Source organism: Dendropsophus ebraccatus, chromosome 15 (genome assembly GCF_027789765.1).
Source record: "Dendropsophus ebraccatus isolate aDenEbr1 chromosome 15, aDenEbr1.pat, whole genome shotgun sequence".
In the NCBI taxonomy this organism is placed as follows: Eukaryota; Metazoa; Chordata; class Amphibia; order Anura; family Hylidae; genus Dendropsophus; species Dendropsophus ebraccatus.
This window is the reverse complement of record NC_091468.1, coordinates 3,739,583-3,861,298: the sequence shown is the minus strand read 5'-3', so window position 1 is coordinate 3,861,298 and position 121,716 is coordinate 3,739,583. Positions and strand designations below refer to the sequence as shown.

Genomic DNA, 121,716 nt, shown 5'->3' with positions numbered 1-121,716 from the left:
AGCGGCTATATATCAGAGGCGCTCTGTATATCTTCTCCACCACGCTGTATCCGAATGTCAGCAAATCAGCCGCAATATAACAGTAATGGAGTCAGTATACTGGACAGAAGGCAATAAGGGAGGCTCCCGACAGCGACCTGGGATTTGCACTGTGTACGTACCCAATCCAATACCGAATAGGAGAAGAGGAGGAAATGTATGGCGATGGTCCTCAATGGATTGATCCAAACAGGGAGAGAGGTATCAGTGGGGGTGGGAGAGCTGCCAGGAGCTGCCCCACTCACTCAGGGTTCGGGCAGCATGAATGTGATGGTAGGTTCCCTTAACAAGACTTTCGCATAGGCCAGCTGTATATATAAGGGTGTATTTTTCTGATTTGGGGAAATAGGAGGCTGTTCATATTAATGGCCGTTCTATGGGATAAATCCACGGCCACTTGATGTAATAGGACACAGTGAGAGTTGTAACCACAAAGTCACTCATTATTTCTGCTGGATATATAATCGACTGCTGTCTCCTGTAACTACGGGCTGTATTACATGGGATAAATGGCAGCATATGGGCTCAGCTGCAATACCACACGCAGCCTGGCAGCAGGGGTGGAGCTGCAGAACCCTGGGAAGCGGAGGCAGCATGAGGTGAATAACAATAGTGATCATCGTGATCCCAGATGACTGGGTGCTGTATACAATGTACGGATACCAGGGGGGCGTGCACGTATATAATCGCTGTGTGTAGATACATGACGCATAAGGGACACGTCTCACTCCATCACACACCATGGATCCTCCATTCTTTCACTATCTTGTTGCTTATAGACCTCGACTCCCTACATATTGTCACAGCAAATCCAAATGGAAAGAATTTCTGTACAAGAATAAAACATTACAGGTGTATTTTTCCCGTTGTATAGGAAGGGCATTCATGTAGTTAAAGGGGCACTCCGGGAAAGCAAAAAAAAAACCCTTTTAAAATAAATTGGTGTCAGAAAGTTATACAGATCTGTAAAGTACTTCTATATAAAAATCTCCAGTCTTTCAGTACTTTTAAGCTGCTGTATGTCCTGCAGGAAGTGGTGTATTCTCTCCAGTCTGGCACAGTTCTCTCTGCTGCCCCCTCTGTCCATGTCAGGAATCCCCATACATCCCCATAGAAAACCTCTCCTGCTTTGGACAGTTCCTGACATGGACAGAGGTGGCAGCAGAGAGCACTGTGTCAGACTGGAGAGAATACACCACTTCCTGCAGGACATACAGCAGATGATAAGTACTGGAAGACTGGAGATTTTGTTAATAGAAGTAAATTACAAATCTCTGGCACTAGTTGATCTAAAAGATTTTTCTGTGAACTACCCCTTTAAAGTGAGGAATAAAACCTTGCAAATCTGCAACACCAAAGAGTCTCCAGGAACGCCGCGCGCGGCCGTAACCTGGTGGCGTCCTGTTTGCTATTGGGCAGGTTCTTCCTCTTTTGTTTCCCAGCAACATTTCCGTCCTCTTCTGGTTTTAATGTTTTTACAACGAGACTAAATCCAAAAACCTGTGTGCACGTCCGTTCATCTAGTGCTCGGCCTGGAAAGTGTTAAAGGGAACCAATCACGCCGAAATTGCCCCCATTGATAAGGAAGCGTGCTGGTACATCAGCCAGCACGCTTCCCAAACATCCCCCTGTCCCCTCCGTCCCCTCTTTTGTTAGCCCGTAATCTTACTTTTGTGATGTCCCGCGCCGTATGCTAATCAGCCCTAAGTAGTCCGGGTGGGCTGAACTAGTCAAGGTGGGCTGTACTAGTCACGGGCCTGGGCGCTGTAATCACGCCCAGAGGGGCGTGATTCAAAGACCTTCGCTCCACCGACGTCATCTCTGGCCCGCGTTCACGTCGGCGGCGCGCCGCGTCTTTCGCATGCCGCGCATGCGCAGTACGGCGGGAGAAGACGCTGACGTACTGCGCGTGCGCGGCGTGCGGAAGACGTCGGCGTTGGAACGCAAGCGCCGCTAACGTCTTCCGCACGCCGCGCACGCGCAGTACGTCAGCGTCTTCTCCCGCCGTACTGCGCATGCGCGGCATGCGAAAGACGCGGCGCGCCGCCGACGTGAACGCGGGCCAGAGATGACGTCGGTGGAGCGAAGGTCTTTGAATCACGCCCCTCTGGGCGTGATTACAGCGCCCAGGCCCGTGACTAGTACAGCCCACCTTGACTAGTTCAGCCCACCCGGACTACTTAGGGCTGATTAGCATACGGCGCGGGACATCACAAAAGTAAGATTACGGGCTAACAAAAGAGGGGACGGAGGGGACAGGGGGATGTTTGGGAAGCGTGCTGGCTGATGTACCAGCACGCTTCCTTATCAATGGGGGCAATTTCGGCGTGATTGGTTCCCTTTAACAGGTGGGCCTCGTGATTGACTGGTTGTCATGGGGAACCTGGAGATTATTATAACCTATATATTATTTAGAGATAATCCCCAGCTGTAAGATCCATTATCCCGCTATCTTGTTGGCGCTGTGATCACATGACCGGATGCCTAATTTTAGACGACCAGTTTGGAGACGGAATAAAAATAACATTTGTTCATCATCGGGGTTAAATTCACATGTGAAGCGATGACTTGTGTTTGTTGCTTAGCAACGTCCGCGCGGAGGAAGCGGCTGCCGCTCACTTGGTTTCTGTCCAGGGGATGGAGACTTCCGCCACACGTGGAGGCCTCATTGGCCGGAGGTGAGGTCAGATTCCATTACTATCAGCCGAATAAGAAGTAGACTTGTCTATAAATGATAATGAAGGGGTTAAGTCTACAAATCTACTTACAGCTAATGGGAAGCTGAATGATAATGCGTCCCTATGAGAGGGTTAAAGGGGGACACCGACATTAGGCTGCAGGAGTGTAAAGCATTGCTCCCATCTACCCCAGCTCTATCCCATCTGTAGTTGGTTGCGCAGCAGCTCAGTACTACAACTCCCAGAATGCATTGCTTTCCCTCTTCATCACAGCCCTCATGCCAGTTCCAGAACGTTTAGTTTCCCTGCAGACTATCGCACAGTATTCCTGGGGATAGGTCCTCAGTCACTGATGGATGTGGACACACAGCACCCCCACCCATCAGCTATTCCGCGGCCACAATAGTGAGCAGGGCTGAGAGACATTGGCTCCACTCACCGTGTAGTGGCCGTAATCAGTTATTGCAGCTCGGCCGATATTCACGTAAACAGGAGATGAGCGCAATTCCAGCATGCAGAAGTCTGACCGATCGATATGTGATTAGCGGCGGCTGATGTACGGTGCGAGCGGTAAGAGGAGGAGGAAATCACTATCATTTATCCACTTAGATGCCTCATGACATCACTGGAGCCGGAACGTAGGTTTTCCATGAATACTCAAGGCAAATACCTGTGAGTAGGGAGAGAAAAAGAAGAAAGCGGGCACCGGCGCCTCGTGTGATACCTCAATACACCAAGGATAAGGATTATGTGAGAAGGTGCTCACCTGGATGCCACTTGGGCTTTGTGCATATCACCCCTCAACAGGGTACAAATCCGAATCCAGGGTCTTGTTAGGTGACAGTCCACTGTATAGGGGCCTACTACCTCTAGGGACTGCTGAGCTGACTGTACCAAAAACACAGGATACTCCCAAAATAATGGGGCCCGTGGAGAGAATAAGTGAATAAAATAAAAAGGAATTGAGGTACTCACGGTCAGCGCTGTCCACATAGAGAAGTGGCCGAAAGCTTTCGGCCACTTCTCTATGTGGACAGCGCTGACCGTGAGTACCTCAATTCCTTTTTATTTTATTCACTTACCTGTGAGTAGGGATGTCACGATACCAGAATTTTGAGTTCGATACCGATACCATCTTTTTTTTCCGATACTCAGTACCATTTCGATACTTTTGAAAAAAAGCACTTAAAATGCAAATATAATGACACCCCCCCCCCCTCACCCAGACTGTGGGTGTTTTTGATCACTTTTTTTGTTACTTTTAATGGTTCAGACAATTCCGCATGCAATGATGCCAAATGTTTATTTTTTGACATGAATAAAAGGGAAAGGCGGGGATTATTAGAACTTTTATTCTGAAATTTTTTTAATTGTCATCTGCCTCGTAGGGGTTTTCGCCTTCCCCTGGATCAGCACAGTAGGATTTCCCTAGGTTTTTTTTTACACTTTTTAATTCCCTTGTACCTCCCAGCATACCTTCTTGTGCACTACAACTCCCAGCATACCTCCTTGTCCACAAAGAGGTATGGTGGGGTTGTAGTACACAAGAAGGTATGCTGGGAGGTATAGTGGTGGTGCAGCAGCCTCCCAACACAACAACTCCCAGCATACATCTTTGTGCACAAGAAGGTATGCTGGGAGTTGTAGTGCACAGAGGTATCCTGGGGGTTGTTGTGGTGTCAGGAGGCTGCTGCTGCACAACTGCAACTCCCAGCATACCTTCTTGTGCACTACAACTCCCAGCATATCTTCTTGTGCACAAAGAGGTATGCTGGGGGTTGTAATGCACAAAGAGGTATGCTGGGAGTTGTTGTGATGGGAGGCTGCTGCTGCACAACTACAACTCCCAACATATTTCCTTGTTTGTTATAACTCCCAGCATACCTTCTTGTGCACTACAACCCCCAGCATACCTCCTTGTGCACAAGAAGGTATGCTGGGAGTTGTAGTGGACAAGGAGATATGCTGGGAGTTGTGTCGGAAGGCTGCTGCTGCACAACTGCAACTCCCAACATCTTCTTGTGCACTAGAACCCCCAGCATACCTCTTAAATGCACCGCTGTCAGTTGTGACAGCGACATCTACCCTGTAAAATAGCCGGCACTAGTGATCGCTATGTGCCGGTTATTTGAAGTTGGCGCCACCGGGAGCGGAGAGCGCGCGGGCGGAGGAGGGGACACCAGGGGGCGGCACACAGAGAACACGGCCGGCGCTCAGCTAGCTGCCGGCCGTGGTCTCTGCGCTGTACTTTATATTTAGCTGCGCTATTATGCAGCTTAACATAAAGTATCGATACCAGGAAATCCTGGTACCGAACCGTTTTTCTGCCCGAAATATGGATAGTAGTATAGACATTTCGGTGCATCGTGCAACACTACTTGTGAGTAGTGAACGTTAAAGGAGAAGTCCAGCGAAAATTTTTTACTAAAGTATTGTATTGCCCCCCCAAAAGTTATACAAATCCCCAATATAGACTTATTACGGGAAATGCTTATAAAGTGCTTTTTTCCCTGCACTTACTACAGCATCAAGGCTTCACTTCCTGGAGGACACGGTGATGTCACTTCCTGGAGGACACGGTGATGTCACTTCCTGGAGGACACGGTGATGTCACTTCCTGGAGGACACGGTGATGTCACTTCCTGGAGGACACGGTGATGTCACTTCCTGGATAACACGGTGATGTCACTTCCTGGAGGACATGGTTACATAGTAACATAGTTAATACGGTTGAAGAAAGACACATGTCCATCAAGTTCAACCAAGGAGGGGGAAGGATACAGGGAAGGGGGAGGGGTGATAGGTTCTATACATATGCATTTATATTATTTTGTTCTTAGAACTTGTCTAAGCCCGTTTTGAAGCCCTCTACTGTTTTTGCTGTGACCAGATCCTGCGGTAGACTGTTCCACAGTGATGGTGATGTCACTTCCTGGATAACATGGAGACGTCACTTCCTGGATAACATGGAGACGTCACTTCCTGGATAACATGGAGACGTCACTTCCTGGATAACATGGTGACGTCACCATGTTATCCAGGAAGTGACGTCACCATGTTATCCAGGAAGTGACATCACCATGTTATCCAGGAAGTGACATCACCATGTTATCCAGGAAGTGACATCACCATGTTATCCAGGAAGTGACATCACCATGTTATCCAGGAAGTGAAGCCTTGATGCAGTAGTAAGTGCAGGGGAAAAGCCATTTATAAGCATTTCCCGTAATAAGTGTATATTGGGGATTTGTATAACATTTGGGGGGCAATACAATACTTTAATAAAAAATTTTGCCGGACTTCTCCTTTAAATACAAACAACATCTGTGCGCCCCCCCCTCCCCGTTACTGGACCCAGTGCACCCCCTTCCCTCCCGTCACTGGACACACTGTGCGCCCCCCTCCCCGGTTACTGGACACACTGTGCGCCCCCCTTCCCCCTGTTACTGGACACTGTGTGCCCCCTTCCCCCCGTTACTGGACACTGTGCGCCCCCTTCCCCCCGTTACTGGACATACTGTACACCCCCTTCCCCCCCGTTACTAAACACTCTGTGTGAACACCACCACATCTCCCCCCCCCCCCCTCCCGAACACACTGTGCAGCCACCCTCCAACCCAGTTACCAGACAGTCTGCAAACTAGGGCTTATTTTCTGGGTAGGTTCTATGTTCAGAAAAGCCCGGTGGGGCTAAATGGAGACTGAGTAAAAAAAAAAAAAAGTAAAAAATAAACTACAACTCGTGAATGTTATAAAACAAAAGTTTATTTTGCAATACTTTTATCAGAATGAATTGCATATCTTTGGTAAAAATAAACTTTATAAACATTTCCATTAACAGAGGTTAGCATACAAAAACTAAACATCTGTAAACTAATGCGGGGGGGGGGGAGATGAGACGGAAAAAAAAAATTGGAGGGGCGGGAGGGGTCCATTGGTTTTCTACTGGCAGTTTCATCTATACAAACCTATACACTTTTTTCCAACTAACCAAAAATAAGTGTAAGATTAATTTAAACAAATATTTCACACTGATCGACGTCTGATACATTTCTTAAATAAATAATAGATACAATGACTTGGCAATCACAAAGGTAATCTTCTTGTATATATCACTAAGGATGGCAACGTAATACTCGTAATGTAAGCACTTGATTCAATCAAAATAAGGTCAGAAAAAAAGAAAATAAAATAATGGCACTGGCAGTTATTACTAAAGAAATTCTCTTTTCGGCATTGTCACAAAGCGAGTGGCCTTTACGTATCAAGAGGAAGAACGAGGGATTCTGCCGACACCAACCAACCAGAACCCTGTTATTTCTCCAGTGCAGATCAGTACATGACAGCTGAGCTCTGATTGGCTGATGAGGACACGCCCAGTCTCCACCTCCAGGACCACGTTAATCTGTGGGGTCTGCTCTGTGCGGCAGCCAAAATACATTTCTTTACAAAGTGGTTGCGTTCTGTTGCGATTATCGCAGAACTCGAGCAATTTAGCAACTTGTATAAGTCCCTGCAGATTCAATTCCTTCAAGAATTTATCACAAAGTGAAGAAGTTCAACTAAAAAGAGCTGAAGAATAAATCCTAAGTAGAGCGGAATGATCCCCTCACACGTGATCCATCACCATAGTTACACTATATACAGGAGGGTGGAAAAGAACCAGAACTATCGGAGGGGGCGGCGGATGGATACCAGGTCACATGATGAGCTGCCTAATAACTATACAGGAAGAGTCCACATAGGATCAGCAGCTCCACTATCGTAGATGGGGCCAAGCCAGACAAGAGTCTCTGCTGGACCCGTCCTGTCCTACACTGTGCAGCCAGCCCATTGCTTTGTATGACAGAAGTGTAATGCTTTATTTCTCCTGTGGTGGCACTGCAGGGAAATAGAACACTCACTGCCACAATTTTACATCGGCTGAATGATTGTTCCCAGTAACGCTTCCTGATGATCGACCCATGTGAGAGCCGGCTATCATCCGACCAACGCAAAAACACCCGATTGGATCTTTTGTGGGGAAAATAAAATAAGGAAGCTTAAAGGGATTACTTTTAAACTGCCCAAACCCTATAAGGGGGGTGCATGATGGGTAAATCCTTGTAAGAGCTCAAAAATAGAATGCTGATCACTATGATCGAGGGCTTATCGGCCTGTGTATAACATTTTATCCACTACTGGAGACTGTTCCTTACAATCTATCGCTCTGAGCAATGGCGGCTTACTCTGTAAAACATTCCTACAATGATAAAGGGGATCTGTGAGCTCTAGATCATGAATGCACACCAATAATGCAGGGAGGGGTGAGGAAGGGAGGAGGCATGCATGCTACTGCTCAGCAACACCTCACTGACACTAATACAGAAGTGACAGATTCCCTTTAACAATGTAACCAAAGGCAAGCTCAAGAATAGATGAAATACAAATGGGCCGTTCTCTGGTCTGTATAGTGAGACACGTGTTAGGGTGTAGGAACATCACTCATATGCCAGTGTATTCACCCTTCTCTACAATATCTCAGGCAGTTGCTTCTTGTCCTTCTTTTAAGTGCAGCAAAAGGAAGAGTAATAGCTGGGCAATGTATGAGTAGTCCATACACTGCTAACCCCTCAATCTGAGGGGAGCTACGCACAGCCAGAGGGGGGCAGCACACAGTGGGGGTCTCCATGTGTCACCATGTCTGGTCTCATCAATTCACTGCAGACAGTTTAGACATTGGATTCAATGACATATCAGTATACAGTGAGCGCCATCTAGTGGTGGGTGTGAGCAGCCAGTATTTTCTCATACAGCTTAATGGTTGTACGGTAAAGAACATGTGATTAAGAGCACTTTAAAGAAACGTCATGAAAAGAATCAGCACATAATACCGGACCTAAAAACAACATGGTGTAATCAAGGAGGACATTTTTTTTAAAGGGGTTATCCTGGATTAAAAACACAGCTGTTTTCTTCCAATAAAACAGTGCCGTTCCTGACCCAAGGTTGTGTGTAATATTCCAACCTTTGATCCATTTAATTCAATGGAAATGAGCTGCAATACCCCCCTCTAACCAAGGACAACAGTGGCGCTGTTTCTGGAAGAAAGCTGGCAAACAGCCAGAAGTCTACAGGGCTAAAATGAGTCCTTGCAACCAACAAAAGAGTCGCCTTGGACCCCCGTCACTTTGCAGACTCTGTACTTCATTTCTGCAATCACTTTACTTGAATTTGATTCAATTTGCAGTAAACCGCGGAAATTGGACAAGTATAGATGGAGAGCAGGCGAAGGACAGGCTCAGAGGATCCCACCAATAGGACCCTAGAATGGAGGTCTCAGGACAACCATACCATAGGCAGGAGCTAAAACAGACGAGACCCATTACATTAAAACAGATAGAAAATCCTGTGCTGATTCTATTCATATCATCCATTATAGTGATAGGCCCCAAGTTCCTCATACAGAGCTGCAAGCTGCCAGCATAGACAGGAGAATGGAAAAATGTTCTCTGCCTCCAACGGCCACTAGGTGGGGCTCAATAGCTCACTGCATACTGTCACTGCGCTCAGTGCACCCCCTCAACACAGGATTCATCTACCTCACATCAGATTCGGGTGCAGTCATTTATGATATATATCCGGCTGGCCATTTTGTTGTCTCATTTGTTTATCTGTTTTTTGTAAACCTGCTGTTTAAAGGGCAAATAAGCAACTATTTACATGTTATGGGCAGTGAAACAAAAATGTAGAAGAACAGACTAAATGCAAAGAACATATTCTCACTTCATATTTACATGTATACAGGAGTTTACGGAAGCACCAAACAGTATTTATAAATGGCAGCCGTTATGATGAAGATGATGGGGGAGTATTCCAAATGCTGTAACTCAGGCCTACCATAAAGCGGCACTCTACTCACAAACATGGCGTTCTGCATGCAGATGAGAACAAATGTTGAACGTTTTAGGGGGTAAAATGTGAAGAAAAGCTGAAGGGTCTGGAAGCATCTGGCGCTTTATAGACATCAATCACACAATGAGCGCATGTGATGGTACTGAACGCCATTCTTCGCTCTCTCAAGCTGGACCAGATTATGTAGGACACCATGAAATATATAAAGCTAATCCCTTACCTGGTTCCATCAACTAAGGCCCCCCCACCAAAAAAAAAGGTGCGGCGCCCCCTCTAAACATGGCTATTCCAGTTTCTTAGGAGTCATGGCTGCAGGAAACATTCAGGTCAGCCCTCTGGTTTCTTATTAACATAAGGGGGGGGGAGGGGGCAAATTACATCAGCAATTCCCTACTTGGCACTTTGGAAGACTGTCTAGTGGTTACAATTCTGGGCGTCTGTCAGGGGCCACATCCAGCCATAGCTTTCTATTAAAACCAGCTGCCGGATACATATACATACAATCTGACGGGATCACAGAGTCCAGTGCCCATAGCGCCTACGGACATCCCATGTACGGTTCATGAGCGTCAATGAAACCATTCATTCGACTTCGGAAATGAAAGCTTACATGGTGGCTTTTACATAGAACTAGCAACAAAATACTAGGATTGTGAGAACGGGGTTTTACCCATATATATATATATATATATATATATATATATATATATATATATATATATATATATATATATATATATATATATAGATATATATATATATAGATATATATACAGAACTTACAAAAATAGAGTCACTACAAAACCATGTACATAATATTACATTATGGTTCATGCAAAGCGAGGGCTCACCAGTGTCTACACAGCACGCACTATCCTGTCCACTACTACACCATGTGTATCCTAAGGGTCATGCAAGCTGGTGGATCTCCGCTACATACACAATGGCCGAGACCACAAGGTTAAAGCCAAGCTCCGCTCAGAAGCCTCCTGCACCTCTCACCCTGCCATATCCTCCTTGCGTTCATGCATTAAGCTGCAATGCTGTCCGTGCAAACATCTTGTGACCGTGAAATGAACCAGTGGTTACCTAGAGAAGCAGCCAAACATTTGGAAGGAAAAGGTCCTGCGGTTAGTGACACTGATATAACCTGTGTGTATACGGGGTCTGCAGCGGAGTTAGGCTTTAACCAGGTATAGGAGACAATGCATGGGATGAACGCACACACGGAGCAGCCTGGTATACAGGTAGATTGTTATGGTAACAGGACTTTACGGTTTCGAGGGACCATTTTGTTTTAGCAGAGAACATTCTAGATCGGGTCACAAACATAACCCACGTGTAAAAGCACAAGGAAGGGGAAGCTTTAGCTTTACAAAAATTATATTAGGCGTGCATTGCACACTTTTCCTTTAACTGACTCTACATATAAATAGTTGGCAAAAAAGTATCACTAATACTGAAATATTTTATCACTTCGGTTGCACAGTGGCCAGAAATTAAAGCACATACAGCAGTCAGTGTTGCGCCAGCAGCCTTTTCGGTGAAGTTTCTGTTGCAATTTGAGGAATCCTCTACAGGTCGCTTAATTTTAATAAAAAAAAAAATAAATAGCTTATTTTTTTTTGCAGGGACTTTGCATGTCATGCATTTCTGGTAAAGTATATAAAAAAAATAAATCTAAGGCAGTAATTGTGGGACAAAGGAGGAACGGGAAAAAAATAAGACTCAAGCTTACAAAAATCAAAAGCAAACAAAAAAAACGAAGGAAAAAAAAAAAAAAATATATATATATATATATATATATATAAGCCTCACGTCTTTTATGGCTTTGATCTCCTAAAGAAGAAATGAAAGCTGAAGAATATTGCCACGCTTTGTGTGGATGAAGGCAGGAAAAAAAAAAAGGGAACCCATAAAAGATAGAAGAGGGTGAAGCAAAAAGATGGCGGCGGCTGCGGGAGGACTATTTTCTATGCTTCTGGGATTGGGCTTTTGCAGTTTTTAAAAGGGAATCCAGACAAGTGCGAATCCCAGCCAGATGGAGCAGAGAGCCGGCTGCCTCCTTCAGCTCCTCATCGATATCCTGACACGCTTCTTTTCGTAGCTTCTTGCCGTGTAACTCTTTGCTGGAGGGATTCCCGCAGGGTTGGGAAGCATAGCCGCTATCGCCCAGGGCATCCTCTTCATAGTCAATGTCAGTCTCGTCCTCGCTGTGAAAGCCTTCGCTGCCGTCACTTCCTGCCCGGCTGTTTTTTGGGATGAACTCGTAGACCTCGTCCACCGATGACAAGGAAGACACGCTGGATCGGGATTCACATCGCTGAGAGTCTGTGCCGCTCGCGCTGTAGTTGTGGTCCTCCTTGGGATCGATGTTGATGGCGGTCGAGTCGTTCTCTTGAAGGGTCAGGGAAGTACAGTGCTTGAATGCGCTGGTATAATTGCGTTTCTTGGGTAAAACTACCTTAAGGGGCTGCGGTTTCTGGCCTGAATAAAACAAGATCAAAAGAGGTCAATACAGGCAAAAAAATATCACAGAAACTGCATTCCCACCTTATCCTTGCCTAGAATACGCCATCACCATTGCCATGGGGGGTCCGACCTATATCAAGGGGCAGTAACAATGCCTGGGGGAAACTGTAGCAGAGGTCCATTCAAGTGAGTTGGGGTTGCTGCAGTTGCCTAAGCAGCAAGCAGGATAACTGCCGTACAGGAAAAAACAAGGGAGCACAAAGCTGCAGCCCCTAAAGTCTTAGGATCAGATGTCAGACCACCCAAAACATAAAGGGAAGCACCTAACCTGCTAATATAATGTACAGGCCGCTAAGAATGAAGCATGTGACCTGCTGATATAGCGCACAGGCCGCAGAGGATGGCGCATGTAACCTGCTAATATGTCCCTATAATGCACAGGCCGCAGAGGAGGACGCATGTAACCTGCTATGTCCCTATAATGCACAGGGAGCTGAGGATGAAGGTCATTTTCTTACACTGAACCTCTGTGCTGCTTTTGGGATCTTTGTAGTTTATTATATATGTTAATGAGGTGGTTTGTTGCACTGGGGGCGGGGCCACCATCCTCTGAGGGTAGTATGCCCCGCCCCCAGTGCAACAAACCACCTTATTTACATATCTAATAAACTACAAAGTTCTCAAAAACTGCACCAAGGATCAAGGTAAGAAAATGACCTTCATACCGTGTTCTCTATGCAGAGGGGTAGCGGACCCCCGACCCCTATCTCCACTGTTATCTGTGGAGTCTCTGGACACCCTCATACACGTGTCACTGTTGGCCAACATCAAAATAAAGTGTGCAAGGAAATTAAAACAACCCCATTTAGTACAAGGGAAGTGATTCTCTTGCAGAAAACATTTTTTGACAAATCTGCTGCTCTTAAACATGGCTTGTCCCAATGGGCATACAGATGGCTCCCACCACCCGCACCTCTTGCAGTTTCCCCAGCAATAACAGCTGAGCCCCTGAGAGGAGTAGCGTGCACAGATGTCCTCAACCCACCACAGGTACAGACAGAATGGGACCACTCATATGGAATCTTCTCTTACCACATAAAAAAAATGACAAATACTACCGATTTTAGTTCAGTCATAGGATTCTACATTTCAGTTCTTCAATCCCCCCCCTCCCCTATCTACCGGGTCCAAGTGTCTACAACCTTCGAGTGCCCCGAGATTTCCAGAATGGATCGGTGACTCTCTAGTAGGTTGGACCAACGCCATGCATTGCATAGGAGAGCGCTGGACCTAAGTGCAGCAACACAGACAATGTATCGGGAGTACCCTCTGACATATACATCTAATGTAAACCTATGGCACCACGTCCTTGCTAAGACAAAAAAAAAAAAAAAAAAAAAAAAAGTATACTGCATGGTATATAGGATCCACCAGGATAGAACAGCGTGGTTCCCTGCGCTATTCCACCCACCAAATCCAATATATACATTGTACATCCCAAACAGACCACACTTTTGCCCTCCGCTGGGTAAAAGTCTGGACACTATTAAAATTTGACAGCTGGCAGGGGCAAATTAAAGAACACGAACTTACCTCTCCCCGTGCCCACAGTGAGTGGCGAAACCGGCCTCGGGACCCCAGCCAAGCTCTGTGATCTTCGGTGCTGCACATGTCACGACTTGGCTGATGAAATAGCCGCTCAGCAAGTTTGTGAATGGTGCAGTCACTAAGCAGCCAGGACAGGCAACCCCCCCAGGTGGTGGCATCATCACAACTCGGGGGAAAATGCCCTCTGGCGTGGGTCCAGGGGCCGGTCCTGCCACTCACTGTGGTCAAGAGTTTGTGCTTCTTATGAAGTTCCCCCCTGCCAGATTTTAAAAATAGCCAGACTTCTCCTTTAATGCATATTATGAGACTATCCTGGTGCTTGTGTTGAATAGAGGCTGTGGGATCAGTGCAGTACGTAGTGCGGATCAGCTATTAATAGGAAGGTTCCTTAATAAGAAGGTTTAAATATTAAAGATTAAAAAACAAAAGAAAATAAAACAGATAAAAAAGCCTCTTACAATCCAAAGCTTCATTCTTGATCGAGGTGTTTAACAGCATCATAGCGGTGGCCGCATCGATATCAGGATCTGCAAGACACAAAGAAAAGCTCTGTGAGTCACAAAGACCTTCTCTAGGATCCCATAGTCATGTGACATGTACCAGGAGTCATGTACAGTGCATAGTCCTCACCACCAGATCACAGGCAGGGCAAAAACACTCCATTTTACTGATCTTAAAGGGGTTATCCAGCGCTAAAAAAAAAAAAAAAAAACTTGTCTCCAAGGTCAGGTGCGGTGTGCAATTAAACTCCATTCACTTTAAAGGGGTAGTGCGGGGGCATTTTTTTCCTGACACCAGGGAGTAGGTGGCTGAGGGAAACTACGTCCACTCACCTCCCCGGTTCCATCGGCGGGTCCCGCATCGCGGTGCTCCGGTCCCCGTCCGCTTCCTGGTGTCTGACGCGGGCCAGAGACGATACGGGGCGGGATCTGAACGGACTTGAAACGGATCCCGTCTTCGTCACTGACTGGCTGAGCGGACTTGAGACGTCACGTCAGACACCAAGAAGCGGCCGGGAACCAGGGCACCGCGAAGCAGGACCCGACGCTGGAACCGGGGAGGTGAGTGGACGGCGTTTTTCTTAGCCGCCACCTCCCCAGTGTCAGGGGAAAAAAAATGCCCCCCCCCTGCTGGAGTACCCCTTTAAATGGAACCAAGTTACATAACCTGCACCCAACCTGGAGACAAAAATACGGTAGATAATATACCCTCATCAGGAGCTTGCCTGGGCCTTGTAGGGAGGTCATACACCTCATCAGGAGCATGTCCGGGCCTTGTAGGGAGGTCATACACCTCATCAGGAGCATGTCCGGGCCTTGTATGAAGGTCATACAGCCACCTCATCAGGAGCATGCCCGGGCCTTGTAGGAAGGTCATACACCTCATCAGGAGCATGTCCGGGCCTTGTATGAAGGTCATACACCTCATCAGGAGCATGCCCGGGCCTTGTAGGGAGGTCATACACCTCATCAGGAGGATGCCCGGGCCTTGTAGGGTGGTCATACAGACACCTCATCAGCAGCATGCCCGGGCCTTGTAGGGTGGTCATACAGACACCTCATCAGGAGCATGCCCGGGCCTTGTAGGCAGGTTATATAGCCACCTCACCAGGAGCATGCCTGGGCCTTGTAGGGGGGTCATACAGACACCTCATCAGGAGCATGCCCGGGCCTTGTAGGGAGGTCATACACCTCATCAGGAGCATGCCTGGGCCTTGTAGGGGGGTCATACAGACACCTCATCAGAAACATGCCCAGGCCTTGTAGGGAGGTCATACACCTCATCAGGAGCATGCCCGGGCCTTGTAGGGAGGTCATACGGCCACCTCATCAGGAGCATGCCCGGGCCTTGTAGGGAGGTCATACATCTCATTAGGAGCATGCCCGGGCCTTGTAGGGAGGTCATACGGCCACCTCATCAGGAGCATGCCCGGGCCTTGTAGGGAGGTCATACATCTCATTAGGAGCATGCCCGGGCCTTGTAGGGAGGTCATACACCTTATCAGGAGCATGCCCGGGCCTTGTAGGGAGGTCATACAGACACCTCATCAGGAGCATGTCAGTCATCATTTTTACGTTTCATTGTTCTCGGCACATTCGACTATGTAATCAATAGATTTGCAACTGGAATATTTCAATCATTGAGATTCATGGAGTAACTCTTGTGATGTGCCACTATAAGGGGTCTCATGTGCTGTCAGACCACCTTCCATGAACCTACAGGACACGGGTAAGGAAATTGTCACAATGCGCCGCAGCCACTTCAACACCTTACTCGATAAATTTTAACAGCTCCTATTTTCAGGCCTATAACAGGATTTTTTTTAATGTTTATGTATCCAAGTACAATGTACACCTGCCACATGACCATATGGAACAGCTCCATCTCCCATTTTTGCAGAACTCATACAAAGTTGCTATGGTTACTAGATCAGGGCCAGGCGTCACGCAGCATGGCAAGTTTCTTTGCTCTCTACAGACAACAGTGAATTTTACTGCAAAGACAGGAGGCACCAAAGTGGCCACCTTGCTGCTTTATCTGCTGCCTACAACGGGGATGGAGAACCTCTGGCCCTACAGCTTCTGCAAAACTACAAATCCCAGCATGCCCGGACACCTTTAGCTTTAACCAACACTTCCCCGGTCCCTGGTGTCCTCCCCCACAGCCCGTCACCTGCCCGGCTGCCCGTCACCGCCCGGTGAGTGGTGTACATACACCATACTACATTCACTATTCAATTGATGGTGCATTATTGATTCGCTAATAAGCAATATAACAGTTGAAAGTCTATACTAATCGCTACAGCACAGTACGATTTGAGCAACAATCTAATATATCGCATATTCTGATGAACTAGCTCACAGTATTTCTATCTTGTTTAATACATAACAACAAGCAAAACGGACACATCAAGTCTATGAACTTTACTATGCTCTCCTAACTCGTGATTTTTTAACCATTTTTAACTACACTACTGCGCATATAATCTTTTTATAATTTTTTCATTTTTTAGCTTTATTTTTCTATTATTCTGCAACACCTTTGGTGCTCCATTTTATTTTATTTTTTATAATTTTCAGATGCATCTTTTTGTGTTATGTATGACTAATATTTTATGTCTGTTATAAACCTTAGTGACCTTATTTTACCAAATTAAATCGATTACTGTTATACCTTATTAACTTGCATTTCTAGCTAGAGGACCTACACCTTTCTTTCCACATTTTCCTGTTTTTCCTTAGGGTATAGGAACACTCTAGGTTAACCTCGTTAGTCTTGCACCCAAGCAGTCGAACTCACACTCCTTCATTCACCTTGGGAGTTATAGATGGGGGGGCTGAAGGTTTTCCCATCCCTGGTCTACATCTTTATATGTGGTTTCTAATAATTTTGCTCCTGGTATCAGGACAACCTGTGCGGGTTATAACTAGTTAACTAGCTGGGCTCCATAGACACTTACATTACAGCGGACGTTGCTGCAACAGTTCTTCTAATAACAGCAACTGTGCTAAGACATCCCTTTAAAAGCGGTAGTGAACCCAAATTTATTTTCCTTTTAAGTCAACTGGTGCCAGAGATTTGTAATTTACATCTATTAAAAATTCTCCAGTCTTCCAGTACTGATCAGCTGCTCTATGTCCTACAGGAAGTGGTGTATTCTTTCCAGTCTGACACAGTGTTCTCTGCTGCCACCTCTGTCCATGTCAGGAACTGTCCTGAGCAGGAGAGGTTTTCTATGGGGATTTGCTGCTCTGGACAGTTCCTGACATGGACAGAGGTGGCAGCAGAGAGCACTGTGTCAGACTGGAGAGATTACACCACTTCCTGCAGGACATACACTCACCGGCCACTTTATTAGGTACACCTGTCCAACTGCACGTTACCACTTAATTTCTAATCAGCCAATCACATGGCGGCAACTCCGTGCATTTAGGCATGTAGACATGGTCAAGACAATCTCCTGTAGTTCAAACCGAGCATCAGTATGGGGAAGAAAGGTGATTTGAGTGCCTTTGAACGTGGCATGGTTGTTGGTGCCAGAAGGGCTGGTCTGAGTATTTCAGAAACTGCTGATCTACTGGGATTTTCACGCACAACCATCTCTAGGGTTTACAGAGAATGGTCCGAAAAAGAAAAACCATCCAGTGAGCGGCAGTTCTGTGGGCGGAAATGCCTTGTTGATGCCAGAGGTCAGAGGAGAATGGGCAGACTGGTTCGAGCTGATAGAAAGGCAACAGTGACTCAAATAGCCAACCGTTACAGCCAAGGTAGGCAGAAGAGCATCTCTGAACGCACAGTACGGCCAACTCTGAGGCAGATGGGCTACAGCAGCAGAAGACCACACCGGGTGCCACTCCGCTTAGCTAAGAACAGGAAACTGAGGCTACAATTTGCACAAGCTCATCGAAATTGGACACTAGAAGATTGGAAAAACTTTGCCTGGTCTGATGAGTCTCGATTTCTGCTGCGACATTCGGATGGTAAGGTCAGAATTTGGCGTCAACAACATGAAAGCATGGATCCATCCTGCCTTGTATCAACGGTTCAGGCTGGTGGTGGTGGTGTCATGGTGTGGGGAATATTTTCTTGGCACTCTTTGGGCCCCTTGGTACCAATTGAGCATGGTTGCAACGCCACAGCCTACCTGAGTATTGTTGCTGACCATGTCCATCCCTTTAGGACCACAATGGACCCAACATCTGATGGCTACTTTCAGCAGGATAATGCGCCATGTCATAAAGCTAGAATCATCTCAGACTGGTTTCTTGAACATGACAATGAGGTCACTGTACTCCAATGGCCTCCACAGTCACCAGATCTCAATCCAATAGAGCATCTTTGGGATGTGGTGGAACGGGAGATTCACATCATGGATGTGCAGCCGACAAATCTGCGGCAACTGTGTGATGTCATCATGTCAATATGGACCAAAATCTCTGAGGAAGCTTCCAGCACCTTGTTGTATCTATACCACGAAGAATTGAGGCAGTTCTGAAGGCAAAAGGGGGTCCAACCCGTTACTAACATGGTGTACCTAATAAAGTGGCCAGTGAGTGTACAGCAGCTGATAAGTACTGGAAGACTGGGAGATTATTTTAATAAAAGTGAATTACAAATCTCTGGCTCTTGCTGGGACCAGTTGACTTGAGAAAGAATTTTTGTGAATTACCCCTTTAAGACAAGCCAGTAAACTCGCCAGAAGGAGAGGTGACCCAGTCATGTTCTAAGGTTTTTAATCAAAGTCAAAACAATTGAAAGGAAGGTTGACACCAAAAGGTTGGGGGTCACAGAGCTGCTTGGCCTCCCCTTTTCCCCAGAGGAGCGCGAATAACCTATAAGTCGTGACGTGTCCTTATATGGCTTCCCCCAATGGCTTCTCTGCAGCCTGCACCCTGCTCTGTACCAGCAATAACAGCCGTCTACAGATGGAGAACATTTCCTTCTGGAGAGTTCTCCGCTTTGGCTGAGCAGCCGCGTCATTGGCTGCTCAGCCGCGATTGGCTGAGCACAGTTATGCTCAGCCAATCGCAGCTGAGCAGCCGATGACGCTGAAGAGGGCGGCCAGCACTCAGGACGCTCGGAGGGATTCGGCCCGGCCGTCCGAAGACGACATCGCAGACTGAAGATCGGAAACGAGTCGGCACGTGACAAGTATGTATAGCGCACCACACTTCCGGGTACACGGGTGGGGGTGGTGGGACACTGGGAAGGGGGCCATTCACAGACATAACATACATTACAAAGTTGTATAACTTTGTAATGTGTGTTATTCTGTCAATAATTCTTTACCGCCGCACTACCCCTTTAACACCATTCCTAGGTATATGTGATACCCCTTTAAGATCAGTAACTTCTATGCTCACCAACTTTTACATATAAATCAGTAAACAATGGGGTTGTTTGAAGAAATAAATCATGGAACAATAGGCGTACCTTTCACAGCGTGCCCTGGAGTCTGTTTCAGTGATAGACAAAGAGGTGATGCACTGAAAAAAAAAAAAAAAAAGTATTAGATTTGCAGTATAAAACTGAGCAGACACAAATAGTTTATCCCTCACAGCGTTCCTGTCATCTGTACAAACTGTACGCACCAGGTCTCTCAGTGTAGATGCCTAATGCGGTTCGGAGTTACATCCGTGTGAAATGCAGAAACGCACTCCTCTCCCCGACCATTGATTAAAGGGGAACTATCAGCAGGTTAGACGAATCTTATAGCACAGGAGACCCCAAGGAGGAAGGCACGTCTCTTACCTTCATCCTCGGCGTCGTTCTGGTGCAGTTAACCATGTGCTCCATGGTTCGGTGAGACCATTAAGAGCACTGGGGCACAGTTAGGCAAACTGCCCCACTCCCACAGGGCTGATCGGTCTCAAGCCGGCCTGGGCAGCGCTCCTAACGGTGCCCCAGTACCCCAAACTGTCTCACCGGTACACAGAACACACAACTAACTGCACCAAGGATGAAGGTAAGATACGATAAGACACGTACCTTCTTCCTTGGTGTCTCCTGTGCAATCCAGGAGTTCACTTACCTGGTGGGTGAGGCAGGAGGGGTGTACAATGCAAGGGCTGCAGAAAATGGCTGCTTCTTCAGCGCTTGTACAAGGTTCGGTTTATACTCTGGATCTACGCACCATAAGGAGCCTTTTCCATTGACCTGAAAAACACAATGTTCATTTTGAGTATAAATGTAAAAAAAAGACAATGCAAAACTTTGAGACATGGTGAATAACTACTGGTGTACAATGTAGCACGCGATGAAACCAAGCATCTGAAAACACCTAAAGATGGTCGAAAGGAAACTTGGACATCACAAAGTGGGCGGCCTTCATTAGCCAATAAGGCACTTTTACTGAACAGCTCTGGACGGCAGGGGGTCCCAGCACTCTACTGAACAGCTCTGGACGGCAGGGGGTCCCAGCACTCTACTGAACAGCTATGGATGGTCTGATGTGGACAGGCAGTCAATCCATTTTTCTTGGGAAACATATTTAAAAGTTATGCTCTATACAAAGGATAGAGGGTATCTAGCTAAGTGATGAGGAAGGGGTCTGACTACTGGGACCGCCACAATTAGAACAGAGGTCAAATGTTAACAGACATCATGAGTTACATTGCAGCCATGTTTTAATATCAAGACACAATGACTATTTCTTCTGCTACAGACAGGATCGGATCTAAAAGGAAAAAGTAATGCAAGTTCTTCCCTCGCATCATCCTGTTTGGGATCCACTTCCCTTTTTCAGCTAAAGGCTAGCTTCACACAAACTTGCAGCTTGAAATCCGCTGCGGATCCGGTACTTGTGAAGCTACCCTAAAGTGTGGAAAAAAAAACCCACAACCAGTCCAGGTATAATGACGGCCGATCTCCACAGACGCACTGAGATGTCGTCTGCCTCTGGGGGTCACACAACTCAACTTCTTGGAAGGCAAATGTGTGAAAAGAGCAACAAATGTGGAAACTACACAGTGATGTAATGGAGCAGCCATAGCGCTAATAAAGAGTCCACTGGACACCCACCACCCAGGGGATAACGCACTGGACACCCACCACCCAGGGGATAACGCACTGGACACCCACCACCCAGGGGATAACGCACTGGACACCCACCACCCAGGGGATAACGCACTGGACACCCACCACCCAGGGGATAACGCACTGGACACCCACCACCCAGGGGATAAAGCACTGGACACCCACCACCCAGGGGATAACGCACTGGACACCCACCACCCAGGGGATAACGCACTGGACACCCACCACTCAGGGTATAACGAAGTCCACTGGACAAGTGCTTCTCAATTCCAGTCCTCACCAACAGGTCATGTTTTGAGGTTATCCTATACAAAGATCACCTGTGACAACACCTGATGCAGTGAGTATAATTATGTCACCTGAGAAATACTAAGGAAATCCTCAAACAAGACCTGTTGGTGAGGCGCCTGGCACTAGAAACCCACTACTGTGATACTACCTGATGGGTATAATGATATTTCACCTGTGATACTACCTGATGGGTATAATGATATTTCACCTGTGATACTACCTGATGGGTATAATGATATTTCACCTGTGATACTACCTGATGGGTATAATGATATTTCACCTGTGATACTACCTGATGGGTATAATGATATTTCACCTGTGATACTACCTGATGGGTATAATGATATTTCACCTGTGATACTACCTGATGAGTATAATGATATTTCACCTGTGATACTACCTGATGAGTATAATGATATATCACTTGTGATACTACCTGATGAGTATAATGATATATCACTTGTGATACTACCTGATGAGTATAATGATATATCACTTGTGATACTACCTGATGAGTATAATGATATATCACTTGTGATACTACCTGATTAGTATAATAATGTCACCTGTGATAATACCGGATGAGTATAATGATATCACCTGGCTTATACTACATTGGACCGAACACACAAAGGTGCATGAGAGCCACTTCCTGCAGGACATACAACAGCTGATAAGTACTGGAAGACTGGAGATTCTTAAATAGAAGTCAATTACAAATCAAATCTACCAATCACCATTGTAGTCTGGGGTCTTCAAGAATGATGGAGGCCCTTTGCGGTCCTGTATATGACACTGTAGGGGTTATGGGGTGGGGTTGAGAGTATATATTATATATGCACTATATCACATACACGTTTTCGGCATGTGGGCGATCAGAGATTGTTGGCTTCTTTTTAATCTTTGATAGAAGAGCGCACGGCTTTAGTTCAGCGAGAAGAGAGTATGGTCTCACATTACTAAGAGCTGAAGAATAGCGGCAGGAGAAGGAAGTGCTGCCATGACAACCCGAACCAGACTGTCATCCGAGACCACAGCGAGACAGCGTGCAAAGTGTACAGCCGCCGCCACTGGATGTGCAGCTGGTGGGAAACGCTTCCAAATATAGACTCACCTATACTGACTGCTCCAATTGCTTCCCCATGAAACGTCTACCGGGGTAAGAGGTGGTACCCCCCCAAAAAGCAGCACATCATTGCTATACATGTGAATGGAAATAAGCAGCAATATCAGACACTGACAAGTGGCAGGAGTTGTGCTGTTGGGGTAAAAAGCAGCAGTCACTCCCCACCCCCTCTTCCATACTGCAGCATGAAATCCATTCTATAGGGGGGACACCAGTGAAAAGTTACAAATTCTAATCAACTTCTGTCAGAAAGTTATACAGAATTGTAAGTGACTTCTACTTAATAATCTCCAGCCTTCCAGTACTTTCAGACGCTGTATGTCCTGCAGGAAGTGGTATATTCTTTCCAGTGTGACACAATGCTCTCTGCTGCCACCTCTGTCCATGTCAAGAACTGTCCAGAGCAGGAGAGGTTTCTATGGGGATTTGCTGCTGCTCTGGACAGTTCCCGACATGGACAGAGGTGGCAGCAGAGAGCACTGTGTCAGACTGGAGAGAATACACCACTTCCTGTAGGACATACAGCAGCTGATAAGTACTGGAAGACTGGAGATTTTCACTTACAAATCTGTTTTATTTTTAATATAACACCAGTTAATTAAAAAAAAAAAATCTTCAATGGAGTACCCCTTAAAAGTTATCTTGACTTGTATTTGTGTATTCTGCAAGCTGGATGCTCAGTGAAGTTGCTGGGACTCTGCTCAGCACATTACAGGTTATGGGGCACCTGTATTATGTGGACTGTTTACATCCGAGGCATGCTCACCTACTCCATCTCCTGATGTGACGCCATTGGGTCCTCCGCTTATCACAGCAGAAACCGCCCACTTAGCCAATCAATGATCACAGAGGTGACCGGCTGCACTCAGAGATTGAGTCGTCTCAGAAGAAAAATGTAGAATGACAAGTGGGGGACCAGAGGAGGCTGTGGGGTTTTGTGTGTCCAACCAAAATATAAATACAAATTATATGCCTAGAAAGCCCCTTTAAGGAGGTCACTTTAACATTTCTGAAGCTCTATGCTTACACAAGATAAGAATAGGAGGGAAATTTTATTTGGTGTGGACGTGTCTGGGGGTCCCCTATGGGGGAAACGTTTCTGGGGTTTCCCTGTGGTAATAACACAAAGTACCTCTAATAGACACTTGGAATCGCGCATAAGCAACGGAATTTTTTTTTTTTAAATCTATTTAGCATTAGAGTGGTATATTGTACTTTTTTGCTACTTACTTTCCCGTGACTTCGCTCGACTTTCCGAAAGCATTTATTCAGCGACAGGTTGTGTCTGACCGAGTTCTTCCAGCCAGTTGGGGCAGTAGCAAAGTATGGGAACCTGTCTAGGATCCAGCTGTAGATTTCCTTCACTGGCAGGCATTTGTTGGGGGAGTGCTCGATAGCCATATAAATCAGGAGGCTGAAGGAGTATGGAGGCTTTGAGGAGGCAGAGGATTTTTCTGGGCTGCGACAGCCGGTCGGAGAGCCGTCCCCTTCAATGTCATAGAGGTGGTTATTTGTCGGCAGCCCCTCGCTCCCCAGGCTGAAGTTGTTCAGTAAGTTTGTACTCTCGTGAAGCCAGTTCAGGTTTGTAAGCTCTTCATCTGTGGAGCCACAGTCCACCGCAGAGGCCTTTGGTCTGTCTGCACCAACCTCTTCTGGGAGACTTCCCATAGTGTCTAGCTGACTTAACCCTGCAACTTTTTCTGCTCCAGGAGTTTCTACGTTTTTGTCTGGAGTCATTCCCGTCACCGGACCCATGCAACCGTATCGCTCTGCAAGAGACAAAACAAAGAGCATGAATATGTATCTTCTGTTACACATCTATTGGCATTCTTCATGACTATGTCCCAAGTGTGAGTCCAGGGCTTCACAGCGATTCTGGCCATGGAACCACTTACAGATTGCCATGTACTGCACACCCAAACACAGTCATGTCCGAGATCTCACCCCATTACAGCTAACAGAAGTGAAAAGGGTCGTGTGGAAACTCACAAGGGGCCGAAACCAGAAATCCAGGAGGTTGCGGACACTTAAAGGAAGGAACACAATCCCGATCACTTCCATTAGCCGTGACCAGACCCCGGAGGAGACACGACCACCACTCAGCCCTGACCTCAGATGTTTAGGGTCACTGGTTTTCCTAATACTTGTCATTACCCAGCGCGCACACAGGTGACTCCTATGACATGGAAAGTCATTTCTACTGTATCTTGGTACTGACCTATACATTTATTTACGACGCTACTGACAACTTCTTAAGGTTATTATATCAGCCGAATCACATAGCCAGCCAGAGAGTACAGTGCATCGCCAGGATTTATAGCTCAATGTCCCAGCAGATCCCAAGACTGCGATCACATGCAATCTTTGCTGAACAACTTGTCAAAGGTTTACATAAATGACAGCACCACTTCAAAAGGAGAAGGCAGGGCACTTAAGGCCCTATTCCACAGAATGATTATCATCCATATTCAGCACTTCTAATAATTCATTCATCTTAAAGGGGTTGTTTAGCACCTGGACACTTCTCAATGTCTAAGATGAATAAAATGAATGGACTAAACTTTATGGCCATCGCTCCAGCACGATATTATAAAGAGGTTTTCCCACAGATGACTGTACAGGAGCCACCGTGTCATTCTCTTTATATCCGAGGCTGCTGCTGCAAATGGGGAAAGATGCGGGATCCATGGAAACAGTGACAGGAGTAAGTGCCCCCCCTCACTTTCATTTATAAAAAAAAAAAAAAAAAAAAAAAAGACTGAAGACTTTTGCCGTCAGACGCCTCCAGGAGAATGTGCTCCCCCCCCCCCCCCCAACGGTGTCCAGCGGCCATATGGTGAGTGCGCTGACCTCCCTGACAGACGGTGTGGACATACGGAAGGGACAATTCCCCAGACTCCCACAAAACCAACCTCCACTATGTCTAGATGATGATGACGACACGGGAACAAATGGAGAGGAACGGTCCCCTTTGTGTTACCATGAAACAATCCCCCATGGTTACAGAAGTATTAATGTTATGGCTCGGCACCACACCATGAAATATCTGACACTGTAAGTCAAATAAGGAGACAATACAGAGCAGATGGGTCATTGCCGACACAAGCAAACGCCACCGACTGTTACTGCCCTGGCGCCCCCCTGCAATTTGTCACACGTAAGTGAGGAGATGGCTCTGTGACTGGATAGTAAAATAAAGAGTAAATAAAGAGTCATTGCGTTGTCATTGCCATCTCACAGCATCAGACATTATAACAGGTTTGAGGTTCGGGAGCAGAAACACTCAACATTTACTACAATTCAAGAGTGAAAGTGGTGTAAGGGTCGTAGTTCATCAGTCCTCCCAAGAAAGCCAGGCCGGATCATGCATCATCTCTGAGGATGGATTCACACTACAGAATCCGGGCGGATAATCTGCCGCTCACACATCTCCACCCGTGCCATAGACTCCATTCTATGGTCTGGCAGATTCCACCATCCACCCAAGGAACTGACATGTCAATTCTGGACGGCGGAATCTGCCCGACCATAGAATTGAGTCTATGGCACAGGCGGAGCGGCAGGTGGTCCGTCCAGATTCCATAGTGTGAAGCCACCCTAATACTACTGTCAGCGCCTCCTCTTCCCCATCCTGACATCTGAAGAGATAGTGCTGTAAGCAGCGGCAGATACCATATATACGACACCAGTGAGGAACTGGAGGCAGGAGTGTAACACTTTTTATATACTGCCACTATGGGCCCATGTAAATGTATACGGACCCTATTACAGAGGACGATTATCTGCAGCATGCTCCAGGATCGCTCATCTCTAATATGGATGGATTACGGCCACAAGCTGACGGCTCTCAGTGAAGATCAGAATATCGGAGGTTAGGCTGGGACTTGTAGTCATATTTTTGGTGTATTATTATGGTAGTGGTTGCATAAAGATGCTGCATGGAGCCCCTACAAGCAGAGCTCCAGCCCATAGCCCCTTCCCCTCCATCCCATTCTGCATCCCTCAGATAGTAGCCCCCTGTTCGCTGAAGCGTTGCCCCCTTTGTGTCTGCTTCCCCTGCAGCAGCTATTGTCCGTCTCCAGAGCAGCTGCCCAGATTGGAGGTCAGATCTGAATCCCAAAAAGCAGAGATCTGATTACAATGCGGCGTGATGTCGGTCTCCAGGACGACGGAGGCGTTCGTGTCTCTACCCGCCGGGGCCGCTCCGGCCACACGCACCATCACGCAGCTGCCGGTCTATATCAAAGCCTGACAGACGGGAAAACAGATCTGCTTGTATGGACGTCTCATTTATACAGAAGACGACACTATTAGCCTTCACCTCTATGGAGAAACTAAACCCTCTAATCCAGGGGAACCCTCCATACAACTCCATGAGAAACGGAAGAAGTTCCCAGCCCCCCCCCCCCCCCCGTTCCCTTTGTTTATATCCTATATACCAGTGATTTTCAACCAGTGTGCCGCGGGGAAAGTTCCCCAAACTATGGTGCCCCTGTGTTTTCTTTCCCGGCAATGCGCAGCGATCAGTGGCGGATTATAAGTATGGTGGAGAGAAGCACAGGAGAGAAGCATGGGGGAGAGAAGCACAGGAGAGAAGCAGGGGGGAGAGAACCACAGGAGAGAAGCATGGGGGAGAGAAGCATAGGATAGAAGCAGGGGGGAGAGAAGCACAGGAGAGAAGCAGGGGGGAGAGAACCACAGGAGAGAAGCATGGGGGAGAGAAGCAGGGGGGAGAAGTATGTTGGAGAAAGGCACAGGAGAGAAGCATGGGGGAGAGAAGCACAGGAGAGAAGCAGGGGGGAGAAGTATGGGGGAGAGAAGCAAAGGAGAGAAGCACAGGGGGGGAGAAGAAAACAGGCCCAGGTTTCACTCTGAGCGAGTATAAATACATTTAGAATCTATATAATTAAAGCGTAACCGTGATTTCAGGGTCATTTTTCTGAAAACATTAAATATCAACAGTTCAAGCTATTTTAAGAAACTCTGTAATAGGTTTTATAAACCAAAAGAGTTTCCTTCTGTACTGAAAAAGCAATCTCCCAGCCTCCCCCCTCACATTAAATAAAGCAGGATTTCTGTCTCCATTATGTGGCTATGGAGAGGGGGGGAGGGGCTGTAAGGAGTGACTGAGCACGGAGCAGTCCTGCACAGCACAACACCCTGCAATCTTCTCTCAGTAAGTTCATAGATAAGCATTGACCTTTCTGACCCCAGAATCCTGCAGTTTAGGTGCCCAGAGAGTCTACAAACAGCTGACCTTAATGTCACCTCTTCCTGCTCCCTCATCTCCCTCGGCCCCTCCCCCCTTCATAGGCTTACAATGGAGAGAGCAGAACCCGTCTTCACTGGCTTCTCTGTAATGAAGACGTGTTTGCCTGATAATGCACAGATAAGAAGTCAGGGGGGGGGGGGGGGAGGCTGGGAGATTGCTTCTTGAGTACAGAAGGAGGCTTTTTTGGCTTATAAAACCTATTACAGAGTTTCTTAAAATCGCTTAGACTACTGATTTCTGTAATAAAAAAAAACATGACAGTTACGCTTTAACTATATGTATAATATGTACTGTTTTAGTGTCATTTTGTGCCATTTTGGTTGGTGGTGTGCCCCAGGATTTTTTAAGTATAAAAAGTGTGCCGCGGCTCAAAAAAGGTTGAAAATCACTGCTATATACGATCAGTGCTACATCTGCCATTACAACTGCAAGACACTTGTATGAGAATGGGGAGTAATACCGAGCATGACCACTACAAAATGAATGGCGCTGATCCTGGATGACGGCTGCATACAAGCAAACTTGGGTCCCAGCAGCTGTCTGAGAAGTTTAGCAAAGAATAAACGTTCCAGCATTTTCCGAGTGTCTGGGGACATCGGTCTATGTTTAGATGGGATCATTCAGTCATAGTTATTTGCAAGTCCTCAAAAGTGGCGTCAAAGGATGAAGGAATAAAACTGCAAGAAGAATACTATAGACCCTGCACAGTCTGATGGATCATCACGACCAACTAGCAGAATAGCAAACAATAGAAGTGTTGCTGGGATTTGCTGCTGCTCTGGACAGTTCCTGACATGGACAGAGGTGGCAGCAGAGAGCACTGTGTCAGACTGGAGAGAATACACCACTTTCTGCAGGACATACACCATCTGGTAAGTACTGGAAGACTGCAAAATTTTAAATAGAAGTAAATTACACATTGGTATAACTTTCTAAAACCAGTTTTTCCCTCCAGAGTACCCCTTTAAGGCGCTTTCCTTTCTAAGACTGTTGTAGCGTGTCTAGAAAGGCTCCAGAAACTAGAGAAGGGCCCTTTTTACTTTATCAGAGGGATAACAAGCGGTGTACATCACAATCATATTCACATTGCCGCCTTTAAGTTCATGCAAAAGGTAAAATGTCCTGTGCCCGATTTATGAAAGACTCGCCATCGACGTCCCTAAAGATTGTCACACCGCACAAAATGCAGCATGGCCGACCCATCTCTGCCGTAAGCAATGACTTTGTTTATTGAAAAGGCTGCTGCAAATGTACAACGTGACAGATCAGCTTCTCTATAGATTTCTGTCGCCATTATTCGGTCTGTAAAACGCAGGGCAATCTTACCCCATTATCCGCAGTGGTAATCGGCTGCCATAGAAGTGGATGAGGCCAAACGGGACATTGTTCCCAGGGAGAACAAATCCATACGAACGTCATTCATACTCTTACTATATATTAGTCCTATAATCCTAAGAAGTGCTGGAGAAAGGGAAAGTAGGGCACCTGACGTCGATCCCCACAGAGGTAAAACCACAAACAAAAACTAACACAAAAATCTTCCATTTTATAGAAAAAGCAATCCCATAGCCGTGTGGGGATAGAAGAAGGTATCATGCCGCAACTGACTGACAAGTCTTCAGAATGATGATTCTCAGAGCCACGACATCACCGACAGCGTCATCTAAACCACAGGGGTCAAAGCCGCAGCCCTCCAGCTGTAGGACAACTACAACTCCCATCATGCCTGGACAGCCAAAGCATGATGGGAACTGTAGCTGTAGGGCTGCGGGTTCCACCTCCCCTGATTTACACCATCCCGCCTCTGTGGGCCTTAATGTAACGTCCTGAGGTCACCGACAGCGTCATCTAAACCACAGGGGTCAAAGCCGCAGCCCTCCAGCTGTAGGACAACTACAACTCCCATCATGCCTGGACAGCCAAAGCATGATGGGAACTGTAGCTGTAGGGCTGCGGGTTCCACCTCCCCTGATTTACACCATCCCGCCTCTGTGGGCCTTAATGTAACGTCCTGAGGTCACATGATATATACATGGACGGTATCTGGAGAGACGTGCCGATCCCGTACACGGAGCTCACTCTTATACATACGTGTTACACGTCTCAATGTAACGTCCTGAGGTCACATGATATATACATGGACGGTATCTGGAGAGACGTGCAGATCCCGTACGTGGAGCTCACTCTTATACATACGTGTTACACGTCTCAATGTAACGTCCCGAGGTCACATGATATATACATGGACGGTATCTGGAGAGACGTGCAGATCCCGTACGTGGAGCTCACTCTTATACATACGTCTAAATTTAGTTGCGTCTTGTTGGACGTCTGAGAATTCCAGGAATCATGACATATTAATGGCTTGCCATGTCGGCACATACACATCCAGCCTTTTATCATCCATTACATGAACTGCATGTACGGCATTTAGTATTTCATTTTTCTTTCATGAGATTTTCAGGAAAAAGTAAAAAACACAAAACAAAACGCTAAACGAAGCACAAAGGCCAGACGGTAAAACGTTCATGGCCGAGTACGGAGACTATTAGCTGTACACTCACCTACATAAGCTGCAGTTATTCTGACTTCTCTTTTAAAGGGAACGTCCTCCGTGGTTGTCACTTAGACAAAGCTGTGACCGGTGGGGATCTCAGCACTAAGACCCCAACCTATCACTTGTTATAGCTAGAAGAGGCCGTGTTCCTCAATCCCTCGTGATACAAGTCATTATGTGAGATGGGCTCTATTGTAAGTCTAGGGAGTGAAGAGCAATTATGGATGCTTCTCCCAGCTATATCTAACTATCCTTCCAAGTTTTTACACCTACAAAATGTGGTAGTGACACTTTACATTTTTTTTTTATCTTTATTTTATACTGGGTTCAGATTTAGAGAAAAAACGCTCCTGTTTTTAGATATTAGTCACATCCTTGCCATGATGTCCCTATGCCTCAGAACATCCTCTATATGTGCTCTATACTTTGGCCATACACAGAAATGACTCCACCACTAATGCACAAGGGGATCTGATCACCAGGACTGAGCATGTGCGACCACCAGCACTGGATTAAGTGGACAATCTGAGAGGGAATCAAGACACCAGGTGGCCCTATAACAAGTACGTAACAATAAGGTATAATATAATGTAACAATATGTTATAATATAACGTAACAATAAGTACGTAACAATAAACGCATGACATTTTTTAAATTATTCCAAATAAAAACTAACATTCGTGGGTAACCCCTTTAAATAAAGTAGTGGAGGGACATGATTCCCTGTGACGCTGTAGCAGAGAAGGAAAATGGCGGAATGGATCCCTATATCTCCCACCATCTCCTTATAATCTAGGACTTCCCCAATGTCCACATTTACAGGCAACCAGAGACACAAGGAGAAGAGGGACGTACAAACCTGCTGAACGGTTGGATTCATCTGAGACTGATTGTTCAGCGTTTGACTCCCGGTGACTGGAGAAGTTGAATGCATCCCTAGAGAGTTACAGAAATCATGGACAGAGTCTATGGCAATGTTTACACAACGTATGTTTTGCATAAATCACGGCCATTGTTTAACGGCCGTGATTTATACAAAACATATGTTGTATTTGAATGAATAGAATCCCGGCTGGAGCGTATACACATAGTATACACTCTGGCCAGGATTCCATATGGCCGCACGAAAAAACCGACAAGTCCGTTTTCTGCAGCCCCTATGCAATGAATAGCGCCACAGAGACATGTCAGTTTTCTGCAGCCCCTATGCATTGAATAGCGCCACAGAGACATGTCAGTTCACACAAAGGAGCGTGCAGCTCCGGCCGCATGCTCCATTGTGTGCAGCGATAAATTCACAGAATGGAGCCTGCATCCAATTCACAGAACGGCCGGTCTCATACGCCATGTGAACACAGCCTATAGCTGTATCCACCAGGACCCCCCCCTCAGGGCTGCATCCAACTCCTGCCGTCACTGGGAGTCCAATGCCGCCCACGCTCTGGTCCAGATGAACCCAAATGTTCAGCTCATCTCTACAGAAGACATCAATCCTAAACCACACGTAAATAGACGTTGCTACAATTGGAAAGAGTTACTCATGGGGAAATCATCCGCACAGTGGGGAATGGAGATGCAACAATTATCCTTGATCACTGGAGCAAGAAGAGGCGGCTGACATCACCACACGCTAAATCTTACAGGGAGACCGCTGGTTACACAGCTCAATTTTAAGGGTTACAAAAACATGGCGGCTTTCTTCTAGCAACAGCGCCTCTCCCATCAGGTTGGGTGTGGGGGGTTTGCAGTTCAGTTCTATTAAAGTGAATGGATGTGAACTGTAATAAAAGTAGTTGTACTTTCTCTAATGCTGCATAACCCCTTTGCAGGCAAAATGTATTGATGACCTCCGTATCGGCCATTGCCACCAGATCAGTGAGGTGCTGGATTCCAACACCCTGATGATTGATGATAGCTTGGAGAAAACTGCAGGCACATAGGACAGTCCTCATCTGTTACCACCAAAACCAATTGTATGGGACCAGTCTGATCATCAATGTTATTTCTAGTATGAGAATGTGATAAGTGGTATCAGACCCCCCTAGTGGCCGCTTACAGGCACTGCATAATATGACTGAAGGGGTAAAATCCACTGCATGTGACCCCAGTCTCCAATGGGAGGTGGGGGCATTCAGACATCACAAGTCACTGTCAAAGCTTAAAATAACCCAAAAAAGATTTTTATAGTAAAATGGTAATAATGGAAAAAACAAACAAAATACAGGTATAAAATTCCACCCGTCAGTCGCCCCATTCAGACAGGGTTCTTTGTTGTGCGGAGAGAGGACTACTCTGCCTCGGCCGCGGTAAGAGGTGCCCGTGTGGAAATGAGATGAAGGGATAACAAAGACGGCCCTTTCATCCCAATCCAGTATGAGAGTGTTATGCAAATCCACCACCATCTGAATGTGAATGGCCCCAAGAAAAGTCTCCACAACAGGGTATTATTAGGCGTCCTGAAGATCCTTCCCCGGGCTATGTAAGGTGTGAAAGGGAAAAGTGGGACATTAACCATGCGGCCGGGTCACTCCACACAAGAAAATCACTTCAGGGGAATCAAAGCCCCAACTCACTACATTGCACCCATTGTTTTATACAAAAAGGACGCACACGACCAATTCTGCACGCCGCCAGCCCCTGGAAGCACACCGCCGCTACTACTGGAAGAGGAATCCTCCGCGTACAACGGCAGGAGAAAGGCGAGATTTCCTATATAGGAAGGAACATCAATGCTGTGTACTGAAGACCCCGATTCTTTATTTAGAGCTGAAATAACTTATCCCTATCCAGCATCACACTGCATGGGGGTCTGACCATTGGGACTGTATGTGATCTCCAGAACAGAGGCGAGTGGGTCCCACCACTGTATTCATGGCCTACGGAGCTGCTGGACAGACACTTGGCTCATTGCTCTGTTCATAACAGTAGTCTGACACCTATAGGGGTCCGACCGCTGGGGTCCTGACTCACTGTTATGAACGGAGCAATAGCTTATATATAACTGAGTACACCTCTGAATATTCCCCACTAAAGACAAAAGGAGATGGAAACCACATTGACACGAGCAGAAGTACGGGAAGCTACAGAAGCAGATACAGATATGTCAAGACGTTTGGCGGACACAATGTGATATTTATAAAAAAAAAAAAAAAAAAGGGGAGGGGAAAAGTGTTGAAATAACAGAAGTATTGTCTGTTACCTTGACAACATCTAAATATTTGAATTGTTGCCTAGCAACTAGTTCAGTGGGAAGCATGGAGACAACACTGGTGCACTTTACTCTTACTGGATGGACGTCATCACCCGTGATAGTGCAGAAGTGCTGGTGAGTGTGAACAGATGACACACCGGCAGAATTTCCACCAGTCACCTCAAGCTTGTAAAAGAAAAAAATATATATTATATAATACAAAAGGCACAGCTCTGTACAGGTTACCAAGGCTTAGAATAGCATGGCCCCTGACTTCCAGGAACAGCACCTCCCCTCTCCTCAGCTTGGGGTTTTGTTTTTTTCAGCTCAGTTCTTTTAAAGTGAATGGAGCTAAATGTAATACCACACACACCCTGACGATAAGGGTGGCACTCTTTCTGTAGAAAAGTAGCTGCCTTGACTAATTGATGCAGAGTGCCAGATACTGTGCACTGTACATCAACCACACAGGACAGGGAGAGGGGAGGCATGCATTCTGCGTCTCAGCACTGTACATCACACAGGACAGGGAGGGAGGAGGCATGCATTCTGCGGCTCAGCACTGTACACCACACAGGACAGGGAGAGGGGAGGCATGCATTCTGTGGCTCAGCACTGTACACCACACAGGACAGGGAGAGGGGAGGCATGCATTCTGCAGCTCAGCAGTGTACATCACACAGGACAGGGAGAGGGGAGGCATGCATTCTGCGGCTCAGCACTGTACATCACACAGGACAGGGAGGGGGGAGGCATGCATTCTGCGGCTCAGCACTGTACATCACACAGGACAGGGAGGGAGGAGGCATGCATTCTGCAGCTCAGCACTGTACATCACACAGGACAGGGAGGGAGGAGGCATGCATTCTGCGGCTCAGCACTGTACACCACACAGGACAGGGAGAGGGGAGGCATGCATTCTGTGGCTCAGCACTGTACACCACACAGGACAGGGAGAGGGGAGGCATGCATTCTGCAGCTCAGCAGTGTACATCACACAGGACAGGGAGAGGGGAGGCATGCATTCTGCGGCTCAGCACTGTACATCACACAGGACAGGGAGAGGGGAGGCATGCATTCTGTGGCTCAGCACTGTACATCACACAGGACAGGGAGAGGGGAGGCATGCATTCTGCAGCTCAGCACTGTACATCACACAGGACAGGGAGAGGGGAGGCATGCATTCTGCGGCTCAGCACTGTACATCACACAGGACAGGGAGAGGGGAGGCATGCATTCTGCGGCTCAGCACTGTACATCACACAGGACAGGGAGGGGGGAGGCATGCATTCTGCGGCTCAGCACTGTACATCAACCACACAGGACAGGGAGGGAGGAGGCATGCATTCTGTGGCTCAGCACTGTACATCACACAGGACAGGGAGGGAGGAGGCATGCATTCTGCGGCTCAGCACTGTACATCACACAGGACAGGGAGGGGGGAGGCATGCATTCTGCGGCTCAGCACTGTACATCACACAGGACAGGGAGAGGAGAGGCATGCATTCTGCGGCTCAGCACTGTACATCACACAGGACAGGGAGGGGGGAGGCATGCATTCTGCGGCTCAGCACTGTACATCACACAGGACAGGGAGGGGGGAGGCATGCATTCTGCGGCTCAGCACTGTACATCACACAGGACAGGGAGAGGAGAGGCATGCATTCTGCGGCTCAGCACTGTACATCACACAGGACAGGGAGAGGAGAGGCATGCATTCTGCGGCTCAGCACTGTACATCACACAGGACAGGGAGAGGAGAGGCATGCATTCTGCGGCTCAGCAGTGACTCCTTGGTTCCTGATATAGAGCTGTAAGGTTCCCTTTAAAGGCCCCATACACACAAGTTTGGCAGGTATGGCTGATGTTTAACTAACATGCACAATAGCCTCTCGGTACGCTGCGTTCATACAGCTGATCACCAAGGGGACCAAAAGTTGGGCCACCTCAGATCTATAACCATTAGACCAAGCCATCAATTTTTAAGACCCTGATAATCTCTTTAAGCTCAGTACAAAAACCAAATGATCAGCTCTCTCTCTGTAGTCTCTGGTTACATTAATGGATCACTTTAGGCACTAATGGACAAGGTGTGAATGATGCTGACAGACCGCGCACTACACAACTCTGCTTCATCAGCATCTCTTCTCTGCACGAGACTATGGTGAAGGAAGGAACTAGGGATGGAGGAATATTACCCAGCAACTGTAGATGTGCAGGACCCCCGCGGCTCCCCCCTCACCCCAAAGCAGGTATACAGTATACAACAGGCAAGTAGTAATATACTGCATGTAGCGACAGATCAGCCCCATCTTATCCACAGAAATCGCATGTCTTACCATGCTAGACTGGGGGCGGGTGTATACACACACACACACACACACACACACAGTTCCCTTTACAGCAGGACAACTCCTGAATGTAGACTCCCACCCGACGTAGACTAAGGGTCCTATTACACGGAGTGATTTCTAACGATTGCAAACGAGATTGTTTATCGTTAACCTGAAATCGTTCACTATATTACACAGAACGATGCTTGTTAGATACGATCGTTACTACGATCGTTAATTCCATCTGATCCCAGCAAAACAATGAACAATGGGAACTTGAGTGAACGAATGTGGAATTACAGCGAACAATTCACGATAATTTTAGGTTCAGATCTAAATCAACAATATACGATTTTTTCCTGCAATTACACAGAACGATTTAAATTAGAATCAATTTAAAAAAAAAAAAAAAAAAAAAAAAAAAAAAAAAGTAAATAATAATAGTAATCATTGTTTTACCATTTTATCTCCAAATGAATTATACTGAAGCAATGGTAAGAGTGAGGAGAAGGTGTTCTTGGCCTGGCTCCCATCCTCCCAGCGGGCCGCGTTATTATGGCAATGACATATAACCATTAGGATCTGCCGCTACTTACAAGCTGCTTCCAGAAATAGTTGTTGATTTCTTTTATTGTGCAGAACTTCTTGAGTGTCACAATGTTTTCCTCTTCCGTTTCTAACGCACCATAAATAAGAGGTTGAAAGCGACGGGAAGGAAGATGGCTCCGGGATTGATGTGTAAAGCATAGTGTTGACTCCTCTTCAGCGGAGACATAAAGCTCTCATGTCAGTAAATGGCTCTTACTGAAGAAGTCAGCCGTTGTATGTACACAGCCTGATGGATGGGGGCTCCTGCGCTACGCAGCGGGGCACATTTACTATTTGTAGCTTTGTTTCCGCTTTCTTATTTTGTGACAACCTATTTTTAACTGCGTTCGGCTTATTTAGGAGCAAAGGGGGTAATGTTTCTCCTTGACCTATGGAGACTTATAGGACATTTGTGCTCCACTGAGATTTGTGGGATGAAACACATGCAATGCTGCTTTCTGACATCACATTTTGGAGGAAGCTCCCTGTTCAAGTTAACGTTCAAGAAGCCTTAGGGCCCTATTCCACGGCCTGATCAATATTGTAAACGACCGCCGATCTGCTAGATCAGCGCTCGTTTACTGGGCCTATTCCACGGCACAATGATTGTTTAGCGAGGGCTGCAGGGACATCGTTACCAATGTCATTGCAGCATACATTACCTAGCAGGGCTTCTCCTCCACTCCGTCTTCATCCCGGTCCCGTTCGCAGCCTGACTAAGCTGTCAGACCGCTCAGCCAATCACTGGCCGCGGCCTGTGATTGGCTGAGCAGTGTGACAGCTCAGTCAGGCGGCACCGAAGCTGCTGCTGCGCGTGGGACCGGGATGAAGATGGAGCGGAGGAGAAATGCTAGGAAATGTATGCTGCTTGAATCGGTCGCCCGCCTGTGTGGAATACCGATGATTTTAGGTTTGGGCTTAAATAAACGATCAGCCGACGACACGATCGGCTGATCGATTTCTCTATTCCACCGAACGATAATCGTGGCCCTATTATGCAGAGCCATAGTTGTCTGAGTCAGGCCCTTGCTAAACGATTGTCGAGCAGTGTAAACGAGCACCGATCTAGCAGAATGGCGCTCGCTAATGCTGCATTTAAAGGCTATCGTTAGAATTTTCGCAATAATGACACCATTTGAATGATAATGGTTTCGTGTAAACACAGCAAACGATAAAGCGGCGAGCAAGAAATCATTTTGATCTTTCAACGTGTTCTCAAATAAAAAAAAAAATTTGCAGATCGCTTCGTGTAAACAGTCTTTTATAGATTCACCCTATATGAAAGATTGGCTTAAGCGATCTTAAAAATGATTGCACTAACAATTTTTCTTTTCATCTAAACACTAATCGTTATAAAAATAAAATCGTTGCTTCAAAATCGTTAAACAATCGGTTGGACGAATTATCGCTCCGTGTAAATGCAGCATTACAGGAGGAATCTGGCCACGTAATAGGACCCTTACACACCAGAATCCCACAACAAGTTTACAAAATAAAATAGTTCATAGGTGCAAATAACAAAACAGGCACTGAAAAAAAAAATACACCACTACATGATCAATGACAGCGGGTGAAGGATGAACGATCTGTCTAGGAACATTATAAAAAAATATTCTTTACCAAAAGATCTTTATAGTATGTTGGATTATAGCTGATCAATAGAATGATTGTACGATTCCTGAAAGTCGACTTCTTTCTAGACAATGACAGTCTGCCACCAGTCGGCTAGAACAAATGTCTGTTGTTGAAGGGATTGTCCAGGCAAAAGCAAAATTCATCCGCAGGCAGGAGGTTGTATAAAATGCTATAAAACACACTATAAAATAAAAAATAAAAGCAGGAGCGCTCGCATGTAAAAATACTATACTCACCACCTCCGGATCCTCCTACCTGATGCACCGATCCTCCGTGTCCCCTCAGCAACTGATCAGCTAAGCTGGTGGGTCTGGAAGTGTAAACCAGCAGATAATTGGGAGCATAGGTACAGGGGATGCAGGATGGAGAAGGAGAGTATGATTATTTTTATAGTAGAAAGTATAAACTTCAGCCCAGCTGACTATGGGCAAAATGTTTTTGTTACTCACAAAGGAAGGAACTTCGGGGTCAGAGCGGACACAACGACTATCATCACATAATGTCTTAAATAGGGGAGAACTTCTACACATTGAGCTATGGTGTTTAATAAATACAATGAAAATAGAACAGTTTAGCTACAAAGCCTCCTGACATTGTCTATAACTCAGCGTCCAACATGAAGGAATCCTAGACTGGGATGATAGAGCCTGTATGTTCTCTGGTGATGGCACATGTAAAACCACCTGGATGTGTCGGTGGCAGTGCCTTCTATCAGCCAATCTGCTTTCCATTTGTTGTATCTTCACCTGATGGTCTCATAATTGTATTACACATATCCAGAGTTTACACAAGCTCAGCGAGTAAATATGTATTATCGAGGACGCTGTACAATATGGGCGCTGAGGATTAGGTTATCAGTAATGGATTACTGCATCTCTACAAGTATTGAGCGAGAGCGGAGTGCTTCCGTAGGTACTACACTCTTATACAGCAATAGGATCCTCGTAATACCTAGTAAAAAGTCATTAAAACTTCTAAGTACTTGTATTCTTCCCAATATAATTCCAGGGCATCTTCTCCAGAATTCTGCATTGTGTCTCTCCGGGTTATATGAATAATGTGTCACTACGTCTTACAAGTCTCATACACTCACCGGCCACTTTATTAGGTACACCTGTCAAACTGCACGTTACCACTTAATTTCTAATCAGCCAATGACATGGCGGCAACTCATTTGCATTTAGGCATGTAGACATGGTCAAGACAATCTCTTGCAGTTCAAACCGAGCATCAGTATGGGGAAGAAAGGTGATTTGAGGGCCTTTGAACGTGGCATGGTTATTGGTGCCAGAAGGGCTGGTCTGAGTATTTCAGAAACTGCTGATCTACTGGGATTTTCACGCACAACCATCTCTAGGGTTTACAGAGAATGGTCCGAAAAAGAAAAACCATCCAGTGAGCGGCAGTTCTGTGGGCGGAAACGCCTTGTTGATGCCAGAGGTCAGAGGAGAATGGGCAGACTGGTTCCAGCTGATAGAAAGGCAACAGTGACTCAAATAGCCAACCGTTACAACCAAGGTAGGCAGAAGAGCATCTCTGATCGCACAGTACGGCCAACTTTGAGGCAGATGGGCTACAGCAGCAGAAGACCACACCGGGTGCCACTCAGCTCAGCTAAGAACAGGAAATTGAGGCTACAATTTGCACAAGCTCATCGAAATTGGACAGTAGAAGATTGGAAAAACGTTGCCTGGTCTGAGGAGTCTCGATTTCTGCTGTGACATTCGGATGGTAGGGTCAGAATTTGGCATCAACAACATTAAGGCATAGATCCATCCTGCCTTGTATCAACCGTTCAGGCTGGTGGTGGTGGTGTCATGGTGTGGGGAATATTTTCTTGGCACTCTTTGGGCCCCTTGGTACCAATTGAGCATCGTTGCAACGCCACAGCCTACCTGAGTATTGTTGCTGACCATGTCCATCCCTTTATGACCACAATGGACCCAACATCTGATGGCTACTTTCAGCAAGATAATGCGCCATGTCATAAAGCTAGAATCATCTCAGACTGGTTTCTTGAACATGACAATGAGTTCACTGTACTCCAATGGCCTCCATAGTCACCAGATCTCAATCCAATAGAGCATCTTTGTGATGTGGTGGAACGGGAGATTGGCATCATGGATGTGCAGCTGACAAATCTGCGGCAACTGTGTGATGTCATCATGTCACTATGGACCAAAATCTCTGAGGAAGCTTCCAGCACCTTGTTGAATCTATGCCACCAGGATTGAGGCAGTTCTGAAGGCAAAAGGGGGTCCAACCCGTTACTAGCATGGTGTACCTAATAAAGTGGCCGGTGAGTGTATGTCCCCTTTAACTTTTCCACTTATCTCAAACTATAATACCTCTTGTTATTGGGAAATAATGGGGGAGATGTAAGAACGGTATAGTAAGATCCATAGCTGGCACGATCATCGATAGACACATATATATCACCAGGCTGGCGCACCCTCACACCTACACATTATACTGGAGGATGTCTCATGTCTTTCATTATGTGGAGAGGAGCACAAAGTATCTAGAACATGGAATCCATATTTAGTAGAGATGAGCCAATCTTTGTTCATATCGGGATTCTGCTGATCAGGCTGCGTGCCGCTCCTCCCCGGGTGCTGGGAAAAGATGGATCCAGTCTTGGGAAACTTCCCCTAGTTTCCCAGGACTGGATCCATCTTTTCCCAGCACCTTAGGAGCAGCACGGAGCGGAGCCGGCTGCAGCCTGATGAGCAGAATCCGGATAGGAACAAAGCGCTTCTCTCCTCCTGTAGATTCGCTCATCTCTAATCTTAAAGGGAACCTGTCACCCCCCGTGCCGGGGTGACAGGCTCCCGACCCCCCGTTAGAGACCCCTATACTTACCTCATCCCGCCGGGTCCCGCTTCTGGATTCGGTCGGGTCCCGGAGATCTCAGCCGCTGCAGCCCGGCACGCGCGCTGACAGATGAGTCCAACGCTCATAGAGAATGACGGAGCGCTGGACTCTCCTGTCATTCTCTATGGGTGTTGGACTCATCTCTCAGCGCGCGCGCCGGGCTGCAGCGGCTGAGATCTCCGGGACCCGACCGAATCCAGAAGCGGGACCCGGCGGGATGAGGTAAGTATAGGGGTCTCTAACGGGGGGTCGGGAGCCTGTCACCCCGGTACGGGGGGTGACAGGTTCCCTTTAAGTACACCATGCACTCCATATTCATCATGGTCTAAGTGTGAGTCTGACCTGCTGAACCCCTAACAATCCTAAGGAAGGAAGGAAGGAACTGTGGCGCTATTTCAGCACATCTGACCTCAGGGACCCCTGACTGATGCAGAGACAGGAGGGTCCGCAGCACGGTTTCAGCATTGCTACCTCCCTATACAACCTGCTGCAGACCTGAGGGACTCTCTGTGCAATGCACTGCAGCAACCCTCCTGTATATAAAGGTTAGGGCTACAAGGTGACTCGATAGAGGGGCCAAAAATGACCTTGTTTCACTTCCTGAATGGTGCTGCATTGCAGCTAATGTAAGAGAATGGGGTCATGTTGTGAACCACAAGTGGATCTGACCACAACCAGAAATCTGTGCAGGATGGATGTTTTGGCTACTGACAAACACTTGCAGGTTGCAACGCAGCCTCAGACTCAGGGAGTGACAGTGGGTTTTGGCCACACAACCAGAATGCTGGGCAAAGGCAGCATGTAGCCTGAGCTGTGGCTCTGATATCACCCGGTATAATAGACCCGCTATCAGTCAGCCATAGTTCTGCCATGCAAAAAAAAATCATCGGCATTTACTGACAACATATCTCCCTGTGCAATAGGATGAACGATGGCAGCAAATGGCTGCACAATGCGGCAATCGCTGCCAGCATGGTGGTCAGCCTTATAACAGGCTCATTAAACAAGCCCGTATCTATAAGAGCGCCGTTCATTTACAGCGTGCCGGACCATGTGATAGGGATCTTACACTTACTGGAGGTTTCATGTGCAGCGAGTAGCTGCAGGGACTAGGGACTTTACAGGTATATAACAGTGCTGAGCCAAGGCTGCACCCCCCCCCCCCAACATTATCAATTACATCCATAAAACAGTAATCAAAAAGGAGAAATCCGGTCACCCTTTTTTTTTCTCCTCTTCAAAAGGGCCGGGGGGGAGGTGACAGAACATGCATGTACCTACCTCCCCGGCTTCAGCACAGGGGTCCGCTGTCCTCTGCTCAGGTTCCCGGTTGCCTCCTGGTCTGAGTGGGTGCCTGGTTTGTGATGTGTCAGGCCTGCTCTGCCAGTTATTGGCCGAGGCAGGACTCCACTATGACCACTAATTGGCTGAGCGGGCACCCGGAACCAGAGCCGGGGAGATGACCACATGTTATATTCAGCCCCTACCTCCCCAGCTCTTTTGGGGGGGGGGGGGGACAGCCAGCACTGGACTTCTCGTTTAATACCGCGCAATTAACTTTTTACAGAAAATCTTTATTTCCCTCAAGATCCAGAAACACATAAAACCAATTAAAAAAAAAAAAAAAAAAAAAAAAAAAGTCAAGTGAATAATAGAATAAGAGAAGGTATCAAGCAGCTGGGTAACTGGTACAGGAAGCCTGAACAAGTAGGTACGGAGAACACATAGGAATGTGGCCGGGGATGAGACGTGGTGGGTGGAGGAGGCCCGGCCTATGGCCAGCGAGCATAAGCTACTGCTGCCTCAGCTTTCTTCTCACCACGTGTCTGTCACAACCCACAGCAAAATGGGAGTCCTCACAAGCAGCAACCTCTCTGCTATAGACAAACAGCTGGAAGGAGCCTTAATAGAGGAATGCCCCCCCCCCCTTCCGGCACAATGACAACCCTAGTACACTTTATGGATAGAAGGACTATAAAACCTCTAGAGCCGCGGCCACAGAGGACAAAGAGCACACAGCAAGCAAAACTAAACACCCCATGCCATTTACACACAGGCGGCACTTCATTAAGTCGCTTGGCACTGCTGCTGTGACTGGAGACAATAGACGGTAATCATCCTTCATACTGGCCCACATCTGTAAACGGGAGCGACGCTGCCTAATCTGCTTATACACCGCAACCACACAATCAATCCTGACCCACACAAATTACACATCACAATGGAAAATTTCTACTATTACATATTGTTAATATATTTTTACATAATTATTTTGATTTGAATCCGGTAATATAAAGAAATGTATGTAAAAAAATAATAAATAAACAAAAGATCCCAAGGTGCACATGCACACCAGCCTGCTGGTTATAGATAATAACACAAACTGACTGGCCCCAGGGGCAACTAACCCCCGGCTGTAATAACAGGTAACATTACCCCCCACAACACACACACCCCCTATACAGGAGGCCACAGGCAGCTACACCAGCACATCAATAGTAATAGTCCCTGTTTACATGAACTTCAGCATTTTCTGTGCCAAAATCTGACGATAATCTGAATCCAATGTATGAGAATAAGGTTTCCCAGCCCCAATCGCAAACAATGGAAAGTTTCTGCAGGTATAATAAGCACCAAAGCAGGAGGAAAATATCTGCCACAGAAATAAGGAGAAAGAATGATTTTGTAAGAAAACAGCGAGAATTAAGGCCTCCAAAAAAAGGTCAGTCACCCCAAGTGGGGCCGGACACCTCCCTAACGTATATGGAAGGCCTCCGGACTGCTGCAAAACTCATGTCATAAACCGACAAACTCTCACGCTGCTGCAAAAGCATAAATACAAAAGTAGGACTCCAATCATCCCCCGACGGCGGGCAAAAGTAGGACTCCAATCATCCCCCGACGGCGGGCAAAAGTAGGACTCCAATCATCCCCCGACGGCGGGCAAAAGTAGGACTCCAATCATCCCCCGACGGCGGGCAAAAGTAGGACTCCAATCATCCCCCGACGGCGGGCAAAAGTAGGACTCCAATCATCCCCCGACGGCGGGCAAAAGTAGGACTCCAATCATCCCCCGACGGCGGGCAAAAGTAGGACTCCAATCATCCCCCGACGGCGGGCAAAAGTAGGACTCCAATCATCCCCAGACGGCGAGCAAAAGTAGGACTCCAATCATCCCCCGACGGCGAGCAAAAGTAGGACTCCAATCATCCCCCGACGGCGAGCAAAAGTAGGACTCCAATCATCCCCCGACGGCGAGCAAAAGTAGGACTCCAATCATCCCCCGACGGCGGGCAAAAGTAGGACTCCAATCATCCCCCAACAGGGGGCAAAAGTAGGACTCCAATCATCCCCCAACAGGGGCAAAAGTAGGACTCCAATCATCCCCCAACAGGGGGCATATCTCCAGTACTACACCCTCCAACATGCATCCTCCGAGATGCTGGGAGATGTAGTGTTAGCACAGCAGGAGCAGGGTGCTTGTCAGGAAGCCATGGGAGTTGTAGTTTTGGGGTGACCGTGGACTCTGGCGTCTGACACAACGTAACCAAAACCTAAAGCCATTTACGTCAACTCCTAAACAAAAGTTGTAGATACTGAAGGGCGGCACAGGGCATCACATGGCGGCAGCCGCCACATACAGGAGATCACCGCCTCATAAGAAAACAGGAAGCGGGTGTAATATACAAGATAGGAGGAAGGAAGGAGCCGGGAGCCAGACGTGGCAGCAGCTGAGGGGTTAATGGAGACAAAGCCTGAGCTGCCATGTCAGCCAGCACCCCCTTCCTCCTGCCCTAGCACGCTGTGCACAGGCCGCCTATTGTGGGGCAGAAGCAGAGGACACACACCGGCCGCCGCCCCCCTCACACACCGGCCGCCCCCCTCACACACACCGGCCGCCGCCCCCCTCACACACACCGGCCGCCGCCCCCCTCACACACACCGGCCGCCCCCCCCCCTCACACACCGGCCGCCCCCCCCCTCACACACACCGGACGCCCCCCCCCCTCACACACACCGGACGCCCCCCCCCTCACACACACCGGACACGCACCGGCCGCCCCCCCTCACACACACCGGACACGCACCGGCCGCCCCCCCTCACACACACCGGCCGCCCCCCCTCACACACACCGGACGCCGACCGGACGCCCCCCCTCACACGCACCGGCCGCCCCCCTCACACACACCGGACACGCACCGGACGCCCCCCTCACACACACCGGACGCCCCCCCTCACACACACCGGACACGCACCGGACGCCCCCCTCACACACACCGGACGCCCCCCCCCTCACACACCGGACACGCACCGGCCGCCCCCCCTCACACACACCGGACACGCACCGGCCGCCCCCCCTCACACACACCGGACACGCACCGGCCGCCCCCCCTCACACACACCGGACACGCACCGGCCGCCCCCCCTCACACACACCGGACACGGACCGGCCGCCCCCCCTCACGCACACCGGACACGGACCGGCCGCCCCCCTCACGCACACCGGACACGCACCGGCCGCCCCCCTCACACACCGGACACACACCGGCCGCCCCCCCTCACACACACCGGCCGCCCCCCCTCACACACACCGGCCGCCCCCCTCACACACACCGGCAGCCCCCTCACACACACCGGCCGCCCCCCCTCACACACACCGGCCGCCCCCCCTCACACACACCGGCCGCCCCCCCTCACACGCAGGCAGGGGAGAGTAATGGAGCGCAGAGCCGCTCACATATGTTTCCCAGTCACCTTCCGGGCCTACGCACCGGGGAAGAGTGTGAAGGGCAGAGAGCGGGAGAGGCTACTCACCGGCATTCACCGTGTCCCGGTAGAGTCTGGCAGTGCGGTGGCGGTTGTGTCGCTGAGGGGGGAGGATGTGTCAGAGATCAGCAGCTGCTCCCTCCATCCGCGTACAAGCAACGCCACCAAATCCCCCACCGAGTCGCCATGGCAACGCGGCGCCCAATGGAACCTCCTCCCACCTCCGGAGCCCCGCCCACAGAGCGTGAGGCAATCGCGTCTTGGCCGCGCCCTTCAGATAACCACGCCCAATTTCCTTTTTCTGCCTCGCTCGCGTTTACTGACCACGCCCCCTCGCCAAATTAGCGCTTTCGTTTTCCCTCACAGCGTTATAGCTGAAGCGCCGCCGCGATGGGTGTGCGGTTTACGATGCGGCTTATTGAATGTCAGCGCATACATTCAATTATAGTCACGTCTCCCGACTTTTTTTTATTTCGCGGGTGATTTTTTTTTTTGTTTTCCTTCCTTTGTGGGAAATGTGGGCGGGGTTACTGAGCTGACGCAAATGGTAACCTCGTCCGCCTGCTCGCCATGTGACACGCTTTGGGCCTGATGACGTGTATTAACTCTTCTTTCTGTAGGCGGGGCTAAAAAAAAAAAATTACTCGTGACGCGGGAAATCTGCTGCAGTCAGGCGATGCGTTTCCATGGAGACACATCCCGCTCGGCCGGGACACGCGCCTGACGCCGAGGAGGAATGTGGCGCGCGCGGGGCCGGTCACGTGTCCGCGGGGTCACATGTCTGCCGCCCCTCCCTCCCTCATGGCTGCTTTAGCTGCTGTGTTGTTCTGGGACTTGTAGTTCGGCACACAATGTCCGAGCTATAGAGCCCTCCGTATGGCGGAACATAGAGGGGAGAGTGCTGTGTGCCAGGAGGGACACAGGGGCAGGATGGGAGTTGTAGTTCAGCAAAAGCTGTTGAGGCTGATCGGTGAACAGATTGTTGGTGCACAATGGGAGTTGTAGTTATAGAAGACAGGACATGCTTATCTGCATGATGGGAGTTGTAGTTATAGAGGACATGCTTATCTGCATGATGGGGGTTGTAGTTATAGAGGACATGCTTATCTGCATGATGGGGGTTGTAGTTATAGAGGACATGCTTATCTGCATTATGGGGGTTGTAGTTATAGAGGACATGCTTATCTGCATGATGGGGGTTGTAGTTATAGAAGACATGCTTATCTGCATGATGGGGGTTGTAGTTATAGAAGACATGCTTATCTGCATGATGGGGGTTGTAGTTATAGAGGACATGCTTATCTGCATTATGGGGGTTGTAGTTATAGAGGACATGCTTATCTGCATGATGGGGGTTGTAGTTATAGAAGACATGCTTATCTGCATGATGGGGGTTGTAGTTATAGAAGACAGGACATGCTTATCTGCATGATGGGGGTTGTAGTTCTAGAAGACAGGACATGCTTATCTGCATGATGGGGGTTGTAGTTATAGAAGACAGAGGACATGCTTATCTGCATGATGGGGTTGTAGTTATAGAGGACATGCTTATCTGCATGATGGGGGTTGTAGTTATAGAGGACATGCTTATCTGCATGATGGGGGTTGTAGTTATAGAAGACAGGACATGCTTATCTGCATGATGGGGGTTGTAGTTATAGAAGACAGAGGACATGCTTATCTGCATGATGGGGTTGTAGTTATAGAGGACATGCTTATCTGCATGATGGGGGTTGTAGTTATAGAGGACATGCTTATCTGCATGATGGGGGTTGTAGTTATAGAGGACATGCTTATCTGCATGATGGGGGTTGTAGTTATAGAGGACATGCTTATCTGCATGATGGGGGTTGTAGTTATAGAAGACAGGACATGCTTATCTGCATGATGGGGGTTGTAGTTATAGAAGACAGAGGACATGCTTATCTGCATGATGGGGTTGTAGTTATAGAGGACATGCTTATCTGCATGATGGGGGTTGTAGTTATAGAGGACAGGCTTATCTGCATGATGGGGGTTGTAGTTTTGCTGCAGACAGATTCAGGTGTCGGTGTGCTTCCTGCCTATGTACGTGTAGCATATCCACAGGAGATCCATAAATGTGGGGCCCCCCTCCTATCCTGAGATCAGGGGTCCCCGGCTTGGTTGTAGCTGCGGATCTGACACTGTTTGTTTTTGGACTTAATTTAAAGAAAAAAATAAATAAAAGTGATGTATAAAGTGTAGAGGGTTTAGTGTGTGCTATATAGGGGTGGTGGGGGTGTTCCCCTGCACTATTAGGGTAGCTTCACACGTACCGTATCGCTGCGTTTTCTACATGCGTTTTTTACACCGCTGCGTGTATGTAATTCTGCCGGCCGCTTAACCCCTTCTGATGCCGGCCGCCTCCCGCTCCGCTCTGTATACATACCTCCTCGCTCCACGGGGTCCAGGTGTCCTGCTCTCGCGCCCGGCCAATAAGTGTGTTGCCCTGCCGCAGCCACTGATTGGCCGGCCGGATGAGCAGGACGCCGGGACCCCGTGGAGCGAGGAGGTATGTATACAGAGCGGAGCGGGAGGCAGCCGGTATCAGAAGGGGTTAAGCGGCCGGCAGAATTACATACACGCAGCGGTCATGTATGTACTGACAGTGATCTGCCAGGACCTGACAGACTCGCAGCGTAATTTATGCTGCAAGTCGCTAGGTGTGAAGGCATCCTAAAGGGGAACTGGCCCAGTCGCCCCTAGCAACCAATCAGATGCCACCTTTCATTTTCTAGAGAGTCTGTAAAGAATAACATGTGGAATCTGATTGGTTGCCGGGGGCAGCATGTAAATTAGGCTGTATTTGGAAGCCCTGTTAGTATATACTCCTTTATTGGGTGGGTGTATTAATGAGAGTTACGCAGACTGTTAATAATAGGGCGACTCCGCTCTCTTGACTTTCCAGCCATCACCATTGATGAGTACCGGTCCGGGAGGCCCTCAATCCTGACCTGGGTGCAGGTCCCCGAGGTCAGAGCCGCATCTATCACACAGCTACAGCATATCTTGTGGAGGAGATTACCCCTTTAAGGCTTGGAGGCCTTATCTGCAAACCTTATGGGAAGGAGACTGCTGAAAAGTGATCTGTACAAAACAGGAAGAGTTTCAGGATTGTTGAATAGAATGAAAAAAAGCAAGATTCCAGGATTATTTTATAATATAGTAAAATAAGGGGGGGGGGGGGGGGGGTCACAAAAGCTTGATTTAAATGAGAACATTTTCACATTCCCTTTAAAGGGGCACTCCTGCAAAAAAATAACTGCTGCCAGAAAGTGCCAGAGATTTGTAATTAACTTCTCCAGTCTTTCAGTATACATGTATATCAGCTGCTGTAGCGGGGTCCCACCTCGGTTGCTGACTGGCTGAGTGGGCACATCATGTCCTGGATCCCCACTCAGACCCAAAAACAGCTGGGACTGGAGCTGTGGGATACTGACACCAACCTTGGAGCAGGGGAGGTTAGAGTATGCTACTTCTTTTATCCTTTCCTTCCCCAGCACTCTGCCAAAAATCTCCCCAGCCCGGAGTTCTCCTTTAACCCCTTCAGGAGCGGGCTAGTTTTCGTTTTAGCGTTTTCATTTTTTCATCCTCATGTTTAATAGGCCATAGCGCTTGCATTTTTTCACCTACAGACCCACATGAGCCCTTATTTTTTGGCCACTAAATGTACTTTATAAATGGCAGACTAAATATTTCCAAAGAGTATGCTATAAAACCAGGGAAAAAAAATAGTGCTTACGCCGTTTACCGTGCAAGATCAGGAATTTAATACTTTGGGCGATTACCAAATATGTTTGTTTATGTATTTATTTTTATTTATAAAAAAAAGAAAAGGGGTGATTCAGACTTTTATTAGGGGACGGGATTTTTTTACACGTTAACTGTTAGTCCCCCTGACTTTTATTATTCCTGCAGTGATCTCTCATAGAGATCACTGCAGTATACTTTAAGGACAACTCCGGCGGGACCCCCGGGACCACCCCCCCGGGACCACCCCCCCCCCCCCCAAAAAAAAAAACACAGACACCATACTCACCATCCCTCCGGTGACGATCACCACTCCATTCGCCCGCCGTCCGCCTCACTGTCACCTGCGTCCGCCGTCCAGCGATGTCTCTTGCTTCCGGGTCCATGAGAGAGAAAAGGCTGCCAGTGCGCACTTGCGCACCGGCAGCCTTTTCATTGGCTGGAGCGCATCACATGGCTTCCAGCAAGCTCAGCCAATCAGGGCTGAGCAAGCTGGAAGCCATGTGATGCGCTCCAGCCAATGAAAAGGCTGCTGGTGCGCATGTGCACCAGCAGCCTTTTCTCTCCCATTCACTCTCAATGAAGACGCCGAAGAGGAAGAAGACCCGGACCGCCCCCCCCCCCCCAGCTCTGACGTCACCCGACACCAGAGAAGAGGACCGTGACGACCGTAATAGGTAATGTATATATTCTTTAACTTCCGGGGTGGGGGTCGGGGGTCGGAAAGTGGGGGAAGGGGGCCAGACCGGGTATTTAACCACATTACAAAGTTATATAACTTTGTAATGTGTGTTAAATAAGCCAAAAAAAATTTTCGCCGGAGTTGTCCTTTAATACAGCTGTCAGGATCATGCAGTAACCTGGTGTGAACTGGGCCTGGTTTTTGCATTTATGTGACACACCCGACTGATTCTCTGCATCCGGCGATGCAGGAGTTAACCAGAGCCCTACAAAGATCTGATTACTGCAGCTGAGCGGGCTTCTTGACTTGTTCCTCTGCCTGTCTGGAGATTGGGAGATCAGAGCGTCGGTCCAATGAGGATCCGGACCAGGCTCTTGGTCAGCATAAACCTAAGCTGAAGGAGTTTCTAATGCTGCGTTTACACGAAACGATAATTGGCCCGATCGTACGATTAACTATGTCGGAGTAACGATTTTTTTTCATAACGGTCAGCGTTTAGACGGTACGATATATCATACGGAAATTCGTTTTGCGATCGCTTAAAGTGACACTGTCCCCCCCTTCGTGCATTCTGACATCTCTACACAGGTGTAATGGGTAAATTTAGCGTTTTTCATACCTTATTTCATATCCTACGTCATGGTGCTTGTTCAAGTAAAAAGTGTCCTTTTATCAACTGCAGATTGTATTAAGTGGGCGTGGCCTCACGGCATTAGCGCCACTTAGCCCCACCCACAACGGACCCGTTGGCTGTTGGTTTATGTCGGCCATTGGTTGGCCGACATAAAGGGGGTGGAGTCCAGACCTTTCAGCCAGCCTGTTCCAATGGCCGGCGAGGGGGTGGGGCCAACTGGGGCGTTGTGGGTGGGGCTAAGTGGCGCTAATGCCGCGAGGCCCCGCCCACTTAACACAATCTGCAGTTGATAAAAGATGACTTTTTACTTGAACAAGCACCATGACGTATGATATAAAATAAGGTATGAAAAACGCAAAATTTACCCTTTACACCTGTGTAGAGATGTCAGAATGCACAAAGGGGGGGACAGTGTCACTTTAAGCCTATCTCACACATTAGTTAAATTGGTGAACGACCGTTTACAAGGAACGATCTGCAAATTTTTTACGTACGGCGATTTTAGAACATGTTGTAAGATCAAAATGAACGATTTCTCGTTCGTCGTTTGATCGTTCGCAGCGTTTACATGTACGATTATCGTTCGAATTCGATCGTTATCATGCGAATTCGAACGATAATCGTTCCGTGCAAACGCAGCATTAGAGATGGCTATTAGGTTAATACCCTGGTCCCAGCTCCCTGTGTCTATTCCTGCGATTCCCTTCCTAAGGGCCCTATTACATGGGCCGATTATTGTGCGAAAAATGGTTATATCGTTCGAATTTAAACGATAATCGTTCTGTGTAATTGCAGGCAACGATCGAAAAATCGTTCGTATGTCGTTGATTTAGATCTGAACCTAAAATTATTGGTAATCGTTCGCTGTAATTCCACATTCGTTCGCTCACGTTTCGCATTTTTTCATACATCATTCAGTGTAATTTCACATTGCCCATTGTTTTGCTGGGATTAGAAGGAGTAATGGTGCGTTTACACAGGCAGATTTATCTGACAGATTTTGAAAGCCAAAACCAGGAATGGATTTGAAAAGAGAAGAAATCTCAATCCTTCCTTTATGACCCGTTCCCTGTTTATGGCCTGTTCCTGGCTTTGGCTTCAAAAAGCTGTCAGATAAATCTGCCTGTGTAAACGCACCATTATGGTGCGTTTACACAGAAAGATTATCTGACAGATTATCTGCCAAAGATTTGAAGCCAAAGCCAGGAGTGGATTTGAAAAGAGGAGAAATCTCAGTCTTTCCTTTATGACCTGTTCTCTGTTTACAGTCTGTTCCTGGTTTTGGCTTCAAATCTTTGGCAGATAATCTCTCTGATAATCTTTCTGTGTAAACGCACCATTAATTATCGTAGTAACGATCGTATCTAACAATTATCGTTCTGTGTAATATGGTGAACAATTTCAGATTAATAATGAACAATCTCGTTTGCGATCCTTTATCGTTAGTTGTTAATCGTTAAAAATTGCTCCATGTAAAAGGACCGTAACTCCCTCTGCTTGACTTTTTATCCGACCTGCCGCCTGATCTTTGACTATCCGATTGTTTGCTGACTTTGTACTGCGTTGCTCATTTGGTTCTGACTTGGCTTGTTTACTATCCAATATTGTGTTTGTCTGTCTCATTTTGTGTTCCACATACTCAGTATAGGGAACGTCTTTGTGGTTGTCCGCGGCCGCCTGGGGCCAATTGAGGCAAGTAGATAGGGACAGTGGGTAGGTTTAGACCTAGAGCCCACTGTCTTGTCCTGCCCGTATCTCACTGTCCTGACAACAGCAATGATCGATTAGATCAGTGCTGTATTACACTGACAGCTGCATTTAATTGTATAATTAGCAGGCGCAGTGATTGAACCGCACTGGCTAATAGCGGCGGTCCTGGGCTACAGATCGTGGCGGTTCAGAGCAGGGTCACTGAGCGACCCCTTACTCAACCCCGCCACCCACATCAGGACATACAGTGACGTTCTGATGCGGGAAGGGGTTAATATCAGCAAATACAGAGCAGAGTTATGGTACATTTACACAAAGTGATAATTCGCCCAGTCGATCGTTTAACGATTTTGAAGCAACAACTTGGTTTTTATAACGTTCAGTGTTTAGACGAATAAATCGTCAGAAAATGTGAAAAATTATTTATCGCTTAAGCTTATCTCACACATAGGTTTTAAAGACTTTAAACAAAGAGATCTGCGAATTTTTAGCGCACGACCAACCACTATTTGAGAAGATGTTGAAAGATCACAATGAACGATTTTTCGCTCGTCACTTGATTGTTTGCTGTGTTTACACGAGCCTATTATCGCTCAAATGAGATTGTTATTGCGAAAATTTGACCGATAATGTAATCAATAGATTGCATAAACTGATCATTGCTATGCCATAGCATAGTATTGCTCTGTGTTATCAGCGTTCAGCATATAGAGTCTTCCTGTGGCCATAGCATAGCACAGCACTGATCAGTGTTATCAGCGTTCAGCATATAAAGTCTTCCTGTGGCCATAGCATAGCACTGATCAGTGATATCAGCGTTCAGCATATAGAGTCTGCCTGTGGCCATAGCATAGCACTTATCAGTGTTATCAGCATTCAGCATATAGAGTCTGCCTGTGGCCATAGCATAGCACTGATCAGTGTTATCAGCGTTCAGCATATAGAGTCTGCCTGTGGCCATAGCATCGCACTGATCAGTGATATGAGCGTTCAGCATATAGAGTCTGTCTGTGGCCATAGCATAGCACTGATCAGTGATATCAGCGTTCAGCATATAGAGTCTGCCTGTGGCCATAGCATCGCACTGATCAGTGATATGAGCGTTCAGCATATAGAGTCTGCCTGTGGCCATAGCATAGCACTGATCAGTGATATCAGCGTTCAGCATATAGAGTCTGCCTGTGGCCATAGCATCGCACTGATCAGTGATATGAGCGTTCAGCATATAGAGTCTGCCTGTGGCCATAGCATAGCACTGATCAGTGATATCAGCGTTCAGCATATAGAGTCTGCCTGTGGCAAACTCTATGAGCAGAATGCTGTCTGGACTGCACGGAGATAAGCAGATCTCCTCCGGTGGTCTGGGAAATCGATTGTGACCCTCCCGCATGGTTAGTGACAGGAGTTGCTCACTTCAAAGCTCAGGACGTAACGATACGCCCTGGGTACCCTAGGGGTTAAAGTGGAACTATCACTTAACCTCTTTACAACGCATGACAGGTATACCTGTCATGCGGCCGTTGAGGGTGATCAGAGAGGGCTCCCGGCATGAGCAGCCAGCTAATTACCTATTCAAATGCAGCTGTCAAAGCTGACAGCTGCATTTGAAAAGTTTATGTGGCCCCTGTACAAGTCAAAAAGACAGAAATGGCTGCACATCGCACCCATGGCTGACACGAAAGCTTGTTCAGCTACATTTAAAACCAACATCAGAAGTTAGTATATAATTTGGCCAAACCATATTGCCTCATGTACCACGTGCAGGTCTTCTGATACACATGAGTCCCTAACCAAACAACATCACTGTGCCGGTCAGCGACCACAATCCCCGCAAAACGTGCGCAAGCAGAGAAGGGGGGCCACGGAATGGCCCTGCAACCCCATTGTCACAGGACCAGACCCAAAAGGGCCCCCCCGAACCCCGCAGGCGCCACCGGCGGAAAAAGTGGACGCCAAGCAACACAAGTGTGAACAAGCTCTTACCTCTCTCCATTCCTCTGCAGGTAGAATGGGAGAATACTAGGAGATCCTCCCCTTATGTACACAGGTGCTTCCTGCTAATTTGGATCACATGGGTCTTACAAAGCACGAGTGCAAGCCACAATGAAAAAAGGGACAGAATACATAAAATATGCACAAGCCAAAAAGACAGAAATGGCTGCACATCGCACCCATGGCTGACACGAAAGCTTGTTCAGCTACATTTAAAACCAACATCAGAAGTTAGTATATAATTTGGCCAAACCATATTGCCTCATGTACCACGTGCAGGTGGCCCCTGTCCCTGGTGTCTAGTAGGGGATCTCCCCCCCGCGATGTGATTGCGGAGGGGAGATCCGTTCTAATGAGCCGTCCGGGGCTCAGCGTTGCAATGATGCTGATTCCAGCTTGGCAATCCAGGTATGTGGTCTGCTGCAGACCATTATAATAAAGCACTGATCTAATGGATCATTGCTCTATTATATACAGGAGATCAGTGCTGTGTATATAGAAGTCCCCCAGGGGGATTAGTGCTGTGTATATAGGAGTCCCCCAGGGGGCTTCATATTACTGTATGTAAAAAAAGAATAAAGTGTTTTTATTAATAAATAACCCCCTCCCCTAATAAAAGTCAGAATCACCCCCCTTTTCCCATTTTATAAATAAAAATAAATAAATAAATAAAACATCTTTGGTATCGCCGCGTGCGTAATCGGCCGAAATGTTAATTTATTTTATTTCTGTTCTCGTACGGTAAATGGCGAAGGCGCCAAAAAAATTCCAAAGTGCAAAATTGCACATTTTTGGTTGCATCAAATCCAGAAAAATTGTAATAAAAAGCGATCAAAAAGTCGCATATGCGCAATCAAGATTTCGAGTTATGCGCAATCAAGATTTCGAGTTATATAAAAGTTATACATGTTACATATCGTTTTAATCGTACCGACCCCCCCCCCCCCCCGCCCAAAAGAAAAAGAGTTCTTTTTTTCAATTTCACTGCTCGTATAATTTTTTCTGGTTTTGCTGCATATTTTTTGCAAAAGTTCAGCCTGTCATTGCAAAGAACAATTAGTGACGCTCATAAGGGCTCATGTGGGTCCGTAGGTGTAAAATTGCAACTGCTATGGCCTTATATACACAAGGAGGAAAAAAGAAAACCGCTAAAACGAAAATTAGCCCGGTCCTTAAGGGGTTAAAATATTTTTGCAATATTTTTTTCTGTAATCAAATGCCCCCCCCCCCCCCCCTACTCACACACGCACACTTCTTATCAGTGCATTATCAGGCAGAGCCGTCTTCATTACAAAGGAACAAATTGGAGTCCATTCTAACTTACGGAGGGGGGAGGGGATGAGTGAGCAGGGAGAGGAGACAAGCAGCTCTGCAGTTTGGAGACTGGAGAGATAAAACGCTGGATTCACAGGTCAGAAAGATCAGTGCTTATCTGGTATCTTGGTGAGAGAAGATTGCAGGATGTTGTGCTGTTCAGGGCGGCCTTTTCTCCTCTCCATCCTCACTCACCCCCCTCGGCCGCTCCAAATGGCATAATGGACACAGAAATCCTGCTTCTTCTGAACTGTGTGTGGGGGTGGGGGGGGGCGCAAAACAGCTTTTTGAGTACAGAAAGAAACTCTTTTGCTAAATAAAACCTATTACAGAGTTTCTTAAAATCCCTTGTACTCATAATAGTTACTGATTTCTGAAAAATGACCTTCACATGACAGGTACACTTTACCGCTTAGTCAGTGCACCTGCCATAGGGTCCTATCATCCACTCTAAATCCTGTAACTATACAGCCCCATGCGGTAAGAGAAGTCACTGCCTGGACTTCTCTGTACCTCTCACACTACTGCCCTCTGGGGACAAAGACCTGACAGTTCCCACACACTATATACGACCGCAGCGAGTATGTAATTCTACCGCCCTTAACCCCTTCTGCTCCTGCCCAGCTCCCCCGCTGTAAGCATACATTACCTCTCCTCGCTGCACAGGTCCGGCGTCCTGCTCTCCCGTCCGGCCAATCAGTGGCTGCGGCTGGGCAACACACTGATTGGCCGGACGGGAGAGCAGGACGCCGGACCCGTGCAGCGAGTAGAGGTAATGTATGTTTACAGCGGGGGAGCCGGGCAGGAGCAGAAGGGGTTAAGGGCGGTAGAATTACATACTCGCTGCGGTCGTATATAGCGTGTAGGAACTGCCAGGACCTGCCGGACTCTCAACGAGAATCTCGCTGCGAGTCCGTTCGTGTGAATATACCCTAAGGGTGCGTTCACTCCTACAGGATCCGCAGCGGATCTCACTTCTGCAGATTCGAAGCGAGAACCGCTGCGGATCCGGTATCAATTCACCCCTATGATAGCACATATTTACAGCGGGATTAACATCCCACTGTGAATATGTGCTTTAACTCCCTGGTGCCCGCAGCCCCGCCGTCGCATCCCCCATCCCCGGTGGCGGCACATCCCGGCCACATCCCCCCATCAGCCCATCTCCGGCCCACTGCCGCGAGTTTACATTACCTGCGCGGCTGCAGTGAGGCTCCCAGCTCCGGTCCTGCTCAGCTGATCTGAGCGGGACCGGAGCCGGCAGCCTCACTGCAGCCGCGCCGCTGAGCAGGTACTGTAAACTCGCGGTGGTGGACCGGAGATGGGGGGATGTGGCCGGGATGTGCTGCCGCCGGGGATGGGGAATGCGACGGCGGGGCTGCGGGCACCAGGGAGTTAAAGCACATATTCACAGCAGGATGTTAATCCCGCTGCGAATATGTGCTATCATAGGGGTGAATTAATACCGGATCCGCAGCGGTTCTCGTTTCGAATCCGCAGAAGTGAGATCCGCTGTGGATCTGGTAGGTGTGAAGGGACCCTAAGGGTACAAACCCACTTGGCGGACATGCAGCGAGTTTCCTACTGCAAATTTGCAGTGAGAAACTCGCTGCGGATCCGGCAAGTGGCTTTGTACCCTTAAAAGTTCCTGATAACTGAGTAAAGAAGAGGAGAAATTCAGTGTCTAATTCTGATGTCTCTTCCAGATGATGAGTGACTGGCATTCGCTGGGGAACGCGCTGCAATCCAAGGTACAACGTCCTAGATTGTTTCCTAACATCTCAGCCTACAGCAAAGCTAAGAAGTAAGCATATAAAGGATTCTGCCTCCAGATACTTGCAGTGTCCCAGAACACGCTGTCTGTTTCTCACTGTCAGTTTACTTTTGCTATTACAGCCATGCCTGTTCTGGAAACTATTTGCACTGCAGCTGTGACTATATAGTCCCTATTACTCTCAGGTTCATGTATATTGTATATGTGTTTTACTCTGTGCAGTGGTATTTAAAGGCTGAGGATCATGTGACCCTGCCCTGTAACCATGGTTCCTCCAATGGCCGTCGAGCTTTGGCCAGGGATACCATGTGACTTCCCCTTGCTGTGGAGTTCCGTCCTCTACCTCAGAGAGGAAGGAAGTGGTCTTCTCCCTGTCCTCAAGGGAGGAGGTTGTGTATTCCTGTCTCCTACCTTCAAGGAGATAAGGTGTCCTACCGCCCTCTACACCTTCAGAAGAGTGGACCTGGTGTGTGGCTGTAACAGATCCTGGCTGTCCGTCTGCTCAAGTGCCTGGAGTATCCTCTCATCTGGGTGTCGTTCCGGTCATTCATCTTCTCATCAAGTCGAGATTAATACCGCAAGTACTCTAATCCACCCAGCATCTCTATTCCTCTCTCACTACTACTCCCATCATCCGGCACGTTTCACCGCAGCCTATGCAGCACCACCTTAGCTCTGTCTATATAAGTCTGCTATATACCCGGTTGCATCCCGAAGAGACTGTTGCTACCAGTTACCTCAGTTACAATAAAAGTGTAACCACCGCTGTTACTGAGCCCTGGCATTGGTGTCCGTTATCTGGTGCCCCGACTAGGTACAGCGAAGAATCGCATGCCCAGTAGCAATTATACCGCAGTACCTGCAGACCGGTCCCTTAGCTGTGCCACCCTCAGGCCCTGTACTGTGACAATCCTATACCCTGCAGCTGCCCCGGTTCCTGCCCGCTCACAACACCTGCACTGCGAAGTGACCCCCACGGGTCAGGGCATCGCACACTGATCACAGACTGAGAGACACATCAATTGCTTATTTCCCGAGATTCACAAAGTACTGCGATTGCTAAATTCCTGCAGGGGGAGGGGGGAAATGGATTAGAACTAGGTACTTACCTCTCCTCGTGCCCGAGTTGTCATGATGTCACAACTCAGGGGGAAATGCCTGTTCCGACTGATGGACTGACCACTCAGCCAATCAGTAGCTGGAGCAGCGTCCCGCCCCAATCACTGACATGCTGAGCGGCCTGTCCATCAGCCGTGTGAGGCCTCCATGGGGTTTGGATGAGAGCAGAAGCCTCTTCGTTGTGTATTGCTGTGCTGTTAGTAGTGTGGCTGCAAGGAGTTACCGCACTGTACTGTTTAAAGGGGTCATCCGGACCTTTCAGTTATATACCCGGGGAGGGGGTGATTGAAAATAACCTACACTTCCCTTTAAGTGAAGCGGATAAGGTTGCTGTACCTTGCACAGCTAATAGTACAGTGACTGCAAAGGACAATCGGATCAACATGGAGGAGGCTGCTGCTGATCGGTGGAGTTGGACCCTTGCTGATCAAATATCCATGGCCCATACTGAATATAGGACATGAGTTTTGTGAGGCTGAATAACCCCTCTAAATCATTAGTATCAACAACAACAAACTTTTCATGTTATAGAGACATCAAAAGTCTGGATGGGTCATAGGCTGGGGATTCGGCCCCTATTGATGGCTACAACAAGCCAGGGGAAGCACTCGGATAAGCGCTTCTCTCCCTGTCTCCCCTATGAATACTATAGAAAATCTAAGGAGCCCGTTCATGATAGTGAAGAGAGGTGGTCTTAGCATTCAGACCCCAACCATTCAAACATGTCGTCAAAGTTTAAGGCTAGCACCACCCAGCAACTTTGTGTGACACCAACATTCACAGTGGTGCTGTCAGGAGCCAGCCATCACACCCGGCTCCCGGTCCCTTTCTTTGTTGTTGCCGGGTCTTCACTGCTTTCGGAGATCGGCCCAGGTGTGTGGCATCAGTGTTGTACTGACTGGCAGTCGCCACCGCTAGTCAGCTTTGTTCTATGGTTGGAGTTGGAGTCTCGGCCCCGATCACGCCCTGGGGCTGGGGCTCCAGTCTCCTTAAGTATCCTCTCCTGTGTGCCCTTCCTTGCCTGCGATAGAGCCTCAGTTCCTGAGTGTCCCTTGACGTAGCATTTATCCTGATTGTTGTTCCTGGTCTTCGGCTTCCTGACTCCCCGTTTTGTCTTACGATTCTGTACTGCACCGACCGGCTGTTACCGACCTTGCTTTCTGACCATGAGTTATTGTATTTTGTCTTGTTGGCGTTTTGTGTTTCACCTGTTCAGGCCAGGGACTGTCGCCCAGTTATCTGCTGCCACTTAGGGCAGTTGAGGTAAGCGGGCAGGGTCAGCGGGCAGGTGCCAGTGCTAGGACATCACCTGTCTCCAGTCCTATTCCTGACAGGTATATTCTGATGTTGCATATAATGTCAGTGAATGGTGTGCGACATATTCACCATATATGCACGTTGCTACCAACTTGTGACATTTAAGTGATTTGGCTATGATTTCTATGACAAAATTGTCCATTAAAAAAAAAAAAAAAGAAATTTCAGCAGATTTCTCGAGATGAAACTCAACGTATACCATACACACAGCCCAGGTGGTTTCCATTGGGCCCGGCCCAGGTTATGCAACTCATGGTGAGGACCTTCTCATAAGGTAGGAAATAAAGGGGGTGACAGTAACCCGAGGATCATGGAGAATGGATGGGGGGTCAGAAATTCATCGTATTACATGTGGTAACCAGAGCTAGGGGTGGGGCCCCAGGTTAATGTTTGCCACGGGGCCCCCTCATCTCTGCCATCGCCCCCGGCTGACGCTTATCATATAAGGAACATTTGGGGTATTAGTTACTAAGCCGACTGTAAGCCGCAACAGAGGCAAAGCGCTCGGAGCGAAGAGGATTTCTCTGGGGACGCCACAGATCAGTGACGCCTTCCCTTCATCCCAATGACACTTTGCCTAATTGTTGGTTTGGAAATCTTCATTATTCCAGATTGTCACTTTCCATAATGCGGTAAAATCCCATTATCTCCCAAAATAAACACCGAGACGTTTTACTCTGAATCTAATCATTAGTTTAATGTTTCTCTGCAGCTCCTCGGGATCCTCACCGTATACTGTAAGGTCTGTGCACGAGCGGAGCCTTGCATCCCGCACCTTGTGCTGATAGTCACCGACTGAAATCTCCCAGCGCTTTATAAATATTACACATCCTTTATGAAGCAGTTTACGCCGGCTGCACCATTTTTGAATTTTTATAATTGTGCAGCAGTACTCCAGTCACACCAAGTTTGTTAAGCCCACCCCCCACCACCCCACCCCGACCACCACCACCACCACCACCCCAATAAAATGGGCTCCTAATGACTGGAGATTTTTGCATAGCACTTGAAAAATATGCAATTGCACAAATTATTGTGCAAATAATACATACCCTCCTTTTCCCTTTCCAATCTACTCTCATTCCCATCATGCATCAGCACATCATCACATGGTTAACTAAAGCCAGTGCCATCTCTGCCTGCTGGGAGGACATTGTAATAATCCACGGTCATTTAAAGAGAAGACCCACCAAAATTAAAATCAGCAGGCAGGGGGTGGTGAGGAAATAATAAACAAACTCACCTGTCCCCGTGCCTCCGCTGCGCTCCTCCGGGGTCCTGTTCGTCGTTGGCAGATGTTATAACCAGTTCGAAACTGGATACGTCACGTATCCAGCTCTGGTAAGCCCTGCTGAGCGATTGCCCAGTGTCCCGCCCCAGTCACTGATTGGCTGAGGGACTGCCTGATGTTCCGCCCCAGTCACTGATTGGCCACTCCCCTGCCTGTCTGTATTTTGTCTCTTGTCTCCTTTAAATCCATGATAACAGTGTGACAGGAGTCGGATATATTTTTGCCCCCCTCCCTGCCACCAGGTAAGTTTTGGCCTCCGCTGCCCCCTTTTCTATCTGCTTCCAGATTAGAGAGTTGAAGCCGGACCCATCCACCCTGGCGGTCACGGCCCGTCTCGGCCATTCGTAGCCCGGCTCATGATGGGTGATCTGGAATTCTTCAATGATTGATTAAGCAGGTGGCATCCCAGATAGATTGATGAACGGCAACTAATGTGCAGGAAGCAATAGTCCTGCAGCTCCAGGAAACATTAATGGAGGAGACCAATACTAAAGGGGGGCTCTACATGTTATAAAAAAAAAAAATTCTCCAGTCTTCCAGTACTTATCAGCTGCTGTATGTCATGCAGGAAGTGGTGTATACCTTTCAGTCTGACACAGTGCTCTCTGCTGCCACCTCTGTCCATATCAGGAACTGTCCAGAGCAGGAGAGGTTTTCTATGGGGATTTGCTGCTGCTCTGGACAGTTCCTGACATGGACAGAGGCGGCAGCAGAGAGCACTGTGTCACACTGGAGAGAACACACCTCTTCCTGCAGGACATACAGCAGCTGATAAGTACTGGAAGACTGGAGATTCTTAAATAGAAGTAAATTACAAATCTCTGGCATTTTCTGAAACCGGTTGATTTGAACGAATTTCTTTTTTTTTTTTGCTGAAGTTTCAACTTAAATAGGAAAGTCATGCGATAGCAGATCTGCCCCCTGTGTTCTAGATAAAAGTTGTGAACCCTACTACTGTGGGATATCAGTTTGTATTTCTCTATAGTCGTAACAATCAGACAGGTTGTATTAGTAATCGATGCAGAAATCCAGGAAATTCGGCAGGGTTCACTTACTTTTCCTTCCGGTTGTATCATGCGTGGTGTGACTGTTGTGTCACTGTTGTATCATGCATGGTGTGACTGTTGTATCATGCGTGGTGTGAGGGTTGTGTCACTATTGTATCATGCGTGGTGTGAGGGTTGTGTCACTGTTGTATCATGCGTGGTGTGACTGTTGTATCATGCGTGGTGCGAGTGTTGTGTCACTGTTGTATCATGCGTGGTGTGACTGTTGTGTCACTGTTGTATCATGTGTGGTGTGACTGTTGTATGATGCGTGGTGTGAGTGTTGTATCCTGTGGAGCAGGGTTGGGGTCAGGCCGCTGTGTTGTATGATGTGTGGTGTGAGTGTTGTATGATGTGTGGTGTATCCTGTGGAGTGTGGAGCAGGGTTGGGGTCAGGCCGCTGTGTTGTCAGCCTCGCGGGGCTGTAGATGACATTGCCACCGGTCTTCTTGTTCAGGCTCAGGTGTCTATTGGGGGTGGATAGTCGGGGAGCTGCCATATTGTCGCACAGAAATCTTGTCGGGTTAATTACCAATAAATCAGCGTGACCTCTCCTCTTCTCTTCTCTTCTCTCCTCTCCTCTCCTCTTCTCTTCTCTACTCTCCTCTCCTCTTCTCTCCTCTTCTCTTCTCTGTGACATTATTTTTGTACAATGATCTTTTCAAGCAGAGAATGAAGAGTCTGATTTTACAGCGTGCGCAGCGGCTGCGGTGAGATAAGAGGCAGGAGCCACCGCCAAGAACCCACCGCCAGGCACTCCATTACACCGCACCGCTTATTGTCTCCCAGTCTGTAGCTCCCAGAGTGATGACTTTCTGTGGCAATAAAAGAAGAATATGAACTGCGGTCAGGTGCCCAGGCGTGCGCGGTGTACGGGGACAATAGAGATGTGGCAGATCCTTCTAGATTTACGGGTAGAATCAAGTATAAAGGGGCGCACAGAGGTCCATCAATAATAATGATACATGGGTGCGGGTCCCGGGAGTCAGTATATTACTCTATGGTCAGTGATGGGACCACCGCTATACTGTATATGTGCACTATATGTCAGTATATTACTCTATGGTCAGTGACGCTGTGTAGGTGCACTATATGTCTGTATATTACTCTATGGTCAGTGACACTGTGTAGGTGCACTATATGTCAGTATATTACTCTATGGTCAGTGATGGGACCACCGCTATACTGTATATGTGCACTATATGTCAGTATATTACTCTATGGTCAGTGATGCTGTGTAGGTGCACTATATGTCTGTATACTACTCTATGGTCAGTGACGCTGTGTAGGTGCACTATATGTCTGTATATTACTCTATGGTCAGTGACGCTGTGTAGGTGCACTATATGTCAGTATATTACTCTATGGTCAGTGATGCTGTGTAGGTGCACTATATGTCTGTATATTACTCTATGGTCAGTGATGCTGTGTAGGTGCACTATATGTCAGTATATTACTCTATGGTCAGTGATGGGACCACCGCTATACTGTATATGTGCACTATATGTCAGTATATTACTCTATGGTCAGTGATGCTGTGTAGGTGCACTATATGTCTGTATACTACTCTATGGTCAGTGACGCTGTGTAGGTGCACTATATGTCTGTATATTACTCTATGGTCAGTGACGCTGTGTAGGTGCACTATATGTTAGTATATTACTCTATGGTCAGTGATGCTGTGTAGGTGCACTATATGTCTGTATACTACTCTATGGTCAGTGACGCTGTGTAGGTGCACTATATGTCTGTATATTACTCTATGGTCAGTGACGCTGTGTAGGTGCACTATATGTCAGTATATTACTCTATGGTCAGTGACGCTGTGTAGGTGCACTATATGTCTGTATATTACTCTATGGTCAGTGACGCTGTGATGCAGGGATGTAGTCTCGGCTCCATCACTGCCCCTATTACACAGTGTGACTATGTGGAGCCATCAGCGCTCGTTTGCTCCTCGTTCCCCACTCGCTGCTGCCGCGTGTGATAGCCAGGCGGAAGGCCAGGGAGAGGTGGGGGGGGCTGCCCGGGTGATCGCTGGATGATCTAGGCAGCTCATAGCATATAGCAGCGGTCTGCTGCCTCCTATTCCACAGAGCGACTACAACAATTAGCCCACACCGTTCATGTCGGCAGATCGTTGCCTTCTATTACACAGGACAATATATCGGCCAATTATCAATCCGTGTAGTAGGGCCTTTACGTGATGGTTAGGGGCCACAGGGGTCAGACCTTTATAATCACACATGAATGGCCCATCTGAAATGGTCGCTGTCGTTTCAACAAACTTCCCATAAATCAGCAGTACAAGTGACGAGAAGAAACTTTGTACTAAATTTCATCCTTTTTCCTGCTTCCCCCTTATTTACTAAAAGAAAAGGATTTATGTAGGATCAGTGGAAATACCAGGTTACAGCTGCCCCAAGAAGTGTACAGAGAGGAAAAAGGAAGGGGAAAAAAATCTATTCTAGGGCACATACCCAGAAGGGTCGGTGTCAGTGAAGATCATCCCAGCCGCTACTGCTTCTGTGCTGAATTGTGCGCCCACATCCCAATTCATTATAGCCGACAATGGAGAGAGCAGCCGGAGCCGCACGCTCCATTGTGTGACCTGTCAGGCTTCTGCGCCTGCTGTTCAATGAATAGCAGCCACACAAAACTGACTGTGCGGCCGCTAGGGATCCCGACCAGAGCATATACTATGTGTATACACTCCGGCCGTGATTCCCTTCAGACTGCAGTCCACTGAAGTTTTGCATATATCACGGCCGTTGTTGCAACTTGGCAACAGCGGCCATGATTAATACAAAACGTTGTGTGAACATGGCTTAGTTGTGGAATATCCGAGAAGTTTGTCGCCTTTTTTCCTACGTCATTGGTTATAATCCCATATTGCAGATGCTCTTCCCACTACAGAGCGGCTCTACAATGATTTCTTGGATCTGTTTAATACAAAAGTCATTTTTGGAGATTTCACCTACTGCATTTTCTTTCTCCAGTAAATCACTGTCAGCACTGTGTGAACGCGGCCTTAGGGCAGCATTAGATGTCTCTGTGTTTCTGAGCTGACATTAGTGCTCGCTGGCGGGGGCCGTGGGGATCAGAATAGTGAGATTGTCGGGAAATGGAGCAGCCGAGCTTTTATAGATCACACAATGACATACAGCAAGTTAGAATGGTACCACCGACACTTTATATTAAAGCTTGTTAGGGGCCATTTACACAGAAAGATTATCTGCCAAAGATTTGAAGCCAAAGCCAGGAATGGATGTGAAAAGAGGAGAAATCTCTGTTTATAGTTTGTTCCTGGCTTTGGCAGATAATTACTCTCCGCGGCCGATAATTGTTTGGTGTCATAGCTCATGTTCATGGATCAGCTGGCCGATGTTTTATGTAATAGGAGGCAGCAGACTACCGCTATCTTCCATGGGCCAACTGGACAATCTAAGGATCGAGTGTGCCCCTCCCGCTGCTTTCTGTGACCCCCGCTCCATGTCTGTGTGTGTAATAGCACAGACAGAGAGCGGGGAATGAGTGCCTCATAGGTCGGGGCTCGCTTGCTCCTCAGTATCGGATTTACGCCTCTTAGGCCGGGTTCACACTGCGTTTTTGAAGTCCGTTTAACAAATACGTTTTTAAATGGTTACTTATAATGTACACAGAAATATGGTCAACCAGGTCTATGCTAAAAAAAACAACAACAAAAAAGGCACACATCCTTTTTTAATAATAGAAGTCAATGGAAAAACAGATCCAGGCGGATTGCGCACAATTGCATCTGTTTTTTCATCCGTTTTTCCCCCCTTAAAATGTTTACGTTATTGGAACTGCACAAGCGCAGCCTTAGAAGGAACAACTCAAACTGGCTAAATGTAAGGAAAGAGGTGGCGCAGCTGCCATAGATGCCTGGTACTGGTCCTGCCCAGTGTGACCCAAGCCCGGCCGTTATACTGACATTCTCTGGCACTGTGTTATCACTTGGATTGTTTGTATCTTTGTGTTTCTGTCAGGCTGAATTGGCAGCCATGGTGGAAAGAACTGGAGAGAGTCTAATAGATGGCGCCCGGCGCTGTACCTGCCCTATAACACAAGCTGCCCGCTCTCATAGGTTCTCGAGTTTCAATTTTGCTGCTAAATATTATTCTTGTGAACTAAAATATATCCAAGAGAATAAAGTTCTTTATCTTTAGTAAACTCGCTCTTCACTGAATAGTCACAGACTTTTTTAGGGGGTGTTAAAGATTTGTAATTTACTTTGAATTAAAAAAAAAAACTCTAGTCTTCCATTACTTATCAGCTGCTGTATGTCCTGCAGGAAGTGGTGTATTCTCTCCAGTCTGACACAGTGCTCTCTGCTGCCACCTCTGTCCATGTCAGGAACTGTCCAGAGCAGGTAAGGTTTTCTGCTGGAAGACTGGAGATTTTTTTTATTAAAAGTAAATAACAAATCTCTGGCAAATCTCTTTTTGTGGGTGATTGACCCCTGTAATGACTGGTCCCCAGCAGTTTTGGGGTCCTCGCTGGTGGCCTCTCTCTTACACGTCGCTGTCTTTTCCTATAATCACATCGCTATGATCCCAGACGTTAGCACAATTTCTTTGCATTACTCGGAGATCAAAGCTTAATCGGCTTCTCCTTGTTTTACTTACACAATATGGCGGCAGATCGGCAACATTATCCTCTATGACTAATGAAATTATTTTCCCCTGACTCCGTATTCATTTACCATGAGACTCATCAGAGAATTCAAAATATAGCAGCAAAACAGCTTCATGCCGCTCCGAGCACAATCTCACAGACGCATCGTAGCAACCGGTTAAACACCTTTAATTACATTAAGCCGGAGTCAGTAATTATGTGTCAGCGCACACCTGGGTGTTACACTCCGGATGATTCCAGCCGCGCATCATGTAAGACTGAGGCAAGAGAGTGCGGCACTATGGATGGTGTCCGCATGGTATATATGGCCTGGACGGTCGGCATCTATCATACTTACCCTCCTGTGTATCCAGAGCAGTGTGGCTGCAAACAGATCCCACATCTAATTTACACCTTCATTTCACGTCCGATAAAGGCCGATATTCCACAGACAGCGGCACTCACCAAATCAGCTTATTTATTCAGATGAGTATGCATCAGGGTACATCAAGTACGCGTTTCGGCCAGACACGGTCTTCATCAGCTCGGCTCACCCTGCACCCTGTTTGCCCGATCATAGGCTCCACTATACAGAGTGGAATTTACAAGCAAACAGCGCTGTACATTGTGTGGTGGCCATGCTGGGGAGGTGATAGAGAATTTAGGGGCAATAATCCATAATCTGATATTGATGACCTATTCTGAGCACAGGTCATCAATACTTTTTGCTTGGGAAAAGCCCCTGTTACTCGGGTCGATCTGGAGGAGCAAGTGCCGACCTGTCCAAACAGTGACTCTTCACTGAGAGGGTAATGGATCTGGGGGCGGAGGAGACTAGTCAGCATCCCTGCAGCTTAAACTCTGCATATACTTTCAGCGTTCTCATTATGTGCCCGACTATTTTTTTTACTACTTTTTTTTAAAAAACATCGTCCGGCACCAGTCTGTTCCCAGGCACTGTCCCGGCTCGGAGTACTGGGGGCAGTGTCACCATATCCCCTCCCCGTCTTCATTTATTCTAATGAAGCCTCGTCACAGAAGGGAGGGGGAGCTGGACTGGCGCTCAGTAAAGAATGGCGCCGTGCGCAGGTAACGGCGACATTTCACAAGAGGTATCTCTAACTTTGACGCAAACTTCAGGTTCATCCGAGCCCTAAACAAACAATTGCAGGTGTTAAGCTGTTTAAGTGCAGTTTAGCGAGTTTGCCCATCAATACTTACCTGTCCGCGCTCCCCCTGGTGTCCTCCTTATCCAATCTCCAGGCCCCTCCTCCCCTGCAGTCACCTCCAGCTCACGCAGCCAATCACTGGTCACAGCAATATCTCATCCAGGCCCGGACTGGTAATCTGGCCAGCCGGGCAAATGCCCGCTGGGCTGGCCGGATTACCAGTCCGTGGGCCGCCCGGACTACAAAAAAACCCAAAAACATTATTTTTAAAAAACGCTGCTGCGGCCCGCTCCCCTCTGCCCGCTTTTGCCACCGCAGCCTTCCTGTCACGCTCGGCCCGCTCCTGACGTGCAATGCAATCCTCCAATGCAATCAACGTGGAGGAGGAGCGTGGGGCCGCTGCGGCTGGCCAGCCGTGACGCACGCGTTGAACATGCACCACAGCCGGCCGCAGCGGCCCCACGCTCCTCCTCCACGTTGATTGCATTGGAGGATTGCATTGCACGTCAGGAGCGGGCCAAGCGTGACAGGCAGGCTGCTGTGGCAGGAGCGGGCCGAGCGCGCAGAGGGCCACGGCGGCAGGAGCTCTACTATGGCCAGGCAGCGGGAGCGGTCTGCGTTAGGTCAGGTGTGTGTGTCTGTCTGTCTGTCTGTCTGTCTGTCGGTCGGTCGTGGGGGTAGTGTCACCCTCACCGCCTTGCAGCTCTGCCATCCTCCGCACTCTTCTCCCTCCATGTACCGGCACAGGCAGCAGTGACAGAGACGCTGCCTGCGCCCAATGCATCCCGCAGGAGCATCTGTAAGGGGGGGAGGGAGAGAGAGGGGGCCATCTATATGTGGGGAAGAGAGAGGGGGCCATCTATATGTGGGGAAGAGAGAGGGGGCCATCTATATGTGGGGGAGAGAGAGGGGGCCCTTCTATAAGGGGGGGCATCTATGAAGGGGGAGAGAGAAGGGGGACAGGGGGCCATCTATATGTGGGGGAGAAAGAGGGGGCCCTTCTATAAGGGGGGGGCATCTATGAAGGGGGAGAGAGAAGGGGGACATCAATATGTGGGGGAGAGAGGGGGGCATATATAAGGGGGAGAGAGATGGGGGCATCTATAAGGGGGGGGAGAGATGGGGGGAGAGGGGGGCACTATAAGGGGGGGCATCTATGAAGGGGGAGAGAGAAGGGGGACATCAATATGTGGGGGAGAGAGGGGGGGGCATCTATGAGGGGGGAGAGAGTGGGGCATCTATAAGGGGGGGGAGAGAGAGGGTGGCATCTATATGTGGGGGAGAGAGAGGGGGCCCTTCTATAAGGGGGGGCATCTATAAGGGGGGAGAGAGAGGGGGGCATCTATAAGGGGGGGGGGGGGGAGGTGGGGCATCTATGAGGGGGGGAGGAGAGAGGGGGGCATCTATGAGGGGGGGAGGAGAAAGGGGGGCATCTATATGTGAGCGAGAGAGAGTGGGCCCTTCTATAAGGGGGGCTGGTGATGTTAGTCAGTATGTGGTGGTATTAGTGTGTGGTGGTATTAGTCAGTGTGTGGTGGTATTAGTCAGTAGCAGCGGTGATGTTAGTCAGTATGTGGTGGTATTAGTGTTTGGTGGTATTAGTCAGTATGTGGTGGTATTAGTCAGTGGCAGTGGTATTATTATGCAGTGGTATTAATCAGTATGTGCCGGTATTATTATTATAGTGTATATATATATATATATTTGGGATTTATATGTGGGCTGGTGGGGTTTGTGTGCCAGGGCTGCTTTTCTTCCCCAGTCCGGCCCTGATCTCATCCCAGTGAGTCTGTAGTGATTGGCTGATGGGGCTGGAGGCGGCTGCGATCAGCAGGGGAAAACGGAAACCCATATGGGGAACGAGGGGAGCGTGGACAAGTGAGCATTCCCTTATTTTTATTTTTTTATGTGTATTAAATTGTGCGGCTGCCATCTTTACAAACTCCTTACAAACTTTACAGAAAGCTCAGTGCTGTACCGAACCAAACTTTGTGCAAAGTTTGTAACAAATCTCGGTTCGCTCATCTCTATTCATCAGGGAAGAGAGATGTGATTTATTTTTTCCCCCAAGATAACCCCTCTGTGCCTAATCATTTACACCTCCGATAAAGGGCACCCCAACCTACCCCAGCCCAGAGACATAGGGAGTGCTCTAGGGGACCACTACCACCACCATCATTATCCAGAAGTGGAGTACAGGAGGTCTGTCTGATGGAGGACCCCAGCCTAGAGACATACAGGGAATGCTCTGGGGGACTACTACCACCATCATCATCCAGAAGTGGAGTACAGGAGGTCTGTGTGATGGGGGACCCCAGCCTAGAGACATACAGGAAGTGCTCTGGGGGACTACTACCACCACCATCATCATCCAGAAGTGGAGTACAGGAGGTCTGTCTGATGGAGGACCCCCGCCTAGAGACATACAGGGAGTGCTCTGGGGGACTACTACCATCATCATCATCCAGAAGTGGAGTACAGGAGGTCTGTCTGATGGAGGACCCCCGCCTAGAGACATACAGAGAGTGCTCTGGGGGACTACTACCACCATCATCATCCAGAAGTGGAGTACAGGAGGTCTGTGTGATGGGGGACCCCAGCCTAGAGACATACAGGGAATGCTCTGGGGGACTACTACCACCATCATCATCCAGAAGTGGAGTACAGGAGGTCTGTCTGATTGAGGACCCCCGCCTAGAGACATACAGAGAGTGCTCTGGGGGACTACTACTACCACCATCATCATCATCCAGAAGTGGAGTACAGGAGGTCTGTCTGATGGAGGACCCCAGCCACCATGACACAACCAGAATATGACAACCAGAGATACTACAATCCCCATCCTCCTCCATACATTCTCACATGTTCCTCCTGGGTTGCTGGAGACCAGGGATGGGGAGGCTTCGCTTTGGCCGTCCAGGTGTGATGGGAGTGGGTGGGTTCCCCATCTGTGCTGTACACCTTGCTGACCTGTGTGTGAGAATATAATGAGCTGATACTATAATGATATCATTCTGTGGATGTGACGGAATCCGGCGGACGTTTCCTACCTGCACTTTACGTCCGTCCATATCTCGTGTCTCGTCACTGATTCGTTCTCGTGCACCGAGATGGAGCGAATTAGTAGCAGATGATTTGATATATTTACAGATTGTAATTTGCTGGTAGTGGAGTAATAATCAGGTGACATTCCGGCAGGTGAAGACGCGGTAAGCCGCCTGCACCTGTAATTGTGGCCTCCCTAATAACAGGTTAGCGGAGAGCGGCTAATCATCTACCTGCCGGCTGACACCCCACTCATTGTATTACACAGGGATCTGTAATACCATCATGTGCATTAGGCCGAGCTCGTAGTTATTGTGCACCTGTCACTTTTATAGTCCCTGAATGTAGAAAAAGAAAAACCTGGATAATGCAGCTTGTGGACCAAGCCAAGCACTGCTTAAAGGGATTGTTCACCCCCATTTATTTATTTATTTTCAAATCAACTGATCCCAGCAAGAGCCAGAGCTTTGTAATTTACTTATCAGCTGCTGTATGTCCTGCAGGAAGTGGTGTATTCTCTCCAGTCTGACACAGTGCTCTCTGCTGCCACCTCTGTCCATGTCAGGAACTGTCCAGAGCAGGAGAAGTTTTCTATGGGGATTTGCTGCTGCTCAGGACAGTTCCTGACATGGACAGAGGTGGCAGCAGAGAGCACTGTGTCAGACTGGAGAGAATACACCACTTCCTGCAGGACATATAGCAGCTAATAAGTACTGGAAGACTGGAGATTTTTAAATAGAAGTAAATTACAAATCTATATAACTTTCTGACATCAGTTGATTTGAAAGAAAAGGATTTTTGCAGGAGTACCCCTTTAAGGCTATACGATTTAAAAATGATGGCCATTTTTATTGGACTAACAGCCGTTATAAAATAAAAACGGCCATTTTGAGTATGAACATGCCTAAGTTGATTATATATATATATGTATGTATATATATATATACTCCTTCTATGTTGTATACGTTAGCCCGGGGTTTGGAGGTATGTGCTGCAGCCTTGTTAGTGTCGGTTAGTGCAGCCCTCTCAGTCAGGCAGACAATCATCCATTCACCTTCTTCTTTCATTAGTCGGGGAGCCGGGCGGCTTGGCTTGGCAGATGGTTAATTACCATTGACGGGACTCTTTCTTTCGGGCATTTCTTCCTCCATGAATTGGAAATGTGCAGCTGTGCCTCCGGACGTGAATGTGGCATCAGTCTGACTGCACTGAAGATTCTGACCCTGTAATAAAAAACCTCGGTCGTTAAAGGCAGATGGCAGCGAGTGAAGCTTAGTACCTGCATAGCGGCATAGGACCAGCACCGCCGCCACCGCTCTCTAACCACAGCAACCCCTGGATTGTAATGCTATCTATTGTCTCATCATGTCGGCTCTATACAGGGACGGGGGGGGGGGGGGGGGGGGTAGCTGATCAGAATTCCAGTATCTGTAACTGGTGGGCAAACTAAAAATCCTCCAGATTATCGCGCCATTTTAAGGGACCCCATCCACATAGATAACACAGTTTTTCTTGCATGATACGGTATACTAAAATACAACAGTGACAAATCTACAAAATAACACCAGTATATAAAAAAACCAATATTGGCACTGTACATATTACCGCCATATTGTTACTAATACCAATACCAACCATGCCAACAGGTACTAACAATTACTGATACCACCACATACTGATGACTGCCACCATTCTGCTACTAAATAACATCCACTCTACAAAGATGTGATTACAGTGCAGTTATGTCCAGTGACTCACAGGGGACGGCTTCTCTAAGAGAATCACAGGGGACTTTTTTCTCATCAAAATCACTTACCTTTCCTTTTCTGCTCCATCCGGCCTGGGCCATCATGAGGACTTCTTCCAGCCAAGACTTGTCCTCGTAGAATCTACCAGACTAACATTTTAGGCTTCTCACTCATGCACCATCATCATACTCCACATCTGTATTGTCCCCTATTTGCCCTTATATAGTAGTTAGACCTCCCCCAGTATAGTAGTCAGGACTCTTTGTGCAGCCAAATAGTATTCAGGCCCCTCTGTCTCTCCATATAGTAGTTAGGCCCCTCTGTCTCTCCATATAGTAGTTAGGCTCCTCTGTCTCTCCATATAGTAGTTAGGCTCCTCTGTCTCTCCATACAGTAGTTAGGCCCCTCTGTCTCTCCATATAGTAGTTAGGCTCCTCTGTCTCTCCATATAGTAGTTAGGCTCCTCTGTCTCTCCATATAGTAGTTAGGCTCCTCTGTCTCTCCATATAGTAGTTAGGCTCCTCTGTCTCTCCATATAGTAGTTAGGCTCCTCTGTCTCTCCATACAGTAGTTAGGCCCCTCTGTCTCTCCATATAGTAGTTAGGCTCCTCTGTCTCCATATACTAGTTAGGCCCCTCTGTCTCTCCATATAGTAGGTAGGCTCCTCTGTGCCCCCATATAGTAATTAGGCCTCTCTGTCTCCATATAGTAGTTAGGCCTCTACGAACATCTATATTACTGTTATGCCTCTGTGCCTCCCAGTAGATAGTTCCCCCCATGTAGCAATCCCCTTGCCATGTAGTCTCTATTAGCTAGCTGTAGGTACCCCCTAGTATGTAGTTTTCTCCATGTAAGCCTCTCCTTGATGTGTGCACTCGCTCCCCATGTAGGTAACCCCCCTGGTAGTTATCCACCTCCCAGTATGTAGTATCCCCCAATGTAATAGACATCCCAGTGTAGCCAATCCACCTGTTAGTTAGCTCTCCCCCTAGTAGATAGCATCCTCATCTTAGGCATCTCTACTAGTATTACCCCAACCTCCATAAAGGCATGGTAGTTCTCTGGTAACCCCACCCTCCCCCCACCCATGTAATTTAAAATAAGCCATACTCGTCTGGCTTCTCTCCCTCCTTTTATAGAGTCTTCTCTCTCTCTGCCACAAGAGTGACTGGCAGAACAGATAGCCAATGGCTCCTCACTCATCACAGTGTCACATTTAACTTTAAACACTCAACAGGACCCCTCAGCACTGGGACACCAGACCCCCTCAGCACTGGGACACCAGGCCCCCTCAGCACTGGGACACCAGACCCCCTCAGCACTGGGACACCAGACCCCCTCAGCACTGGGACACCAGACCCTTTCAGCACTGGGACACCAGACCCCCTCAGCACTGGGACACCAGACCCCCTCAGCACTGGGACACCAGACCCCCTCAGCACTGGGACACCAGACCCCCTCAGCACTGGGACACCAGACCCCCTCAGCACTGGGACACCAGACCCCCTCAGCACTGGGACACCAGACCCCCTCAGCACTTGGACACCAGACCCCCTCAGCACTGGGACACCAGACCCCCTCAGCACTGGGACACCAGACCCCCTTAGCACTTGGACACCAGACCCCCTCAGCACTGGGACACCAGACCCCCTCAGCACTGGGACACCAGACCCCCTCAGCACTGGGACACCAGACCCCCTCAGCACTGGGACACCAGGCCCCCTCAGCACTGGGACACCAGGCCCCCTCAGCACTGGGACACCAGACCCCCTCAGCACTGGGACACCAGACCCCCTCAGCACTGGGACACCAGGCCCCCTCAGCACTGGGACACCAGACCCCCTCAGCACTGGGACACCAGACCCCCTCAGCACTGGGACACCAGACCCCCTCCGCACTGGGACACCAGACCCCCTCAGCACTGGGACACCAGGCCCCCTCAGCACTGGGACACCAGGCCCCCTCAGCACTGGGACACCAGACCCCCTCAGCACTGGGACACCAGACCCCCTCAGCACTGGGCCCTGTAGCAGCCACTACTAGAAAGGGGTCAAATCCCCAATTTTGCTTTTATTGGATGGTGAGAAAGCATTTGATAATGTCAGGTAGGACTGATTTGGGGGGGTGGGGATCACTGGCACCTTAGAACCTTTTTGGGGGGTCTCTATAGGGATCCTGGGGCATGTATAGCTCTTCCATACAAACTCCATACAAACATACCCCTCTCCATTTTAATTTAGCCTTGGAACCCCTGGCCTGGTATTTACCCCAATCGTCCCTCTACCAGGGGATAAGGGTGGGCAATCTGACAACTAAACTGGCTTTATTCACAGATGGCACCCTACTATTTATGTCTGATTCTAGGCCCACTTAGGGGATGTGCTTTAAATTTTTTCTCGTTTCGGTCACTTCTCGGGTTATAAAATCAACCCAGCTAAAAGTGAAATTCTGGAACTGGGGAAAAAAACGTCTTTTTGGGCCTCGGTGGGTCGTACAGGAGCTCTGAACCCACACATTATATACATTGGCGTTAGGATAGGGACAGACCCCCACTCACTATATCAACTCACCTACCCTCCTCTTATCGATCTACAATGAATTAAAACGTTTCACTTACCCCCATATTTCCTTGGTGTCGTCTTATAATGATGTTAAGTTTCCCCCCTTTACCTCCTCCAAACAATTGCGATTCTGCTTACGCACAAGGATATCACACGTATTATTCAGCTTTTACTAATTCCATCCAAGCCTGTTGGCCACTACCAAGACCCCATGTTCCACAACCTTCACCCCCTTGACTGCTACCTCTCCGGGGTGGGGACCAAAGGCCTTGCATATCCTTACAGAAGTAATGCTGACCAAATATAATAGGGGAGAAACTTTCCCAATATTGGGGGTAGAACCTTACTTGTCTCCTGCGACGTTCGTGTTGGATGCAGGAGACCAGCAACTACTCTAGTTTATGACTAGAGAAGTTACTGGCAGCTCGGTGGTTCCTGCAGTCTGTCCCCCCTCTCTCCTGCCCCTTCTCAGACGCTCCCTGATAATTCGGAGCATGGTATTGGCATGGTGAGCAATACGATACGAGAACTTTGGCCTCCCTCATCTAATGTCCAAGCGACTGCTATTATGGGGTCATCCTGAATTTACACAAGGGAGGGACAATGCTCTGTTGTGAATATGGAACAAATGCATAACAACAGAGGGTCATCGAATGCTGAAGGGTGATAACAGGCGGCCCTGAGGACCCGAAAACCAGGTATGGCTTAGATCAGTGCTTCTCAAACTGTGAGGCGCCCCCTAGTTGTTGGTGAGGCCCAGCTGAGGAGCCAGTTTTCACACAGTAACTATGATCTGCACACTCCTTTTGCTGTTTGAAAAAAATCTCCATTTTAGCAAAATTATTAATTTATTTTGTACTTTATTAGTATATAGAGCTTGGGAGATGGGTGGAAGGAGCCCTAGCATTATTTTCAGCATTTAAATGGACTTTTACCACAGATAGTGAGGCCCAGGCACCCTCTTGGTCAGTCTGGTGAGGCCCAGGCGCCCTCTTGGTCAGTCTGGTGAGGCCCAGGCGCCCTCTTGGTCAGTCTGGTGAGGCCCAGGCCCCCTCTTGGTCAGTCTGGTGAGGCTCAGGCATTGTCTTGGTCAGTCTGGTGAGGCCCAGGCATTGTCTTGGTCTGTTGGGTGAGGCTCCAGTAGAAAAAGTTTGAGAAGCGCTGGCTTAGATGATTGTCATCCAACCAGGTAACAGAGATTAGTGTAAAGGACTTTCCTCCATTGATTTTGGGGGCTTTGTAGGGACTGAGCCTCTTAGGGTGACCTTGTCTGACGCCCATAGAGCGATGACCGATAACTTTCTTTCCATTCATAAAAAGGACAATTCTTCCATGGGAGGCTGGGCCCACAGAGAAGATCCGAGAGGGCTGGGATATAGGTGGATATGTCATATGACGGGAGACTTTCAGGGTAATGCATCAGGCCTATTTAGGGTTTGATCTCCATCGCCTTGGATTACCAATAGAACTTTGCACTGTCCTAAAGGCCGAGTCCCTGGCAGTGATTTTTGGCCCAGTATTTGGCTGTTTCTTTGCTCTCTGACATTTTGGCAAGAGGTTTGTGCCTACATCACCGACCACTGGAGGTTACTCCGGAGCCTGCGCCCTTGGTATTTCAGGCCGTAGATGCTGCAGGGGCCGATGGGTCAGGCCTCAGGTCGCTGCCGCTTTGGGCCGTGTCATTTTGCTTTGATGCCTGATTGGTTGAATCCCTCATTACCTACAGATCTAATAACATGTCTGGCGTCTGACAGGCCGGTGGCTGAGAGTAAAACTGAGAAACACGCTAAGAAGTTTTTTCTGAAGCGGAGGACGTAATTGCAACAAAATGTAAAAAAAAAAGTAAAACGGATGGCATACAACAGCATCGGTTTTTACCAAATGTTTTTGAATCAGTTTTTTACAATAAACAGAAAGCAAAATCGTGATGTGAACCAGGCCAAAGCAGACATTAGTGGCACAAATTACCATCCGCATGATGTTTGTGGGGTAATAGTTTCCCTGATGTCACTTCTGGGCTCCCCCTTCCCTCCTATGGCTGACAGGTAACGATTAAATAAACTGTTATACATCACCTCTCCCTGCTCCCAGTCTTCTCCTGCCCTCTGCTTCCTTCCTGGCACCGCGGCTGCAGCTTCAGAGCGGTCTCAGAGCTGACAGGCCACAGCAGAGCCCTGGTCAGTGATTGGCTGAGCAGTCTGTCACCTCGGAGACCGCTCTGAAGCTGCAGCAGAGCCCCGGCCAGTGATTGGCTTAGCAGTCTGTCACCTCGGAGACCGCTCTGAAGCTGCAGCAGAGCCCCCGCCAGTGATTGGCTTAGCAGTCTGTAACCTCAGAGACCGCTGTGAAGCTGCAGCAGAGCCCTGGACAGTGATTGGCTGAGAAGTCTGTTACCTCGGAGACCGCTCTGAAGCTGCAGCAGAGCCCCAGACAGTGATTGGCTGAGCAGTCTGTCACCTCGGAGACCGCTCTGAAGCTGCAGCAGAGCCCCAGACAGTGATTGGCTGAGAAGTCTGTTACCTCGGAGACCACTCTGAAGCTGCAGGAGAGCCCTGGTCAGTGATTGGCTGAGCAGTCTGTTACCTCGGAGACCACTCTGAAGCTGCAGCAGAGCCCTGGTCAGAGATTGGCTGAGCAGTCTGTCACCTCTGAGACTGCTCTGAAGCTGCAACCGCGGTGCCAGGAAGGAAGCAGAGGGCAGGAGTATACCGGGAGCAGGGAGAGGTGATGTATAACAGTTTAGGGCAAGGGCTGCACGGACATCGCTAACAATATATCTATATAACCCTTGTAAAATGATCATCGAGCTGTATAATAGGCTCAGTAAATGAGCACTGATCTAGCCGATCGCTCGTTCACATTATTGATTGGGCCGTCATTGGCCGGTCTAATAGGACCTTTACTCTTTAGAAACCTTAGTATGATCATAGCCTAAGAATTTTACTAAAACATGAGGATGTTCCAGACATTGTTGTTTTTAGCAATGGGGACAAAAAGTAGTTCATCTGATCAATTTTAATTTAATTTCCATCTGAAGCTGCAGCCCTATGGACTTCTATGAGAGGCTGCAGGACGCTCTCCAGCCGGCAGTCTATCATCCGCTGCGGGGGGGGGGGGGGATTACACCACTTACCTTTGACCTTACACGTTACAGAATCACAGCGAGATGTAATACAAGCGGCTGTGTCACCGGAAGAGTCACGTTACTGACACTCAGCGAAAAAACCTGATTATTACAACGTTACCTTGTACGACCTTGCAGTTTCTGAGCTAAAAATACCGATTATCCCGCGATCTCGGCCACTCGCCGCATTATACTCGGTAAATGTCATAAACATTTACATTACGGCGTCGCTGGACGGCTCTGTCTTATATCCATAAACCAATTTACAATACACTCGCCAGGGGTCAAGTGCTCTCGAGAAGCCGCCAGCCAGAGAGAGAAATCAATTTCAATTGCAAACCTAATATGAAGGAAAAACGGAGCGGGATTTAACGTCCCTCTTCATTAGGTGACAAAACCCCATTGTGATGCTAAGTAGGAAGGAGGCCTCTTATGTCAATGGGCCCCGAGCCGCCATTGTGGCAGAGAACACCTCATCCTCCTCCTAATCGTCCCCACTCATCCTCTATAATTCCTGCAGGATGTGGGGGTCTGGCCGGTGCCCCCCGTAACTGCCCCCTAATCCACTCGGCTGCTGCATATTAATAATCGGGATAACAATACAAGCTTCGCTCGTCCATCGATTATTGCCGCCGTCTGGCCGCGCCGCGTAAACCAGAAGGTAAAAATAGAAAGGATTGTTGTAGAATGAGGCGACAAATCAATTATCTATACTGCGCGTCCGTTCCAGCTGGCTAAATCCTCATCAGCCGCAATAATTTATTAACGGGAGGGACGAGAAAAGACGTGAATCAGTCTAATGTGCTATAAGTAGGGCGTAGCCATGGAAACCCGATGCAGAGGTCTGCGTTATCTTGTGTTTACGTCTAGGACGATTCCCACCTAAGACAAGGAAAGGAGACGGGAGCCGCACCTCACCGCGTCCTCCAGGATAGTCCGCCATGTGTGATAGTCCGCCATGTGTGATAGTCCGCCATGTGTGATACTCCGCCATGTGTGATAGTCCGCCATGTGTGATAGTCCGCCATGTGAGATAGTCCGCCATGTGTGATACTCCGCCATGTGTGATACTCCGCCATGTGTGATACTCCGCCATGTGTGATACTCCGCCATGTGTGATACTCCGCCATGTGTGATACTCCGCCATGTGTGATACTCCGCCATGTGTGATAGTCCGCCATGTGTGATACTCCGCCATGTGTGATACTCCGCCATGTGTGATAGTCCGCCATGTGAGATAGTCCGCCATGTGTGATAGTCCGCCATGTGTGATAGTCCGCCATGTGTGATAGTCCGCCATGTGTTATCCTCCGCCATGTGTGATAGTCCGCCATGTGTGATAACCCGCCATGTGTGATACTCCGCCATGTGTTATAGTCCGCCATGTGTGATACTCCACCATGTGTGATAGTCCGCCATGTGTGATAGTCCGCCATGTGTGATAGTCCGCCATGTGTGATACTCCGCCATGTGTGATGATAGTCTGCCATGTGTGATAGTCCGCCATGTGTGATACTCCGCCATGTGTGATACTCCACCATGTGTGATAGTCCGCCATGTGTTATCCTCCGCCATGTGTGATAGTCCGCCATGTGTGATAGTCCGCCATGTGTGATAACCCGCCATGTGTGATAGTCCGCCATGTGTGATAGTCCGCCATGTGTAAAAGTCCGCCATGTGTGATAACCCGCCATGTGTGATAACCCGCCATGTGTGATACTCTGCCATGTGTGATGATAGTCCGCCATGTGTGATAGTCCGCCATGTGTGATAGTCAGTCATGTGTGATAGTCCGCCATGTGTGATAGTCCGCCATGTGTGATACTCCGCCATGTGTGATAGTCCGCCATGTGTGATAGTCCGTCATGTGTGATAGTCCGCCATGTGTAATAGTCCGCCATTTGTGATAGTCCGCCATGTGTGATACTCCGCCATGTGTGATAGTCCGCCATTTGTGATAGTCCGCCATGTGTGATAGTCCGCCATTTGTGATAGTCCGCCATGTGTGATAGTCCGCCATGTGTAATAGTCCATCATGTGTGATAGTCCGCCATGTGTAATAGTCCGCCATTTGTGATAGTCCGCCATGTGTGATACTCCGCAATGTGTGATAGTCCGCCATTTGTGATAGTCTCATTGTAAACCTCTGGTAGTATCAGATATAGGTTACAGGGACTGTATATGCTTGTATGACTGGATGTTGTTGAGCAGTACGGGCAGGGCCGTACTTACCACTAGGCACCCGTGGTCCGGTGCCTAGGGCAGCACCTTGCAGGGGGGCAGGGGGACAGAAAAATTTTTTTTTTTTGTTTTTATTTTTTTTAGTTTCCCTCCTCCCGTTCAGACTTGCCAGTAAATCTGGTGTCTTTTCCAGGGGGGTGGGGGGTATGGTGGTATTGGTCAGGTCTGGTATCGCCAAGAGGTGCGTGTAGATGGGGCGTCTTTAGGTTTAGTGCCTAGGGCCATGAGTACGGGCAGGGAAGGCCCCATATTATTAGAGGGTAACATGGTGGTAAGGTCAGGGCCAATGCTCAAAGGGTTAAAGGGGGGGGGGGTTACTCCACCAGGGTGGAGCCTTGACCACTGACCACTAATCGCTCATGTCTGATAGACGGTCACAGGTGTTTTCCAGGAGGCTGACGCCTTTATGTAGGTGGAAATCTGGGCCTATTTATAATGAAGGCCCCCTCCTCATCCTCCTCCATCCTGCTGCTACTTCTCTTATTGGGATTGTCCTGTCCCGGCTGGAAGAAGCAGATCGACTTCCCGTTATTCGGTCATTGTTGGTGATTTCCGCTCCTTATTGTAGGAAAAATCAATGACCTCTGGCTTTTAATACTCAAAGTTTCTTTGCCTGTAAAGTCATAATAAAGTATAATAACCTGAAGAGATTCCCTGGTAGCGTATATGATGCGTCAGTCGGAGATATCCCGAAAGGAAGAGATACGGGAAAGAACAATCTCTTATTAAATACAAGATGATTTAGACCTAGATGACTATTATATACTAATATAGGGGTCATATACGGGAATACAGACGGACTATTTTATACTATTATAGGGGTCATATACGGGAATACAGACAGACTATTATATACTATTATAGGGGTCATATGCGGAAATACAGACGGACTATTATATACTATTATAGGGGTCATATACGGAAATACAGATGGACTATTATATACTATTATAGGGGTCATATACGGAAATACAGACGGACTATTATATACTATTATAGGGGTCATATACGGAAATACAGATGGACTATTATATACTAATATAGGGGTCATATGCGGAAATACAGATGGACTATTATATACTATCATAGGGGTCATATACGGGAATACAGACAGACTATTATATACTATTATAGGGGTCATATACGGGAATACAGACAGACTATTATATACTATTATAGGGGTCATATACGGGAATACAGACAGACTATTATATACTATCATAGGGGTCATATGCGGAAATACAGACGGACTATTATATACTATTATAGGGGTCATATACAGAAATACAGACGGACTATTATATACTATTTTAGGGAACACAGACGGACTATTATATACTATCATAGGGGTCATATGTGGAGATACAGGGAGTAACATAGGGTTTATATTGGTGGATTGTGCTAGAATAATCTGCTAGACGTCATTGGGGCTTAGAATTTCCGCACTCCATTTACATTCTGCTTGAATTCTGCGCCTATTCCACCAGAGCTGAAGAGGAAAGTTCTAGCAGAAAACTTTCCTCCTCAATTTCTCGCCTATTCCTGTGTGAACAGACCCTAAGACGCCATAACTGTGAGGGTGCGCCAGGAATCTGCAGCCATAGGTCACATGAAGGATGTGGCCCTCCACTCGTCCTGCCGTCCAGCACATACCTCCCAAGTGTCCCACTTTTGGAGGGACAGTCCCTACGTTTCAGCCAAGTCCCTCTGTCCCTCTTTTTGACCTAAGAATTAGATTTGAATTCATAGACTTTTTGGGGGAGATTTATCAGACATGGTGTAAAGTCGAACTGGCTCAGTTTCCCCCGGCAACCAATCAGATTCCACCTTTCATTTTCCAAAATTTGGCGCCAAGTTCCATGACACAAACATTTTTGTAGGGCATTGTGCGTTCGTGTCACCTGACGGGGTCCCTGCAAATGCGCAAACACTTTCATAATCCTGTCCGTAATAACAGACAGGGTTACTATGTGTGAATAGGACTTACAGCTAATATACCTTCAGTTACATTCGCTTTAAGCTTTGCACATGAACAACGGCGGCGGCGGCGCAGGGAAGCCGGGGCCGCAGTCCTGTTTCTGAACCGCGGCCCAATTCCCGTGCACAGTGCCGGTCTAATAACAAACATCGGCCCAGGAGGCCAAAGCTCTGACCGATTCTAATGGAGACGCGTCACAGATGGTCGGGGGGGGGGGGGGTACAATGGACTATTTACAACAAAGCCTACACGATAAACATTCACTTCTCATTGTTCTTTTTTTTCTTACCTTAAAGGGGTATTCCGCTCAAAGATAACTTCTGATGATGGATATAGCTGACTATTACCCTGTACAGTTCTATCCTCTCATCCTGCAGAGCTGTCTATGAAGCAGCTCAGTGATAATCATTACACGTCTGCCACCTAGTGGCCACGCAGGGAACTGTGCAAATGGTTTATGAAAAGCAAATTGGAGGAATAAAATATCTATGAAATAAAAAGCAACTTGGTAAAATGACATTTCTTCTTATTATTATTTGTGGTGTATGGGCTTTAAAGGGAATCTATCAGCACCTACTAGGGCAGCGCACAGTGAGGGTGACACTTATTATGTGTTATGGGGAGCAGCTGCCATCAAACCAGATATCAAGCATTTCGATTGGTCGGGGTCTTATTACACTTCCCCGATATCGATCATCCCCGTCCAGCAGTCCCATAGGCTCAAATTGCAGCTGCCTGGGCAGAGATTGCTGCACGCCAGGGAGGGAAGTGTGACACTGAGCGCTTCTCCCTGCTCCTTCTCTGTTGAGGTCTCAGCAGTAAGACCCCCCATGGATTGAGCGTACTGACATGTCACTTTGACTGTTTGATGACAGGCCCCCCATCGCCTTCAGTCATATAAAAATGAGGGTCATTTGAGGTTCCGCTCAGGTGATTGCCGCTGTTGCAGGAAATTTCTGGAAATAATATTAGATTTGGGGATTTCCCAGTATATTTTTAGTGATAGTCAAATCAGTGGTGCAGGTATAGGGAATGTAGGGGTAACAGTCGTGTTGGTATTCTCCACAATGTAAGAAGACCCCATTAATATAAATGGCGCATTGTGGGTGCTGGACCCCTCACTAATACCAGATATCATATGGAGATCTATCCGTCTCCTGTATATTGGGCCCGGGCTGCACTGACACCTTTTTGTAGCACTACCTGATTGACCTTATGGAGCCACAGCTGCAGTGCACAGAATCCATAGACTTGTATGGCATCTCTAGGACTCAGTAGTTACAGTCGGAGTCGCAGTGGAGCCCCGGCCTTATATTCCTGGGGCAGATGCTGGGCAGAGGTCTCACTGATGACGTTTCTCAGGCTGGTTTGGATCTGGTGTCTCTTTAATTATCCCTGACTTTGGCAGTACAGTGCGGACTATAGTGAGTGCTCTGTTTGTTTCATCCAGTATTCCTTTTTCTAGTCTAGTCTTGTTTCTAGTTCATCCAGTCGGCTCATCCTGTGTAGTTTTGGTCTCTGTGTCTTGTACTTGTTCTCTCGCAGTCTTTATCCTGTTGCTCCTCCATTGTCTCTGGGTTCTGGAATCTTCTGGTTGTTGGTTCTGCGGTCGGTTTTGCAGATTAGGGTTTTATCAGAGATTTCTGCAGGGGCAGTGAGGGGCGTCTGGTATTGGGGTGAGATCCCCGAAAAGATTGGTGGAAGTTAAATGGGGGAGTGGTTGTAGTTTGCTCCTGTTCACAATCCACTTGCCTCAAATCCCGACTATGAAGGAGAGAAGAAAACCGGCAGAAGTCGGCACCTCCGGTGATACCAAGATGGAGGAGAACGGACAAAGATTCCGGGCTCACCTGGAAGACACTGCGGCTTTGTGCGGATCTCTCCAAACTTTTAGGGTACAGCTGGATCCAATGGAAAAGCTGGAGATCACTGAGGGTCTTGCAGCCATCCGGCTGGGGTACTGGGGTGGGCGCTCCCCTGAGGGGCCGCAACATGTACAGTATAGTATACACAAGGAAGAAGCCAATATGTGGCGGCTAAAAGCCGTAATCACTGTCAGCTCCTGACGGACGCCCTCACTATCAGGACGTCAGCTGCACAGCGGCCGTTCTCTCCACATATCAGGAAACCACAAAATCGCTAAAACTAAAGACCGTATTACACACAGCGATTAGCGTTCAAAGATTCGCTATAACGATTGTTCGCTAGCGATAACCAATGATTTTTAGCGAATAATTCTGCATTTATTACTGTTGTGTACGATCGCCCAGGACGAACCACACAGCATGTTTTATCGGCGATCAATCGGAACAAGGAAGAGACACACAAGGAGGAGACACAAGGAGGAGACACAAAGAGGAGACACACAAGGAGGAGACACACAAGGAGGAGACACACAAGGAGGAGACACAAGGAGGAGACACACAAGGAGGAGACACAAGGAGGAGACGCACAAGGAGGAGACACAAAGAGGAGACACAAGGAGGAGACACACAAGGAGGAGACACACAAGGAAGAGACACAAGGAGGAGACACACAAGGAGGAGACACACAAGGAGGAGACACACAAGGAGGAGACACAAGGAGGAGACACACAAGGAGGAGACACAAGGAGGAGACGCACAAGGAGGAGACACACAAGGAGGAGACACAAGGAGGAGACACACAAGGAGGAGACACACAAGGAGGACACACAAGGAGGAGACACACAAGGAGGAGACACACAAGGAGGAGACACACAAGGAGGAGACACAAGGAGGAGACACACAAGGAGGAGACACAAGGAGGAGATGCACAAGGAAGAGACACACAAGGAGGAGACACACAAGGAGGAAACACACAAGGAGGAGACACACATGGAAGAGACACAAGGAGGAGACACACAAGGAGGAGACACACAAGGAGGAGACACACAAGGAGGAGACACACAAGGAGGAGACACACAAGGAGGAGACACAAGGAGGAGACGCACAAGGAGGAGACACAAGGAGGAGACACACAAGGAGGAGACACACAAGGAGGAAACACACAAGGAAGAGACACACAAGGAAAAGAAACACAAGAAAAAGACACACAAAGAGGAGACACACAAGGATAAGGCACAGAAGGAGACGCACAAGGAAAAGACACACAAGGAAGAGACGCACAAGGAGGAGACACACAAGAAAGAGATACACAAGGAAGAGACGCACAAGGAAGAGACACACAAGGAGGAGACCCAATGAAGAGACACACAAGGAGAAGACACACAAGGAGGAGACACACAAGGAAGAGACACACAAGGAGGAGACACACAAGGAGGAGACACACAAAGAGGAGACACACAATGAGAAGACGCACAAGGAGGAGATGCACAAGGAAGAGACACAAGTAAAAGGCACACAAGGAGGAGACACACAAGGAGGAGACACACAAGGAGGAGACACACAAGGAGGAGACACACAAGGAGGAGACACACAAGGAGGAGACGCACAAGGAAGAGACGCACAAGGAGGAGACGCACAAGGAAAAGACGCACAAGGAAGAGACGCACAAGGAAGAGACACACAAGAAGGAGACACACAAGGAGGTGACATATAAGAAAGGGGTGCACAAGGACGAGATGCACAAGAAAGAGACGCACAAAGAGGAGACACACAAGGAGGAGACACACAAGGAGGAGACACAAGGAAGAGACACACAAGGAGGAGACGCACAAGGAGGAGACAAATAAGAAGGAGACACAATGAGGAGACGCACAAGGAGGAGACACAAGGAAGAGACACACAAGGAGAAGACACACAAGGAGGAGACGCACAAGAAGGAGACACAAGGAGGAGACACACAAGGAGGAGACACAAGGAAGAGACACACAAGGAGAAGACACACAAGGAGGAGACACACGAGGAGGAGACGCACAAGGAAGCGACACACAAGGACGAGACGCACAATGAGGAGACACACAAGGAAAAGACACACAAGGAGGAGACACAAGGAAGAGACACACAAGGAGAAGACACACGAGGAGGAGACACACAAGGAGAAGACACACAAGGAAGAGACACAAGGAGGAGACACACGAGGAAGAGACACACAAGGAGGAGAAGCACAAGGAAGAGACACAAGTAAAAGGCACACAAGGAGGAGACACACAAGGAAGAGACACAAAGAAAAGACACAAAGTGGAGACACAAGGAAGAGACACAAGGAAAAGACACACAAGGAAGAGACACAAGGAAAAGACGCACAAGGGGGAGACACAAAAGGAGGAGATGCACAAGGAGGAGACGCACAAGGAGGAGACGCACAAGGAAGAGACACACAAGGAGGAGACACACAAGGAGGTGACATATAAGAAAGAGGAGCACAAGAAAGAGACACAAAAGGAAAAGACACACAAGGAGGAGACACACAAGGAAGAGACACACAAGGAGGATACACACAAGGAGGAGACACACAAGGAGGTGACATATAAGAAAGAGACACAAGAAAGAGACACACAAGGAGGAGACACACAAAGAGGAGATACACAAGGAGAAGACGCACAAGGAGGAGAAGCACAAGGAAGAGACACACGAGGAGTTGACGTATAAGAATGGGGTGCACAAGGAAGAGACGCACAAGGAAGAGACACACAAGGATGAGACACACAAGGAGGTGACATATAAGAAAGAGGTGCACAAGAAAGAGACACACAAGGAAGAGACACACAAGGAGGAGACACAATGAAGAGACACACAAGGAGAAGACACACAAGGAGGAGACACACAAGGAAGAGACACACAAGGAGGAGACACAAGGAGGAGACGCACAAGGAGGAGACACACAAGGAGACACACAAGGAGGAAACACACAAGGAAGAGACACACAAGGAGGAGACACACAAGGAGGAAACACACAAGGAGGAAACACACAAGGAAGAGACACACAAGGAGGAGACACACAAGGAGGAAACACACAAGGAAGAGACACACAAGGAAGAGACGCACAAGGTGGAGACACAAGGAGAAGACACACAAGGAGGAGACACACAAGGAAGAAACACACAAGGAGGAGACACACAAGGAAGAAACACACAAGGAGGAGACACACAAGGAGGAGACACACAAGGAGGAGACACACAAGGAGGTGACATAAAAAAGGGGTGCACAAGGAAGAGACGCACAAGGAAGAAACGCATAAGGAAGAGACACACAAGGAAGAGACTCACAAGGAGGAGACACACAAGGAGGAGACACACAAGGAGGAGACACACAAGGAAGAGTCACACAAGGAAGAGTCACACAAGCAAAAGAAACACAAGGAAGAGACGCACAAGGAGGAGACACACAAGGATAAGGCACAGAAGGAGACGCACAAGTAAAAGACACACAAGGAAGAGACGCACAAGGAGGAGACATACAAGGAAGAGATACACAAGGAAAAGACACACAAGGAGGAGACACACAAGGAGGTGACATATAAGAAAGGGGTGCACAAGGAAGAGACGCACAAGGAAGAGACACACAAGGATGAGACACACAAGGAGGTGACATATAAGAAAGAGGTGCACAAGAAAGAGACACACAAGGAAGAGACACACAAGGAGGAGACACAATGAAGAGACACACAAGGAGAAGACACACAAGGAGGAGACACACAAGGAGGAGACGCACAAGGAAGAGACACACAAGGAGGAGACACACAAGGAGGAGACGCACAAGGAAGAGACGCACAAGGAGGAGACACACAAGGAAGAGACGCACAAAGAGTAGACACACAAGGAAGAGACACACAAGGAGGAGACACACAAGGAAGAGACACAAGGAGGAGACACACAAGGAAGAGACACACAAGGAGGAGAAGCACAAGGAAGAGACACAAGTAAAAGGCACACAAGGAGGAGACACACAAGGAAGAGACACAAAGAAAAGACACAAAGTGGAGACACAAGGAGGAGACACACAAGGAAGAGACACAAGTAAAAGGCACACAAGGAAGAGACACAAGGAAAAGACGCACAAGGAGGAGACGCACAAGGAAGAGACACACAAGGAGGAGACGCACAAGGAGGAGACACACAAGGAGGTGACATATAAGAAAGAAGGGCACAAGAAAGAGACACAAAAGGAAAAGACACACAAGCAGGAGACTCACAAGGAGGAGACACACAAGGAAGAGACACAAGTAAAAGGCACACAAGGAAGAGACACAAGGAAAAGACGCACAAGGAGGAGACGCACAAGGAAGAGACACACAAGGAGGAGACGCACAAGGAGGAGACACACAAGGAGGAGACACACAAGGAGGAGACACACAAGGAGGAGACACACAAGGAGGAGACACAAGGAGGAGACGCACAAGGAAGAGACACACAAGGAGGAGACACACAAGGAGGAGACACACAAGGAGGTGACATATAAGAAAGAAGGGCACAAGAAAGAGACACAAAAGGAAAAGACACACAAGCAGGAGACTCACAAGGAGGAGACACACAAGGAAGAGTCACACAAGGAAAAGAAACACAAGGAAGAGACGCACAAGGAGGAGACACACAAGGATAAGGCACAGAAGAAGGAGACGCACAAGGAAAAGACACACAAGGAAGAGACGCACAAGGAGGAGACATACAAGGAAGAGATACACAAGGAAAAGACACACAAGGAGGAGACACACAAGGAGGTGACATATAAGAAAGAGGTGCACAAGAAAGAGACACACAAGGAGGAGACACAATGAAGAGACACACAAGGAGAAGACACACAAGGAGGAGACGCACAAGGAAGAGACGCACAAGGAAGAGACGCACAAGGAAGAGACGCACAAGGAAGAGACGCACAAGGAAGAGACGCACAAGGAAGAGACGCACAAGGAAGAGACACACAAGGAGGAGATGCACAAGGAAGTGACACACAAGGAGGAGACGCACAAGGAGGTGACATATAAGAAGGAGGTGCACAAGAAAGAGACACACAAGGAGGAGACACACAAAGAGGAGACACACAAGAAGGAGAAGCACAAGGAAGAGACACAAGTAAAAGGCACACAAGGAATAGACACAAGGAGGAGACACACAAGGAAGAGACACAAGGAAAAGACATTCAAGGAGGAGACACACAAGGAAGAGACACAAGGAAAAGACACACAAGGAGGAGACACACAAGGAAGAGACTCAAGGAGGAGACACACAAGGAAGAGACACAAGGAAAAGACACTCAAGGAGGAGACACACAAGGAAGAGACACAAAGAAAAGACACACAAGGAGGAGACACACAAGGAAGAGACACAAGGAAAAGACACACAAGGAAGAGACACAAGGAAAAGACACTTAAGGAGGAGACACACAAGGAGGAGACACAAGGAAAAGACACTCAAGGAGGAGACACACAAGGAGGAGACACAAGGAAAAGACACTCAAGGAGGAGACACACAAGGAGGAGACACAAGGAAAAGACACTCAAGGAGGAGACACACAAGGAGGAGACACAAGGAAAAGACACTCAAGGAGGAGACACACAAGGAAGAGACACAAGGAAAAGACACACAAGGAGGAGACACACAAGGAAGAAACTCAAGGAGGAGACACTCAAGGAGGAGACACAAGGAAAAGACACTCAAGGAGGAGACACACAAGGAAGAGACACAAGGAAAAGACACACAAGGAAGAGACACACAAGGAAGAAACACAAGGAAAAGACACTCAAGGAGGAGACACACAAGGAAGAGACACAAGGAAAAGACACACAAGGAAGAGACACAACACAGGTTGTTGCTCGCTGCCTTGTGCTTTACCTGCTTATAACTAGCGATCACAGTGGGTGTCAGGACGGAGACCTGGTGTGATCTGAACCTTTGACATGTCTGTAATAAATAAATGACTGTACTGCTTGAAAAACTAAAACTCTTTAGTAAATAAACATTTAATATTCGGCTTTTTCTGACACCTACATTTTTTTTATTATTTTTCTTTGCTGCGTGGGTTCAGTTTTTTGCACCATAATCTGTAATTATTATCGGTTAGTCGCCTCTAAAACTTAAAATAAGAGGATAAACTGTGGCTGCTGGCCCTCATTACCACATTGGAGAAAAGTGATTGTAATATGGAGGGGCCCCACCAGAATATTTACTCCCGTTCCCTGTTGTCAGTGGATGCCAGATCTCATGTGTTAGAGGCCGGCGCCAGCTTCTCTGCTCCTTTATGCCCCCACCCTGTGAAATTTAAATGGACAGTTTGCCTTTAATTGATTATTTGCACCAAATATCTGCCTATAATTCCTGCCCCTGTCCTGACCCCATTGTTGGAGCCGCTGCATTGCTAACCCTAGCATTGTGCTCCCAGCTCTCCTGCCCATGATTCCTGCTGCGTTCCAGCCTACATGTCCCCAGCTGCACCTCGCCCATCACAGCAGGATCCCAGTGTAAGGACGTACAGCAGGGTCCCAGTGTTAGGACGTACAGCAGGGTCCCAGTGTTAGGACGTACAGCAGGGTCCCAGTGTTAGGACGTACAGCAGGGTCCCAGTGTTAGGACGTACAGCAGGGTCCCAGTGTTAGGACGTACAGCAGGGTCCCAGTGTTAGGACGTACAGCGGGGTCCCAGTGTTAGGACGTACGGCAGGGTCCCAGTGTTAGGATATAGGGCAGGGTCCCAGTGTTAGGATGTACAGCAGGGTCCCAGTGTTAGGACGTACAGCAGGGTCCCAGTGTTAGGATATAGGGCAGGGTCCCAGTGTTAGGACGTACAGCAGGGTCCCAGTGTTAGGACGTACAGCAGGGTCCCAGTGTTAGGATGTACAGCAGGGTCCCAGTGTTAGGACGTACAGCAGGGTCCCAGTGTTAGGACGTACAGCAGGGTCCCAGTGTTAGGATATAGGGCAGGGTCCCAGTGTTAGGATATAGGGCAGGGTCCCAGTGTTAGGACGTACAGCAGGGTCCCAGTGTTAGGACATACAGCGGGGTCCCAGTGTTAGGATATAGGGCAGGGTCCCAGTGTTAGGACGTACAGCAGGGGCCCAGTGTTAGGACGTACAGCAGGGTCCCAGTGTTAGGACGTACAGCAGGGTCCCAGTGTTAGGATATAGGGCAGGGTCCCAGTGTTAGGACGTACAGCGGGGTCCCAGTGTTAGGATATAGGGCAGGGTCCCAGTGTTAGGACGTACAGCAGGGTCCCAGTGTTAGGACGTACAGCAGGGTCCCAGTGTTAGGATATAGGGCAGGGTCCCAGTGTTAGGATATAGGGCAGGGTCCCAGTGTTAGGACGTACAGCGGGGTCCCAGTGTTAGGACGTACAGCGGGGTCCCAGTGTTAGGACGTACAGCAGGGTCCCAATGTTAGGACGTACAGCAGGGTCCCAGTGTAAGGATGTACGGCAGGGTCCCAGTGTTAGGACGTACAGCAGGGTCCCAGTGTTAGGACGTACAGCAGGGTCCCAGTGTTAGGACGTACAGCAGGGTCCCAGTGTTAGGACGTACAGCAGGGTCCCAGTGTTAGGACGTACAGCAGGGTCCCAGTGTTAGGACGTACAGCAGGGTCCCAGTGTTAGGACGTACAGCAGGGTCCCAGTCAGGGGCGTAGCTAATGTCTCTTGGGCCCTGGTGCAAGAGGTCAACTTGGGCCCCCCCCCCCTTTCTCGATGCTATTGGTAGATATATATCTCAAGACTGATATTACCAATAATACCAGTATACAGGAAATATTATCACCGTACATATTACCGCCATACTGTTACTAAACAAATCCTGTTTACTGAGACCCATATTACCAGTACACAAGGGGAAATATTACTGCCACACCACAACCCTCACCACCATATTGTTACTGACCAAATGCAGTATACTAAATCCAATAAAACACAGTACCAGATAACAACAAATAATACCACCACATACTGACTAACACCACTGCTGCTACTGACTAATACCACCACATACTGACTAACACCACCACTGCTACTGAATATAATCCTCTGTACATAGACCAATATCACCTCATCCAGTCATATAGAGGTGGATGCAGCTCCACACAGGCTCTATACACCATATAAATTACAGTGCAGTTATATCAAGTGACTCACAGGGGACGTCTTCTCTGATCGGAGTTCTTCCCTTTTCATCTTCTTCTCCATCTGCTCTCGGCCATTATGAGAACGTCTGAGCCACGAATCCACAGAATCTGCCAGACAGACATATTAGTCTCCTCACACTGACACCATCCTCATCTCTATACACACTGCACATCTGTATTGGCCCCTTTACACCCTCATTTAGTAGCTAGCCTGACTCTATGTGACTCCCTTATAGTACATATCCCCCTCTGTGCATGCCCTATTGTATACACCCCCCATGTAGTCCACCTTATAGATGGCCCCCCAATGTTTCCCCCTTATAGATGCCCCCCCATGTTATCCCCCATATAGATGCCCCCCATGTTATCCCCCATATAGATGGCCCCCCATTTTATCCCCCTTACAGATGCCCCCCATGTTGTCCCCTCCTCCTGCCCCTTCATCACCATACTACTACCCCTTTCATCCTCCTGCCCTCCATCATCATACCACTACACTCTTCATCATCCTCTTGTTCCTTCATCATCATACCACTACACCCCCATCATCCTCTTGTTCCATCATCATACCACTACACCCCCCATCATCCTCTTGTTCCATCATCATCATACCACTACACCCCCATCATCCTCTTGTTCCATTATCATCATCATACCACTACACCCCTCATCATCCTCTTGTTCCATCATCATCATCATCATCATACCACTACACCCCTCATCATCCTCTTGTTCCATCATCATCATCATACCACTACACCCCTCATCATCCTCTTGTTCCATCATCATACCACTACACCCCCATCATCCTCTTGTTTCATCATCATACCACTACACCCCCATCATCCTCTTGTTTCATCATCATACCACTACACCCCCCATCATCCTCTTGTTCCATCATCATCATACCACTACACCCCCATCATCCTCTTGTTCCATCATCATCATACCACTACACCCCCCATCATCCTCTTGTTCCATCATCATACCACTACACCCCTCATCATCCTCTTGTTCCATCATCATCATCATCATACCACTACACCCCTCATCATCCTCTTGTTCCATCATCATCATACCACTACACCCCCATCATCCTCTTGTTTCATCATCATACCACTACACCCCCCATCATCCTCTTGTTCCATCATCATCATACCACTACACCCCCCATCATCCTCTTGTTCCTTCATCATCATACCACTACACCCCCCATCATCCTCTTGTTCCTTCATCATCATACCACTACACCCCCATCATCCTCTTGTTCCATCATCATCATCATACCACTACACCCCTCATCATCCTCTTGTTCCATCATCATACCACTACACCCTCATCATCCTCTTGTTCCATCATCATCATCATACCACTACACCCCTCATCATCCTCTTGTTCCATCATCATCATCATACCACTACACCCCCATCATCCTCTTGTTCCATCCTCATACCACTACACCCTCATCATCCTCTTGTTCCATCATCATCATCATACCACTACACCCCCATCATCCTCTTGTTCCATCCTCATACCACTAAACCCCCCATCATCCTCTTGTTCCACCATCATACCACTACACCCCCCATCATCCTCTTGTTCCATCCTCATACCACTACACCCCCCATCATCCTCTTGTTCCACCATCATACCACTACACCCCCCATCATCCTCTTGTTCCATCATCATCATACCACTACACCCCCCATCCTCCTCTTGTTCCATCATCATCATACCACTACACCCCTCATCATCCTCTTGTTCCATCATCATCATACCACTACACCCCTCATCATCCTCTTGTTCCATCATCATCATACCACTACACCCCTCATCATCCTCTTGTTCCATCATCATCATACCACTACACCCCTCATCATCCTCTTGTTCCATCATCATCATACCACTACACCCCCATCATCCTCTTGTTTCACCACCATACCACTACACCCCCCATCATCCCCTTGTTCCATCCTCATACCACTACACCCCCATCATCCTCTTGTTTCATCATCATACCACTACACCCCCATCATCCTCTTGTTTCATCATCATACCACTACACCCCCCATCATCCTCTTGTTCCATCATCATCATACCACTACACCCCCATCATCCTCTTGTTCCATCATCATCATACCACTACACCCCCCATCATCCTCTTGTTCCATCATCATACCACTACACCCCTCATCATCCTCTTGTTCCATCATCATCATACCACTACACCCCTCATCATCCTCTTGTTCCATCATCATCATACCACTACACCCCCATCATCCTCTTGTTTCATCATCATACCACTACACCCCCCATCATCCTCTTGTTCCATCATCATCATACCACTACACCCCCCATCATCCTCTTGTTCCTTCATCATCATACCACTACACCCCCCATCATCCTCTTGTTCCTTCATCATCATACCACTACACCCCCATCATCCTCTTGTTCCATCATCATCATCATACCACTACACCCCTCATCATCCTCTTGTTCCATCATCATACCACTACACCCCATCATCCTCTTGTTCCATCCTCATACCACTACACCCTCATCATCCTCTTGTTCCTTCATCATCATACCACTACACCCCCCATCATCCTCTTGTTCCTTCATCATCATACCACTACACCCCCATCATCCTCTTGTTCCATCATCATCATCATACCACTACACCCCTCATCATCCTCTTGTTCCATCATCATACCACTACACCCCATCATCCTCTTGTTCCATCCTCATACCACTACACCCTCATCATCCTCTTGTTCCATCATCATCATCATACCACTACACCCCCCATCATCCTCTTGTTCCATCCTCATACCACTACATCCCCATCATCCTCTTGTTCCACCATCATACCACTACACCCCCCATCATCCTCTTGTTCCACCATCATACCACTACACCCCCCATCATCCTCTTGTTCCATCATCATCATACCACTACACCCCCCATCATCCTCTTGTTCCATCATCATACCACTACACCCCCCATCATCCTCTTGTTCCATCATCATCATACCACTACACCCCTCATCATCCTCTTGTTCCATCATCATCATATCATTACACCCCTCATCATCCTCTTGTTCCATCATCATCATACCACTACATCCTCATCATCCTCTTGTTCCATCATCATCATACCACTACACCCCTCATCATCCTCTTGTTCCATCATCATCATACCACTACACCCCCCATCATCCTCTTGTTTCACCACCATACCACTACACCCCCCATCATCCCCTTGTTCCATCCTCATACCACTACACCCCCCATCATGTCCTTTAAAACAAAAAAATCTTTACTCACCTGAATGGTTCCTCTAGTCTTCTAGTCACGCGCGCTGGCGGGCTTCCCGCGGCGGGGGCGGGGCTTCCCGCGGAGGGGGCGGAGCTTCGCGGGACCTGTCTTTTTGCCTACTTGATGCTCCCAGCCCCGCACGTCAGCCGGCCCCGTCCCAGCCTCCTCTTGTGATCGCAGGCAAAACATTGCTTGCGGTCACAAGAGGGAGTGGGAGGGGAGCAGTGCAGTGGCAAGGGGGGGCCTCGCGGGCCCCCCCTTGGTAGCGGCCCGGTCGCGGCGGCGACCGCCGCGACCGTGGTAGCTACGCCACTGCAAGCAGCTTCGGGGACACAGCAAGGTGGCATGGGGGGCCCAGCCGGGCCCCCCTGGCTGGCGGGCCGGGTCGCAACTGCGACCGTTGCGACCCCTGTAGCTACGCCACTGGTCCCAGTGTTAGGACGTACAGCAGGGTCCCAGTGTTAGGACGTACAGCAGGGTCCCAGTGTTAGGACGTACAGCAGGGTCCCAGTGTTAGGATATAGGGCAGGGTCCCAGTGTTAGGACGTACGGCAGGGTCCCAGTGTTAGGACGTACAGCGGGGTCCCAGTGTTAGGACGTACGGCAGGGGCCCAGTGTTAGGACGTACAGCAGGGTCCCAGTGTTAGGATATAGGGCAGGGTCCCAGTGTTAGGACATACGGCAGGGTCCCAGTGTTAGGACGTACGGCAGGGTCCCAGTGTTAGGACGTACGGCAGGGTCCCAGTGTTAGGACGTACAGCAGGGTCCCAGTGTTAGGATATAGGGCAGGGTCCCAGTGTTAGGACGTACAGCGGGGTCCCAGTGTTAGGACGTACGGCAGGGTCCCAGTGTTAGGATATAGGGCAGGGTCCCAGTGTTAGGACGTACGGCAGGGTCCCAGTGTTAGGACGTACAGCAGGGTCCCAGTGTTAGGACGTACAGCGGGGTCCCAGTGTTAGGACGTACAGCGGGGTCCCAGTGTTAGGACGTACAGCGGGGTCCCAGTGTTAGGACGTACAGCGGGGTCCCAGTGTTAGGACGTACGGCAGGGTCCCAGTGTTAGGACGTACGGCAGGGTCCCAGTGTTAGGACGTACAGCAGGGTCCCAGTGTTAGGACGTACGGCAGGGTCCCAGTGTTAGGACGTACGGCAGGGTCCCAGTGTTAGGACGTACAGCAGGGTCCCAGTGTTAGGACTCCTATAGTGTTTGATTTTCACAGTATACTAAATGTTATTTTCTTCCTTCTTCTCTCAGTCTTGTTATCTCTTTTATGTTGATCACTTTGTCATCTTGTCCTTGGCAGAGGAAGCAGCATATGGGCGCGTTCAGGGAGAAGATGAAATCTGCCATTTAGAGGGTAAAGATATAAACTCGGGCTGAGTTGTTATTTGCTGAGAAATCAATAAACTGCATTTACTGTACAGACGGATCAGATTTTATGTATAGGGAAAATCCATATCATTTCATTGTCTGTGAGCCGGGTCAAAGGTCACATTATGTCTTCATACAGATAAATCACGCTGGCAACAATAATACGTCTGCTTCTACTGTTCTACATAAAAGAATCTGGTTTTATCTAGTGGGCTGTAATGCCTCCTCGCTCCTCCTCCCATCCCTCCCATCTGCTTTCAGCTGACTGTCAATCAAGCAGGGCCAGGGTTGGGCGGGGGAGCGAGAGGATTTCCAGCCTGTTGCACTGCAGGGGCTTGGCCACGCCTCTCTGACACTTTAAGACCTTTTTCCTGTCAGCTTTACTCAGTTTTTAAACTGTAGCTGTTGCAATTAATTTTTTTTAAGAAATCAATAGGGTTTGTGAGAACGGTTTTGCAATATATTGCTTTTTTTTTTTTTTTTTTTTTTTTTCTGTGTTCTAAATGTTCTAAAAAGGAGACCAAACCCTCTGCCGCCCACACCAGGAGAGACGCCTGTCCATCATTCGGGGGGTAGATCACCTGACTGCAATTACCTTAGGCGAATCATATATATCAGCATGGAAGGAGCAGGGAGCGCAGTGTGACGGGAAGAGAAACAGATCACTGATCTCAGGGAGACCAGCCAAACGACAACACTGCCGGCTGCTAGTGAAAGCGCTCAATGCAGTGACATCCTAGGTACATTGCCCCCTGGGAAACAGGAATATGCAAAAGAAGAGTCCGTGGAGCCTCATCAAAGAGAATCAAAACCCAGGACTAGCCAGATATCCCTCCAGGAAGGACCCAGCCGGGGGCGGCTCCTGTTAGGAAACCACCAAAACCACCATATTAAGTGGCCCTATAAGTCAATGTAATGACAAGGGATAAACCAAGGCCGGGTAACCCTCCACATACAGCTGTTTCGGGGTGTTGCCCCTCATCAGTGTGTAGCAGGATTCTGGCTAGGTGGAATCGGAGGACTATGCACCCCAGGGATAGGGAGTATTTGGCCCTCCAGCAGATGCTATAGCTCTGGCTCCAGGCATGCTGGGAGTTGTAGTTTTGCCGCAGCTGGAGGGTGGCAGGTTCCCCATCCCTAATGTACAGATGATCTCAGGGTCCTTTTAATAAACACTGATGTGCACCATCTATATCGCCGGGTCCTGGGATGTAACTGCTGATGTGTCATCTGAATTGCTGAATAGTTTAGCATTTTGCTTTTTTTGTTATTTATTTGAAATCTGCAACAAAAACTGATTGTACCTAAAAATAATATATATATATTTCTCCTGTTTATACCCAGAAAACCAGAGACGGAGCGTCTTCTACCTGCGCGGCTTCCGCCATTGTCCTGAGGTAATCAATGTCATTCATTACACTTGTCGATTAATTGTAATATGTATGTATATCTTATGGTGTGTTTACACAGGCAGATTTATCTGACAGATTTTGGAAGCCAAAGTCAGGGATGGATTTAAAAAAAGAGCAGAAATCTCAGTCTTTCCTTTATGACCCATTCCCTGTTTATGGTCTGTTCCTGGCTTTGGCTTCAAAAATCTGTCAGATAAATCTGCCTGTGTAAACAAACCAATAGTTATTGCACACAAGCACATACATACACACCACACAGAGACACAGAGACACATACACACATACACACAGACACATACATGCAGACAATTACACACACTGTGCTGTTATTACCCGCCAGGCTTGCCCTATACAGTAATACATACAGGACACTAACAGCCATTGGCTTCTCCGTTGTACTTGCTGTGACGGCCACTAGAGGGCAGCAGTTGTATTGCCCAGATCTGCTTGGCGTCCTCTGGCTCCTCCATTGTATTTGCTGTGACAGCCACTAGAGGGCAGCAGTTGTATTGCTCAGATCTGCTTGGCATCCTCTGGCTCCTCAATTGTATTGGCTGTGACGGCCACTAGAGGGCAGCAGTTGTATTGCTGATTTCTGCTTGGCTCCGCCATTGTATTGGCTGTGACGGCCACTAGAGGGCAGCAGTTGTATTGCTGATTTCTGCTTGGCTCCTCCGGCTTCTCCATTGTATTGGCTGTGACAGCCACTAGAGGGCAGCAGTTGTATTGCTGATTTCTGCTTGGCTCCTCCGGCTTGTCCATTGTATTGGCTGTGACGGCCACTAGAGGGCAGCAGTTGTATTGCTGATTTCTGCTTGGCTCCTCCGGCTTCTCTGTTGTATTGACTGTGACGGCCACTAGAGGGCAGCAGTTGTATTGCTCAGATCTGCTTGGCGTCCTCCAGTTTTCCTACTAAATCACTTTGTGAGGAGAAGCCGCCTGACATAGTTTGTAAATTGTTCTCCATTCCAGGCAATCTAAGAGTGATGCGGATACAAAGAATAACTCAACCCAAACTAGATGAAAAGGTAAAAAATAATGTTAAACAACAATAATAAATTCACATGTTTTATATCCCTAAACCCCACAAATAGCTAAAATATAATAGTCAGACTTGTATTAGACAAATATGGAGGAGTGAGAATACAGGAAAGGCTTCTTCACAGTAAGAGCGGTCAGGCTGTGGTGTGTCTGCCACTAGAGGAAGGATTGCATGATGAGATCACATGATGCACGGAAGTAATCAGACTTCCCAACCATATGACGCATAGGATGTAGTGTGCGGGTGACACATAGTCCTGTGCAGATACATCACGTGTCACATCTATTCACTATAGGAGCTAAGATATATATATATATATATATATATATATATATATATATGTATATGTATGTATATTGTCAGCACGAGAGAGGGATAATGCCCAGTATAGAAGTAGGTTTTCTTTTTGTTAAATGGTCGCTGCATTTTCATCAAACTTTGCATAAATCAACGCCTTATAAGAGATTTTGTAATATATCTTATCAGAGGAGGACATCAAACACATGGAGGACCTGACTGCTCAGCTTCATGCCCGAACTCTAGGTTCTTCCAGACCTGGTATTACTGGGATAAGTTCACCGAGACCCCTGAATACAGGTCTCTGCTGACTAATGGCCCTATTCCACGGAACGATTATCGTTCATTTTCGGACGATATCGACCGCTACGGACGATAATCGTTCCGTGGAATAGAGTGCAACGATCAGCCGACATCGTTCATGTCGGCTGATCGTTGCAGTCGCTTGTTTTTCAACATGTTGAAAAACAAGCGACTGATATAGCAGCGATCTGCTGCCGTCGCTCCGCTGAATAGGAGCATCGGCAGCAGACGCTGCTATATCCTATGGGCTGCCCGGACGATCAGCGATCCTCCGAGCAGCCCCCCCGCAGCTCCCCGCCGCCCCTCCCGCACTCACCCGCTCGCTGCAGCCGCGTTGAATAGCGGCGGCAGCGAGCGGGGAACGAGGAGCAAACGAGCGCTAATAGCGCTCGTTTGCTCCTCTAAAACGGCCCGTGGAATAGGGCCATAAGTGAGGAGCCGCCTGCTCTCCTGTCACCACCCCTCTCTGTACTTCCCCTCTGTCTAACTGCCCCCCTTACTTCCCCCCCCCCCCCTAATCTATTGGTCTTCTGACCTTTCTATGGTCGAGCGCTAGCACACTCCCTATCCTTCATTTGAGGTTTGCTATGCCAAATGAGTGCACTCTATGGGAGCCGTGGTTAGGTCTGTTTGTCTGACTATGAATACTTCAGCGCCCTGCGAGACGCCAAATGTATCCCTTGATGTATAAAAATGTAAAAATTTAATAAAACTTAGAATTAAAAAAAATATATATATATCTTATCAGAGAAAAAATCCCTCTTTCTCTACACAGTGGATTCATTTCCTACTTTATCATTTACTCTGAAAATGAATCTTGAGATTATCAAGGATTCTAGGATGCACCGTTCTGCGTTTGTACATAAGGAGCAGCACTGTATTATTTTTTATATGGGAGATTTCTGCTCCGGAGGTTGTCCTTAGCTGACTTTCCCTCTTCCTGTCTCTGCAGCACTTGTGTTCCCAGGTACTCCCCCTCTCATCTCCATCCTACCCCTTCCTTGCACTGTTTGTATTCTGATCCTGGAGTTAAATACAAGTTGTAACTAGCAAACAAAGTTGTTGTTAAGCTGATTTTTTCACAGAGGGAGACATAGAGGGAAGATGATTGGTAACGGGAGAGAAGCAATTTTGTCTGATAAGGTATATTACAAACTCATATTCACTTGTTATACTATAGATCTATGCACAGTTTACTGCAATGACAGTGGCTATTAAAGGATCTGGTTACATGCTGCTCATAGAAGTCTATAGAGAGGGGAATAGGAACTACAAAGAGAGAGTCAGAGATAGGCACAGAGAGACGTTGCTGAAAGCTCTAGTAAGATATATCTTACCTAATTCTTGACTTACAGCTTCTGTGTCCATCCAAATGTATTGTCATCAGTGACGTGTCGGCCATAGTGGGAGCGGCTCTAGAAATCCATTGTCCCTAATACAAATGTCCTCACTGTCTCTTGTCTTTCCTCTCTGTTGTCCTATTATCTCCTGTATTTAGGTTGAAAATGAACAGAACTTGTGACGTATTAAAACTATAAAACAGGACTATAGCCGTGCCGTCAGTGTGCCGTCAGTGTGCCGTCAGTGTGCCGTCAGTGTGCCGTCAGTGTGCCGTCCGTCTGTTGTCCCTCAGCGGTAACAGCCTTATTTCCGGTACACGGAGGGGGATGAAGGATTCTATTCTGTGGCTATGATACTATAATTAGATGGGAATCACGGCGGCCGCTCTGTATAATTACATTTTATGGTGAGAGGAAAATCCCTTTAAAGATCCTGTCCTGTTGGGTCGCACTGCCGGGAGTTCTACTCTCTAGAGTGAAGTAAAAAGATGTGAAAAACGCGAAACATAAATGTCATGAAAAAGTATAAGTATAATCTTAGGTCATTTTTTAGACATCATTAGACTTGTAACAAGTTACTGATCGCACCGGGTTTCACTCCTGAGACTCTGTGATCTCACTCACTCCCCACCTGTCAATCAAATCTCCTTCACCCGATTAGAGTCCATGGAGCGAACAAGTCTGCAAACTCCAGGCGGCCTTTATGTGTTTCATGCGCCCTGAAGCCCAGATTGGTGGCGGCTGCAGTGATGTTAGACCTTCTGGAAGTTTCCCCCATCTGCACAAAAGATCTTCGGAGAGTGATCATTGGCTTCTTAGTCACTTCTCTTACCAAGATTCTTCTTTTAAGAATAATGGAGACCACTGAGCTCCTACAAACTGTTGTTGCAGCAGAACCTCTTTTTTGCACACTTCTCCAGATCTTCTCCTCCACACAACCCTCTGAGCTCTACAGGCAGCTCATTCCTCCTCCTCCGCAAAGTCCTGTCTCTGAGCTCTTTCCTCCTCCACACAGTCCTGTCTCTGAGCTCTTTCCTCCTCCACACAGTCCTGTCTCTGAGCTCTACAGGCAGCTCTTTCCTCCTCCACACAGTCCTGTCTCTGAGCTCTACAGGCAGCTCTTTCCTCCTCCACACAGTCCTGTCTCTGAGCTCTACAGGCAGCTCTTTCCTCCTCCACACAGTCCTGTCTCTGAGCTCTACAGGCAGCTCTTTCCTCTTCCACACAGTCCTGTCTCTGAGCTCTACAGGCAGCTCTTTCCTCTTCCACACAGTCCTGTCTTTGAGCTCTACAGGCAGCTCTTTCCTCCTCCACACAGTCCTGTCTCTGAGCTCTACAGGCAGCTCTTTCCCCTCATGGCTTGGAGTTTGCACCGATATACAATGTCGGCAGTGACACAGGGGCGTGTCTGTTGAAATCCTTTGTCCAATCAGCTGAATTTACCTCCAGTGACTCCAAACAAGATGGGGAAGAGAAATTGAAGACCCCCCCCCCCCCCAGGCTAAATATCAGGTGTCATAAAAAGGGGTCCGAATATGTCAGTCCACCAATGAAGACAGGAGTTCCCGCTCAAGCGATCTATGGCGGATGGAGGAGATAAGTAACGTCTATGGGGCTCCGCCTGTAATAATCTGCTGCTGACATCATAAATACGATTACTGACACGTGATTTATATTATATTGCTGTTATGAGTTATATTGTTACTTTTTGTTTTATTCTTTTTTCCTATAACCCACAGTTAGGCTGCGTTCACACTACGTAAATTTCAGTCAGGATTGCAACCAAAACCAGGAGGGGATTAAAAACACAGAAAGGATCTGTTCACACAATGGTGAAATTGAGTGGATTTCAATCCCCTCCTGGTTTTGGTTGCAATATGAGGACCACAATACTGACTGAAATATACGTAGTGTGAACCCAGCCTAATATTGTATAGGTCCCTGCAGGTCGGCTGCCCTCCCGCCCCCATACAGTTCATGATAGAGGGCGACTTTGGATGCCTTTCGCCATTGAGATCGAGCCGCGGCGTCTGGATCCGGGTTGCCTTGGTGATTTGGGGTTTTGCTCAATAACTTCTGCCTAAAAATAATAAAGCTGCCTATCAATCCGTTAGCACCTGCTTTTGCGAATCACATTATTAAATGATAAAAACAAATATATTGCAATGTCTCCGTGTCCCCGCGTCCCCGTACGGCCGCGGAATGTCTCATGACATGTTAAAGGGAATTAATCCTTCAAGTCGGCAGCTGCTAAATTGTTCTATTTTCCTTCCATTGCTCGGCCGTGATTGCTTTCTGTGCAGCTTTCATTTTTAGGTAGGACTTCAGCTATTGCATATGGGCGGCCATTATCCTCTATCAGCTCTTGCCGCTCTGTCTGCCCCTGTTCCAGAGCGGTCACCGTCCTTTTCTGTAAATCCGTATCATTACCCTTTCTGGTGTAGCGCTTCCCCCGACTCTATTAGTATCAGAACACGAACCGTGTGATCACAGGGAAGGGCGGCCTGACTAGAATTCATCCCTGTTCATTCACCGATTTCTGGCACCGCCGGGATCTGTCATCTCTTTACGATCAGTGGGAAGTCTAACGTCCTGAGAATGAAGGTGGCCATAGCTCGGATTTAGCTCTAGTGGTGCCCATAGGGTCCTATTACAATAATGTAAACGAGAACTGATCTGCTAGATTACTGGGCCTATTGTGCAGCTCAATAATCGTCTAGCAAGGGCTGCACGGACATCCTTAGTGATGCTAGTGCACATGGTGATCAGCACGGTCCACGCCCAATGATTCTTGTGTCACACACAATCGGTCGCTGATCGTTGTCACTATTACACGGAGCGATAATCAGCCAAATTGGCCAAGTCATAGGGCCCTTACACCGTAGACCAGGGATAAGGAACCTTAGCCCTCCAGCTGTTGGAAAACTACAATTCCCATCAGTGTTGGACTGGGGTATCTGGGACCCACCAGAGGAAATGATCCTGGGGGCCACCAATGAAGAACCAGTCAGAAACACCATGTCAGTCAGTGTTTGTGCAGGTTCTAAAGCTGGGGGGCCCACTGGAGGATCGTCTGGTTCTCTGGTGGGCCAGTCCAACACTGATTCCCATCATGCCTGGACGGCCAAAGCTTTAACTCTTCAGGCATGATGGGAATTGTAGTTTTCCAACAGCTCGAGGGCTGAAGGTTCCCCATCCTCGCCTTGGAGTGATGTCAGTTCACTTTCTGCAGGTTTGGATGACTCTTATAAGTATGGCGCCCTCCCACAGAAGATGGTGGTGGACAGAAGGGTCAGGCCTACTGGGTTTTGCCACCAGACCCTTTTGTTTTGGGAGGAATAAGTTGGCACCAGAGCTGACCGGCTGCGGCTTTCTCCTGCCCTCCCCATAGATAACAAATGAACTTTTGGCCATGATGAATGTCCATGAGTGTGAGAAGTCCGTTTCCTTTGATATGAGGGCAGTCACACCAGGAGCTGCAGTCCCCAAGATGGGTTACAGTGTCCCAGTCATGGTCAGAGGCGAGGTCCACTGATGATCCGGAAGGTCGGGTCTCCATGACTACGGACATAATGAGACGGTAACACATGCAGCCCCCATTGGGTCCAATCACACACATTACCGTCTCATTGTGTCTCTGTATATATGAAGGCCTGAGCTTCTGGATTATCTGTGGATCTCGCCTCTGATGGTTGGTGATCGGGACATCGAGTACTTGCTGCTAGGGACCAACACACAGCATAGTATTTTATCCTCAGATGACTCTTACAAAAAAATTCACCTTAAGTGTCCTTCCCCTTTAGGCCTCCATACACATAACACAGGGACGGGGAGCCGGCGGCCCATCATGCCTGGACAGCCAAAGCTAAAGCTCTCCGGGAATGATGGGAATTGTAGTTCTGCTACAGCTGGAGGGCGGCAGGTTCCCTTTCCTCCCCCGGCGATTTTTTGTTTTCTCGGATTAACGATTAAACGATTGTAAACGCCCTGAAATCCTTCACCATAATAGACAGAACGATAGCGGTTAGTTACGATCAGAATTACGATGGTTCATGTACTCTGGTCTATGAACGCTCATAACGAAGGAACGATGTGCACAGACGCTGAATGATAAGCAAACGATTAGCAATGATTTTATGTTCAGCTCAAAAGATGTGATCAGCGACATGTGAATGGATTTCCGTCAGTCGTTTGATGGTTGCCGCATAAACACGGAAAGGTCAGCGCTGGATAATCCAACCATATAGCGATCTTCTGCACGATAACCTTTCCGTGTAATAGGTCCCTCAGCCAAGATAGATGAGCGGCTACCTGTAAAGTGCATGGAGGCCTCCGGACTCTCCTGACCGATGAGGACGGGATACACAGGGACTGGGCATGTGCAATGGAGACGTTGGGCATGTTGGATGGGGGACAGGGGCTGTCAGCTGCACTAGCGTTTGGTGTATGAGCCGCTACGAGAGGGGGTAATAACATCTACCCCTATCAGAGCAGGATACATATACGGAGCCCTGGCATTCTCATCACTTGCCCGGGTATAGCATTCGGCACCAGTCAGGCAGCTATGAGCCCTCACATGTACGGGGAGGAACAATTGCTGGCGGCATGCCTGGATTCCAGGAACGCTTCTGTTTTGCACTCCTTACACGCTCCGCTCACTACCTTGACTCCAGTTGCTAATTGTCAAGCGCAGGTAAATGCGTCCCCACCCATGTGACGGCTGTGTGAGCTCCTGCCGCCTTGTGTGGACACAACAGGTAAAGTATCGTCTCCTGCCGTCACCTGCGCTGCTCATTAACGGCCAATACTAAGGGGCGGCCTATTACACGGGACGGTTATCATGCAAAAAATCGTTATATCGTTCAAATATGAACGATAATCGTTCTGTGTAATTGCAGGCAACGATAGGAGAATTGTTTGTATATGTCGTTGATCGTTTATTTAGATCTGAACCTAAAATTATCGTTAATCGGTCACTGTAGTTCCACATTCGTTCGCTCAAGTTCCGCATTTGTTCACTAATCGTTCAGTGTAATTGCACATTGTTCATTGTTTTGCTGGGATCAGAAGGGGTAAACGATCGTAACTAAGGGTCCATTTACACAGAAAGATTATCTGCCAAAGATTTGAAGCCAAAGCCAGAGACAGACTATAAACAGAGATCAGGTCATACAGGAAAGCCTGAGATTTCTAATCTTTGGCAGATAATCTTTCTGTGTGAATGGACCCTAACCACCATCGTTCTGTGTAATATGGTGAACGATTTCAGGTTAACGATAAACAATCTCGTTTGTGAACGTTTATCGTTAATAATCGTACCATGTAATACGACCCTAAGTGATTCTATGACCCCAATTACAGGGCAGGTCCATCATAACTGCTTCATTTATAGTAATCCCTTCCACATGGGAGTCAGGTTCACCTTATGTGTATAGCCGCTCTATCATACGCCCTGGTATTACCAGATCTATCACCAAACCCTCTGGCTTCTGGGGGACATTTACTAACCTTGTGCCCATGGCGTATACCAGCTGTATCCCCCACTCACCTGATGGGCGGACGAGGGAGGGAGGGGGAGGTGCAGTCATTTGTGATTTACCATGATTTGCAGCTGCTTGCGTAAATCAGGGCAGAAATCTACTACTGCTCAGGAACAGAGGCTGGTTACACGTGGCGGCCACAGGGGTCTGTACTGGGTCCTGTTTTTTTTAATATGTTTGTAAATAACATAGGAGAAGGGTTGGTAGGTAAGGATAGTGACATAGGAGAAGGGTTGGTAGGTAAGGATAGTGACATAGGAGAAGGATTGGTGGGTAAGGATAGTGACATAGGAGAAGGGTTGGTGGGTAAGGATAGTGACATAGGAGAAGGGTTGGTGGGTAAGGATAGTGACATAGGAGAAGGGTTGGTAGGTAAGGATAGTGACATAGGAGAAGGATTGGTGGGTAAGGATAGTGACATAGGAGAAGGGTTGGTGGGTAAGGATAGTGACATAGGAGAAGGGTTGGTAGGTAAGGATAGTGACATAGGAGAAGGATTGGTGGGTAAGGATAGTGACATAGGAGAAGGTTTGGTAGGTAAGGATAGTGACATAGGAGAAGGGTTGGTAGGTAAGGATAGTGACATAGGAGAAGGATTGGTGGGTAAGGATAGTGACATAGGAGAAGGGTTGGTGGGTAAGGATAGTGACATAGGAGAAGGGTTGGTGGGTAAGGATAGTGACATAGGAGAAGGGCAGGTAGGTAAGGATAGTGATATAGGAGAAGGATTGGTGGGTAAGGATAGTGACATAGGAGAAGGTTTGGTAGGTAAGGATAGTGACATAGGAGAAGGGTTGGTAGGTAAGGATAGTGACATAGGAGAAGGATTGGTGGGTAAGGATAGTGACATAGGAGAAGGGTTGGTGGGTAAGGATAGTGACATAGGAGAAGGGTTGGTAGGTAAGGATAGTGACATAGGAGAAGGGTTGGTGGGTAAGGATAGTGACATAGGAGAAGGGCAGGTAGGTAAGGATAGTGATATAGGAGAAGGGTTGGTGGGTAAGGATAGTGACATAGGAGAAGGGTTGGTAGGTAAGGATAGTGACATAGGAGAAGGGTTGGTGGGTAAGGATAGTGACATAGGAGAAGGGTTGGTAGGTAAGGATAGTGACATAGGAGAAGGGTTGGTAGGTAAGGATAGTGAAATAGGAGAAGGTTTGGTAGGTAAGGATAGTGATATAGAGGAAGGGTTGGTAGGTAAGGATAGTGACATAGGAGAAGGTTTGGTAGGTAAGGATAGTTATATAGGAGAAGGGTTGGTAGGTAAGGATAGTGACATAGGAGAAGGGTTGGTAGGTAAGGATAGTGACATAGGAGAAGGGTTGGTAGGTAAGGATAGTGACATAGGAGAAGGGTTGGTGGGTAAGGATAGTGACATAGGAGAAGGGTTGGTAGGTAAGGATAGTGACATAGGAGAAGGTTTGGTAGGTAAGGATAGCGACATAGGAGAAGGTTTGGTGGGTAAGGATAGTGATATAGGAGAAGGGCAGGTAGGTAAGGATAGTGACATAGGAGAAGGGTTGGTAGGTAAGGATAGTGACATAGGAGAAGGTTTGGTAGGTAAGGATAGTGACATAGGAGAAGGGTTGGTAGGTAAGGATAGTGACATAGGAGAAGGGTTGGTAGGTAAGGATAGTGACATAGGAGAAGGTTTGGTAGGTAAGGATAGTGACATAGGAGAAGGGTTGGTGGGTAAGGATAGTGATATAGGAGAAGGGTTGGTGGGTAAGGATAGTGACATAGGAGAAGGGTTGGTAGGTAAGGATAGTGACATAGGAGAAGGGTTGGTGGGTAAGGATAGTGACATAGGAGAAGGGCAGGTAGGTAAGGATAGTGATATAGGAGAAGGGTTGGTGGGTAAGGATAGTGACATAGGAGAAGGGTTGGTAGGTAAGGATAGTGACATAGGAGAAGGGTTGGTGGGTAAGGATAGTGACATAGGAGAAGGGTTGGTAGGTAAGGATAGTGACATAGGAGAAGGGTTGGTAGGTAAGGATAGTGACATAGGAGAAGGGTTGGTAGGTAAGGATAGTGACATAGGGGAAGGTTTGGTGGATAAGGATAGTGACATAGGAGAAGGTTTGGTAGGTAAGGATAGTGACATAGGAGAAGGGCAGGTAGGTAAGGATAGTGACATAGAAGGGTTGGTAGGTAAGGATAGTGACATAGGAGAAGGGTTGGTAGGTAAGGATAGTGACATAGGAGAAGGGTTGGTAGGTAAGGATAGTGATATAGGTGAAGGGTTGGTAGGTAAGGATAGTGACATAGGAGAAGGGTTGGTGGGTAAGGATAGTGACATAGGAGAAGGGTTGGTGGGTAAGGATAGTGACATAGGAGAAGGGTTGGTGGGTAAGGATAGTGACATAGGAAAAGGGTTGGTAGGTAAGGATAGTGACATAGGAGGAGGGTTGGTAGGTAAGGATAGTGATATAGGAGAAGGGTTGGTAGGTAAGGATAATGACATAGGAGAAGGGTTGGTAGGTAAGGATAGTGATATAGGAGAAGGGTTGGTAGGTAAGGATAGTGACATAGGAGAAGGTTTGGTAGGTAAGGATAGTGACATAGGAGAAGCAGGGGCGTAGCTAATGTCTCCTGGGCCCTGGTGCGAGAGGCCAACTTGGGCCCCCCCCCCCCCTCCTTTCACGACCAAGTGATGCTATTGTTGTGTGTGTGTATGTATATATATATATATATATATATATATATATATACACAGTGGTGCCTTGGATTATGAGCATAATTCGTTCCAGGACCGTGCTTGTAATCCAAATCCACTCTTAAACCAAAGCAAATTTTCCTATAAGAAATCATGTAAATGCAGACAATTGGTTCCACACCCCAAATATATTTATTATTCTGTACTGTACAGTAATGGAGAGGATGGGAAACACAAGGGCTGACAGAGACTGCAGGGAGCAGGAAGGAAGGAGCAGGGCAGATGTGGGCACATACATGCAGCACTCTGTCCGGGGAGAGAGGGGTTACAGCTATGGAGAGATTACCCCCCCACACACAGTCCTGTCCCCTGATGTAAGCCCCAGCCTGAAGGGGATCTGCTATGATTTGGAAGGTGTTTAGAGTACAGTGCTGTAGACCCCGCTATGCAGGCCATGCCCCTTCTCCACTCGCGCTCCCACCCAATACAGGAAGTTCTTAAACCAAAGCAATGCTCTTAAACCAAGTCACAATTTTGAAAAACTGTGAGCTGTTAAACCAAAACGCTCTTAAACGAAGTTACTCTTAAACCAAGGTACCACTGTATGTATATATATATATACACACACACACCAAGACAGATATTACCTATTACCGCCATACTGTTACCGACCAAATCCTGTATACTGAGACCAATATTACCAGTAATACCAGTATATAGGGAGGAAACATTACCGCCACACCACAACCACTACCATCACCACCATATTGTTACTGACCAAATCCAGTACACTAAATCACCTCATCCAGTCATATAGAGGTGGCCCCAGCTCTACACAGGCTCTATACACCATATACATTACAGTGCAGTTATATCAGGTGACTCACAGGGGGACGTCTTCTCTGATCTGAGTTCTTTCCTTTTCATCATCTTCTCCATCCGTCCTGGGCCGTTATGAGAACTTCTCTGAGCCACAAATCCACAGAATCTGCCAGACAGACATATTAGTCTCCTCACACTGACACCATCCTCATCTCTCTACACACTGCACATCTGTACTGTCCCCTTTACACCCTCATTTAGTGGGTAGCCCTGACTCTATGTGACCCCCTAATAATATATGCCCCCCTCTGTGTATTCCCTCTCCCCCTATGTTGCCCCCCCAAATAGATGGCCCCCTCTACCCCCTCCCTTATAGATGGCCCCCTCTACCCCCTCCCTTATAGATGGCCCCCTCTCCCCCCCACCCTCCCTTATAGATGGTCCCCTTTCCCCCCACCCTCCCTTATAGATGGTCCCCTTTCCCCCCCTTTATAGATGCCCCCCTCCTTTCCCCCCCTTTATAGATGGTCCCCTTTCCCCCCCCACCCTCATAGATGCCCCCCTCCTTTCCCCCCACCCTCATAGATGCCCCCCTCCTTTCCCCCCACCCTCATAGATGCCCCCCTCCTTTCCCCCCACCCTCATAGATGCCCCCCTCCTTTCCCCCCACCCGTACAGGCTGATAAAAAAACAAAACTTAACTCACCTGACATCGCGCTCCCACGTTGATCCTCACTCCTTCGATCTGTCCCCGGCTGCTGCGCGTCTGCCGCGTCTTATCCCCGGCAGCGCGCGCATCCCAGAGCTCCCTGCGCGCCGGAAACCGGAAGTCAGGGCCCAAGGCGCGCAGGGAGTTCTGGGATGCGCGCGCTGCCGGGGGTAAGACGCGACACCCCCGGCAGCCGCGCAGAAGCCGTGGGAAAGACGGAGCCAGTCTCTTGTGACCGCAAGCAAAACAATGCTTGCGGTCACAAGAGCGATTGATCGGGGGGCCCCGCGGGCCCCCCTTGTGGCGGGCCCGGTCGCGGCGGCGACCCCCGCGACCACGGTGGCTACGCCACTGAGGAGAAGGGTTGGTAGGTAAGGATAGTTACATAGGAGAAGGGTTGGTGGGTAAGGATAGTGACATAGGAGAAGGGTTGGTAGGTAAGGATAGTAACATAGAAGGTTTGGTGGGTAAGGATAGTGACATAGGAGAAGGGTTGGCGGGTAAGGATAGTGATATAGAAGAAGGTTTGGCAGGTAAGGATAGTGACCTAGGAGAAGAGTTGGTAGGTAAGGATAGTGACCTAGGAGAAGGGTTGGTGGGTAAGGATAGTGATATAGAAGAAGGTTTGGTGGGTAAGGATAGTGACATAGGAGAAGGGTTGGTGGGTAAGGATAGTGACCTAGGAGAAGGGTTGGTGGGTAAGTATAGTGACATAGGAGAAGGGTTGGTGGGTAAGGATAGTGACCTAGGAGAAGGGTTGGCGGGTAAGGATAGTGATATAGAAGAAGGTTTGGTGGGTAAGGATAGTGACATAGGAGAAGGGTTGGTGGGTAAGGATAGTGACATAGGAGAAGGGTTGGCGGGTAAGGATAGTGATATAGAAGAAGGTTTGGTGGGTAAGGATAGTGACATAGGAGAAGGGTTGGTGGGTAAGGATAGTGATATAGGAGAAGGGTTGGTAGGTAAGGATAGTGACATAGGAGAAGGGTTGGTAGGTAAGGATAGTGACATAGGAGAAGGGTTGGTAGGTAAGGATAGTGATATAGGTGAAGGGTTGGTAGGTAAGGATAGTGACATAGGAGAAGGGTTGGTGGGTAAGGATAGTGACATAGGAGAAGGGTTGGTGGGTAAGGATAGTGACATAGGAGAAGGGTTGGTGGGTAAGGATAGTGACATAGGAAAAGGGTTGGTAGGTAAGGATAGTGACATAGGAGGAGGGTTGGTAGGTAAGGATAGTGATATAGGAGAAGGGTTGGTAGGTAAGGATAATGACATAGGAGAAGGGTTGGTAGGTAAGGATAGTGATATAGGAGAAGGGTTGGTAGGTAAGGATAGTGACATAGGAGAAGGTTTGGTAGGTAAGGATAGTGACATAGGAGAAGCAGGGGCGTAGCTAATGTCTCCTGGGCCCTGGTGCGAGAGGCCAACTTGGGCCCCCCCCCCCCTCCTTTCACGACCAAGTGATGCTATTGTTGTGTGTGTGTATGTATATATATATATATATATATATATATATATATACACAGTGGTGCCTTGGATTATGAGCATAATTCGTTCCAGGACCGTGCTTGTAATCCAAATCCACTCTTAAACCAAAGCAAATTTTCCTATAAGAAATCATGTAAATGCAGACAATTGGTTCCACACCCCAAATATATTTATTATTCTGTACTGTACAGTAATGGAGAGGATGGGAAACACAAGGGCTGACAGAGACTGCAGGGAGCAGGAAGGAAGGAGCAGGGCAGATGTGGGCACATACATGCAGCACTCTGTCCGGGGAGAGAGGGGTTACAGCTATGGAGAGATTACCCCCCCACACACAGTCCTGTCCCCTGATGTAAGCCCCAGCCTGAAGGGGATCTGCTATGATTTGGAAGGTGTTTAGAGTACAGTGCTGTAGACCCCGCTATGCAGGCCATGCCCCTTCTCCACTCGCGCTCCCACCCAATACAGGAAGTTCTTAAACCAAAGCAATGCTCTTAAACCAAGTCACAATTTTGAAAAACTGTGAGCTGTTAAACCAAAACGCTCTTAAACGAAGTTACTCTTAAACCAAGGTACCACTGTATGTATATATATATATACACACACACACCAAGACAGATATTACCTATTACCGCCATACTGTTACCGACCAAATCCTGTATACTGAGACCAATATTACCAGTAATACCAGTATATAGGGAGGAAACATTACCGCCACACCACAACCACTACCATCACCACCATATTGTTACTGACCAAATCCAGTACACTAAATCACCTCATCCAGTCATATAGAGGTGGCCCCAGCTCTACACAGGCTCTATACACCATATACATTACAGTGCAGTTATATCAGGTGACTCACAGGGGGACGTCTTCTCTGATCTGAGTTCTTTCCTTTTCATCATCTTCTCCATCCGTCCTGGGCCGTTATGAGAACTTCTCTGAGCCACAAATCCACAGAATCTGCCAGACAGACATATTAGTCTCCTCACACTGACACCATCCTCATCTCTCTACACACTGCACATCTGTACTGTCCCCTTTACACCCTCATTTAGTGGGTAGCCCTGACTCTATGTGACCCCCTAATAATATATGCCCCCCTCTGTGTATTCCCTCTCCCCCTATGTTGCCCCCCCAAATAGATGGCCCCCTCTACCCCCTCCCTTATAGATGGCCCCCTCTACCCCCTCCCTTATAGATGGCCCCCTCTCCCCCCACCCTCCCTTATAGATGGTCCCCTTTCCCCCCACCCTCCCTTATAGATGGTCCCCTTTCCCCCCCTTTATAGATGCCCCCCTCCTTTCCCCCCCTTTATAGATGGTCCCCTTTCCCCCCACCCTCATAGATGCCCCCCTCCTTTCCCCCCCCCCTCATAGATGCCCCCCTCCTTTCCCCCCACCCTCATAGATGCCCCCCTCCTTTCCCCCCACCCTCATAGATGCCCCCCTCCTTTCCCCCCACCCGTACAGGCTGATAAAAAAACAAAACTTAACTCACCTGACATCGCGCTCCCACGTTGATCCTCACTCCTTCGATCTGTCCCCGGCTGCTGCGCGTCTGCCGCGTCTTATCCCCGGCAGCGCGCGCATCCCAGAACTCCCTGCGCGCCGGAAACCGGAAGTCAGGGCCCAAGGCGCGCAGGGAGTTCTGGGATGCGCGCGCTGCCGGGGGTAAGACGCGACACCCCCGGCAGCCGCGCAGAAGCCGTGGGAAAGACGGAGCCAGTCTCTTGTGACCGCAAGCAAAACAATGCTTGCGGTCACAAGAGCGATTGATCGGGGGGCCCCGCGGGCCCCCCTTGTGGCGGGCCCGGTCGCGGCGGCGACCCCCGCGACCACGGTGGCTACGCCACTGAGGAGAAGGGTTGGTAGGTAAGGATAGTTACATAGGAGAAGGGTTGGTGGGTAAGGATAGTGACATAGGAGAAGGGTTGGTAGGTAAGGATAGTAACATAGAAGGTTTGGTGGGTAAGGATAGTGACATAGGAGAAGGGTTGGCGGGTAAGGATAGTGATATAGAAGAAGGTTTGGCAGGTAAGGATAGTGACCTAGGAGAAGAGTTGGTAGGTAAGGATAGTGACCTAGGAGAAGGGTTGGTGGGTAAGGATAGTGATATAGAAGAAGGTTTGGTGGGTAAGGATAGTGACATAGGAGAAGGGTTGGTGGGTAAGGATAGTGACCTAGGAGAAGGGTTGGTGGGTAAGTATAGTGACATAGGAGAAGGGTTGGTGGGTAAGGATAGTGACCTAGGAGAAGGGTTGGCGGGTAAGGATAGTGATATAGAAGAAGGTTTGGTGGGTAAGGATAGTGACATAGGAGAAGGGTTGGTGGGTAAGGATAGTGACATAGGAGAAGGGTTGGCGGGTAAGGATAGTGATATAGAAGAAGGTTTGGTGGGTAAGGATAGTGACATAGGAGAAGGGTTGGTGGGTAAGGATAGTGACCTAGGAGAAGGGTTGGTGGGTAAGTATAGTGACATAGGAGAAGGGTTGGTGGGTAAGGATAGTGACCTAGGAGAAGGGTTGGTGGGTAAGGATAGTGACCTAGGAGAAGGGTTGGTGGGTAAGTATAGTGACATAGGAGAAGGGTTGGTGGGTAAGGTTCAGTGATGAGGTCACATGGTTGCCTATGGGATTTGTACGGCACCATAGGAACTGCATAATGCCAGGCTGCAGGACACCAATTAATGGTAAGTATATGTACCAGTCTGATGCAGGAAGCGGAATGCTTCTTTAACTATCTTAAAGGGCTGAATAAGGTTCAGGAGTGAAGAAACTGAACACAAGAAGAAGAGGACACAGTCAGAGGTTATTGTGGGAAAGATCAAAAGCAACATGGAAAAATATTACTGAAAGAGTAGTAGATGCTTGGAGGAAACTTCCAGCAGATGTGGTAAGTAAATCTACAATAACAGACTCAGGGCCGCTTTAACCAGAGGGCACATGGTGCACGTGCACCGGGCCCACTGGTTAAAGGGGCCCCCCCGAGCAGGCCGGCCGGCTCCGGCCACCAGCCTGTCAGGGGGGAGCGCCATGGATGGGTAATCTACTTACCCCTCCATGGCGCCCCCTGCAGGGCCCCCCCGGCGTTCGCCGCTGCCCCCGCCCGCTGCTGCTGCGGCGCTTCAGCGCTGCAGCAGCAGCGACACTGACAGAGAGAGAGCCATTGGCTCCCTCCCTGTCAGTGACTCTTGTGGCCGCACTTCCTGCGGTCACAAGAGGCCGCACTCTCCCTCTAGCGCCCGACGTCACTGGAGCGTCGGCGCGAGGGTGAGGGGAGTGCAGCCTCCTGTGACCGGAGGAAGTGCGGCCACAAGAGGGAAGAGAAGAGGAACGTGTGGACCCAGGTGAGTAACAGTGTTTGTTTTTTTCAATGTTATATGGGAGGGGGAGCTATATACTATGGGGGGGCACAGGGGAGCTATATACTATGGGGGGGCACAGGGGGCTATATACTATGGGGGGGCACAGGGGAGCTATATACTATGGGGGAGGACAGGGGGCTATATACTACGTGGGAGGACAGGGGGCTATATACTACTGGGGAGCACAGGGGAGCTATATACTATGGGGGAGCACAGGGGGCTATATACTATGGGGGAGCACAATGGACTATATACTACTGGGGAGCACAGGGGTCTATATACTATGGGGAGCACATGGAAGCTATATACTATGGGGGAGCACAGGGGAGCTATATACTACTGGGGAGCACAAGGGAGCTATATACTACTGGGGAGCACAGGGGAGCTATATACTACTGGGGAGCACATGGGGCTATATACTACTGGGGAGCACAGGGGGCTATATACTATTGGGGAGCACAGGGGGCTATATACTATTGGGGAGCACAGGGGAGCTATATACTATTGGGGAGCACAGGGGGCTATATACTATTGGGGAGCACAGGGGGGCTATATACTATTGGGGAGCACAGGGAGCTATATACTATTGAGGAGCACAGAGGTCTATATACTATGGGGGAGAGCACAGGGGGGCTATATACTATTGGGGAGAGCACAGGGGGCTATATACTATTGGGGGGAGCACAGGGGGGCTATATACTATTGGGGAGAGCACAGGGGGGCTATATACTATTGTGGGAGAGCATAGGGGTCTATATACTATTGGAGAGCACAGGGGGGCTATATACTATTGGGGGAGAGCACAGGGGGGCTATATACTATTGTGGGAGAGCACAGGGGGACTATATACTATTGTGGGAGAGCACAGGGGGGCTATATACTATTGTGGGAGAGCACAGGGGTCTATATACTATGGGGGAGAGCACAGGGGGGCTATATATTATGGAGAGCACAGGGGGGCTATATACTATTGGGGAGAGCACAGGGGGCTATATACTATTGGGGGGGAGCACAGGGGGGCTATATACTATTGGGGGAGAGCACAGGGGGGCTATATACTATTGTGGGAGAGCATAGGGGTCTATATACTATTGGAGAGCACAGGGGGGGCTATATACTATTGGGGGAGAGCACAGGGGGGCTATATACTATTGTGGGAGAGCACAGGGGGGGCTATATACAACTGGGGAGAGTGCACAGGGGGGCTATATACTATTGTGGGTGAGCACAGGGGGCTATATACTACTGGGGAGAGTGCACAGGGGGGCTATATACTAATGGGGGAGCGCACAGGAGGGCTGTATATAACTGGAGGAGCACATGAGGGGCTATATACTACAGGGACACCTTAAAACTATGGAGGCACAGAGGGGTGTAACTATGTAGGAGTACAGAGGGGTGTAACTACTGTATAGGGGTATAAGGGACCTAACTACTGTATGTGTTGGAGCCTAAAATATTTGTCTGGCAGATTCTGGAGAGAAGATTCACAGCCAGGAGAAGACTTCAAGGTGGCCCAGGCTGGATGGAGAGAAAAAGAAAAGGTGACAGACTCTGATCGGAGAAGACGCCCCCGGTGAGTCACTGGATGTAACTGTACTCTGTTATAGGGTTGTAGTGTTAGGGGTCATGATGTGGCGGTATTATGTAATGGTATCATTGGTGATATCTTTCTGTTTTGTTCAGTGCAGTTTTTATGTAATATGTAATCACTGTATGGTGGTAGGAGTGTTATAAGGTAACTACTGTATGTATTGGGGCTCTTGATACAGTGTGGGGGCAAATTCAGTACATTATACAATGTGCCGAAAGGGAAGGGGGGGGGGGCCCACACTTGAGCGCTGTGCACTGGGCCCACCAATGTATTAAAACGGCCCTAGACTAGACGGAGCAGGGGGGCTCTTCTGCCGTTAATCTTCTAGGTTTCTGTGACAGATACACTTTAGTATTTATGGCGTCGCTGCCACTGGCCAGGAGAGAAGGGAACACATGTGAGCGGTTGCTATGAGGCCTATTGTCCATATAAGAAGCCTGACCTCCCAGGAGCTGAGGAGCCGCCTTATGGCCCTATTCCACGGGCCGTTTTAGAGGAGCAAACGAGCGCTATTAGCGCTCGTTTGCTCCTCGTTCGCCGCTCGCTGCCGCCGCTATTCAACGCGGCTGCAGCGAGCGGGTGAGTGCGGGTGGGGCGGCGGGGAGCTGCGGGGGGGCTGCTCGGAGGATCGCTGATCGTCCGGGCAGCCCATAGGATATAGCAGCGTCTGCTGCCGATGCTCCTATTCAGCGGAGCGACGGCAGCAGATCGCTGCTATATCAGTCGCTTGTTTTTCAACATGTTGAAAAACAAGCGACTGCAACGATCAGCCGACATGAACGATGTCGGCTGATCGTTGCACTCTATTCCACGGAACGATTATCGTCCGTAGCGGTCGATATCGTCCGAAAATGAACGATAATCGTTCCGTGGAATAGGGCCATTAGAGACAGGAGGACGGTGACAACAATGGATGATATGGGCCATTGCCTCGTCAACCCCTTCCTACAGGCTGTATGAGGTGTAAACCTTCCTGACGGCCCCATTCATCTGACTGCAGAAATCCATGTACCTGCCATGAAACAACCCCATTCAAACCAATGAGATCTGCTGCATGTGAATTGGCCCTTGGGGTATGCTGGGCTCCCATAGACCTGGTTCCCTCTGCAGTCAGCCACATAAAGAGTCATCACAAACACAATGGGGGAGATTTACAAAATGTCCGCCCGAGGCATACGCCAGGGAGAAGGAGCAGATTCGCCTCTTCTCCCTGGCATACGCCTCCCGTGTGCCACGTTCGCCCGATGGGCGGGCTGGTGGAGCTTGCGGGGGGGGGGGGGGGCGTGATGAGGCGGGAAGGAGACGGGCCTCCTCCTGCGCCTCATTTATCATGATTTACACAAATCTACACCAAATTAGGCGCCCGGGCCGGACTCACTAAGAGGTGTGCGCCTCTTAGTGTATCCTGCCGCAAAAAAGAGGGCGGGGCCTAATATAAGACTTGGACACCGGTCTTCATAAATCCCCCCCATTATGTTAGTGTCTGAGTGTGCAAGTGTATGGCGGGATGGAAGTCGGGAAAGAGCAGAAGAACATTGGTCAGACCGCTGTGTGATGCTTATAGCTGGCGCTACATCTTTCCTTCTGTATAGTCGGCCATATGTCTGCTGATTGTTACCTAATAATTATGGCCCCCGGACACAGGAGGGGAAAGTTGTCTAAATTGCCTGATATCAGGGGATGGGTGACAGTCTGGTGTATATCAGTCTCTATCCTGATGAAGATTAAGCACGGTGGGTTTCAGCCGATGCCTTACACCCACAATGAAAGCAGCGTGTATGTGTGCTGGACCAGAGCCATTGTGCATGTTTGTGGTGGAATTGTCGGACTTACAGGGGAACTAGATGCCTGCTGATATGTCCCTATTGCACAAGGGACTCTGAGGAGGATGATATGTCTCTTATAGGATGTCTCTTATAGGATGTCTCTTACAGGATGTCTCTTACCTTCCTCCTCCGTGCTGTTCCGGTGCAGTTAGTCATTTGCTCCATGGTCCAGTAAGACCGTTAGGAACACTGCCCGCCCCGCCGGGGGCAGATCAGGGCTACGTGGTGTCCCACCACGGGTGTTGCTATTGGTTACACCCTTCGTAAAAGCTTGTACTTTTAAGAGTAAGTGGTAAAGTAGTAGTACCAGAGTTTTGCCACAACATGTCACTGTTATAACTATGTGTATCTAGATATTGCACAGCTGTAGTACTCTAAGGGTTATTCTTTTGCTTATGTACCACATGGGTCTGTACACCAATGAGAGTTTTTCTTCTTCTCACCTATCATCTCTCTCTACTTTCACACGCACACTCCTCACCCACTCACAGCACAGGTTACACCTGCTGTAGGAAGGAAGTCACATGGGTAGAGGAAGTGCAGGGTCTTTTGCCTTTAGACTCTGTAGAGGTAGGATGCTCCTCACAGTTTCTCCTCAAGTAACCTCACAACACACTATGCAGTGTTAAAGGGGTTATCCAGCGCTACAAAAACATGGCCACTTTTTCCCCTCTCATCTCCAGATAGGGTGGGGTTTGGAACTCAGTTCCATTAAAGTAAATGGAAATGGAAACCACACCTGAACTGGAGACCAGAGAGGGGGAAAAAGTGGCCATGTTTTTGTAGTGCTGGATAACCCCTTTAAGCTTCCACTAGAGAGGACGAGTCAGGAATCTTCAGAGTAAACAAGAGACTCTGTGATTCCTCGTCAAGCACCGACACAGTACACACACACACACACCCCTTATATATAATTATATGGGGGGGGGGGGTTGCATGAATTACCCTCAGAATTTCGGGATGAAGAGGTGAACTCGCGTTGATGTGTCAGTGACCGCCATCACAGGTAAGTTTTATTATTTTTCATTCTGACAAACTTTTTATTGGATGTTTGTAGCCAGAAAATGTGATGTTATATTAAGCAGCATTATTTTCCCAGATTTGGATAAGTTTCGATGCTTCTGTTGCAGATTCCATCACATTGCTATGGTGACCATCTTGCGCTTACCTCCCCGGCTCCAGTGCTGGTGCCCGCTTACTGCCGCTCCGGTCCTTGTCTACTTCCTGGTTAGAGAAAGAACCTGGGACGTGACCTGTCAGCAGCTGTAGCGGGGTCCCACCTCTGCCACTGATTGGCTGATTCATCCAAGATGGATACACAAATGTATGTATAGATAATAGCTCACTGTTGAGCTTCTATAATGTTAGAATCCAAAACTTTATTGATTAAAAATATAACAACATTGTAGCAGTAAAAATTTCAGAAAACCACACATGGAAAACAGCAGCAGAGGTGTGAGCAGGTCAGGGTAACCTAATGATACAGGCTGCACCCCGCTGTAAACTACTAGGAGATAGTCAAAACCAGACACTGATGACATATGTAGCAGGGTATATGGCTCTAAAACCCAGGTAGTATCCTAAATAAGCAAT

The 121,716-nt window shown here is 48.2% G+C and overlaps 1 protein-coding gene and 1 long non-coding RNA gene across 3 annotated transcripts; one reads left to right on the top strand and one right to left on the bottom strand.

Annotated features, from left to right (window-relative positions):
* Positions 1–10,368: 10,368 nt before the first annotated feature.
* Positions 10,369–46,250, bottom strand: FOXN2 (forkhead box N2). Of its 2 annotated transcripts, none has more exons than XM_069954718.1 (6): positions 45,911–46,250; positions 23,875–24,413; positions 20,224–20,348; positions 19,626–19,678; positions 14,150–14,218; positions 10,369–12,098 (listed from the first exon to the last, which is right to left on the bottom strand). In XM_069954718.1, exons 2-6 carry the CDS (start codon positions 24,397–24,399, stop codon positions 11,578–11,580), a joined length of 1,293 nt encoding a protein of 430 aa, XP_069810819.1. In that variant the 5' UTR covers positions 24,400–24,413; positions 45,911–46,250; the 3' UTR covers positions 10,369–11,577. The 2 variants fall into 2 exon arrangements, with proteins under 2 accessions (XP_069810819.1, XP_069810820.1); XM_069954719.1 differs by lacking the exon at positions 45,911–46,250 and adding an exon at positions 38,476–38,506.
* An 11,419-nt stretch (positions 46,251–57,669) lies between these two features.
* On the top strand, positions 57,670–121,411 carry LOC138774261 (uncharacterized). The gene is made up of 3 exons (XR_011360279.1): positions 57,670–57,716; positions 99,070–99,122; positions 121,254–121,411. It is a non-coding gene; the product is annotated as an uncharacterized lncRNA (long non-coding RNA).
* Positions 121,412–121,716: the final 305 nt, after the last annotated feature.

Coding starts and splice junctions, on each gene's coding strand:
- FOXN2 (XM_069954718.1), bottom strand. CDS start 24,399: ATGGGTCCGGTGACGGGAATGACTCCAGACAAAAACGTAGAAACTCCT. Junction 20,349..23,874: donor TCGAGCGAAGTCACGGGAAA/GTAAGTAGCAAA, acceptor TGTGTTTTTCAG/GTCAATGGAAAAGGCTCCTT. Junction 14,219..19,625: donor TCCAGGGCACGCTGTGAAAG/GTACGCCTATTG, acceptor TGTGTCTTGCAG/ATCCTGATATCGATGCGGCC.